A 144,179-nucleotide genomic window follows, 5' to 3' on the forward strand; every position below is an offset into this window, starting at 1 on the left:
AAAGAAAATCACGGATGTAAACAAATAAACTACAGATATGGACTGAATATATAAAATAAATTTTTATCTAACAACAGAAACAATATTTTACAAATAATGGGTAAGACCGGTTATGATATTATTTGAAACAAAAAACAGAAAACGCAAAAAAATGCTAAGAATGGAAAATCAACAGGGCATGACGAAATCTCTATAGAACTATTAAAACTGATGAACGACAATTTTATTAATATAATGTTACATCTGCTTAACGCCATGCATATATGTATAATACTGGTATTATTCCTTTAAGGATGGCTATTATCCACCTTCATTGCCATACCAAAAACAGCTAATGCAAAAGAATGTTCCGATCATACAATAACTCATTTACTTGACGTGTTTCTAATAATTATTCATAACCGTGTTTACAGAAAGTTGGAACTTGATATCAACGAAACACTTGGGATTCAGAAAAGGATTAGATGCTAAAGAAGCTGTGTTTGCTGTTAATGTTCTTGCACAACGATTCTTGGACATCAATCTAGAGATGCACACGTGTTTTATAGATTTTGAAAATGATATTGGCAGGGTTAGTCATGATTTTATAACACATTCATGATAGCAAAGGCATACAGGGTGGGGCATTAGTGTGACAAAGTCCAATTACTCGTTTGTCGTAAGAGATACGAAAAAAAGTTATTTAGGTAAAACGTGGGCCAAAGAAAGGATCATAGTTTAAAAATATTTTCAAATATACAGGGTCGTCCGTATTGACAGGGTGACACAAACTTATGTTTTTTTAATGGAACACCCTGTATATTTTTACATTTTTGGATTCTCCTCGATGTTTCCTTTCTTAAAATATATGGTTTTGTAATATTATATGAGGTAGTTTAAAAGTTAATTACGTTTTTTTGTTAATTTCGTAGCAAAATCTACAACCTGTAGAATTTTAGTGATTTGACATAAAATTTTTATTTTATTTTCAAACGATTTTTAATATAGTCTACTACTGTTAATCATTAATAGTATAGCGAAATGTTTAATTTTAGTATACAGGGTGGGTCGAAACTCGAAATGAGTATTTTCTTAAATAGAACACCCTGTATTTTAGTATTGTAATGAAATTGTATTTTATGGTACTTTTTTATTCCTTAAGCATTCCCTATACCTAAGTGCTTTAATTTGTAAGTTATTCGTCATTCTTTAAGCAAATATTAATTGCAACAAAAATTACGTAAAATTTCATTAGGTAGCCGTGAAAATATCCAATCAAAAGTAATTTTTCGAAAAAAAAAATACATAATAATCTAGCCTGATCCTTAATTTATTAATATTGGATGAGATATCCAAATACATTCGTAGTTAAGGTTGTTGGTGCTTAAAATATGAATCAAACATACAAAATTCTGCCTAGTTGGCTATGACACAAAATTTGACCCGTGTTGAGCTGGCCCCCCCCACTTGCAAAAATTAAAAAACAAATAGCCCTGATTTATGAGCTATTTATGAGCTCTCATATTCCGCAAACTAAAAATTTTGAGCTCGTTCCACTGAGCAGGAATTTAATACCCTAGTGGGGGGGCTGAGTCAGCCCCCCCCCACTACTTAAAAATAGGAATATTGAATCGGTTTTTGCGGCAGAATTACGAGCTATTTATGAGCTCTTGAAATTATATAGTTTAGATTTTTGAGCTCATCCCCTTCACCCCCAAACAACCCTTTAATTGATTTAACTTAAGAGAAAGATGCTGAGAAAACTTAAAATTTATCGTATTGCGGATATAATTCCTATAGCTTATATACTCTAAGAATAAACTATTGAATCAAGGGCATTTCGATTATTGAGCTACAACCCCTTCGCAAGAAAACCACCCTATCTTCCCGGCTTAAGAGAAAGTTGTACTTAAAATGCGTTAAACTAATTATTTGGCGACTACATATCATTTAATAATTTATAAGCTTCCAAATTACGCGCATTTAGATCAGTAAATTGCAATTTATTTTGTATAGTGCAGTCACTGAAGGTAAAAATCAACGATTACCTTCAATTTCGGTGAATCTTCATCGATTTTCACGAAAATTGGTTAGTGGTTAGAGGATACGTCAAGAAACAAAGGTGACATGGTACCACCTTGCGCCTTTACCCTGAGGGTGGATACCGCCCCTTCTCGGGGGTGAAAATTATTTTATAAAAAATAATTGCACAAATCAATTAAAGAACAAATTAAAAGCAAAATTTATTATATAAAGTTAATAAAATAAGTCAATACTTTTTAAGTTATTAAAGATCAAAGATTTTAATTATTTGTGAAAAAAATGCATGTTTTGAAGAGGTTTTTTGTAAATCACTGAAAAACTGTAAGTTTTTACAAAAAAGTTAATAGTAGTTTAATTCGTATAGCTTATATTCTAAGAATAAACTCTAAAATCACGCGCCTTTCGATTATTGAACTACAACCCCTTCGCAAGAAAACCATCCCATATTCCCGGCTTAAGAGAGGGTTGTACTTAAAATAATTTAAATTAATTATTTGGCGACTAGATATCGTTTAATAATTTATAAGCTCGCAAAATATACGCATCTCAATTATTGAATGGCCATTTTCTTTCTATAGTGCAGTCACTGAAGGTAAAAATCAACTATGACCTTCGATTTCGGTAAATCTCCATTCATTTTCACGAAAATTGGTGAGCGGATTTTGATGCTATCAACTTTTTCTGGAGCTCATTTTTGATAGGTATTTCTAAGTACTTTGACAAGTATATAGTACCTAAGTGTTATAAAATGTATCTCTTTCCCGTTATTTAAGCTTGAATCCTTAGATTTGAACAGTCCCAGAAAAAAAATATACATTTAATTACCAATAACTTACTTTAAATTAACATTAAAGGTTTTTCAAGTAAGCAATTTATTATATTTTTTATTAGCTTCAATTTTAGTGATAAAAACTTTTTTGTAAAAACTTACAGTTTTTGAGTCATTTATGAAAAATTGCTCTAAAGCATGCATTTTCTTTCCAAAAATTAAAATATTTGATCTTTAATAACTCAAAAAGTATTGATTTATTTTAATCACATTATATAACAAATTTTGCTTAAAATTTGTCCCTCTCTCGATTTGTGGGGTTATTTTTAATAAAGTAATTTTCACTCCCGAGAAGGGGTGACATATACCCCAGGCTAAAACCCCAAGTTGTTATTGTCAATTCGTGAAAATAAATGGAGATTTACCGAAATCGAAGGTAATAGTTGATTTTTACCTTCAGTGACTGCACTATAGAAAGAAAATGGCAATTCAATAATTGAGATGCGTATATTTTGCAAGCTATTAAATTATTAAACGATATGTAGTCGCCAAATAATCAATTTAAATTATTTTAAGAACAACTCTCTCTTAAGCCGGGAAAATGGGGTCGTTTTCTTGCGAAGGGGTTGTAGCTATATAATCGAAAGGTGCGTGATTTAAGAGTTTATTCTTAGAATATAAGCTATACGAATTAAACTACTATTAACTTTTTTGTAAAAACTTACAGTTTTTCAGTGATTTACAAAAAACCTCTTCAAAACATGCATTTTTTTCACAAATAATTAAAATCTTTGATCTTTAATAACTTAAAAAGTATTGACTTATTTTATTAACTTTATATAATAAATTTTGCTTTTAATTTGTTCTTTTATTGATTTGTGCAGTTATTTTTTATAAAATAATTTTCACCCCCGAGAAGGGGCGGTATCCACCCTCAGGGTAAAGGCGCAAGGTGGTACCATGTCACCTTTGTTTCTTGACGTATCTTCTAACCACTGACCAATTTTTGTGAAAATCGATGAAGGTTCACCGAACTTGAAGGTAATCGTTGATTTTTACCTTCAGTGACTGCACTATACAAAATAAATTGCAATTTACTGATCTAAATGCGCGTAATTTGGAAGCTTATAAATTATTAAATGATATGTAGTCGCCAAATAATTAGTTTAACGCATTTTAAGTACAACTTTCTCTTAAGCCGGGAAGATAGGGTGGTTCTCTTGCGAAGGGGTTGTAGCTCAATAATCGAAATGCCCTTGATTTAATAGTTTATTCTTAGAGTATATAAGCTATAGGAATTATATCCGCAATACGATATATTTTAAGTTTTCTCAGCATCTTTCTCTAAGTTAAATCAATTAAAGGGTTGTTTTGGGGTGAACGGGATGAGCTCAAAAATAGAAACTATATAATTTCAAGAGCTCATAAATAGCTCGTAATTCTGCCGCAAAAACCGATTCAATATTCCTATTTTTAAGTAGTGGGGGGGGCTGACTCAGCCCCCCCCCCCACTAGGGTATTAAATTCCTGCTCAGTGAAACGAGCTCAAAATTTTTAGTTTGCGGAATATGAGAGCTCATAAATAGCTCATAAATCAGGGCTATTTGTTTTTTAATTTTTGCAAGTGGGGGGGGGGGCCAGCTCAACACGGGTCAAAATTTGCTTAAACATTTGACATTATACTATTTATATAGTTTCAGTTGATGTGATACCATTACTAATATTAATTTTTCTAATGAGGAACGGATTAAAATGGCTTTGTGCTAGGAGAGTATAACAAAAATGAGCTACTAGCAATAAAAATTTATCATCAGCAGTTCCCTGATAGACGAAACCAAAAAGAGAAACTTTTGAAAGTATACTAAAACGGTTTCAACAGACTAGATACTTAGATTGTAAGAACGATTGTACTAATATGCAGATCCTCAGTGACACTAAGGATTACATATAATTGCTGTTTTCTTCACTTACAATAGTTTTTATTCGAGCAGATTTATCATAATTAGAGACTGGAAAATATGCACTAAAAAATGTCTAAAATATGCATGCAATATGCATTTTAAAACAAGCTGAATATGCACAATTAACATGCAAATATGCATTTATATATGCACTTATTTTTATATGAATAATTTTATGGTTTACGTTAAATACATAAATAAATAAAAAATAATAAAAATAAATAAATAGGTTTGAATTTAAACCAAATTGTATTATTATTTCTTAATATATTTTTTTAACTTCAGGTTTTGTGACAAATAAAACGGCAAAATATTTTATTTTGACCACAAGATAAATAAGAGTACAATAAAATAAATGTACATATTTTTATTGTTACAATATTGATTCATATTTTCTAAACTAATATTATAAAAAGAGTACAATAAAACAAATTTACATATTTTTATTGTTACAATAAATAATCATATATTGATTCATATTTTCTAAACTAATATTATGTCTTCTATCTGTTAATATTTGTTTATAGGCAGAAAAAGATCTCTCAACGTCACAAGATGTAATTGGGGCATATTTAAACTTTGCTATTAGAGACGGATCCATATTAATATTTTCATCGAAGTTTCCAAAATTGATTATATTATTTATTGAACGCAATAAAGTGAAACCCTCATTTTTGTTTAAAACGTCATCAAGTTTATCTTTAATTTTTACTCCAATTTCCCCATTCAGATTTGTTATTTTCTGTTTAACCGAATCAACAATAGACATACTATTGTGAAGACATAAATTTTGAGCCTCTAATTTTGTAATTGAACTTTCAATGATATCGAAATTCGATTTTATATACAACAATTGATTTTTAATAGACTTTTCTTTAAAAATATTTTGACAGTTATCAATAGCGGTACAAGTCGGATCAAAACTTGAAATAACGCTTTTGATGTCGTCGTAGTGTTCAGATAAAAATATAGCACTTTTAAGCCAAGTTCCCCATCTGGTTAATACTGGTTCTGGTGGTAAAGGAATATCGGGAAGCATCTCCCTATATACCTGTACACGTAGTGGTGCTTTCAGAAATACTTTTTTTACATTATTTATTAAGGTGTTTACATTGGGAAATTCAATTCTAACTTTCTCTGCAACTCTGTTTAGGCCGTGCGCCAAACATGTACAGTGAATTAAATTAGGGAAAAAGATTTTAAGATTGGATGCAGCTTTCATCATATATGAGGCGGCATCACTAAGCATTAATAATATTTTTTCAAATGGTACTTGATCAGGTAAAAAAAAATTTGTTAGGGATTCGTTAACAAATCTAGCTATTGTAGCATAGTTTGTTTTTTCCAAACATTTTACACTAATTAAGTATGAGTTTTTAAAATCGCCAGAGTCGTTAAGAACTCCAACAATTAGATTCGCAATTTGTCGACCCTTTGTATCCGTTGTTTCGTCGACGGAAATCCAAAGATATTCGGCTTTTAACTGATTTTTAATACTCGTCATCACATCTTTGTAACATGCACTGACATATTTTTTCCGAAGAGTTGAAGAACTTGGTATTTGAGCTGGTTTATCTTTAATCTTGCAATAAGTTTTTAAAAAGTTTTGACACGATTTATGTTCTAACTTGTGCAGAGGGATATTGCAGTTCAAAAAAAAATGGCATAAATCCTTTGCAAAGGTTTCTTGCCCAACTGACGTATTCTGAATCTGCAAACTGTTCTGTAGAATCTGCTGGCGAGGTTTATTATCATTTTTTGATAGCTTAGTTTGGTGAAGTGAAGTTTTTATGTGTTGAACTACTTGGAATTTCTTTTGACATGGAATCTGGAATATAATGATAATGATGTTTTAGATGTTTTCGTAAATAGATACCTACATTAAAATGATCAAACTTTTTAAACCTCCCCCAATTTTTTTTTATTTCTCAAAGTGAAATTGAAATCGTCAAACAATAAAGTACAGTCAGTGTACCGTAGTATACAGGGTGGGCCACTCTCAACACCTCGCTCTGTATAAGCCAAACCGTTGCGAACTTTAAAAAACAGTTTTTGAAGAAATGGGACGGTTTGTCATTTTAGAATAGACAGACACATAGATGTGCAAAGAAGTTTGATAAGTTTAAAAATCTATTGAAGTGGAGAACTTACCTTTTTATCACAAATGGTGCAAAACATACTTTCACTGTCGATAACTTTTAGATGATTGTTACTTCCAATCCAACTTCTGAGAAGACTTGATTTTTCCCTTGCTACTTTAGGCATTTTCACAATAATAATAAAATGATTTTTTTACACAGTATAGTCAATAACTTGCAATCACAGAAGTTGAATAATCGGCGATTGATTTAAGACTAACCATTCATAAAATAAAATAATCTATCCTACCCTTAAAATGCTTAAAATTTCGTTTTGGTTGGTTTTCCCAGAATAATTCATAGTTGGCCGACACCAGCAGAAAGTACAGGTAATATTTGTAATGTTATTCAAAATATAATCGGTATTTACTTAGGTAATTTGTAAATTCTGAGAAGTCTATAAATCTTAAATATCCGGATAATGATACCTGCAGCTATAAATAACGCCCATTATGTTTATGGGTACAACAACAAAGGAGCTTAACAGCAAAATATTTACTTTCACATTTTATTTTAATGGATGTTGATGTTACTAATATATACCTTATTTTTAAATGGGGTAGAGTAAATTCCCATCAAAATATGCATTTATATGCTCTTAAATCTCCAAATATGCAAGGCATATGCATTTATGAAAAACATGAGAAATATGCAGCATATATATGCATATGCATTTTGCATATAATCCAGTCTTTAATCATAATCTAAGTGATCAGTCCGTTGAAACCGTTCTAGTATATTTTTAAACGTTTCTCTTCTTAGTTGTCGTCTATCAGGGAATTTCTAATGAAAAATTCTTATTGCTAGTAGCACATTTTTGTTATATTCCACTAGCACCAAAATCTTATTAGTCAGTTTCTCATAAGAAAAATACATATTAGTAATGGTAACAAAGCAACTGGATCTATAAAAATAGTATAATGTTAAATTTTTAAGGAAATTTAGTGTCATAGTCGACGAGGTAGAATATTGTATGTTTTTATTAATATTTTGCGCAACAACAAATTTAACCACGAATTTATTTGGATATTTCATCCAATAGTAATAAATTAAGGATCAGACTAGATTATGATATATTTTATTTTCCAAAAATTATTTCTGATTAAATATTTTCACAGCCACCTAATAAAATTTCACGTAATTTTTCTTACAATTAATGTTTGGCTTAAAGAATCACGAATAACTTACAAATTAGAGCACTTAGGTATAGGGAATGCTTAAGAAATAAAAAAGTACCATAAAATATCATTTCATTACAATACTTAAATATAGGGTGTTCTATTTAAGAAAACTCAGAAAATACTCATTCCGAGTTTCGACCCACCCTGTATACTAAAATTAAACATTCCGCTATACTGTTAATGTTTAACAATAGTAGACTATATTAAAAATCGTTTGAACATAAAATAAAAATTTGATGTCAAATCAATAAAATTCTACAGGGTGTAGATTTTGCTACGAAATTAACAAAAAAACGTAATTAACTTTTAAACTACCTCGTATAATATTACAAAACCATATATTTTAAGAAAGGAAACATCGAGGAGAATCCAAAAATGTAAAAATATACAGGGTGTTCCATTAAAAAAAGCATAAGTTTGTGTCACCCTGTCAATACGGACGACCCTGTATATTTGAAAATAGTTTTAAATTATGGTACTATGTGTGCCCCAACTTTTACCTACATAACTTTTTTTCGTATCTCTTACGACAAACGAGTAATTGGACTTTTTCACACTAATGCCCCACCCTGTATATGATTAAGGTCTGAGAATTTGCGAGAGAGCGAATAGCTAGTCACGAATGAAAGCAAAAAAGAATTAACAGAAATGATTGTACACACTTCAGGTGTTTTCCTATAATGATATAGATTCTTTTTGCTAGCTTTGTTTGGTCATTGTGCCATTTTATGCTTTTTGGAAATATATTTTTTTCCTCTCTAGTTCTTTTTCCCTTTAATCAACGGAGATATTAGCACTATCTATAATGTATGATGTATGTTTACGAATCTTATTTAAATACATACATATATTTTTATTTGTTAAAAATAACTTGCGCATGAGAACTTGTTCTCCTTGATAACTTAATTATTAATATATGATTTAATAGAAATAACCTGATGGCATATTTGCCTTCTTACACGATTACTCGAATATAATTAAGGAGCTGTCTAAAAAGCTGTTTTCAACTGATTTTTCCCATTTTTATTATATCGAAAAATGTACATACTTTATCTCGGGAACAATATGTATGCGATGACAGTAAAATTTCACGTTCAAGACATGGCGCTGCATCTAAATCTGTTGTAACTTCTATTGTGCACATGTTTTACAGTATTACGGTGCCGTTTTACGTATCTGTCTCCTTTTTGCATTCAAACGATTCCTTAGAGACATACGTACGCTTTATACGAATAATTGATGCTATAACATCTCCTATATTTCTCAACAATTGCTGCGAGAAATGCGTTTTTTAACTTTTGTTTCAATTAATTATTAGTTGATAAAAATTTATGTTTAATGTGACAAAAAAATCAACAGAAAATCAAATCAAGGTCAACCAGATTAAGAGAAGCATGGAAAACATTAAGAGACCTGAGAACATACCTGAGAAAATACATTTTACTGATGTCAGAAAACAAAAAAAATATTTATCTGACAAATAAACATTGCTTTTTGCTTAAATGAGATGTTCAAACTGCCAAAAGGCAGGTGAATGGTAGCTTGAACATTTAAGGGGAGGGTATGGTTTGAAATCAACATTTCATGCATATTTTTGTGATTTTTATTAAACTATGGTACACTTATTTTATTTTCGAATTAAATAAGCATATTAAGTACAATTCACAGAATATCCAAAAAAACTTTCAAGGAAAAGTATTGAATAATAAGCCAGCAGTGGCAAATTTTTACAGACACTTCAAAAAAAATGTAATTTGCGGTGGACATCAGAACTCGTCACTGGATTATGCGAAACAAAAAATTCAAAAAGATTTTATTAGCTTATAAGTTTGTCGAGGTAACGCTGTCGAGCTTTTTTTTATTTTTTTAGCGATTTTTGAGCTTTTGGTATCACTCGGAAGTCAAAAAAACGAAATTATTTGTAACAAAAAGGGAAAAAATAAGCAAAAAAATACATATATCTCGACAGCGTTACCTCGCGAAATTTCCACACAAAATCTATACAAAATTTCAGGTGGAACGGTCGAGTAGTTTTTTAGTTACAAGGTCCACCGCATTTGAAATAGCAGTTTTGAGAAAAACGCGTTTAAAGTTTTGACAACTGCATCTTCATCTTCTTATTTGTGTGTCAAATCGTAAAGTGATGCACATCGGAATATGTTTTTGAACCGCGGAGTAATCTACAAAAGAGATGGGAACAGTTGTTCAACGTGTCTCACTATGCTCAATCGTGCTGGCGCGAAACTGCGGCAAAGCGACTCGAAGGTAGGGATATTCAACATACTGTATCTCTGATAGTATTACTTCAATCGATTTGAAATTTTTAGAGAGTATTGCTGAAATTATACACTCATATTTAAATTCATTTTAAAAATAAAATACTTCAAACCACACCCCTCACTTCGTAATTTAAACAAAAAGCAATGTTTATTTCTCAAATAAACATTTTTTAAAACAATAAAATGTATTTCGAAATAAATAAATTACATACATTTTTCTTTTTGTGTCAATTAATTTAATTAAAAAATTATTTTTGTGGCTACTTTGTATAAATAATTATAATGTTTATATTACTGAAAAGAGAATTGAATAACCTCTCAAATACGTATCAGTATCAAAACTATAAATTATAACTAGCAAATACAGAAATTATTAGTAGGTTATTATAAAAACTTTTGCACCATTTTTCATATTGTCTTTGATTTTTTGTATCTGATTTAAGTGAACTAATAAAGGGAATATTTTAGGTAGACACCTTGCAAAGCTGTTTGTGTCCATGAATGATAAATTATACAACGATAAAATAAAAAGTACGTGCTTGGAAACGGAATTGAGCTTCTTTTAAGAGAAACTGACCGGTAAAATCGATTACATTAAGACACACACACCACCAAAACTTAATCCTCTGTTAGTTTTTATTTCCGATGAAATCGTCAGGCGGATATAGGATGGCACGTCATCAGACCTGCGGTAATGGGAAAATATTGGTTGGTTCTCGGCATTTTCGCCGATACGATTTAACAAGGTGTACTAGCTCATTTCTCCGATCTTAAAGTTGCACTTTCTTGAGACTCATTTTGCTTTTATTTTGAAATATACCCCGGTTCATCGAAAAAGAAATAAATGGAGTCCTGGAGTCGCCTGAACAGAAAACATTCTTATATTTGAAATATACATTTTTGTAGGAAATTTTAAAATAAAGTTCAAATTTAAATTGAAAATATTTTAAAGATGGACGGTGATGAAAGCATCAATCGATGGTGACAATAATTTCTTCTTCTTCTTCTTCTGGTAGCACTACAACCTGGGGCGGATCTTGGCTGACTGCACAACTCGCTTTCATCTCGAACGGTCATCCATGATAGTTAGGTCAGTGGGTCCATTGTTCTTAAATCTGACCAGATATTGTTTCTCCATCGCATTCGTGGGCGTCCTAAGGGCCTTCTTCCTGTGGGAGCTTCCTCCCAGATCAGTTTGGTAAGACGGTTATTAGGGATCTATGGACATGGCCAGCCCATCTTAGACGCTCTAAGTTTTCTTTCAATTACTTTGGTCAGAGTCCACGTCTCACATCCATACATGAGCACCGGTCTAATCACTGTTTTATAGATTCTGATCTTTCGTGTTAGGCTCTTAAATTTAATAATATTGTGGAGGCTATACATACATTTGTTTGCTGCCTGAATTCTTCCTTTTACCTCTTCCGTGATATCGTTATCTGCAGTGATTGTTGCTCCGAGGTATTTAAAACTCTCCACTCTTTCAAAGTTATATGGGTCTATCGTAACCTTTTTCCCTATTCTATCTCGTCCCTTTTTTCTGTTGATGCACATGTATTTGGTTTTCTCTTCATTTACCCTAAAACCAGTTTTCTTTGCCTCTACCTCCAATTTATTGAAAGTTTCCTTCACATTGGTGACTGTGTTTCCCAGAATGTCAATGTCATCCGCGTATGCTAGTAGTAAAAATTTTGGTCCAGGTACTGTCAGTAATTCTGTTCTTTGTGCTGTTTTTACTACTTTCTCCAAGATTATATTAAAAGGAAGAGGTGACAGCGCATCTCCTTGTTTCAGGCCACTGCTTATTTCGAACGATTCTGAAAGTTTGTTACCTATCCGTACTCTGGATCTACAGCCGTTTATGCATATCTTAACAAGCTGGACAAGTTTTTTGGAGCTGAAAGTTCTGCGATTGCGTTCCACATCTGATCCCTTTTAATGCTTTCGTACGCTTGTTGGAAATCTGTGAAGAGATTATGGATAGTTTCTATGACAATAATTTGCTGAATAATTATAAATGTTGCACCAAAAAGAATACAAATTGTGGTAAGTATATAAATTGTCTATAATGTGTTTCATCCTAGCTGCGCAGGTAGGACTAGGTTTGAAATTTGGGAGATGAATTTAATAAAGTAATGTGAGAAAGCTGCAGACAAGCTGAATATATGTATTATTTACAAAGCTCAACAGACCTTAAAAGCCCATGGCTAAAACACAAATGAATGTAATACTTATAAATTACAAAAGTTTAATCAAGTGGGGTGGCTTCTTGTCCAATCATTCTCCTTGCCTACTAAATTGACTTACTATTCTCCTCCATTCATCTCTATTTGTTGCTCTTTCTTCACAACTATCAATTCCTTCTTTTCTGAGATCTTCTTGTACGCTTGTTTTGTCTGGGTCGGTATTTCTTTCTTTTTTCGTGATTGGGCCTGGTTTGAAATCATCTTTGACATCCTCTTTCTTTCCATCTCATCAAGTGCACCATCCATCTCGCATTCTGTGTGTTTACGAAGCGACTTATGCTTGGTTCGTTATGCAGTTCCTTTAGATCACTGTTTATTCGTCACACCCATCCTTTCACTGTATTTTTGCCTCCATATATAGCTCTGACAGGCCTAGCGCTATAGATTCCCTCATAACCGCCTTGCCAAGTTAATCTATGAGGAATAGAGAGATAGTATATGGTCAGATTTAAGAACATTGGTGCCACTTCTCACCCAACTATCATGGTCGACCGTTCGAGATGGAAGCCAGCATTTTCCTTTCACATTTTTCCAATTTCTCCGTATTGGCTGTTTTCATTGCCCATACTTCATTACCATAAGCCATGTAATTCTGTCCATACTTTAAAAACCTGTATAAGATTTTTTCGTCGTTTTTTTAAATTAATATTTTGTATAGCACCAGCAGAAAAAAGCTCATTTTGGCGCCCCCCAAACAGGCGCGCCCGCCTGCAGTGCATACCTTGCAGGCCCGTTATCACCGGTCCTGTAAATACCCATGTGTACTAAAAAATATCTGACATTTCAGCATACCAAAAAGTAGAGATTTGGGGGTATTCATATTCATTACACAAAGTACAACATTATCAAGTATCACAATGCGATTGACGTTTTAAACTTCAAACTGATAGTACGAAGTAAAATCTACTCTTAGTAAAAATTAACATTTTTAGCTCAAAAAGTATTATTTAAACTTTCATACGAGTTGAAAAAGTAACAGTTTTTGTCAGTGAATAAAATTGTATACCTATTTATATAGGTAAACTTTAAAATTTTAGTGAAAAGTCAATTAAGAAGACAAGTGTATTCTGACAACTAATAAATATCGGTCCCCGATGGGGGACAAAACTACACAACCGACGTCTTTTGTGACGACAGATGCTGATATGGATAACAGTATTTTAATTTCAAGTGTTACTAGTAATAATCCAAGTGATAGTAACCTCCAGAAAACAAAGCAGTTGGAACCGAAAACTTTCAATATTCTTTCAGATAAGTACAATGTACAAAATATTTGGGTATACATAGAAAGCACTGAAAATAATGTAGGAAGATTGCATGCAATGACAGTTGCCCATATCCTTTTTAAAAAATTTAAACTTAATAACATTTTGGAAATTAAGAGTATAGGCCGAAACCGGATTAAGGTTTTATTAAAATCATTATTAGAAGCAAATAATTTAGTTAAACATCCCCTCCTAAAGTCAGAAAATTTAAAAGCATTTATTCCAAATCACTTACTTGAAATTAAAGGGTTAGTAAGAGATGTTGATACTCGTTACGATATCAACTATCTTATGGAAAATATAGAATCACACTCACGCGTCACTAATATCTACAGATTAAATAGAAAAGTCCAAAAAGAAGACAGAACAGTTGAATTTGTACCAAAAAAAACTATTGTTGTTACTTTTGAGGGGAATATTTTACCTGATCGAGTAGCTTTTAATAGAGTCTTTTTTCCTGTCGAACAATTTGTAGGAAGAGTGACCCAATGCTTCAAATGTTTTAAATTTGGGCATGTATCTAAGCAGTGTAACAGTACTGAAGAAAAGTGTATCAATTGTGGAGAAATTAAAGACGATAAACATAATTGTGATAAAAATTTAACTTTTTGTATACACTGTAAAAGCAAAGATCATGTTTCTATCTCAAAAAAGTGTCCCTCTTACGATAATAAAAAAAAATTAAAAATATAATGATACAGCAAAAAACCTCCTTTAAAGAAGCTAAAGAAATTTCTGAAAACTCCTTATCCAGTTTAGTAAGTCACAACTCTTTTTCACCGCTAACAAATTATGACCAAAATTTTCCAGTTCTTCCTAACAACCATCGTATGTCATTATCACAACCTAATCAAATTCCTAAAAATACCAATTGCAATCAAAATAATTTCCTTTCCCAACCCAATCCTGTAAGCTTTAGTCCTCCAATGAAAAAGAAGAGAAAATCAAACTCTCCCACTATCCAGTCACCTATCCATGAACCATTATTTCCATTCTCCTTTGGACCTTCACAACCTTTGCCGATAAATTCAAATAAACCAAACTACGCTTGTTTGGAAACCAAGAAGAGTAGTATAGCTAGCAACCTATCCATTTTTATCGTGGACTTTTTAAATAAAATTCTTTCAAGTAACAATAGACAACCTATTGATATTAAATTAATTACAAGTAGCATAGAACAGGTATTGGAGGATACTTTGAAAAACCAATAAAATGCCCAAAACACGCAATTTAAATATAATGCAATGGAATGCACGTTCTGCTATAGCTAACAAAAATAGTCTGGTACAATTTCTTTATGATAAAAATATTGACATTGCTATTATAAGTGAAACTTGGTTCAAAAGAAATCAAAAATATAGTTTTAGTGGTTACAATATAGTCCGCAATGACAGAAACGATGGCTACGCTGGTGTGGCAATTTTGGTACACAAATCTCTTCGTTTTGTTGAACATAAAATCAATATAAATTACAATGAAAATATTTTAGTGTGTGCTATCCAAGTTAAATATGGAACTTTATTGTTAAATTTTTTATCTATTTACAAACCTCCAAAAATACAAACAAAATATGACGATTGGACTAAAATTTTTGAACAATTTGAGGGTCCTTTAATTATAGGTGGTGACTTTAATGCACACCACTCTATATGGGGTTGCCGTAATAATGATACCATAGGGTCACAACTTATAAATGTCGCAGATGATTTAAATTTAACAGTTTTAAATAATGGCGAACCTACAATTTTGAGACGTCCTGATCAACAAGATTCGGCTGTCGATGTAACTTTTTGTTCACCTGAATTGGTTAACAAGACATCTTGGAATGTCATTCCTGACACTCTAGGATCAAATCACTATGTCATATCTATAGAACTTATTTTTGCAATTAATGAAAATGAAATATCTCCTAAAAATAAATGGAATATTAAAAAAGCCAATTGGGCGTTATATACCTCTACTATTCAAAGTTTACACGATACAAACAATTTTCACTCGGATAATCTAATTGATAAGTACTCCTTCTTCATAAATAATATAAATACGGCTGCGGGAGCAGCTATACCCCAATATAAACCTTATAAATGTAAAAGGCACCCACCTCCTTGGTGGAATATTGATTGTGACAATATTATCAAACAACGAAAATTGGCTCTAATAAATTACAAGAAAAAAAGTAATTTTGAAAATTATGTTCAATATCAGGAGATTGCAGCTAGAACCAAAAAAACATTAAAAAGTATAGCCAAAAAACATTGGATTGAATGGGTCTCTTCGCTCAATAAAAATACATCCGCTACAACTCTTTGGAATCAAGCTAAAAAACTTTACAGAAAACCGCTATCAAACATAAAATCTTTAGATCAGAAATGGATGGATGACTTTCTTATTAAAGTTGCACCCACAACTGCGAACCCTCAAATAATTCCCAGCTCCATAGCATCAACCCCAGCTGATAAAAATCATTTTCTCTTAAAACCTTTTACTTACAATGAACTAATTTTCGCTATAAATAATCGTAAAGATAATAGTCCAGGATACGATCATATCAAATACTCCATGCTTTTAAACCTTCCAGAAGTAGCAAAACATTTTCTATTGGACCTTTTTAATCGTATAGTTCAAGACAATTCTGACGTAAATATTTTTAAAGACATAATTGTTATTCCGATTCTAAAGCCTACAAAAGATCCAAATTCAGCCGAATCTTATCGACCCATTTCTCTTTTTTCGTGTGTATTTAAAACTTTGGAACGTATGTTAAAAAACAGACTAGAATGGTGGGTCCATACTAAAAAGTTACTACCAAACAATCAATTTGGATACAGACGAGGATGTGGAGCTTTAGATGCTTTAGCTACACTTGTAGCGGACATACAGGGTAATTTTTCTAGAAATAATTATTTGCCTACTTTATCACTAGATATAGAAGGCGCTTATGACAGTGTGTGTTTACCTCGATTAAAAGACAAAATGATCAATCAGTTTCAAATACCCATAAAACTAGCACAAACTATTCTTAATTTCTACACTGATAGACGCCTATACGTTAGAAACCATAAAAATGAACTTCTTGGACCACGTTATAACAGTTGGGGATTACCTCAGGGATCAGTCTTAAGCCCTTTTCTTTTTAATCTGTATACGGCTGATTTTCATAGCCTTAATGCACCAAGTATTACTTACAAAACAATCCAATATGCGGATGACTTCCTCATATATACAGAAAGGACAAAATATGAACCCTCCCTTACAATTTTAAGAAAATTACATGAATATTTCTCAAAATGGTTTTGTGAAAATGGTTTTAATTTATCCACTAGTAAATCTAATGTGTGTATTTTTTCACAACATAATATTCCTAACACAAATACTATTTTATTAAATGGCCAAACTTTAAATTTCTGCAAGTCAATAAAGTATCTAGGCATGTTTCTAGATCAAAAGCTTACTTGGAAATTACACATCGAGCATATGCTTAACAAAAGCAATAAAGGTCTAAACTTTTTAAAATCCATTTCTAAAACTTGGTGGGGAGCTGATGTAGAAACAGCTTTACTATTTTACAAATCTTACATCAGATCTATTCTGGACTATGGATGTATACTTTATGGATCAGCAAGTAAACAAATTTTAAATAAAATTGATGTATTTCAACGTACTGTTCTACGTATCTGTATGGGAGCAATGAAGTCTACTCCAATAGCACCATTGCATGTTGAAGCTTTAGAACCTCTCTTGAATTTTAGAAGAGATTATCTGAGTGAAAAATTTGTTGTGAAAATTGCATGTATCAATAATTCATTATATTCTAGCATAAGCTCACTAAACACAGATGATCTAACAAACAGTTACTGGATTCATAAAAATACACCAACCCTGTGTACAGCCTTTAGAACCATGTGCAACAATAAGTATATCAACAATATCAACAACCTTGATACTAACGATTATTTCGCATTTTTTTATGAACCAGATATACATATACCTACATATTATAATAATTCATTATTAGATTTATGCATCTTGAATTCCTGTATAGACAAATGGCCCAAAGCAACTGTAATCTATACAGATGCATCCAAAACATCGGAAGGGACCGGATGTGCTTTCTACATTCCATCTAAGTCAACAGAAAAAATGCTCAAATTACCTTCTAATTGCTCAATTTTTAGTGCAGAAGCAATTGCAATTCTTGAATTCTTGATATATTTCGATAGTTTAAACAATAATTCAGTGTTAATAATATCCGATTCATTGTCAGTTTTATTATCTCTCAAAAATTCAAAATTACCCAATTATAATTCTAATCCTTTCATTTACCAAATTAAGAACATGCTTGTCAAGCTTAAAAACAAAAATAAAACTACTAATTTTATTTGGGTAAAAGCTCATGTTGGTATAAAATATAATGAGCATGTTGATTCTTTAGCTAAAGCTGCAATAACCTCTTCAGCTGAAATTGTACCAGAGGAGAGAATTTGTATTCCTGACACTTTTTGTATCTCTAAAAGAAATCAAATAGATCGTTGGAAAACTTATTGGCAAACTTTTTGTAACCACTCAACAACACAATATATTTATATCCAACCACAAATTCCAAATTCGAGATGGTTTAAGAAATTTAGTAACATCCGTAAATATATAACAACCTTAATAAGATTGAGATTTGGTCATGCTTGTTATCCTACTCATCTTGCTAAAATCAAAATTTACAATTCAGACTTATGTGAAACATGTCAAGAACAAGGAGATCTTAATCATATATTTTTTAACTGTTCCAAATATATTCAGCATACAGGAACTCTTTTAAGCAGCTTGCAAACGCTGCAAATATTTCCTCCGTACCAAATAAATAACCTATTGGCTACTAATGACAAAAGAGTATATGATTGTCTAATCAAATTTATACATAGTACAAATGTATGTCTGTAATCAATTTTAGCCAATCTCGTTAACCTTTTTTTTTACCCAATTGTTTATTTTTCCTCCTTTTCCCTATTTATAGTAATGTCTTTTAGTAATTTTTAAGAGGTTTTTTTTTTCTTTTGGCTATTTTGATCTGTTTGCAATAGTAGGTATAGATAGACACTTTTTTATTTAGTATTAAGTAAATTAGAATAATATGATTTTCTTTTTAATAATTTGTATTAGGTTTAATAGTTTTTTTGTATTAGTATTAATTATTATCAAGTTGTATCTGGCTAAATAGCTAAGTGCTAAAGTCACAAATAAAAAAAAAAAAAAGTATCACAATGACGCAAAATAATTGCAACCGCAAAGAAATGTGAACTAGGTACATTTCCTTCTATAGCATAAAAAGATTTTGAGGATAAAATATAATTTCATTGATATGTAGAGTTGAAATTTTAGATAACAACCATTTATTTAATGAGAATATTGCAATTTTATACATGGTATATTAAATTGTTTTTGTTACAGCGACTAAAACTGAATGGAATAAAAAACAGATGAAAGAGAAAAATTGGTTTTAACGTTTTTTAATACAAAAAAATTTTGGTATTGAATTTAAGTGTTGCTAAAATAATTTGCATAAACGTTTGGAGGGATCATTAAAAAAGTAATCTATTATCTAAAAAGTTAAATAAAATTGCAATGTTTAAGAAAATAATTAATATGTTAGGTTTGGACATACAGATCCACATAACTTCCCCTCTCTCTTTCTTTAATGGCGCTACAACCCAAATGAAGAATTATTGACCTTCTCCAAATGTACCTCCAACTTTGCCGGTCACGTGCCAATCTTCTCCAGGTTCTACAGAGCAGTGGCGGCTGGTCAGGGTCGGCAGGGTCGGCAGTGCCGACCCACACATTTATGGACATATTATAGATTTTTTTAAATATATAAGTTAATCAGGGTTGGTGATATTCGTTTCTGTGAAATAAAAAAATATCTGTGAGATAATACAGACTAAATTTTATTCATTGTTTTTAAAAGAATTCGAACGATCTGATACGTTAAGTGATCCCTGTGCGCTGTGCGTAAGAGACTTTTCAAATTAAGGATCCTAGCCAGCCATACACCCGACTGCGATTGTGTGAATTCATGGCCCGCTTCGGCTAGCCGTACCCAGTTGACCATTTGCTTGTAATAAGACGCTATGGAATATTAGCCGATAGGCAACCAATTATACATTCCCCGTATTTATTTGAATGACAAGTACGGCAGAAAAACAATCTGCCGAGCACAGCGGTGATCTGCAAACGGCAACAAAACACGTACTTTAAAGTTGAGATTTAATTTGGACGTTGAGAGGTGACTTATATTTGTTTGCAGAAATTGCTTGAAAATAACTCATATAATAATATTTGAGTTATCCTCCCACTCAAAAAGGTCCGGAACATTGTTTAAATAATCAAAATGTCAAAAAATAAAGGAAAAATTCGTTTTTTTTTCTTCATTTTTTGTTTAAAACTTTAAAAGTATTCATTTTCGAGAAAAATTGCACTGACATAAAAGTTGCGTAATTAAATTTTCTACGATAAAGGATTAGCTTAAATTTTTAAAATTGTCACCCTTGTTGCAAAATAGCAATAAATGCGAAAAAATCATAGAAAACAATTATTCGCATTTTACGTTTTTCAACCGTTTATGCTACACTTAAGACCTTCATAATTTTACCCAGAAAAACTATATCATATAATAAAAAAATACTGTGAATTTCATTAAGATCGGTGTAATAGATTTTGCAAGATAAATTTTGCAATCCAGCTTTCGCAAAAAAATTAATTTTTTCAAAATGTTGCAGAACTGAAAATAAAGCAGACAGCAAGTTGAATTTATTTTTACGTATAGAAGAATACTATACCTTTCTTCTATATGTAAAAAATTAAACTTGCTATCTGCTTTATTGTCAGTACTGCAACATTTTGTTTTGTCAACAAAAAAATTAATTTTTTTTGCAAAAGCTAGATTGCAAAATTTATTTTGCAAAATGTTTTGAATCGATCTTAATGAAATTTACAGTATTGTTTTATTATATCATAAAGGTTTTCTGGTTAAAATATGAAGATCGTAAGTGTTAGCGAAAAACGTAAAATGCGAATACTTATTTTTTATGTTTTTTTCGCAATTATTGCTGTATTGCAACAAGGATGACATTTTTTAAAATTTTTAACCAATCCTATATTGTAGGAAATTTAGTTACCCAACTTTTATGTTAGTGTAACTTTTCTCAGAAGTGAATACTTTGAAAGTTAAAATCAAAAAACGAAGAAAAAAATCTAAGTTTTTCTTAATTTTTTGACATTTTGATTATTTAAACAATGTTCCGGACCTTTTTGAGCGGAAGGATAACTCAATTATTATTTACAGGGAATTTTCAAAATACCTATTAAAATATCATAAAAAATTATCCATCATTCTTTATTCAAATAAAATAAGAGAATGGATAACAGTTTTATTTGCTGATCTAAATATTTTCGGAAGGTGGGATAAGTTACCAAATATGTTTAATTTTATATACTGCAATTCATTAGGTACAACAAACTGTTCCCGAATTTAATAAGTTATTGTGCTCAAATGTGGGCAAATTCTGCCTCAAATGAACGGGATTTCTCTTTTCTCAAAAAAGACAAAACGTATTGTCGAAACACCATGAAACAAAAGAGAATGTCAAACTTGTCTCAGATGTCAATAGAAAAAAACTTTTAAAACCTCTCCAAAACAATAATACATTTTACAATGACGTTATAACCCATTTTGCTACTTCGAAACAACATAGACTAGAGTTAATTTATAAACAGGTTTACAACAAAAAACAAAAAAAAATAAAAAAAATAAAAAAAAAAACAAAAACTAAAAATCTTCTATGAAATTGAAGCCTTCTAATTAGATGGCATACCTATCTGAGGAGACAAAACCTTGCCGACCCTGTCCCTAAAGCCACGAGCCGCCACTGCTACAGAACTCCCCCACTTTCCTTTTTTCTTCTTATGCATTTAGTATTTTACTTGGGATTTGATTATCTGCATTCCTTCACTCAAAAGTTCTCTCCAGTTCTTTCTGTTTTGCCAGACCCTTTCCTGCAGATTTATTCTTTCCGTTGCTTTATCCACTCTTTCTCTGAAAGATATTCGGGGTCCGCCTCTCTTCCTTCTTCTTATCGGGTTCCACTCTGTGATTTTATTTATCCAACGATTTTGCTCTGCTCTTCTGGCATTCCGTTCTCTCCGTACCAGGTTGATCTTTTCCCTTCGGTGTAGTTTATTATATCTGAGTTCATTCCCATTCTTTTCTAATTTTTTATATTATTTATTCTATCTCTTCTTGTTACTCTGCAGCTTCTTCTTAGGAATTACATCACAGTTGCTTTCGTTTTGTTTTTGGTTTTCTTATTTGGTAAAATTTTCACACCCATAAGTGAGGATACTTCTTGTCATGGTATTGTATATTATTCATTTTATTCTTACGCTGATGTAGTTATCTCACAGTACCAGATGGTATTTTCTGTTGTTCGTTTGTTTGATATTATCAAACCTAAATACATGTACTTGTATGATGTTCCTTTTATTTGTTTACTTTCGTCTATTTCCAGCTCTTTTATTTACATATATATTCTCCGTTGTTAGCTATTCAGTCTTCTTTAGGTTTCTTTTCGACGTTTAGAAATATTCTTTGTGTAGTCCCGTTCCAGTTTTCTCATCATAAAACTGAGATCATCTTCGTCTTCTTCGATCATTATTTGGTCATCTGCAAAACAGGGTATATAGGTATCGTTTCTTACTGGTATTCCCATTCCTTCGTACTTTCTTTTCCGTGGTTTCTGAGTTATTTTCAGGAATATTTTGAATATGGTAGGGGATGGGGAGCAGCCCTGTAGTCAGGGCCGCCGCTATTATGTGTGCAAAGTGTTCATTGCACACGGGCGGCCGATTATAGGGGCGGCCATAAGCAGGCCACTGATGAGTGATGATATTATTTTTTTAAACGAAAATAAATTTAAAAATTTAAATAGTAATGATTCAGATATTTCTATAAACTCTAATATTCCAAACAATCTAAACAAAAATTCCAAAAAATGTTATTTATATGAACTGCCCTTTTGCAGCTGTAGTCATAAAGTAGTTCCGGGAATGCTTTTTAATTCAAAGTGGCTGGCGGCTGTCGGACTTTAAGCTATTTTGATCTACGTGGTCCATATGCGATTTTTTCAAATTCTGAACATTTATGATTTGTTAAGAGAGTACGACACGACAATAGGACACTTTCCAAAAATTTAGATAAGTGCTTGTTAAGTTGCTCTCATTGAGTAATAAAAAAGTCTTTTTTATTACTCGGTGGTTTAAAAAACCTTTTTTATTACTCGATGGTTGATCTGTTATAATATTGTTCCTTTATGCTTGTGTATGGTTACAGATGGGTTATAGTTCAGTCTAAGTTGAGAATTTGATGATTTTAGATACGCTTTTGATAAACGAGGTTGTTTGTAATACATATATTAGTAGTGTGACAGTTTCTTTTGAACACTACTGTATTTCAAATAGGCCTGGATCCCGCGTACCAAAAAAAAAGTTGATTACCTAATAACAAGCTGCGAAAATTTGTTAATACATAGCTTAACGGTGTCTAGTCGGGCAAACTTTGATGTACGGGAACACTGGAACAGGGAAAGTTTTAATTGTGGAACAGTTTAAAAATTTGGAACGTCAGATTACGAAAACGTCCCATGTATTTTGTCGGACAGAACATCCAATTGATTTGTTACCCTTTCATTAAACTCTCATGCAAAAATCAGACTGCTATTACTAACCAACATGATTCTTGTCACTTGACATGTTCTTCGTGTTTCACTCATTAAACTGCCCAGTTGGTGGTAATCACCAGTCTGATTTTTGCATGAGAGTTTAATGAAATGGTAACAAATCAATTGGAAGTTATGTCCGAAAAAATACATGGAACGTTTTCGTAGTCTGACATTCCAAATTTTTAACCTGTTCCACAATTAAAACTTCCCCTGTTCCAGTGTTCTCATACATCAAAATTTATTCGACTAGACACTGTTAAGCTAATAACAAATTTTTAGCTTGCTATTAATCAACTTTTTTTGGTACGCGGGATGCAGGCCTATATATTTAAATATATTAGTAAATAATTAAGCATCCCGAATGTTGTAAGTAGTCAGGAGCGTCATTTGAAATTTTGATAGGGGGGCAAGCATTATATATATATATATATATATATATATATATATATATATATATATATATATATATATATTTATATATATATAATACATTATATATGCAAACATAATACAAAATTGATCTATTTTTTGTAAATTTCAGTCATTTTCAGGGTCCCTGACCCTATCAAATGACGCCCCTGTAAGTAGTCTTGTAAACAAAACTTACACACGTAGGTATTAGTGCAAGATTGCATTTCTGTATATTATTATTGACATAATAATAATAACTTTTTTTGGTACGCGGTGTTCAGGTCTAAAAGTAACGTCGAGATCAGAGCAATTATTATTCATATACGCGTTACGGTCTCCTGCACATTTCTTTAAATACTAGTATGTACCTATGTTGAAATGACTAAAGTGTTGGAAAGGGGGCGGCAAATATTAAGCTGCACACGGGCCACCAACACTTTAGCGGCGACCCAGCCTGTAGTAGTTCCCTTGTCATCTTAAATAGATTGTATATTCTATTGCCCGTTTTGTTAGCTACTTTCTGTATATAGAAAGTTACCTAACAAGTATTAGGTAAGTCTGTATTATTTTTGATGGGTTTTGTATTGAATTCTAGGCATATTTTAATGGTGAAAATAAAAACCATTTCAAAGCATTGAAAATAAATAGGAAGGAACAAAAACGCTTAAACTGACGTCTGAATAATTAAATTGATGCAAGAAAAGAAGAAGAAGAAAATGTTAAAGGCCGTATAATATGTATAACAAATAGTTTTTGACATAAAAAGCGAGTGAAAATTATAGACAAATGACTAGCTACGTTGAGCGTAAATGAAGCCGAATGAATTTTGTGCTGACATTTTTCTATTGATTTTCACCGCTTGTTCTTGAAACGTTCATTTCTCTTGAAGTGGTGCGCGTTTTAGTCTACCACCGCTACATAATTCATCACTCGTTAATAAAAATGGTCAGTTTGGTGCCAAGGGACTTGAATTATCTTAATGGGAAGTATTATGTGGTAAAACTAATAGGTGCCTTACTTGTCAGTTTCACTTTATTGTAATTTAACCCTTATTCAGGCAAGACATTTTTACTTACGTCAACGGTGTAAAATGGGTCCGCCTCTAAGTGTAGCTTATTTTTATAATATACCAGCCATTATATTTTTATTTGAATGAGTTTTTGTATTAATAAAGCTAAATGTAATTTTTTTCTTACGAGTACTTATAATAGTTCAGTCGTTTTATCTTTAAAAACGAGACGAACAAGCTGAATTTTGCTATGGATGTCAATTTTGGGACCCCAAAAAGAAGTAAAAAAAATCGCCACTTTTCCCCGTGCTTCCCCCTAAAATCCCTACTCGTAGGGGGAAAAATGTAAAACATCTATTTCCCAAGAATCTGTACGCCATAAAAAAAATGTTTCAAACAAGAAATGTAGCTGAGATCATTTTGAACAAGAATATTTGTTTTAAACTCGAAGTACTGTTAAAGTACGGAACAAACAAATTATACGAACATCTTCGGCAAATATTTCAAATATTTATAAAAACCTGAGAAAACATTGTATCTCAGTATTATACCTACATAAAATGAAAAAAACACAATTGGAAAAATTACCGAGAAATAGCTGCGAGTAACTGGAGTAACTGGATCTTGAGTAGAATATAATATGGAAAGGTTTTGAATAATCGAATCGAGAACTAATATTTAGATTCTGAAGAAGAACAAGCAGGATTTCGTATGGGTCGATCCAGTATTGACAACATTTTCTCCTTAATCCAGATAATAGAAAAAATATGGCACGGGATCAAGAAACTAATATGTTATTCCGACCTACGGAAAGCCTGTGATAGCGTTGCACTGAACGTTTGAATATATGAGACTATAGTGAAAACGAAAACTATCACTCAATACAGCTCTGAAGTATCGCGATTGAAAGAAAGAACACTTGCAACACTGAAAGCAAAGGAAATGGATTTTTGGAGAAGAGCAAAATAAAGATCTGAAAGAGAAAGAATTACCAACAAACGCATTAGAAATAATAATGGGAATCAAACGAACAATCACAGATGAATTATGAAAAAAACAACTATATATATATATATATATATATATATATATATATATATATATATATATATATATATATATATATATATATATATATATATATAAAGACTGGATAATAAGTTCGGACATATTATGTCCGAACCAGATAAGTTGTTTTTTTCATAATTCATCTGTGATTGTTATATATATTATATAAAGACTGTATGAACAACGAATAGCAAAGGAACTACTAAAATGGCAACCAGAAGGAAAAACAAAACGAGGTAGAGCGAGAAAAAGTTGTAGCGAAGGAATAAATAAAGAGCTGAGAGAAAGGGCCATAGAAGAGGACCTATGGAACAACCGGACGAAGTGGCGATTGGAAGTCGAACAACATTATACACCGACATGTAATAACTATTGAAGTGTTACAAAATAATGTCAACAGATGATAGAGAATAATAAATTCATAAATACTAAGTTTTCACTTTAATGGCATATAAAACAATATAATGCTATTCCACATCCCACCAGAATGAAAACAATGGGAACCTTCTCTGGTTACACCTCCGAGGCTTCTACAATTTGCAAGCCATACGGATGCTGAGACTAAGGAAGATGAGGGAATTCTACAATTTGCAATTCACGTCCCATCTGCTCAGCGCGGTAAAGTTCCAACGAGAATGGTTCCCTTCATACTCCACACAGAGTAAATGTAAATCAAAAATGAATAACCATTTTCAATTTCGTTGCAAAACGAAAATACAGCCGAACCATATTCTAGTCCAATCAGAGAGTGCTACAAACACCTCTACCGGTTTTGAAACTTATTAGTCTCTCATCAGGAGGCACATATGCTGCTCTCCCTGATCCAACCAAAACAAACCCCAGCGTGCAGTCCCGGATTGCAACGAACGAAATGGCATAGATACCCTAGCGGCAACTGCTAGCAAAAATACTAAGTTTTCACTCAAATGGCATATAAAACAACATAATGCTATTCCACATCCCACCAGAATGAAAACAATGGGTACCTTCTCTGGTTACACCTCCGAGGCTTCTACAATTTGCAAGCCATACGGATGCTGAGACTAAGGAAAATGAAGGAATTCTACAATTTCCAATTCACGTCCCATCTGAGAGACTAATAAGTTTCGAAACCGGTAGAGGTGCTTGTAGCACTCTCTGATTGGACTAGAATATGGTTCGGCTGTATTTTCGTTTTGCAACGAAATTGAAAATGGTTATTCATTTTTGATTTACATTTACTCCGTGTGGAGTATGAAGGGAACCATTCTCGTTGGAACTTTACCGCGCTGAGCAGATGGGACGTGAATTGCAAATTGTAGAATTCCTCATCTTCCTTAGTCTCAGCATCCGTATGGCTTGCAAATTGTAGAAGCCTCGGAGGTGTAACCAGAGAAGGTTCCCATTGTTTTCATTCTGGTGGGATGTGGAATAGCATTATGTTGTTTTATATGCCATTAGAGTGAAAAGTTAGTATTTTTGCTAGCAGTTGCCGCTTGGGCATCTATGCCATTTCGTTCGTTGCAATCCGTAACTGCACGCTGGGGTTTGTTTTGGTTGGATCAGGGAGAGCAGCATATGTGCCTCCTGATGAGAGACTAATAAGTTTCGAAACCGGTAGAGGTGCTTGTAGCACTCTCTGATTGGACTGACTAGAATATGGTTCGGCTGTATTTTCGTTTTGCAACGAAATTGAAAATGGTTATTCATTTTTGAATAAATTCATAATTTTCATAAATATTCTCAAATGGTTAGACCATTTTGATATGGTAGTATAATTGAAATGTTTATCAAATAATCGATCTCCATGTAATCCATATTCCAATATATCATTTGATGTTGTGAAACTGTTGGTGTTTGCCTTAATTTCCCTCTGAAGCTTTTTATACGACTTTTGCTCTATTCGGCGATGTAATAAAATTGATAAAATGAATAATTAATGAAGAAACTGACGAATAGCGGTGATTGCGGCTGCTCTTACCAATTCCTCTCGTTATATAAATTGGGTTTTGAAATATTTTTGTAAAGGGGAACGCGACCTGGGACCTGGATACCGCTGCCGTTGCCGCTGCCGCCGCCGGGGTGATGATTATGATGTGTTTATGTTATTTTTTATATCTTCTTATATTTATCATGTTTTCTTTGAAATTTAAGGAGTTGCTGCAAACATTTTTTATGTCAGTGCATGTATTAAAGTTTTACACAGCTTATAGTTAAAAAAATTAATGTTAAAATGAATCTCTAATGTAATTTAAATCCATATTTAAATTCTATATTGTACATTAATACACAGGAAACAATAGGTCTATATAAATGACCTCAAGACATACCTACTTAACAAACGTAATAAAACAGACCATGTAATTATAAATAGACAAAAAGAAAAAATTGAAATGCAAGAAAACTGGACTATTAGGGGCAGGGGGGTATGATGGGGTAGCTAAGGAAAATAACAAAAATACAACATAATTACTACGTTTATTACTATTACTAATTGATGGCACGTTACGTCATTAATCTAACTATGATTTGGTACAATCTTTGGAAAATCAACCTATCACATTTTTCAACAATTAGCCATTAATAATAACATTATGAAAAACCATCTTGCCCCATACTATGGATGTGAGGTTAAAACCAATAAAACAAAATTTATTACTGGTCGTAACTTTAAAAACTTAAATTATAATCAATTTAAATCTGATCTGGAGTCCATACCATGGAGAAATATTTATGACCTCACAGATGTAGATAGTAAAGTAACTTTTTTGTCTGAAAATATTGTTACATTGCTTGATATTCATGTCCCAATTAGGACTTACAGGATTACAAAGAAATATGCTCCATGGCTGACTGATACGATTAGAGCTTTAATGCTGGATAGGGACAAAGCATTTTTAAGTTACAAAATTTCTAAAAATATTGCACATTGGAATAACTACAAAAAATTACGTAATTTAGTATCAGCAGTCACCATAAAAGAAAAAAAATCATTTTTTTAAAATATTCATGTTAGATCTGCCAAAGATATGTGGAGCAATTTAAAATATTTGATAAATGACGATAAGCATGAGAAAAGTTTTGATGTAAGTAGCAAATGGAATATAAATGACATTAATAAACACTTTATTGAAGTTATACCAAAAATGAAAGAGGACTTAGATACAAAAATGTTTTATCAAAACAATGGTAAAACTTATTTTAACAAATTGCTTAATTTTAAACCAGTCTCTGAAACTGATATTTTATATATAATAAATAAGATAAAGAGTAAAGCTGTTGGACATGATGGTATTAACAAATTAACATTACAGTTGTGTATTCCCTATCTTCTTCCGTATATCACGCATATTATCAACTTTTGTTTAAAACATTCTGTTTTTCCTAATAACTGGAAACGTGCGCATGTTATTCCATTACCTAAAACTAAAATTCCTAATAGTTTAAATGATCTTAGACCTGTAAGTGTTCTGCCAACATTATCCAAAATTCTAGAAAAGGTAATTGAAAATCAGTTAAGTACTCACTTAAATAAGAATAAAATTATTCCTTCTATACAGTCCGGTTTCAGGTCTGGGCATAGTTGTCTGTCTGCTTTAGTAAACATTACTGATGACATCTTCAAAGCTTATGATCAAAATAAAATATCAATTCTAATTCTTTTGGATTACTCGAAAGCCTTTGATACAATTAACCATGATTTATTATCCTATATTCTACAGTTCTCTGGGTTAGATGAAGGAGCAGTCGAGTTAATGAAATCTTATCTATCAAATAGATATCAAGCTGTAAAACTTCATCATGAAATTTCTTCTTTTTTAGAACTTAACAATGGTGTTCCTCAAGGATCGATACTAGGTCCCATTTTATTCTCTGTGTATACATCAAATTTTCCTTCTGCTTTTTTGTCTTGCACTCAACACTACTATGCTGATGATACACAACTTTATATGTCATTTAATTTAGACGAGTGTGAACAAGCAGTTCATGCAATAAATTATGATTTATTAAATATGCAGATTTTTTCTCAAAATCATTGCCTAAAACTGAATGCGTCCAAAACTCAGGCTATTGTTTTTGGTAGATCCTCTCATCGAAAAATATTTTTAGAAACTTACTCAAATAAACTGCTTTTAGAAAATGGTAACTTAATTTTTAGCAAAAAGGTAAAAACCCTGGGGGTTTGGTTGGATGAAGACTTAAGATTTACACACCATGTTAGTCTTTGTTTACAAAGAGCATACGGGGTACTTAAGCTTCTATACCAAAGTCGTAATATATTAAACAGTGCTACCAAATCCTTGTTGTGTGAATCTTTAATTTTATCAAAATTAAATTATTGCGATGTGCTTTATAACTCATGCCTTACCGAGACTGATTCTAGGAGAATACAGAAATTACAAAACTCCTGTTTGCGATTAATTTTTGGAATTAGAAAGTATCAAAGTATTAGCCATACTTTTACTTTAAATAAGTGGTTAAACATGAAAGACCGCAGAAAACTTCATGCTTTATGTTTCTACCATAAGATTCTTCGGGAAGGGGTACCTCCTTACCTATACAATAGAATAACTTATAGAACTGATGTCCATAACCTTAATCTAAGACATAGGAACACTCTCTCTTTACCACGTCACGTAACGCATTTTTTCAAACGCTCATTTTCTTTTTCAATTGCGAGTCATTTGAATAATTTTGATTATGATATTCGTACATTATCCGGACATAGTTTTAAGGAAAAAATGTTTAAATATTTGTTATCTGAGCAGTAATGCCAAGCCTACGATTTTTAGAGTACCTAACTTGCATACTATCTAGTAGTATCAGTATATGTAAGTATATTTATATACAAAATATAGTCTTTCGCCCTTCTATTAGGAAATGGGGGTTAGGTGGAAGAGCAGCTGTACATTGCTGTCCTTCAATGATGTACAAGCTGAACCTCGCCCTACAGACCAATTAATATTTTTGTTTTGTTGTAAAATTTTTGGAATACTAATAAAGACATTTATTATTATTATCCAGATTTAGCCATACGGCTCACACTCCCTCTAAGGGGAAAATTTACTCATCCCAGATACCTACGGTATCAAAAGGATTGAGCTCTGGTGGGACTCTTTCCGTGTTATCGAGCCCTAGGTGACTTGGTATGCAGGTGTATCTCCCAAAAATTTTCGTACACATCTGGCCGTTGCGAGTAGTACTGCTTTCTGCATGGTCTTATAAAGATGTTCATTAAGACCCAGCTTTTTTATGCTTTCGAGGAGGGTCTTCGGAATGACTCCAGTAGTAGACATAATAATCGGTATCGTCTGGGTACTTTGCATTCTCCATTGTCTCCGTATTTGCATTTCCAGATCTCTGTACTTGGCGATCTTTTCAGTAAATTTAGTACGTAGATTATTGTTGTTAGGAATCGCCACATCAATGAGGGTTGTTTGTCTCGTTAATTTATTAACTAATACGAGATCTGGTCTATTATGCGCCACTGTTTGGTCTGTGAGAACAGTGCGGTCCCAGTATAGCTTGTAGTTGCCATCCTCAAGCATACTCTCAGGGACGTATTGATAATATGGAAGGTGGTCGGTTTGAAGAAGTCCCAGCTTGATAGTTATCTCCTGATGAAGGATTTTTCCCACTGCGTCATGCCGTTCCTTGTACTCAGTTGCAGCAAATGCCTGGCAGCCCCCTGTAAGATGTTGGATGGTTTCTTGGGCTTGACATCCATATCGGCATCTGTCGTTTTGAACATGAGGGTCTTTGATGATATATTTCAGGTAATTTCTGGTTGGTATAACCTGATCCTGAATGGCCAGTAATGAACCCTCCGTTTCAGGGAACATCTTTCCTGATGTCAACCAGTAGTTCGACGCTATATTGTCGACATAATCTTGGCTGACCTCATTGGGATGTCGCCCGTGCAGAGGTTTACCCATCCAGGCGCGCACTTTTTCGTCCTTAGTAAGGTGGTTTATGCGCATTTCTGCTTCCCTCAGTTTTATCGGTGTTGTGTCATCTACTGCGCAGATAGCGCGATGTAGAGTAGATGTTTCAGCCTGCATCTGAAAATAAGATCTTAAATTAGCAATTTGTTTGTCTAATTGCTCACCTATATCCATAAGTCCTCTTCCTCCTAAATTCCGCGGTAATGTCGTTCTTTCTACTGCACTTTTTGGATGGTGTTTTTGTGCCTTTGTGAGGTACGTTCTTACTTTTCGCTGAAGATTTTCTATGTCCGTTTTTGTCCACTTAACAATGCCAAATGAATAGCTAAGTTTAGTGCCTTAAACAAATTTCTACTATTAAGGTGTGAGCGAAGCAGCTGTTTTACCCTTCGTATAAACTCAGTAGTTATCTCTGTTTTCATTTGTTTATGGTCAATTCTCCGCGCTTGCTTTACTCCAAGATATTTATATATATCGTTTTCACCCATGGCCTCGATGTTCTGGCCATTTTGCATATCGAATCCTCCGGGCTGTACTTTTCCTTTGACTATGTTTAAAATACGGCACTTGTCTAGTCCGAAGTGCATGCTAATATCATTAGAAAAAGTTTCTACAGTTTTTAGCATCTCATCGAGTTGGTTTCGAGTGGAAGCCATCAATTTCAAATCATCCATATACAATAAATGATTAAGCTTCGCCACCACATTGTTGTTATTTTTGATGCTAAAACCTGCGTCTGTGGAGTTCAATAGTTGAGATAGTGGGTTCATAGCTAGACAGAACCACAGTGGACTCAACGAATCTCCTTGAAACAGGCCCCGGCTGATTGCGATATTTTCAGTTTCGATGTTATTTTCACCAGGTATTTGAAGGTGAATTCTAGTCTTCCACTTCGTCATTATATCCTCTAAAAAGGTCACTATATTATCATCGACTTTATATATTCTCAATATATCTATAAGCCATTCATGCGGCACTGAATCAAAGGCCTTCTTGTAATCAATGAAGGCAGTAAAAAGATTCCTCTTTTTGGAATATGCCTGGTTAGAAATCACTGAGTCGATGATGAGTTGTTCTTTGCAACCCATGGAACCCTTAGCGCATCCTTTCTGTTGAGGCTCTATGATATTGTTCAGAGCACAATGTTGGTAGATACGCCGGGCTACACAGGATGTGACCAATTTATACAAAGTTGGAAGACAAGTAATTGGGCGGTATTTGGCTGGATCTTGAGTGTTATTTTGATCCTTCGGAATTAAGTAAGTGGTTCCCTGAGTTAGGAATGATGGTATATCCTGCGGATTAGAAATTACATGATTAATTAGTGTTGATAAGCATTCATGAACACTCCAAAACTTCTTGAGCCAAAAGTTTTGAACTCCGTCTGGTCCAGGAGATTTCCAATTATGAAGCTCTTTGATGGTATTTGAGACTTCTGCAGTAGTGAAGGGTTCGTAAAAGGTGGTAATGTAGTGTTGGCAGTTCTGTGTCGTATCTTCTATCCATCCAGCATTGCTGTTAAGAGCAGCTGGCGTGGAAAGTTGATTTCCCCAAAACTCATGAATTTCTTCTTGGCTTGGGTAAGTCTTATCGACACGTTCTACAGTGGAATTGAGTTTTCGATAGAACGTCTTCTCAGAACTCTCAAAAAGAGCATTGTCGCTTTTGCGGTTGTTACTAACTTTGTACCTCCTTAGTCGCCCTGAATAAACGGAGAGTTTTTGTTTTAATGTATCCAGACACTGATGGGCTGTGTTGTTTTCTGGATCATATCTTGAGTGTCTTGCGGTACTCAGCATTATTTCTTCAGCTCTCCTGATGACTTTTCTACTAGTTACACCTCGTATGTATTCTGTGACTATACCAATATCCTTACGTAGTAATGCAATCTTTCCGAGCAGTCTTTTTTCCCAAGGTGCAATTCTGTTACCAGTTCTTTCGTTATTAGTACCCCGTCGTGTTCTGATCTTAACGCCCATTACATTAGCAATTGCTGTTGCTGCAGAGTAGATTAGCATGTGCAAATATTCTAATGTGTGGGCTTCTGCGACATAATTGGGTAGGACTTCAGTGTTCACAATTTGTAACAGCGCACCTAGTTTCTTACAAGAGTTTATTCGTGGTAGCGGTGGTCTGCTGAGTGGGTTTGTTCCATTAAACTCCTGTACCGCACGTGCCATTTCGCTTACTAGGTTATCACGTAACTCGTTGTTTTCCTGCTCTGTATTGTCAGGTTGAGTTTCTTGTATGGCAAGCTCAGGAATCTGCTCATGAACTTCAACAGGGACTTGATCTTCAATTACAACATCGTTCTGAATCTCCCGTTCGACTTCGCTTCTGATGGTATTGCGTCTAGCCTCTGGGATAAGGTTGTTTCTTATAATTACCCGGTATTGGTCTGATACTCGTTGCTCCGATACTTGAATATCTGGGTATGTCCTGCAAAATTCGGCATACAGCTGTTGTCGGTAGCCGATTGTTTCTTGACCGAGGTTTGTCACCTTATAGTAGAAGCGCAAAATGTTTTCATTAATGGACACAGTCCATTTCATGCGCTGCCTCGGTCGTCCCGCTTGAGTGAGCGCCGGCTGATGATCCAGCGCAGCACCTTCGGCGGGTGGAGCTCTTGTTGTTGTTTGGCTCGCTTGTGGTTGTGGTTGTGGTTGGGCTGTAGCTGATTGTATGACAGGGGCCCGCCTCCTCAACACCCTGCCACCGACGTCCCGCATGCTGTCACGTCCAGCGCCGGCTCCAGACGTGCCCTGACGATCCCCAGGCAGCGATCCTAAACATAAATTATTAATCTCCATTCTCATGGGTGTGCATTTTATACCTACTGCCAGGTGTCAGTTTTTGTTCCACGGCAAGTATTCCTGCTACTCTCTGGGTATTGGCGCTACGAATACCCAGAAAGCATCCCCCATTCGCAGGGGGCCGCGCCTGATAGAAGAACTGACAAAAAACTCCCACAGGCTTATTATTATTATTATTATTATTATTATTATGGGGTAATGGAATTGGGGCATGATGGTGATGCTAATTAATTCTCACAAATCAAACAAAAATGTGTATTTGCTCCAGATCTTCATTGTCCACCCTAGCACAAGCATTGTGAGCTCAACATCCACAGATCTGGCAGCCTACCCAGGGTTCTGACGATGTCACTTTATCTATGGCTGTTTTCATAGCATCTCTCGACCACTCTTCTCTTTTTGTTTTTTGCTTTTAAGTACGTACCATGGTATTATCTAAAATAATAATCCAATGTTATTTATTAAGAAATTTAAATTAACCCAGACTTACCACCAATGTCCCATCATACCCTGCACCCAATACCCCATCTTGCCTCAAAAGGTAACTTTGAACAAAAAAAAAATTCACTAATTAAATGTTTAACGTATTCACACAAACAATATGCCATTATCAAAATAAGAATACTAGTCAACAACGATAAAAAAGACATTAATGAGGTGATCATAATTACCTCAAAATAACGATGGTTGTCCTTGCACAAAATTAGATCAACGGATCGCTAAAACAGTTTTCCGTCTGTAAACAAAAAACGCGTGCACTCTCATTCACGGTTTCTCTTGCAGGGACCGTTAGTCGAATGACTCTTCCTATTGAGTTACTGCATGCTATTCACCAACGTGTAGTTTCTTGTTTGTGTGCGGTACCCCGTCTTACCTCGAGACCCCGTCATGCCCCCCATTCCCCTATTCAGAAAGATTATTCTAAAAGTTGTAAGGAAAGTTCAAAGTCTGAAATCCTAATAATATAGAAAAAACGTGGAAATAAATTAAAGGTCACTTTTCGACAGCAGCAAAAAAAAGTAATGGGATATAAAGAAATAGAAAGAAAAAAAGAATGGTACGACGAAGACTGCGAAACAGCAACCAGGAAAAAAATTAAGCAAGAAAAAAATGGCTGAAGAGAGGTAGAGAAGTAGACTTGGATGAGTATAGGAGAAGAAAGAATTACTCACGCAGACGTTTCAGAAATGATGTATAAAAAGAGAGATGAATTGACACAATACACATAATAATCACAGGGTCGATTGAAAAGTGTTACGAACATAATACCGAGTTGTGGATGTATACTCCTTTTCATAGATTTTAAGCAAGTCAGTATTTAACAGCCTAATAATACCTGACCTCATAGAAGATATGAAAAACCTAGTTATTCCAATGACACTCATAAAGCTTATGAACAATGTGTTCTGGGAAAGACCAGTTGGGAGAAGGTCTGTAGAGCGGCCTAGAAAAAGGTGGAAAGGTGCAGTCAAAGCAGATCTAGAGAAAATGGGAGTGCGACAATGGGAATTATTGGCACAGGACCAACAAACATGGAAGGCAATAGTAAACGCGGCAAAGACTCACGAAAAGTTGAAGCGCCATTGATGACATTTTGACTCATAAAGCTTACGAACATGATATGGAAGGATCGACGGCAGCGATATTAACAGATGACGGCATCTGCAAAAATATTGAAATAGCAACCGGAGGACGACAGGGAGTACGACAATACTCACTATCAACATTACTATTTAATGTCACGCTAAAGAAGAAACAATAAGAACTACCGAAATAAAAGATACAATTTGTAACATCGACGCCGTAACACTGGCGACAAAGTATTGATTAGCAGAAGATAAAAATAGTTTAAAAGAAGAATTTGCGAAGTTGTACAAGGAAGCATCCAAGAGGAGTTTAGCAATAAATCAAAAGGTTATTGGTTCTTGCAAAAGTTTGATTGTAAGTTTCAGGGTATTATTTAGGAAGTTTATACTTGTGTAGTTGTCTAGTTGTTTTCTATCCTTTTTTTGGGTAGTAGAATCAATTATATAGTAGTCCATTGTTCCGGTATTTTATTGTGTTTTATAATTTTGTTAATTTATTATGCTGTGAGTTGTTCAATATTGCTGCTTTACAATATTTAAGTAGTTTGTTTAGTATTACATTGTTATATGCAGCTTTTCTGTTCTTTTTTGCGTGTTTTTTGAACTTCCTGTGTGCTTATATTCCCTTCTGTTTTTGAATATTCTGTTTTTATCAATGTATATTTATTAGCACTGTTACTCTAGGAAGAGATTTTGCTAATCTTAATCGTAATGTGTATGATAAAGGTAATAATGAACGTTTTTCGTTATATCAATTAAGAAAAGCAATAACTGTTTTACTGGCAGCAGGGAACGAAAACATTTCTCTAAACTCTCTACGACTACGATGCCATAATTTATTTTGTGAAAAGAAATTTACCTGTTTCGGGAGCCTTTCTGGTGAAAAAGGGTATACAAGGAATAAGCAAATTTAGGCAGACCGTCGCGTCGGCCAGAAATAGAAAAGATCCCAAATAAGGAGTGGCTAAGTGAAGGAGAGCCGAAGGGCTGCCTGCGTTTTACATTTGTATTCCATAGTTGTTAGCCTCACAATGAAGCTTATCCCTTATCCATCTAACTGAATAGAGGAAACATTACACTAATCAAAATAATATAACTCCACTTGACACCTAGGCCGGCCGTTTGTATCCGATGAATGATGAATTACTCTGTTATAAAACAAAAATACGTGCCCGGGAGTACGAATCACGTCATTTCAAGGAAACTAACAAAAATCTAAAGGTGGGCCCATTATGCCTTTTACCACGTATAAGGGGGTGTTGAAAATTTTCTTACAAACTGACTATTTATTTATTGCTTTAAAACCGGTTGAGATATGAAAATGAAATTTGGTGGGTTTTAACAGAGAGTTATTGCAAATTTTTTAACATACAATTGAGAATTTAATATTCACCATTGGCGCGCATATGGTCTACCATACTGTCATTATTTTTTCATGCAAAATTACCCCTTAAAGTGTGTCATACTTATTTAAAAACAAGGTTGATGGTATTGATGAAAAACAAGGCTAGTTGTTAAAGTATATAACTTTTTTATGGTCCAACATAAGCGAAAGAATCAAAAAGCAAAATATTGAGAAAACATGAGGCTGTAGTTGGGTTTTAATTTCAGTATTTTATAGATGCTACAATATTCCACAGAGTGATGCGAACTTTGAAAAAAAAGTACAGTTTGATTGGTACACCCCATATACAATGGAAATTTACATATTTAGCAACAATATTATTGCACCAATATTGTCAAAGAATAAGGCTATAAATTATTAAAAAATCACTTAACGGGCAACACGTTTAGAAAATTCGAGACATCCAAAATGGCCCATTCTTAAGGTAGCCGGTAATTTTGCCGGTGAGCGTATTTCAGTATACTGTATACCACCATCAGTGATAGCTAAAATATTATATGATGAGTTGCGTGTTGAATAATAATTATTAAATATTAATATTAATATTTAACTAGTTTTCTAGATAGAAATAAACGTTACTTATACAAAATTTGCGGATTAAAATCTCAGTATCAAAAATCTTCTTTACGCCAAAAAATTTTTGGTATTAATTTTCTGTATCAAATTTATTAGTTGGATAATATTGGGCTCAATATTGAAACATGATATTCATCTCCAATTATGTTTTTCTCAAACTTATAATGAATATACGCTTTTGCATGACTTTTATAAGTTTTAATTACATTAAATACTTAAGAACAGGATACATGAAATTATTTATAAGGTGCTCTATATTTATCTTTAAAAATCGAATTATATTCCCGTGGTAACTTGTGAGCCGATATTATAAGTAGGAAAAGATTTTTTTCAAGTAAGTATATGAAATACTGTTTTACCTGAAACTGTTTGTACAATATCGTTTTTCATTGCTTTAAATTTAGTTTAATTTTATTCCTGCAGCAAGCTCTTGCTGTCCAAGAAGGAAGCAGGTCATTTTAATGTCAACACAAAAATAATCCATCGGTGCGTGTAATATTGCAACATCACTAATTCTCTTCGGGCTCAGAATAGAATTTCGGCTCAGTATCGGGCTATGTCGGTTCCATTTTTGTTGATGAGCTACAAATCTTCGAGGGTACACCAGTGAGGACAGTTTCTACATGTAAAAGTATGTTCCATATTTTGTTTTTCTTCGCAGTCACTTTTCATATCATTTTGGTCCATTTTCCTCCATTTTAACATGTTTGATTTTACTGCAGCGACGACTCCCGTTCTTATCGTATTCACAGTTTTCTACATTTGAAAGCCTAGAAATTGGCGGGTTGATTGAACCTGGGGAAAAGGAAAATACTCAGGCGGTTCATACTTCACTGTTCCAAGGAAACGTTGTCCTAGATTTTGGTCGCTTTCGTGGTGTTCGAGCTTTGTATAGGGCATGCCGCTTATCCGCGGTCTGTTTAGTTTATTCTATATGCTCTGCAACGCCTCTAGGTGTTGAGTGTTCTGCAAAACCCTTTGTTTTATATAAATTTGAGAGTGTTGTTGGTTTCATGCACCCCGTTACTATCCTGCATGTCCCATTTAGCATAGTATCAACTTGTTTGGTGTGGCCAGGTCTGCCCCAAACGGGGCAAGCCTTTTCAGCAGTTGAAAACGTATATTCAGCACTATATGCTTAAATTCCCAACCCTTCCAACAAACCACGTACATTTTGGCAATACAAAAATTCACCATCACTTCGAATGTATTTTAGAAACGACATTTCTCTTGATTTTCGAAAATAAGATATCTTAGCTTTATTTTCAAACGAATTTCTCTTAATCAGTCTTGATGCTACGACCTCTAAAACTTTTTTTGAAAGTCTTAAATCTTGTACTGAAGCATTCACTTCGGGTTAATCAAATCTCGTACTAACAGAATTGTCTTCAGTTGCAAAATTTTCATCGATATGGTCACTTCGGATCTTCACCAGAAAATAATGGGAAAATACTATGGAGGGTCAACGAAAATATAGAACTGCTAAAGACTGCCAATTGTCTTGTCTGGTACATGTAGTGAGTGGAAATAAATACAAAATACAACTGATTCCTAAAGATAAAATAGAGGGCTACAGAAGTTTGGGAAGAAAAGAAGTTTCTTGGTTAAAAATCATTCATGAATGGTCTCAGATATCAAATTCAGGACAATTATTCCATGTTGCAGAAGATCGAGAAGCTGAGTTTTTATAAGAATAAACTAAAATAGTAATTTTACTCTCCATATCAGGAATCCCTAATATATCGAAAACAAATAAATAATTCTGGTACATGTAGTGAGTGGAAATAAATACAAAATACAACTGATTCCTAAAGATAAAATAGAGGGCTACAGAAGTTTGGGAAGAAAAGAAGTTTCTTGGTTAAAAATCATTCATGAATGGTCTCAGATATCAAATGCAGGACAATTATTCCATGTTGCAGAAGATCGAGAAGCTGAGTTTTTATAAGAATAAACTAAAATAGTAATTTTACTCTCCATATCAGGAATCCCTAATATATCGAAAACAAATAAATAATAAGGCAATTTAAATGTCTCTATTATGTAGTTTTAGCTTTAAATTTCTCTTACAAGTAAACAGATATTTACTTGGATAATAATATCCCAGGTGTCGGGATGTTTTTATTAATAACATGATTCTTATTCGAACAGGAAATTAAGCTCACTGGGAGTTCTTTCTAACGGTATGATTTTAAGAAACTGACAAGCCTTGGCATAATCAATCATTTACGTTGACGTTAATTTAGCTGTAAAGAAAAATATAATTACAACGGTGTTTTTTATAACACAAATCAATTATGAAAATACAGGAGGTAAAAACTAAAATACAGTGGAACCTCGATAACTCGGATTAATCGGGACCGCGGCCGATCCGGGTTATCGAAAATCCGAGATAGCCTGAGAATATGGTAAAAATTAATAAAATAAGGTATACTTACAGATAAAATCCGTTAGAATTGAAATAACATGAAATATATTTATAAATATGCACAGTACCTACTCATTAAAATTACTAAAAAAACACCAAACACAAACGTAAGCAAACGGAAGCGAACAATACAAGGCACGCAATACAGTCACAACGATGTAATGTTATTTAAGAACAGTGAAAACTAAAGACCATTGTTTATAAAAGAATTTTTTAAATAGTCTTTCCTTTCCTAATCAATGCTAAGACAGTTTGAAATAAAAAGGAATAGGTACAACAGACAGGTGGCTGTTATTTCTGCGGCGTGTGCTATGAGTCATTTTTAATATCGTACAGTTCAAATTACACACATACACATTATCTCTCAAATATTATATTACATACATTTTTACTGTTGAAAGGTTTGTCTGATAATTAACTATTTTGATGGGAAATAAGCCACAATTAAATTGAAAAATACAAAATATTGAAAATCAAAATGTTTATCTGATGAAAATCTATCCGAGTTAGCCGGACTTCTGGGTTATCGGGGGCCGACTTTTCGGGGTTCCACTGTACTTAAAAAAGTGTTAAATAAACACCTTTGTAATTATATTTTTCTTATATATAAGAAAGGAAATAGGAAAAACTGAGAAAACTATCGAGGAATTAGCGTCCATGGGCAGACTCTATGGAAACACCATAAAGAAAAAAATAGAAATAGATATAAAGGAAAAAACCAGAGCACACCAGGCGGGTTTCATAGGGGAAAAAGCATGTTAAATCACATTTACTTTGTCGAACAACTAATATAAAAAAAAATGGCCAAAAATATATCATCAATATCTACATCAATACCTACAACTAAGCTATGGGAATCAATGCAAGACATTGAAGTTACACGAATATTAATAAGAGCAGTAAAAGCATTCTACAATAATAACAAAGTAGCTAACAAAATGGACAAAAGGATAATACACAGTCCATTTAAGACGATAAATGGGCTGCTACAGAACTGCTTCCACATCCCCTACCGTGTTTAAAATATTCCTGAAAAAAACCTGAAGCCATGTAAAAGAAAGAACGGGAAATGGCTACACCAGTAAGCAAAAAATACTCATATACCCAAAGTTTTGCTGAGGACCAAATAGCGAACGCATAAGACGAAGATGACCTCAGTTTCATGATGAGAAGACTGAAACAAGAATACACAAAGAGTGGAATAGAAATAAGCCTAAAGAAATCTAAACATCAAACAACGGAGAATGTAGAAATAATAGAACAGATCAGCTGGAAATAGACGAAAGTAAACAAATCAGAGAAACATATAAGTACAAGTGTTTAGGTTTCATAATATCAAACAAAGGACCAACTGAAGAGGATATAAAAAATAGACTAAAACAAACAAGAGACTGCATATGATTGAATTGAACCAGGTACTGTGGGATGAGAACATCGGTATAAAAACAAAAACAAGAATATATTACACCATAACAAGAAGTATTCTGACTAATAGGTGTGAAAATTGGATAATAAATAAGAAAACTAAAAACAAAATAGAGCAACAGATATGGAATTTCTAAGGAGAAGATGCAGAGTAACAAGAAGAGAATAAATAACATAGAGATTAAAAAAGAATAGAAATGAACTAAAATATAATGGACTACATAGAATAGAAAGAAGATATTAACATGGTATGGATATTTTTGAAGAGCAGACAAAAGACGTTGGATAAACAGAATAACAGAAATCTGCAGGAAGGAGATTGACAAAACAGAAAGAACTATAGACAACGATTGGGAAAGGTATATTAGTTCTACAACATCTGGACCATCTCAAAGTGGTTGGGGGTAGTTACGCCCTACGATAGGGGTTGATGAAATAAACACTACTCACAGTATATTCATTTATTCAACTCGGAGTACGACTGTAAAGAGTTGGTGTGCTAATGTACATTCACCCTCTGGTGTATCTCAATTATCAATGATGATTGATCACGCAATGAAATTAGAATGCCTGCCGATGTTTTCTGTGTATATAAATAAAAGAGAAAGTGTTGATATTATTTATGCTGAGTCGGCTTTGGCCATGAATTAGGAACATGTAATATTGAATCGCTGACATATCAGGATTGACAACTGGTACACTTGTGTGGAGTAATCTGGGTCACGTAATGTGTATAATAAACAAACGTGTATTTGTTTACCAAAAACATTTAAATTTTAAAAGAATGTGTCTTGCTCTTAATTGGATGCTTAATAATGGATGCTGTGAATCCCAATACATCTTTCCCCTCCTGGCAAAATTTTCTGACTTCGGAGAAGGAAGTAAATTTTCAGATAGCACCACCAACTGATTACTGCGTTTTAATCAATACAAATAAAATGTTTATTTCCTATAACTAATAATTAAATACAAACAAAAAAATGTTCGTTATCAACATTGTTCCCGTTTCACTGGTCACTCAGTGTGTTCTCGGATTGTAAGCATATAATCTATTCTTATGTATTTCCTTGATTTTATTGTTTTCCATTCTGATCTTACAATTAACGTTATTTACCTCTGTTATTGTAAAGGGGCCTACATAAAGACTATTACACTTACCTTTCTCTTCCCTTTTTACCAGGACTAGGTCTCCTATTTTAAAGTGTTGTGGTGTTGTTTTGGGCTTATTCTCTTCTTGCCGCTCTTTTTTGTCTTCATTGCTTTCATTTCTTCTAGTGAATTGACCTATCGTGTCTATGTACTCTGCGTCCTGTGGTTTCGAAGAAGTGTCCGATATCACGAATTCCTCGACTTGTGTCCTTTTCGGTTTGTTAATTTGACATTTGTGACATTGTTTAACGTATTTTCTTACGTCTTTTTCCAAATTTTCCATCTGAATCTTTCTTTTGGGTCAATCGATGCCAAGTGGTCCAATATAAATTAAGTTGGTTGCTTGACTATTTTTAATATTTTTTATTTTTCTACCTTTTAAACTTCAGTCTATAGAGACTACAGAATTCCGTTTACTTTATTTTTTAAAATTTCAGTTTGCCGATGACGGCCATTTTTGTTAAAGCGTATCGATCATTTTTACGGAAAACGTAGCTTCGCTCTTTAGCCAATATTTTCACTGAGGTTTGTCCTAGAACAATAAATCAAAAACCAAACTTTTTAGAATAGGATGCTCTAAAAAACGGTCTATAACATTATTTAATTTCAAGCTACCCTTAAGGCCTTAAATGAAGCTCAAAATTTGAAAAGGTAAACTGATAAAATTCCATTTTCAGCATTTTTTAACGCATAACGCTTGCATAAGGCAAGCCGATAATGGTTTGTAATTTTTTTCTGCAAAAGACATACGTATATACTTAAAGTAAAAAAAGTTTGAGCTTTGAGATTTGAGTAAATTTTTTCAAAAAAAAATCTCAAAAATGTAATTTTTTGAGAAATCTCAAAGTTTGACCCCTTATATCTCTGATGGGCACGGATGAAAAAAATTTAAATTTCGCTGAATGTTAGCCCCTAGGAAGTAGAATAAGAAGTAAAAATTTGGAGTAGCAGAATTACCTCATATAGGAGTAACACCCCTTGAAAAAATGGTCAAAAATCAAAATTGTCAAAATTTGAGCGTTTGCAGATTCAAATAAACTGTCTAATGGATCAAAATTAATCTATTTTCACCAGATTTAACAAAAACCAAATTTATACAGGGTGGGCCAAAGAAAAGAGTTCACCTTGATATTTGGCAGTTATTATATTTTAAGGGAATGCCGAAACACGTCGATTTTTATTTTTAAATTATAATTTTTATATATATATTTCATACGTCTCCATGACGTGTCATTGTCAGTGACGTCATCCATCTGGGCGTAATGACGTAATCGATGATTTTTTGATGGGAATAGTTATTATTATTATAGCATGTTATCTCATTTGAAAGAGTATTCAATTCTCTATTCAGTAGTATAAACAATAATGTAATTAAAACAAAATAATAACAAAAACTGCCTTTATCTTAATAATATAATTATTTATACAGGGTGGCCAAAAAATAATTTTTGAAATAAATTAATTAACACAAAAAGAAGAATGTACGTAATTTATTTAACTTAAAATACATTTTATGGCTGTCATAAAATAGAAAAAAAAAATTATTTGGCAAATAAACATTGCTTTTCGCTTAAATTAAATGTTCAAATTGTCAAGAGGTAGGTTGGAGGCTGTTTGTGATTTAATTTAAGCGAAAAGAAATGTTTATTTGTGAAATAAACATTTTTTCTATTTTCTGACAGCAGTACAATGTATTTTTAGTTGCCACAAGACCCCTATTCCCATTTAAAAAATCATCGATTACGTCATCACGCCCAGATGGATGACGTCACTTTCGATGACACGTCATGGAGACGTATGAAATATATATAAAAAAATTGTAATTTAAAAACAAAAATCGACCTGTTTCGGCATTCCCTTAAAATATAATAACTGCCAAATATCAAGGTGAACTCTTTTATTTGGACCACCCTGTATAAATTTGTATTCATTGTGAAATCTGGTGAAAATACATTAATTTTTATTTCATTAGACAGTTTATTTGAATTTTAATTACCCTGCCCGCAAACGCTAAAATTTTGACCTTTTTAATTTTTGACCATCTTTTCAGGCCTGTAACTCCTATATGACGTAAGTGTGCAACTCCAAATTTTTAATTCTTATTCTACTTGCTAGGGGCTAACATTCAGCCAAATTTCAATTTGTTTCATTCGTGCCCATCAGGGATATAAGGGATCAAACTTTGAGATTTTCCAAAAAATTACATTTTTGAGATTTTTTTTGAAAAAATTTACTCAAGTCTCAAAGCTCAAACTTTTTTTATTTAAAGAATGTGCGTATATCTTTTCCAGAAAAAAATTACAAACCATTATCGGCTTGCCTTATGCTGTTAAAAAAATGCTGAAAATGGAATTTTATCAGTTTATCTTTTCAAAATTTAAGGTTCATTTAAGGCCTTAAGGGTAGTTTTAAATTAAATAATGCTGCAGGCAATTTTTTTAGAGCATACTTTTCTAAAATGTTTGGTTTTTGATTTATTGTTCTAGGACAAACCTCAGTAAAAATATTGGCTAAAGAGCGAAGCCATGTTTTCCGTGAAAATGATCGACACGCTTTAAAAAAAAATGGCCGTCATCGGCAAACTAAATTTTTTATAAATAAAATTAATGCAATTTTGTACTCTCTATAGACTGAAGTTTAAAAGGTAGAAAAATAAAAAATATTAAAAATAGTCAAGCAACCACCTTTGGACCACTTGGCTTGAATTGACCCTTTTAGCTTCTTTATTAGTCTATTATTTCCTACGTGTCCTCCAAATATCGGGTGATTATGATATTCCTCTATTAATCTGCGTTTTTCTTTGTCGTCTTCTATTTTTTCTGGTACGTCACATATGTATATCTCTACATTTTTCAATATTTTGTTTCCTTGTTTAATAAATACATCCATTGTGCACAATTTAAAAATAATATCATTTACGTATATCTTTACTTTACGTACTGCATTCTCTACCGCCAGCTTATCAAGCTGTGCCAACGTTTGGTTTAAATCGAAATGATCGAATCCTGTGGCTATGCTCTTGCTGCATTTTATTTTGTTTTTGGCCCTAATGCTTAGTCTTGGGGTGATTAGTTCTACTCCAAAGGACAAAATTGGTAGTCTATGCGCCTCTAAATTATCTAGTACCTTTCTTACTGTCTGTTTGGTGGCTTCTGGCTGTACTGCGAGTTCACTTTCTGCTTTCGTTTGCCTTGATTCTTTCTCCTTTTCTCTTGCTTGAGCTTGTGTTATAGCTAGTATATGGGTATTGTCTATGTATAGGTTCTTTAGTTGATGCAATGTTATTCTTGAAAGGCTGTTTGCGTAGTTATTTTTCCCTGTTATATACTCTACTTCGAAATCGTATTCCTCTAGATCTAATCTGATCCTCGTGAGTTTCGAAGTTGGTTCTTTCATTGCAAATAAATATGTTAGTGGTTTATGATATGTTTTTACTAAAAATGTTGGTGCTCCATACAGATAACATTTGAAATGATTAATTCCCCAGCTAGTAATTCCTTAATGATTATAGGTTTATTGCATTCTCCTTTATTAAAACTTCTTGATGCGTATGCTATCGGTAGGTCTATTCCGTTATAATCTTGAATTAAAATTGCTGAACAACTCTCGTTGGATGCGTCTGTCGTTAGGATAAATTGTTTATTGAAATCTGGATATTTTAAGATCGGTGGCTTCATCAGAGATGATTTAAGCTTATTGAATGCTTTTTCACATTCCCCTGACCAAAAAAATTCTACTCCTTTTCTCGATAATGTGTTTAGTGGTCTGCATATTTCAGCAAAATTTTGAATAAAACGTCGATAATAGTTACAAAATGCTACGAATCTTTTTGTTTCTTCTGCTGTCTTAGGTGTCGGGTATTGTTCAGTCGTTGCATATTTCGCTTTGTCTGGTGATACTCCTTCTTGAGAAAGAGCATGTCCTAAATATGTGACTTCTCTTCTAAAAAATTGACATTTCCCTGGGTTAAGTTTCAAATTGAATTTTCGACATGTCTCGAATATCTTTTTCAGGTTGTCTAGGTGATGTTCTTTAGATATTCCTATTACTACTATATCGTCCATGTAAAGAAATGCTTTGTCTGGTGTTAATCCTGAAAACGCTATTGACATCATCCTTAAAAAGCTATTCGGGCTTACGTTTAATCCAAAAGGTAATCTGGTAAATTGAAATGCTCCATTTTCCGTGCTAAACGATGTGTATTTTCTCGATGATTTTTCTAATGGTATTTGGTGAAAACCTGACATTAAGTCTATAACTGAAAACCATTTTGCTCTTCCTAGTTGATCTAATATCGAGTCTATTCTTGGTAATGGAAATTTATCTGTGACTATTTTCTTCTTCAGTTGTCTAAAATCTATGCATAACCTCCATGCTTTATTTCCATCTATAGCTTTTTTCGGTACCAGCACTACTGGGCTGTTGTATTCTGATGTAGACGGTTCTATGGTTCCTTGGTCTCTTAGTTTTTGTACTTGTCGGTTTAATTCCTCTGTTTGTGCATGAGGTGTCCTACAGTTTTTAATATATATCGGAGTTTGGTCTTTAACTCTCAGTTTCTGTTCGTAGAAGTTGTTACATGTTAGCATGTCATGCCTTAGGTCGAATATATCTGAATATTCTTCGCATAAAGATACTAAAATATCGCGTATGTATTCTGGAATGTCTAACTTCAGTGATTCCCGTAATTATTTTTTCCTATCCTTGCTGTCGTTGATCAGTCTATATTATGTTTAATAATTTAATATCTAACGTCCTGATTGTGTTTGCCTCTACATTTACTGTTTCGTAGGTTGTGTTCAAAATTTTGATGTACGGATTATTACTTGAAATAATTGCTCTCGCTATGAATATTCCGGGTTGTATTTCCTGTTGTTCCACTATCCTGTCGTTCTTCAGTGTTTGAAAATTTTTTACTATTCTGTAAATTTCACATCTAGGCGGTATTATTATCGTGTCATTATCTATATTATCCAAAATGTTCGTACTAATGTAACAATCGTTGTCCTCTTTAATGTGCATTTTAAGGTTAGCGTAGTCTAGTATGCATTGAAAGTTTGAAATAAAGTCTCTCCCAATGATTCCGTCGGTTGGAATGGGAAATCTGGGTTCAAATAATTGAAAGATATGCTCAAATTGCGTTCCTTTTACTTCTAGTGTGGTCTCAACTTCTCCCATTGTTTGCAATTCTCCTTTAGTTACTTCTTTTATTTTCGCCTTTGTGTTTGGTTTCACATGTTCCTTCATGAAATCTTGTGAACATTTCAGTATTGAAATATCAGCTCCTGTGTCTATGATAAAGGTATTCGTGTGTTCTAGGATTCCTGTTTTCATTCATACAAAATTAGTTAGGTTTAAGTCGAAGTTGTAAATATTATATACCACTTCTGACTCTATACTTCCTTTGTCTTGTTCATTCAAAACCCCAACTGCGGTTTTTCTTGTTCCTCTTGGCTGTCGTCTAACTCTAGTAGCCTTACGTTCCTGTTACGTCCTCCTCTCTGGTTTCCTCTGTATGTTTGGTGGTTAAATTGTCTATATCCTCTGTTCGAATACATTGTCCGAAGTTATTTCTTCTCCCTCTATCGTGTTTGTTATGGTATCCTCTTCGGTATTGCTGCTGTCCTCTTCTATTTTCATAATTTGTCCTATAATTTAAGACTCTTCCCTGTGTGTTCTCTTCTGTCGTATCAATCGATAAAAATTTAGATACTACTTCCTGTGGTGTTGTGAAGTTACCTGCCTCCAGTATTAGCTTAGCTTTATCTGCATTAACGTTTCGTTTCATCGTTGCTACCACTGTTTCCGTCGTATATTTTTTCGCTAATTCCAATGGCATTCCTTCGGCTATGTATGCGACTTTTAACTGATCTGCTAATTCTTCTACTTCAGATGCGTACACTGCTGCATCTCGATGCCCTTGCCTTTTCTTGGCTAACTTGGCTATTACAGTCTTCGGATTATCGCCTCTTAGTTCTTTCTTCAGTGCCTCGGCTATACGTGGAATCGTTTCTTCCGTGGTTATTAGGTTTCTAGCCTTATTGGTCAACCTTGTCTTTATTAATGTTACAGCTGTTTCTTCATGTCCTTCTGCTATTTTCCTAAGTAGTTCTAATGCGTCTAAAAATGGTTATAGTATGTCTGCGCTTCCATCGAACTCGTTGGGCAATACTTTGCTTGCGATATTCAAAAATTCGTTGATCGTCAGAGCCATGTTTAATATTTTTATATCTTGTTTTATGTCGCTTTTCCCTCTTCTATTTCTTCGTCAATTTTTTCCTCTTCTATCTCTTGTTTTTCTTCTATTTTCTTGTCGATTGGCTGATTTATTGAACTTGGAACTACTGTTCTTAAGTTTACAGCTTGAAATGAGCGTATAACTTTGTCTCTGATTCTTCCAAAATATTTGTTGCACGTCTCTCTTTGTTTGTCTGTTAATGCTTCAAAATTTTTCTTTGTCAAGTGTGTGAATTTGTTATATGATTTAATTAATTGTGTCGTTACCTCTTCTTGCATATCCCTAGATTTAGATACTTTCTTCTTCAAGGCCCTTCTGCTTTGTCTTATTACTTCTTGCGTAATCTCCTCAAATATTTTGAGGAAGTCTTCCCAAGTAACTTTGTTGCTACTCATTTATTCATAATTTTTCCTATCCTTTATTCCTGTACTTCGTAACGAAAACATAAATTCGATAGTCTTACGAGGTATAATAAAATTGTAACATAAATAATATATCAAAAATAGTAAATGTTATACAGTGATTATATAGTGAATAGTGATTTCTATTGCAATCATTATATCAATCATTATGAATCATCATAAAATCAGTTTGATAGAAATCGGTAAAAAATATTTGGATAAAATAGTAAATATATAAATTTCATGAAAAAAACATAAAATGTATCCATACGTCCTATATACAGCCATAATATTTGTAAAAAAAAATTCCCGATAATTGCAATAAAGGTAATTAAAAATAGGTTACGTCGATAAAAATAGGTAAAAATTAGATTATGTATATCTTAAATTAATGTTATGTTATCATTATTATTTATATTATACGAATTACTACTATATTATGGAAATACCACAAGAATAAACAATATGGACTTACCACTTTTAAACGTCTGTGTTCGTATCACCAAAAGTCCTCGATGCACGTCCCTTTTCCATACCATGTTCCATCTCCATACCATATTCCATTTTCCATACCATACTCAGCTCCGTCTCGGGCCTGATGTCTCCATCCTTTTTCTATATACCACACTGATCTAGGGTGGTCGACGTGCAAGAAACCTCATCCATAGACGTTTTTCTTTCCATTTCTCGTTCTATATGTTCTCGCCTGGTTTTAGATCGCCATATATTAGTTCTACAACATCTGGATCATCTCAGAGTGGTTGGGGGTAGTTACCCCCTACGATAGGGGTTGATGAAGTAAACACTATTCACAGTATATTCATTTATTCAACTCGGAGTACGACTGTAAAGAGTTGGTGTGCTAATGTACGTTCACCCTCTGCTGTATCTCAATTATCAATGATGATTGATCACGCAATGAAATTAGAATGCCTGCCGATGTTTTCTGTGTATATAAATAAAAGAGAAAGTATAAGATAAAGGCAGCTTTTGTCTATATTCGATTCAGAGTTGGACCACCATCTCCATATAGCTATTTCAGCATCCTCATGCCTCCTCAGTGAAGCTATGCAGTCACAACTCTGAAAGGGATATAAACAATCTGCCTATTTAAGGGAAACCATCGCGATACAATGATCCCACCTTTTGAGACGCAATCTAGCGACATCTCTCGTATTACGAGGAAAACAACGAAAAGCCCTAGAAACGAGAAAGTGTTGATATTATTTATGCGGAGTCGGGTTTGGCCATGAATTAGGAATATGTAATATTGAATCGCTGACACATCAGGATTGACAACTGGTACACTTGTGTGGAGTAATCTGGGTCACGTAATGTGTATAATAAACAAACGTGTGTTTGTTTACCAAGGACATTTAAATTTTAAAAGAATGTGTCTTGCTCTTAATTGGATGCTTAATAATGGATGCTGTGAATCCCAATACAAAGGAATATAATGAAAACTTTGGAAATCCTTAGTATATATTATATATTTAGGCATATAGTACATTTGACAAACTGTAAATGGGTACTTCAAATTGTCCTAAAATTATAATTCAAGTTTGAGTTTCCTTCCACCCTTTCATCCTTTCATCCACAAGTCTCTGTCTTAAGTCTTTCAGAATTAAATTGCTCTTTGGAATAGTTAATTTAGCACAAAAACTGTTATCCACATATAAACTGAAAAGAATGTAGGATTCTTTTTTAGGGGAAAATAATTAAAAGGTTGCTTTACTTTTGACTCTTTGTTAATTTCCATTCGAAACTTTGTCAAAATGACGTCATATGATTTGATCGTCGAAAACGCTCTTATCGTGGGTGACAGTAGTCTACTTTGATGTTGTAAAACACAATGTATTTACATGAGAAATAATGTATCGCGTGTCGGGATTTGAAAAATTTGTCAAAGTGTTGATTTACTTTTTTCCGATACTGTGTGTTGGAAACAGATGGTAAATTCAGCACGGTAATATAATTGGACATGCCATCATGTGTTTGTGCTAGAAATACTAGATTAAAAATTCAGAAACGGGAATTTTTTATTAATCAGAGCTAAAAAAACTAAAAGAGTCGAAGATTTTCTTTACATCTGCATCATCATAATCACCACAGACGTTCAATCTTGTTAGAATATGGCAATGCCAAGCAGCGTATATAATCCCCAATTGAGATGTCATCCTATCTCTAGAGGCAAGATTAGACTAGTGTCAACAATAATAAAACTGGGAATCAAATGATCGGGTTAGAGTTTTATTTTCCGACGAATCTTAGATTTGAATTTCATTCAGATTCTCGTCGAATAAGAGTTTGAAGACGATCTGGAAATGTAGATCGCTTAAAACATGTCGAGGACGTTTACGCATACAGAGCTGGTAAAATAATGGTATGGAGTGGAATAATAATGGGAGGAAGAATGTTCCTCGTTTTTTCAAACCGTTTCCATAGAGCTCCGCAATGACTTGACACCATTCTACAACCTATCGTTTGTCCGTTTGCTGATGAGGTTGGTCAAAACTTCCACCTCATAAATGATCATGATCGTCCACATGTCGCAGCCTAGTTACAGACTGGCTTACTAACGAAGGTACTGATGTGTTGCCTTGGCCAGCACAATTCGCCGACCTGACTCCCATCGAGCATGTGTGGGACATACTTCAACGAAGAGTAACTCCACATGTGGGTACACGCCGTTTCGTTTCCGAGAACGTCTGATAAAGAATGGGCAAACGTACTTCAACAGGATATCGAGAATCTCATTTTTTATACTAACGACAGATTTAGAGCTGTAATAAATCAGAGTAGACATACTTTGTATTATTTTTTTTATTACGACCATATTTTGTGATGTCCTAATTTTTTTTGATTGCACTTCTCGATATTTTTGACATTTCTACCAGGCAGTCTCATTATTTTTGACATTCGAACAAATTTTTTATATAAGTATTAAATACTACAATCACTATACAAATCAATTGTTATTTATTTAAAACAATTAAACGGGAAATTACATCTCTTTTTAAAAATATCCCTATACTTTTCCGACGCGTGTACATACATATAGGTTTGATACATATTATGTATATACTGAAATATCTTCTTTATAAACCTCTTCTGGTTCAAACCTGGACGTAGGCCTCCTCTTGTGTTTTCCATATTCGCCTGTTTTGAGCTATCTGGTGCCAGTTTCTTCCTGTCTTTTCTTTAATGTCGTTGATCCATTTTTTTTTGTGGCCTTCCTATGCCCCGTTTATAAGCTCTTTGTGGCTCTTTTCTTTGCCCACTTCTCTTCGCTTTCTCTTGTCAAATGTCCTGCCCATTTCCATTTAGAGTTTGCGGTAACTTCGATAATCTTTCATTGACATATTTAAATCGGTTTTAAGAAAACCATTGTTTTGACAATACATATTTCGGCAAAGTCGCACTTATCATTGCCAAGCCAGGTAGTAAACGCTTCTTTCTGGTACTTAAAGTAAACTGTATACGTACTTCAACATTTATTTTGACGTTTCGATTTCCACGTCGGAATTATTTTCGACAATTTCTGAGGTGGAAATCAAAACATCAAAATAAACTTATTTTTCACTCAAACTGTGGTTATATTCCTTAAAAGATCGTAAATAAAATTTTAATACTAATCCAACAGGACTCAAAAAATTTCTGTATTATAAATGATATCGTTTAACTGAGAAAAACTAAGTTGTTAACTAAACCAAAAAAAAAACAATTATTTCTTCCATCATGAAAGGAAATGTTTGTTAAAGTATGTTAAACAGTCTCTGGAAAGATATTTCCGCACAAAAGAACTTAATAGATATCCAGATAATGTTTATTACGTTCGCAATTAAAAGTTGCCTCCAAGCGACATAACCAATTTGAAAAATTCTCATCATCTCGTAACACAGACTAACAATATAACTTTTGACGAGGAGTTTGTTAATTACTGACATTAGCATAGAGAGAATGCTTTTAATAGTATTAAAGTAGTTATTGCGGAGAAGATGGTTATATTTCTGTGCATTAACACAAATTCAATTGGGTTTTTATTGCAGTATATCCTAAATTAAACGCTTTGTACACGGCCGTTGTATTACCATTAATACGGGTAGTTTTATGACTTTAGCTTTGTTGTTTTCCCCCTTTTACCCAACGATTCTTCACTTTAAATATGCAGATTCAATTAGTTTTGGGGGCTAACTCCCCAATCTTAAGCGTGCCGAAAGCGTAATATTAAAAAATATCCGAAAAAATATGTTGTAGATCCACTAGTTACTTTCCAAATACTGGTATTCGTATTTTTCTAATTTTGTTCTATTATAGACCATTTTTTATAGACCATATTTAGGTTATAATATATAATCAATCATAGTCCTTTGTCCACGTACCCGTGAACTATTTACGTCTACCTCGGAGTCAAATGTCAGCGTAAACATAACAAGCTGTTCGTTTGTTCCCCATTTAAGTTTGTTTAGAGCTTGTAAAATTTTAAGATATGTATTCAGGACCCTCAGGAACAAAATAGAGAAAAGTAAAATTGGTGAAGAGCATGCAGGATCCACAGCAGGGAAATCATGTCTAGATCATATTTTTACAATACAACACACAATAGAGAAGATGAGGGCTAAGAATGGAGATGCACACGTGGCGTTTGTAGACCTTAGGATCTTACCGAGCAAAGGAAAGAACTATACAAAACAATGATAAAAATAGGGATAACAGCTAACCTAACACAGGCAATCAAGATCAAAAATACAGGAGAAATGAAGTATATATAAAAATCAAAAACAAGATAGTTACCGACTTTAAAACAACAAAAGGACTACTACAGGGATGCCCAACGTCACTAGATCTATTTAAAATATTGGGGACAACGGGGGTTAAAGGAAAAAAATTGAGACAAACAAGATCTTGTCTAAGACAACTCCATAGTGTAATCTGGAATAAAAACATCAGAGAAAAAACAAAGAGAAATGATCTACGAAACAATAGTACGAAGTATCATGACTAGGGAGCGGATTTTATGCTAAATGCACATTGCATGCATATTTCGCATATTTGAGAACTTTACTAAATTTTGCATATTTTTAAAGAAACATGCATATTTTGTGTCTATTTAAAAACATTCTAAGTCCAAAAAAAAATTTAAATTTTTTAATTCAACACAAAATATTTCCCCGCACAGGCTGTCGTATATGAAGGGCTTAATGTGAAACAATGACAAGCCACACATGATTTCAAAACAAGTTAGTGTTATTCTTGGTTAAAGTAATAGTATAACAAGCCACTAACAAATTATCTCAGCCCTTCGTTATTAGATGGCCCGATAAATCTATGGTCACACTTCACACTATTGCATAGGTCTAGTTTGTCTCTAGTATCTACTCGACATAATGACAAGCCACATCAAAATGGCGAACATGGGCGGAAGCAATTCGGATAATTATTGAGTTCTGATGATTCTAGCAAGAAAAATAGTAAAGTTGACTTGACATTCGATGACAGTGACCGTAACCCTGACTATGTATAATCTAGAAGTGACTCAAGTAACGAAAATACAGCGATATGTAATTTTTCCTAAATGTGACTTGTCACATTATTAACATTCAAGATTAATGTAGTGGCTTATGACGTGGCTTGTTATATTATTGCATTTGGTTGTAGGATAATGAACAAGGTCCGTCAATAAAAAGGACAAAACCAAACACACCCGTCAAAAATTCCAACAAGTTGATGGAGACAAAGAAATAAACACTGTTTAACACGTATAGGGTTGAAACCACCACGAACTCAGTCAATAATAGAAAATTCTGAATCTACATATATCTAAAATTTGGGTATTTATTATTAATGGAATAATGTAACATGCCACATTTTTTTTAAATAAATGCTGTTTTTTCTCGAGTTTCAAGTAATTTTATTAATATTGTTGTCAACTATGATCTCATAGGGCATGATGCATCGAAATATCTAAACTAAAACAATAAAAGTTGTTACTGGATTTTTTTAATATTATTTTTAACATTCAAAGTCAAATATCTCACTTTTACCTTTTTGAGGCTTGTCATTGTTTCACATTAAGCCCTTCATAAATACAGGGTGTCCCGAAAAGATTGGTCATAAATTATACCACACATTCTGGGGTCAAAAACAGTTCGATTAAACCTAACTTACCTTAGTACAAATGTGCTCATAAAAAAAGTTACAGCCCTTTGAAGTTACAAAATAAAACTCGATTTTTTTCAATATATCGAAAACTATTAGAGATTTTTTATTGAAAATAGACATGTATCATTGTTATGGCGGGAACATCTTAAAACAAAATTATAGTGAAATTTGTCCACTATTATATGTAAAAATTTTATGGGGTTTTGTTCCCTTAAACCCCCCCAAACTTTTGTGTCCGTTCCAATTAATTCATTATTGTGGTACCATTAGTTAAACACAACGTTTTTAAAACTTTTTTGCCTCTTAGTATTTTTTCTATAAGCGAGTTTTTATCGAGATGCGGCTTCTTTTTTAATATATTTACAATAAAATTTTATGGGGGTTTTGTTCCTTTAAACCCCCCAAATGTTTGTGTACGTTCCAATGAAACTATTATTGTGGTACCATTAGTTAAACACAGTGTTTTTAAAACTTTTTTGCCTCTTAGTCTTTTTTTGATAGGTCACCTTTTATCGAGATGTGGCTTCTTTTTCAAATTATGCCTAAAAATGTAAATTATAAATAAATTTTTAGTTTATTAACAGGTCTCTATATTCGTACTTAACCATATACAAATATGTGGTGGATTCGACAAATACTCAAAATATCTCGATAAACGCTGGCTTATGGAAAAAGTACTAAGAGGTAAAAAAGTTTAAAAAACATTGTTTAACTAAATGTGCCACAATAATAATTTAATTGGAACGTACACAAAAGTTTGGCGGGGTTTAAGGGAACAAAACCCCCATAAAATTTTTATGGGGTGCACAAATTTCACTTTCATTTTTTTTTTAAGATGAAGCTGCCACAAAAATGCCACATGTCCATTTTCAATAAAAAATCTTTAAGAGTTTTCGATATATGACAAAAAATCGATTTTTATTTTGTAACTTCAAAGGGCTGTAACTTTTTTTGTGTGCTCTATTGTATATAGGTAAGTGAGGTTTAATCAACCTATTTTTTATCCCAGAATCTGTGGTATAATTTATGACCAATCTTTTCGGGACACCCTGTATATTAATTCGAGAACTAACGTAATTCAAAATTATTCTGCAAATTACTTTTGATACAATATTTGATTAAAATATCTCATTTTTGATGGTAAAAAATATATTAAATACATATATTAATTTGTCTGGACTAAAGGTGGTAAAAGATGGTCTGGAGTTATATTTTTGTTTGAATTTGCCGACGGGCGATAGATAAATGGTGTCAACTTTACCTGAAGAGAGACGGCTCATTCACTGCCTTTCATTTTTTCTTAGAAAATACCCGATCTTTACACAAAGTACTTATGTAGTGCTTATAGTACGCCGTTATAAAATGATTGTAGGTTGTAGTGATGAAGGATGGTTTACCCGGAAATCCGAATTTTATTTACTTTTATTGTATTTAATAGTAGGTACCTATAATTCTGGTAATTCTTTTAAATCCTCTATTGTTAAGAGAATTTACACCTTTAACCATAGTTTTACGATTTTCTAATGGAAATTAACAAGTTATTTTAAATACGCCCCAATTACTTCTATTGATGTTGAAAGGAGTTTTTCAAGTTATAAAAATATTTTATCTGATCAAAGAATATTTATGTTTCCTCGTAAATAATTTGGAAAGACACATTGTAGTGAATTATAATCGAAGGTAATTTATAGTGATATTGTTGTTTTATTTTAAATAGATAACTATTGGTAGCAGTTTTTGTAAAAACTGTGAATAAATTGCATATATAAAAAAAATGATTTTATTTGAAAGATAATAAATAAGATTGCCCCCCCCCCCTATAAAAGAACCCCCTAGAATAGAATAGAACAGAAAATTTGTGGTTTCTGCATTTTTTGAATTTTTGTGCATATCTTGCGCATATTTCGTAATTTTTTACCGCATATATATGTGCATATTTCATCAAAATTGATGGCATATAAATCCGCTCCCTAATCATGACATATGAAATAGCTGCAGAAATTACCAGACGTATACCTATATCTGACAAATAGACCGTACTATGGATTCAAGAAACTTTTAACATCGAACATAGTCACAAAAAGAACTAACATATTAATATACTGAATTCAAATCAAGCTCGTCCTCACTTAAGTGTCAGAAATGTGGACGATAACAAAAAGTGATGAAGAACGGTTATGCTATTTTGAACGTAAAATCCTCAGTCATGTTTGTAAAAACGTGCAGGAAAACGGATTATGGCGTAGACGCTATAATTTTGAGTTTTACCACCTTTATAGTGAGCCTAGTACGGGTAGATATATTAAAACAATTAGACTACGGTGGCTAGGCCACTTAAAAACAATGAATGAGATAAAGCTGTCAACACATTTATAACCAAAGAGCGGATGGAGTGAGGAGAAGACAACCCACGAGTATTAAGAGTACGAAATTGGAAAGCCAAGGCGAAGGACAGGAAAGAATGGACGCTGTTTCTGAAACAGGTTAATACCGACCATGAGTTTTACAGCCAATGATGATGATGATGATCATGACGTATGCAGCAGAAATTTAGATCATAAACAAAACAAAACAAAGGGCATTCTGGAGTCCGAAATGGAATACTGGAGAAGATGCTGTGGCCTCACCAGAAGAGACAGGACATCAAATAAAAAGATAAGGAGGAGAATGAAAGTTGAAAAAGATGCCCTGCAGTATATAGATGAAAGAAGACTAAAATGGTACGGTCCCGTAGGTAGAGTACAAGCATATATTTTTCTCTTATCTTCGGAACTATCAAATATGAGAATTTTTGATAACACTAGGCATATCTCTTCCTCATCTGTAAGATTGATTTTGAAGCTATCTCTGTTTTGGTGCTAATTATTTGGGAGCATTATATAATCATTCCATTTAATTTTTATTTTTCGTTACTGATTTTGAGCCACATTGTATATAGCACTTATTCATTTTGAAAACGTCAGAAATTTTCTCAAAATAAGTTATTGTTTCGCTGCATTAACAAAGCTCCATTTATTATGGCTGGCAGCATCCCTGTCTGCATATCTTCCTATGCAAATCACTTAGTCCAATATTAGATTTATTTGCTTTTTCATTGTCGCGGTCAATACCCTAAGCGATAAGGCAACAGGTGTCCAGTTTTTATTATCGATACATATCGAGAATTTTCTTTTACTGATAAATGTATACTAGTCCAGGGCGCATCTGTTTTGAGATGGACGTTGAGAGTTGACTCAAATTTTTTTGCAGAAATTGCTTGAAAATAAATCAAATAATAATATTTGAGTTATCCTCGCTCTCAAAAAGGTCCGGAACATTGTTTAAATAATCAAAATGTCAAAAAATTAAGGAAAAATTCGATTTTTTTCTTCGTTTTTTGATTATAACTTTAAAAGTATTCATTTTCGAGAGAAGTTGTACTAATATAAAAGTTGCGTAATTAAATTTTCTACAACATGGAGTTGGCTAAAAATTTAAAAAATAGTCACCCTAGTTGCAAAATAGCAATAATTGCGAAAAAATCATACAAAAACAAGTATTGGCAGTTTACGTTTTTCAACCATTTATGCTACACTTAGGACCTTCATATTTCACCCAGAAAAACTTTATGATACAGTAAAAAAATACTCTAAATTTCATTAAGATCGGTTTAATATATTTTGCAAAATAAATTTTGCAATCCAGCTTTCGCAAAAAAAATTCATTTTTTCAAAATGTTACAGGACTGAAAATAAAGCAGATAGCAAGTTGAAATTATTTTTGCTTATAGAAGTGTACTGTACCTTTCATTTCCAATTTGCAAAATTAAAATCGTTTAATTACCACGGCGTCAGGAAATTTTTTAAATAAACAATAATTTTTGGTGCTACGCGCAGGACAGCGGTGTTCGATTCACACAAGTTGATTTCCACCAAAATTTCTTCCCATCTTTATCTAATATATTATTTTCTTACTCTATATTTTGTTGTATTTTAATATTTTAATTCCACAAAAATCAAACTAATTTTATTATTGTTTGTGAAATATTATTTAAACAATTGCATATGTTTAAAAACAATAAACTTTTATTTTTTAAGTTAAAATATATGAACAAAGAAAGTTTTTGCTAATAAAAGTGTTATTTCCAAGGATAGAGTATGTGTTTTTATTTTGCAATAAACAAATTTATTTATTATTTATATCGAAATTTAGTAAAAATTAAAATGTATCAATCATTATCAAAGGTCATTGGAATGCCCAATCAGAGGAAACTATCCGCTGTCCTGCGCGTAGCACCAATAATTAATGTTTATTTAAAAAAATTCCTGATACCCTGGTGTTAATCGATTTTAATTTTGCAAAATTGCAAATGAAAGGTACAGTAGACTTCTATACGCAAAAAAAAATTCAACTTGCATCTGCTTTACTTTCAGTCCTGTAACATTTTCAAAAAATGAATTTTTTTTACGAAAGCTGGATTGCAAAATTTATTTTGCAAAATTTATTGAAGCGATCTTAATGAAATTTACAGTAATATTTTATCGTATCATAAAGTTTTTGTTGGTGAAATATGAAGGTCCTAAGTGTAGCATAAATGGTTGAAAAACGTAAAATGCGAATACTTGTTTTTGTATGGTTTTTTCGCAATTATTGCTATTTTGCAACAAGGGTGACTATTTTTTAAATTTTTAACCAATTCTATATTGTAGGTAATTTAATTATGCAACTTTTATGTCAGTACAACTTTTCTCGGAAATGAATACTTTTAAAGTTATAATCAAAAAACGAAGAAAAAAATCGAATTTTTCCTTAATTTTTTGACATTTTGATTATTTAAAAAATGTTCCGGACCTTTTTGAGAGGGAGGATAACTCAAATATTATTAGTTGATTTATTTTCAAGCAATTTCTGCAAAAAAATTTGAGTCACCTCTCAACGTCCAAATGTACTAATATTTTTACAGATCCGACCTGGTCTATACACTATATGAATTATTCTTTGTCAGGATCACTACCAAATTAATATTAAAAAAAATATTAATAATGTTTTTTGTAATGACTTAGTAAAAACACTATTTAATATAATTGGCAGATATATTTAGTTAAATCTGTTGAGTTTATTCATTTACAACATTCAGTACTGCCGGCTATACGTTATGAGCTTATGTCTAATAAAATAATACCATCGGAATATGGAACAATAAAATTAGAATAATATTCTGATAGAATAATCATATTGATATGTGCGTATATTTCGTACATTATAAATCAATCACAACAACAAAGCAGTTGTTTGGGTATCTATATATTGATAGAGTATAACATAACATAATTGTAGATATACATATTTGCTTTCCAGTGTTCTAGACAAGATCTTAGATAGTGATTATAATTGAAATTTCTCTATTTAGAATATAGGGTGGTTTTCGGCAGAAATATTCATTTAGGTGTATGAAATACTACGAGCTATATCCTTTTTGCTTGAATAAGTACTTTTATAACCTTGTAAGTTTGTTCCTATGCAGTATATAATCCTATGTATTGATTTTTTTACTTGACATATTAAATAAATGATAGGTACATATAATCTCCTTTATAATACTTAATTTACAATTTATTCATATTTTGCAAGAAAAATTACATCAAAACCGAAGAGATTAGCAAAGATGCAATACCTCTTATGGAAACACAACGAAACCCAAGCGAGAAAAAAAAGGGAAACGAAAAATAATATGGAAAACTAAATAAACTAAGTTCAGCATAAATTTGATGATTTGAAAATGATCTAGGAGAGAGCAGGCCAGAGCCGCTTTTAGAAAGATGTCCAAGATGTTATGTAACAGGGACCTAAAATTGGCATTGAGGATCCGCCTACTTCGCTGCTACGTGTTCTCTGTCTTACTTTACGGTGTCGAGTCCTGGACTGTAAATAAAAAAATCGATTTAAATAGCCTTGAGGCTTTCGAAATGTGGTGCTATAGAAGAATTTTTAAAGTTTCTTGGGTGGAGAAGATTCGAAACTTCAAAACGTCTCAGCAAAACTGCTGAGATTGTAAAAAGTATCAAGCAGAGAAAGCTTGAGTATTTCTGACATGTAATGAGAGGTCCCAAATATAGGTTCTTTTTCTTCCTCCTCTTTATAAGCAATTCTGCTTGTTCATTGGCGGATTGATACCTCTATGGAAGGTTGTCACTCCATCTTTTGCGCGGTCGGCCGATACTTCTTCTGCCGACTGGTGATTTATCTCGTGCTATTTTGACCACACGTGTCTCCCCCATTCTGGTTATGTGGTTGTTCCATTCTTTTTTCTATTTAGTTTCCATTCGTTTATACACTGTACGTTACATTGTCTTCTAATATCTTCGCTCCTCTTTCGATCTCTCAGTGTATTTCCTGTAATTCTTCTCAGTACTCTCATCTCTGCCGTTTCCAGTAGTCTTTGTGTTGTAGCTGTATCGGGTCTTGTTTCTGATGCATATGTCATTATTGGTCTTACACTGGCTTTATAAATTCTTGACTTCATCTCAGTGTTAATATGTCGGTTTCGTCATATAGTGTTATTAAGGCATCCTGCAAACATAGGATGCTGCAAAATATTATGCAAGAAAAAAAATAGCAGACAATCGCAGTCCAGGACGAAGAAGAACTTTACGGTTGAATAACTTGTGAGATTGGTATTGTGTTGATCAAGCATGCTATTTAGGGTAGCAGTGAATAAAATTAAGGTAGCTATGATGGTAACCAACGTTCTGAAAGGAATGATACATGAAGAAGAAGAAGAAGAAGATATAATACTAATGAAATTACTCAATCAGTTAAAAAGAACAAAGTTTAAAGATACTGAAAAGAGAAGTCACAAAAAGTAAAAAAGAAATATACGAGTTGAGAGACAAACATAAAAAGGCAACAACAGGTAAACAAGATATTCTGAAAATAACTAGAGAGTTTTATAAAGACCTCTCTACCAGCCAAAGACCACAAGACACTTTCCCGACACGAGTAAGCACTCTTATAAATCAGGAATCTAAAGTACTTTTACCCATTAGAGTGTCAGCCTTTAAAAGACCCGTTAGAGTGTCAGCCTCTCTAAAGTAAGAACAGCTTTAAAGAAAATGAAGAACCATCGCATCGATCGCCTTGTAATGATGGGCATGTTGTTAATGCAATAAAAGCAGGAGGAGAAATCTTGATAAAATCAGTAAGCTAACTGTTTAATAAATGCTTACACGATATTACGATTCCAAAAGCATGGAACATGAAAGTGATAGTCTTGTTAGACAAAATGGGTGAATTACTAAATTAGAAATTTATAGACCCATCAGCTTACTGATGTACAAACGCTTTATGAAAATCTTAACTAAGAGACTAATATCTAAACTTGATTTTTATCAGCTCAAAAAATAGCCAGGCTTCAGCATATTGCAAAAATGACTATTTGTATGCCATAAAGATATTGATTGAAAGATGCATTGAGTAGAACATACCACTGATCTTTGCATTTGTTGATTACGAGAAGGATTTTGATTCTATGGAATTTGAAACAGTACTAGAAGCACAAAAGCAAAGCCTAATAGATTACAGGTATACGTCACTAATAAAAAACTTCTATGAGAACGCTGAATCAAATATTCGAATACACGAAGAAGTCAAAGAAAAATTCAGCTTAGCTATATAACCAAAACAATGGGGCCCATGGAATTATTGGCAGTAGAAGTAAAGGTAGAAGGCCGAACATCAAGAGGAAAGTCTTCAACACGATGGGCAGATCAAATGAAGGTTCTCGTGTAAAAATTCCTACATCTGGCCTCGTCCATCTGGCACAGTATCATCTTCCAGTGTGCCCGTCATTTTGGAGATCTCTCGCTCTCTCTCTCTCTCTCTCGCTCTCTCTCTCTCTCTCTCTCTCTCTTTCTCTCTCTCTCTCTCTCTCTCTCTCTCTCTCTCTCTCTCTCTCTTTCTCTCTCTCTCTGTTTTCTCGACTTCCTACCTTTTCTTCTGCTCGCTCACATAGTTAGGTTGAAAGAATAAGCTGTTAGAAGAAGAAAAACAGGACAGCTTAGAAAAAACCGTTGAAAGAAGATCTGAACTATATTGTTGAACGAACGAGTTCGAAAAAACTTGGCACAGGTCAAAAAGAAAATGATTGAGGTCTTGGATCTCCACAAGACATTTTGAATTGAACTACATATTTATATATTTATTATTTTGATTTGAGTTACCTTTTTTGAATCAATCTTCGAAATATATTAAGGAGGTATTTAATACTAAAACGAATTTCCCCCTTTCTGCAAAAGTCTATGTAAAAAATCGTTCAATTTTATTTTTGTTTTTTGCACAAGTGTCATTTGGAATAAACTACTTCGACAAAAATTGAAGGTAAGTGTCAAGTGTACTTTTTTCATTATTTTTAACTAGCAGATAATTCTTTAAAAGCACTGGCATAGTTATTGCAATAATAAATATGTTTTATGAGAATTGTAACCCCAAAATTCATTGTTTTTATTTATCCCGGCATACAAACAATTTTTACTTTTTCGTTTTGAAACTTATGCCAGTTATTAAACAATATTGTGGCAACAAATTTCTGTAAAAATCTTGTTGTTTGACATTAGCGATAGGAAAATATTTTTAATCATTTTGAGGATTGTACCAAATAAGAGGTTATTTTTTCACCTACTAAACCAAAAAATCTCGAGATCGTAGTTTACGCCCAATACTAAAATTTTTACGGATACATTAAAGCAAAGTTTAGTATTTATTTGCTAGACAAGGTTCTTACTTACTTACTTAAGCCGTCCTCTTGTACCTTACGGTGTCGAGGTCAGTGGAGAAATCAGACGTCTCCATGCCTTTCGGTCAGTAGCTAGTCTTTCTGCTTCTCTCCACCCAATATTTCTTTTTACGCAAGCCTTTCCAATATCTGCGTTCCAAGTTTTTGCTGGCCTACCTCTTCTTCGTTTGTTGTCGGATGCCGCTTTCCGTACCCTCTTTACAGTTCTACCTTCACCCATTCTCGCCATCTGTCCGAACCACGATAACTGTTTCGTTTCAAGTGTGTCTAAGGTCCTTCCAATACCGCACCTTTCACGTATGTCTTCATTTCTTATACGATCACGTCTGGTCACCCCGGATACCGCACGTAAATATCGCATTTCGCATGCTTGAATTTTACTACGGATGTTGTCATTGATTGTCCACGTTTCACTACTGTAGAGTAGCACCGGCTCGTATACAGTTTGGAACACTTTCATTTTTGTTTTCAGGCTTACTTCTTTCTTCCTAATAAAACTTTTATTTAGCGCATAGTACAATTTTGTTGCACTCATTACCCTGCTGTTTATTTCTGGTTGTATATTTCCTTGTCCATTCATTGTTGATCCTAAATACTTGAAGTCCTCTACTTGTGTAATGGTCTCATTACTCAGCTTTACATTTATATTTTCTTGAGTTTTCGATATTACTAAAGCTTCTGTTTTTTCAATATTTATTTTCATCCCAAATTTCTTAAAGGCTTCATTCCAAACATTCACATTCACTTGCAAGTCTTTTTCTGATTATGCCACAATTACCAGGTCATCGGCATATATCAACTCTGACACGTGAACTTGTTATAGTTTATACACCCCTACCCTAGTTCTTTTTACCTTACCCCTGCATTCTTTTGTAATTTCGTCCATTAGAGTGATGAATAACAAAGGACTCAGAACACCACCTTGTCTTACACCTGTTCTTGTGTAGAATTCTAGAGATGAGCGATTTTTCGTTCTTACATTATTACGTGTACATTTATACAGTGTGTCCCAAAAGTAGTGGAACGGTCGAATATTTCGCGAATTAAACATCGGATCGAAAAACTGAAAAATACGTGTTTAATCATTTTCAAAAATCTATCCAATGACACCAAACACCAACCCCCACTATACCCCCGGAGGTGGGGTGGAGGGTAACTTTAAAATCTCAAATGGAAACCCCTAGTTTTTCTTGCAGATTTGGATTCATTACGTAAAAGTAAGCAACTTTTATTCAAGACATTTTTTCGAACTGTGGATAGATGGCGCTATAATTGAGAAAAACGATTTATCCTGATACCATAGGTAAATTATAGAAACGGTCTAATATCTCGAGAAATACATTTCCAAATGAGAAACCAAAAAAAAGGTTTTTAATACTTTTCGAAAACCTATCGAATAACACTAAACATGACCCTCCAACCCACCCCCTGGAGGTGGGGTGGGGGTAACTTTAAAATTTTAAATCGCAATCCCCACTTTTTATTACAGATTCGGATTCGTCATGAAAAATTAAGCAACATTTATTCGAAACATTTTTTATAATTGTTGATAGATGGCGCTTTAATTGGAAAAATACGATTTATTAGCGCCATCTATCAGCAATTTTAAAAAATGTTTCGAATAAATGTTGCTTAATTGTTCACGACGAATTCGAATCGGCAATAAAAAGTGGGGTATTTAAGATTTTAAATTTAGCCCCCACCCCGTCTCCAGGGGGTGGGTTGGAGGGTAATTTTTGGTGTTTATGGATAGGTTTTCGAAAAATATTAAAAACCTGTTTTTTGGTTTTTCATTTGGAAGTGTATTTCTCGAGATATTAGACCGTTTCTATAATTTACCTATGGTGTCAGGATAAATTGTTTTTTACGATTATAGCGCCATCTATCCACAGTTCGAAAAAATGTCTTGAATAAAAGTTGCTTACTTTTATGTAACGAATCCAAATCTGCAGGAAAAACTAGGGGTTTCCAATTGAGATTTTAAAGTTACCCCCCACCTCGCCTCCAGGGGGTGTAGTGGGTGTTGGTGTTTGGTGTCATTGGATAGATTTTTAAAAATTATTGAACACGTATTTTTCAGTTTTTCGATCCGATGTTTAGTTCGCGAAATATTCGACCGTTCCACTACTTTTGGGACACCCAATATATAATCTTTATTGCTTGGATTAACTTCGGTTTCACATTTCTACGGTTTAATATTTCCCAGATCTTGTTACGTGGCGCCCGATCAAATGCTTTTTCCAAGTCCACAAAACATAGAAACAACTTACTGTTATGTTGTAGGGCAGAAAAAGAAAAAAAAAAAGAAAAAAGCCCTAGACAAGGTTCTATACTTTAAATTATTTATTGGACCTATTTGTCATTACAATTTTTCCAGTACATTATTTAGGTTTGGTTAGATTTTTCCAGTACATTCCTCCTATGTTTTTTAGATGTCTAGAAACCGACCGCTTACAGAAGCTGAACTCCAGTATATAGTAGACCATCTAAGTGATGAAGAGTATTGTCTTTCCGAATTTGATGGCGATGAGGATGCGGACGACAATTTCCCTGAGACAAGCTCAATTTCCAGAACTCCGTCACAATCCTCGACTACTAGTATCGACAGCCAGCCGACATGTTTCAGTACTTCAGTACAGCACTTGAAAAGGGTGCGCCAATGTACTCTTACAAGAAAGACAAATAATTCTAGCGGAAACGAAGATTTTGATAATTCCGATCAAGATCCTCAGTTTGATCCAGATGACGGATTTGGTTTCAAGCACAACAAGCTGGCTAGGTTATTTCCTAAAAACATTTTTTCTGATGAAGACGACGAGGATGAACAACTGTTAACATTACCTCAAGCAATAAATTCTCTACCTTTTAGACGCAGCAGTAGTAAACAGCTATATTTTATATAAGGAGACTCTGAAAAAAAACTCAAGTGCTAAGCCTATGACTGCATAACAGTTCCGCAGTGAACTAGCTGATAATATTTTATTAGCACTTTTACTTTCAGCAAAAAATCTGGACCACCATCCAACTCAACTTTGAATGCTGGTTCACACTTATCCACCAAAGGAACTTATAGGCGTTGTGCCCTTTGTGCTTCATCTAAAAAGAATCAAAGGCGCAGCAATTTGATTTGTCAAGTTTGTAACGTTGCTATATGAAAAGACTGTTTTGCACCCTACCATAGTAGATAGAAAGTTCTTAGATAATAAATTTAAAATATTACTCTATTTAGTTTTTTTTTACATTTTCAAAATAAAGTATTTTTTTTTTTAATTTTTGTAATTGTTTTTACTGGTCGTTATATATACACCAGTGCCCACTAAGTATTAGTTGTTTGTCAAAATGCACACTGGTAGCTATATCTACCACCCTTTCCAGCCCTTCTGGCACAGAAAATTTTTTTTTAAACATTTTTTGTCTTATTAACGATGCATAATGAACTAATTTTACTATTCAAAAGTATAGTTTTACAAAAACAATAGTTCTGCCCGTTAAAGGGTTAAATAAAATATATTATTTAATAGTCAAAGCCGTACTCCACTTGTAAATATAATTTATGCCCTTAGTAGTACACCCCTCTATAACCCACAACTAGTTTACACTTGAATGGAGCACATATTGTGGATTGCATTTCGCATATCTCATTTAATATTCAGTCTATGTCAATTAGAGGTATATGTAGATTCCATCCACAAATGTTAAGAAAATATTTTACTTGCATTTAGATAAGCATGTTGGTTGGTATCGTTAGATGGATTCTGTGTAACATTTTGATTTAATTTCCCAATTTCTGAAGCCTTTGATTATACGGTAGTATGCAATAAATTTTCCCTTTAGGGGAAATTGACGACGACGTTGAAGTACAGCTAGTAAGAGAGGTAAAATAAGAGAAAACATTCACTGAAATTAGTTAGTCTGTTTTCCTAAGAAGCTTAAACCAGTATAGAGGGAGAGATAAAAATCGTCAGAATTCCTTTAAATTAATAAAACCCACTTACAAAATAATATTAACAGACTAAGTTTTCAATCTAATAGCACATAAAATAACATTAAAATATTACTTTACATCCCACCAGATTGAAAACAATGGGAAGCTTCTCTGGTTACACCTCCGAGGCTACCAAAATTTGCAAGCCATAACGGATGCTGAGACTAAAGAATATGAGGGAATTTTACAATTTATAATTCACGTCCCATCTGTTCAGCGCGATAAATTCCAACGAGAATGGTTCCCTTCGTACTCCAATCAGAGTAAACATGTAAATCAAAAATGGATAACCATTTTCAATTTCGTTGCAACATGAAACTACAGCCGCATTATATTCTGGTTCAATCAGAGAGTGCAGCAAGCACCTCTACCGGTTTCGAAACTTATTAGCCCCTCATCAGGAGGCACATATGCTGCTCTCTCTGACCCAGCAGGACAAACCTCGGCGTGCAGTTACGGAGAGTTTGGGTCAGAGAGAGCAGCATATGTGCCTCCTGATGAGATACCAATAAGTTTAGAAACTGGTAGAGGCGCTTGCTACACTCTCTGATTGAACTAGAGTATAATGCGGCTGTGGTTTCGTGTTCGTATCTTCTCTAGGTGTGAGATGGAATTCATCAAGATGCCCAAAATTTTACGGCCTACCCAAGGTACACAAGGCAGGATTATCATTGCGACCAATTGTGAGCTTCATCGGATTTCCGTACAACCGCTGGCAAAATTTCTGGCCCAACAGCTGCAACCATACACGGAAGAAGCGGATTCTTACGTCAAGAACGCGAGCCACTTCATCGAGCGTATAAAAGGTGTGACTCTTGAGCCGGGACATTTGCTAGTCAGCTTCGATGTAGTCTCACTTTTCACGAATGTTCCTATAGATGAATCATTGGACATCATAAGCAAAAAGTATCCAATATCACCGGATACACTAAACCTAACCAAACACTGTTTAAATAACACTTATTTCATCTATAAGGAACAAAGATATAAACAAGTTGAGGGAGCACCGATGGGTTCCCCACTGACACCAGTAATAGCGAACTTGTTTATGAAGGAAATAGAACAGCGGGCAATAGAAACAGCTGAATACAAACCCAAACTGTGGCTTAGATACGTGGATGACACTTTAATCATCTGGACCCACGGAGAAGAAAAACTAAAGGCTTTTTTAGAAGACATCAACAATATCCACCATAAAATTCAGTTTACCATGGAACTGGAAGAAAACGATCAAATTCCATTCTTAGATGTGTTAATAATAAAGAAACAAGACGGACACATAGGCCATACAGCGTATCGGAAACCGACACATACCGACAGATATCTAAATGCTGCTTCACACCATCCTCCTGCACAATTGCATTCAGTCATCAAAACCTTGATTACAAGATCCGAAAGACTGACAGACCAAGAACATCAAAATGAAGAAATGCGTAACGTGAAAACAGCGTTAAGAAAAAACGGCTTCTCAACATACAACATCGAAAAAGCTCAAAATGCTGGAAGAAGAGATAAGGACCCTACAGAAGACGATAAACCGATCGGCAAAACCATTCTGCCATATGTGAAGGGTACGACAGAGAAAATAGGGAGAGTGCTGAGAAAACACAACATAGAAACGATATTTAATACGGACAAAAAGATCTCGACTATTTTACCAACACCAAAAACCAAAATATCGTTAGAAAGTCAAGGTGTATACGAGATTCCGTGTGGGGATTGTGGAAAGTCGTACATTGGACAGATCAACCGAAGAATCCAGGTAAGACGAGAAGAACACCGAAATGCTATCGAAAGGGGAGAAACCACGTCATCCCTGGCTCAACATGTCGCAAATACAGGACACACAATAAACCTGAACCAAACAACGATGTTAGCTAACATCGAAGTAAAAAGAAAACGGGAAACCAGAGAATCGATAGAAATTGAAAGAAATCCCAACGGCTTAAACCAAAGAGATGATGCCCAACGGCTTCCTACAACATGGAAAACGGTACTGAAGAAAAAGACCAAAATAAATCAGGCCGCAACATCCACGCGTAACATCCCTCCGGCGACTGCAACCTACACTGGACCGATAACAAGAGCCAGAGTTCGCGCAGGGCAAGCAGCATCAAGATCAACTACATAAGTGACGATATCGTGAGTAAGAATTAAGTTTACTTCAAGCAGCAGCGAGAAGCGGAACTACCTGACTTGATAATGGCAAGTGAGATCTTGCCGAAACATCGTCAAAATAATGGTTTTTCTCAAAACCAATATATATATATATATATATATATATATATATATATATATATATATATATATATATATATATATATATATATATGCTTTCTGTTGTTTTCCGGGTTTGACTCCGCGTTGAATAATTTTGGTTTTGAGAAAAACCATTATTTTGACGACGTTTCGGCAAGATCTCACTTGCCATTGTCAAGTCAGGTAGTTCCACTTCTCGCTGCTGCTGATATATATATATATATATATATATATATATATATATATATATATATACAGGGTGAGGCAAATAAAGGGCCTATTAGAAATATTTCGAGAACTAAAGGCAAGAGAATCATGAAAATTGGAATGAAGAATGTATGTAATTTATTTAACTCAAAATACATTTTACTGCTGACAGAAAACAGATAAAAATGTTTACTTGAAAAATAAACATTGTTTGTTGCTTAAATTCAATATTCAACCTACCAAGAGGCAGATGGGTGGCAGCTGGAACATTGAAATTAGGCAACACGCAATGTTTATTTATCAAAAAACATTTTTTTCTGTTTTGTGACAGTAATAGAATGTATTTTGAATTAAATAAATTACATACATTCTTTTTTTTGTCAATTAATTTAATTAAAAAAAAATTCTTGAACACCCTGTATACATAATTATGTTAATGTTTATATTAGTGAATAGAGAATTGGATAACCTTTCAAATGAGCTAGCACACTACCCCTATTCCCTTTTTGAAAATAAGGGGTAGGGGATGTGGAAGAGAGTGGGTTGACAAATGACAGATGTATGTACCGTAAAAATGTGTCCCCCTTAGATCAAAAATTGACCTGTTTTTTTATTTCCTTAAAATCTAATAAATACTGCCAAATGTCGAGGTGGACTCTTTTATTTGGCCCACTCTGTATATAGTTTCTAAAAAGTTTCTGATTACCTTTAGGAACTAGTGATAATGTCTGCTTGGTATAATTAGCTCTTTTTAGGTCTGTTTTCAGCAACAACAAATTAATCAATGAATAGTTATTCGTCGAATAAAATTTATTAGACGTTTATATTTATATTTTGTTTCAATATCATTTTGATAATTTAAAGTTAAACTGGCGAATTTACTTTCTTATAAATATTTACAGCGAGATTAACTTACCAATTTATTCGAAGAGTAAGTATTTATTTCATAAATTAGTAAAATAAGTCTTATTGGACGTTAGTGAAATGGAGAAAAAATGTCAGTTTATTGGTTGAATAACTTTATTCATAGAATAAACTACTATTTGTCGTTGGTAAAACCGGCCATTAGGTGATTAGAGTACTATTAAAATATCTTAAATCAGTTTTCATATTAAACTTAGTTATCAAATTTGTAGTGAAACCATTTCTCTATTTTTCTTCTTTTTCATTGAGAAGATATTACTTTTCTTAATGTATGTGTTTATAAACGAAATATACTATTGTGGATCAATCTATCAATCAAAGATAGAATAAAAAATTTATTTTTTAATATAACGCGGGCACATAAATTTGATACACCCTGTATAGTGATTTGTAAATATTTATTAGAATTTAGTTTTCCTGCAAGGTGGTTTCTCCTTAATTACTTTTCGAGGAAGAATTAAAAACATATTTGTAAATAAAAGCGAAGTGAAAGCTATTTAGGATTTTAATTTTAAACCGATTGTTTATTACGGGAAGGCAGAAACCACAGGTAATTTTAATTATTAGTTTTTTAGACAAATAGTTTAAAAGAAAGTTTGGATTTTAATCTCTTTTTGTTTAACCCCGAGTAAATGTTGTAGAATTCCCCGAAAGTAATTATTATGATGGTAGGAATATTTTTGAAAGAATGACTGTTTGTTTTCGAATGAAAAGAGAGGAAGGTTGAGAGATAAATGTTTCTGATTGGCTAGGAAATTTGGAATGGGGAAAGAGAAGCTTGAAAGTTTAGACAGTTTGAGAAAGAAAAGATTATTATGTTATTGGCATCGCTGAAGAGCAGTCAACGTTTTCGTGGATAGTTAGATAGCAAGTACCAGTGGTTGTTTGATAGTGGAGAATAGAGCTGAAAAGTGGAACGAGAGACAGATCAAATTGAGACGAAATACCTCTTTGATTCTGTATTATTGTGAGAGGGAGAGGAGAGAATTTTTGGAGTCTGTTTGAATCGAGTACTGGTTAAAAAAAGGCATGGCTCGTTGGAGAATTGGTGCTGGTATGCTGATAGATTTGAAGCTTGAGAACGGAGAGGGCTTTGATGGGTAGCCTAACATAGTCAACGAGGGAGAGCTGTTTTGGGTCAAGAGAAGACGTCAGAGTGAGTGAAGCAAAAGGTCAGTCAATTTATGTGAAAGATATTTTTATGTTCGGAAACTAAAATTTTGAGTAAAAGCATATGAATTAAGATTCCAATATTTCAAAACTTAAATAGGAAGTATAAGTAATTTTGCGAATACCTAAATTTGTTTGTTTAGCTTGTTTTATCAAAGTCATCGGGAACAAACCGATAAATTGTTATTTGAACTAGAATAAATTTAAGTGGTAAAAATTTCATTCGGACAGCTGTGTCCACAGGTTTTAATTTGATCAATTTTTAGAGTATTGATTTAGATAATAAAAGACAATTCTGTATGCTTATTTTATATTTCTATTTAATTCCTTTTCCTAATATTTTTTCCCGATTAGAACCAACTAAGAGATACTGAAACCACGAGAGAAGATAAGTATAACATAAGATAATTTAGATCTTTTCTTTGTATTATAAAAAGGCACCCTGAGATTTTTTCTTAATTTTTTTGTATGATTTGTGACAATTGGATAATTGATTAAATAATTAATTGGAGTAATCAAATAAAGACTAATTGATGTAAAAGTAATAAAAAGTAGATCATAACAATACATATATCTTAGGTACTTACTTATATATTAAGTTTTGATACGAGTGCATTAAGTTATTTTAAAAATTAAACGGTCTATGTAAAAGTTTATGAAAATCCAAAGTAATATTTCAAAAACCCAAGAGAAAAATGCTATTGCAATATACTAACCAATATAAAGCAATCCATTTATTTTAGGCATGGAATTATTCGCTTACATGAACGTCCTAGCAAAAATATTGTGTTACATATCTCCCCCTTGGTCTCTTTTTCTTTTTTGAATTTCCAATACGTTTTACTGCGAATTGCCAAAAGGGAGAAGGCTTGTGAAAAGGAAAAATGTCATTAGCGAAAATGAAACATGTTAATCTTTTGGAAGGGCTATAGAAATTCCTTTTGGGTAATAAATACTGACACTTTCAACTAAAATCTTCGAAAAAATATGCAGAACAGAAAGTGGCATGTCACTGAAAACCTCTTCCTCTGTTTATTTTCAATGAAACGGATTTTTAAATAAATGTTCATGCTCATATGAAAGGGTTTTCAGGTAAACATCGGAATAAAAATACTATGTACACATATTTTTGGATAATGCATACGTGTTACGGCATATCTCTATGTTTTTATGAATACAGTCGATAATTTTTATAATTTAAATATTGAAAATACACTTCTCCCAAAAATTAACGCACCATCTTAAAAATGGGTCATTTTTGATGTCTCGAATTTCCTAAACTTGCCCAATTTAAGTGATTTTTTAATATGTTATAACCTTATTCTTTAACAATATCGCTGTAACAATATTGTTGCTAGACAGGTAAATTGTCATTGTATACCGGGTATAACAATCAAACTGTGTTTTTTTTCTCAAAGTTCACCACACCCTGTGGAATATTCTAGCATTTATCAAATACTGAAATTAAAATCCAACTATAGCCTCATGTTTTCTCAACATTCTGCTTTTTGATTCATTCGCTTATGTTGGATAATAAAAAGTTAGGTACTTTAACAACTAGCCTTGTTTTTCGTCAATATAGGTTGTTATTAAATAAGTATGACAAACTTTAAGGGATAATTCTGCATGAACAAATAATGACAGTTTGCTTGATAAACGTTTGTCCGCAAATGCTTCGCTTCCGAGATAGGGGGGTTGAAAGTTTTCTTACAAACTTACGATTTATTTATTGCTCCAAAAGATCTGCGGTTGAGATATGCAAATGGAATTTGGTGGGTCTTAAGAGGTAGTTATTGTACATTTTTGACATACAATTAAGAATTTTATGTTCACCATTGGCGCATATACTCGTAAGGGTCATATTACCCGTACTTATATGCTTTAAACACACAATCTATAATTTCGGGTGAAGTCGAGTTCGCTCCGCTTCGTTCAGGTATATTTTAGAAGGGTACGAATTGGCTCCCGCATGAATGCGGGTAGGCTCTCATATAATCGCGGAAACATTAGATATTGTTGCCAAATCGTGTAATATTTATACTGCTTAGGAAATTTACATAGTGATATAGACTTTTTATAGGAAAATTATACTTTTAGACAAATACTTTTAGAGTTTGTTTTAGTTCAACATTGGCATATGTGGCAATTTTAACACAAATTATCGGTGTCGGCCGGTATGCGCTCGACCGTTTTGCGCTCTTACCTGAAATCGGCCAGTTTGCGCTCTACACTCTAATACCCGAAAGTTACGTTAGGACCGAAGGGTTAGGTCTTCCTCCTTTCCCATAGATATTTCTAGGAAAGTACCTGTTTCTAACAAAAAGAGAAAATTTGAAAGAAGTGACAACGCTGGGTGATATTTTCGACATGTTTAGGTAAAATAAATTTTGTCTATGGGAGCCAATTCGGACTCTACCTTTTTTAGTTCAGGTAAAATTCTTACCATTGGGAGCGAACTCGACCCCGTCCATAATTTCGATCTATTATCAAAAAGCAGCCTAATTTTAATAATATACAGGGTGTCCCAAAAAGATTGGTCATAAATTATACCACACATTCTGGGGTCAAAAATAGTTCGATTGAACCTAATTTACCTTAGTACAAATGTGCCCATAAAAAATGTTATATCCCTTTGAAGTTACAAAATGAAAATATATTTTTTTTTAATATATCGAAAACTATTAAAAATTTTTTATTGAAAATGGACATGTATCATTCTTATGGCAGGATCATTTTAAAACAAAATTATAGTAAGATTTGTCCACCCCATAAAAAATTTATGGGGGTTTTGATCTCTTAAACCCCCCCAAACTTTTGTGTAGGTTCCAATTAATTCATTATTGTGGTACCATTAGTTAAACACAACGTTTTTAAAACTTTTTGGCCTCTTAGTATTTTTTCGATAAGCCAATTTTTATCGAGATGCGGTTTCTTTTTTAATATGTTTACATAAAAATTCTATGGGGGTTTTGTTCCTTTAAGCCCCCCAAATGTTCGTGTACGTTCCAATTAAACTATTATTGTGGTACCATTAAGTAAACACAGTGTTTTTAAAACTTTTTTGTCTCTTAGTCTTTTTTTGATAAGTCACTATTTATCGAGATGTGGCCTCTTCTTCAAAATATACCTAAAAATATAAATTATAAATAAATTTTCAGATTATTAACAGGTATATCATAGGTATACTTAACCATATACAAATATGTGGTGGATTCGACAAATATTCAAAATATCTCGATAAACACAAACACTGGCTTATCGAAAAAGTACTAAGCGGCAAAAAAGTTTTAAAAACATTGTGTTTAACTAATGGTGCCACAATAATAATTTAATTGGAACGTACACAAAAGTTTGGGGGGGTTTAAGGGAGCAAAACCCCCATAAAATTTTTATGGGGTACACAAACTTTACTTTAATTTTTATTTAAGATGCTGCTGCCGTAAGAATGTCACATGTCCATTTTCAATGAAAAATCTCTAAAAGTTTTCGATATATGAAAAAAAATTGATTTTCATTTTGTAACTTCAAAGGGCTGTAACTTTTTTTGTGTACACCATTGTATATAGGTAAGTGAGGTTCAATCAACCTATTTTTGACCCCAGAATCTGTGGTATAATTTATTACCAATCTTTTCGGGACACCCTGTAGTATATTTTAGTAATATACAATATACTATTCATAGAAAAATTTAAAATGGAAAATAAAAAAAATATGTATTAGTAAGGAAAAATGGAACGTGTGTAAATAAATTAAAAACGCAAAAAACAGAATACTGATGAATTGGAACAGAAAATGAGAAGATACAACAATGAGGATATAGAAAAGGAACGAAACAACATAAAAAAACAACATTATAGAAACTGCAGAACAAATAATAGGACCCCAAGGAAACAAAAATTCGAAAGTATGGATTGATGAAAAATGTCACAAAAAAATAAAATTAAAAACCTAAATAAAAGGCAGGAACTACTAGAACAGTGCCGAACAAAAAAGCAAGAAGCAACGAAAATATAGACGAATGAAAGAGACACAGATCCTTGAAAAAATGCAACAGAGGGAAGTAAATAACAAGCACAACAAAAGACTGTTCTAATATATAAAAAAACAATATAGTACAAATAACTACACATATAAACAAAAAATTATAAATACAATGTTTTGGGGAAAATATTTTACGGATCTATACAAAACCAGCCAAGAGACATATTTATATGCAGAAGAGGAAGAAATAAAAAGTAATAGAGATGCAGAGGGAGACTCACATACCCATCAAAAATTCATAGTTGTTATAAAGAAACTAAAACTGAATAAAATTCCGGGGCCAGATGAAACTAACAACAAACTGGTCATAAATTGAGAAGAGGGTGCTGAAATCGATGTACAAACTAATGGAAAGGATATTATACAATACCTTAATAAGACCGGTTTTGATATATGGGGCTGAAACCTGGACCTTATCTCAAAATGATATTCTTGATATTTTTGAGAGAAAAATTCTTAGAAAGATTTTTGGGGCTGTAAATAAAAATGGGCTATGGCGTCGAAGATGCAGTGTGTCACAGAAGATTGTGAAATTCGTTAAAGTGCTGAGACCTAGATGGGCTGGACACATTGCTAGGATGTCAGATCACGAATACACGAAAAAAAATAACATTTTTAAGACCAGAGGGACCAAGAAGTAGAGGACGACCACGAAGAAGATAGATTGATGATGTGGAAGACGACCTAAGTGTTCTGAGAGTCAGAAGATGGGAAAAGTTGTCATGAATCCACAGGAGTGACGACTTCTTTTCGAGCAGGCCAAGATCCACAACGGATTTTGCTTATGATGGTGATGATGATACTTTACCAAGAGGCTCTAATATCTCTAATTAACCTGCTGCTAATTGATATAAATAGTATTTTACGGATCAGGTTAGGTTTTTGTAATTTTTATTCTTTTAAATTTATTTCCGCATTAGAAATCGAAAGTTCAAAACAAAAAATACATATTTTAAATTACATTATATCTTATTTAAAATCTTTGAACAAATTCAATTGAAACTGAATCTAAAATGATTGGATTGTCTAGATTGAACGATTTAAGTGTACATTGTATATATTGAACCTTTGAGAATAGCAATTATCCCTCGCAAACAAAACAAAACAAAAACATCTGTGTTTAAGAGTAAAAGCTTCAGAAGTGGCCACCCTATCATGTAGATAAACTCAAAGTGTAGCGAAAAAGAAAACAACAGATGAATTAACAATGATCTGAGTATATTGAAGATTTCCTCTGGCCATTTCCGCACCAAATCGATTACTTTATTTAGGTTATGGTCACTTCAACAAATTGAGTGATCGATTAGATTTTGATTCTGTAACGTTTCTATCGTTCTAGCTGATTATCTTTTTTCCCTAATGGATCTAAATGTAGCTGGTTTTGTAAGCTGTTAGTTTATTGAGATACTGTTAATGGACTTGGAGGATTGTTTACTAAAATGCGAGTACTATAACTGGAAATAATTAGCACTAAAATATTGTTATTTTTAAAGAAAATTCTACAAAACAGTAAAATTATCGAGCTGAAAATGTGTTAAAGAAATTTTAAATCAAAATAATACTTTCCTTTTATGTGTATCGAAAGAAAATATAATAAAAAATCGATTTTTCTGCTTTGGATTTTCAGTAAGCATATCCGGATAATATTACAGCCGAAACAATAATTAAAAAATAATAATAATACATAACAATAATACATATTACCTAACGAAAAACTAATGACGAATTCTTATTTAGAATTAAGTTATACACTAAGCATCAAAATTAACGCACCACCTTAAAAACGGGACATTTTTAACGTTTCGTATTTCCTAAACCTGTTGTCCGATTTGAGTGATTTTTTTAGTATATTATAGCTTTATTCTTCAAGAATATCGATGTAATAATAGTATTGCTAAAGATATAAGTGTCATTGTATACCGGGTGTAACAATTATAGTGTGTTTTTTCCTCAAAGTTTGGAACACCCCGTGGGATATTCTAGCGTATATAAAATATTGAAATTAAAACTAAACTGCAGTCTTAGGCTTTCTTAACATTTTTCTTTTTGATTCATTCGATTATGTTGTACAATAAAAAAGTTAGGTACTTTAACAGCTAGCAATGTTATTCATCAATACAGGATGTTTCTAAATAAGTGCGACAAACTTTAACGGGTAATTCTGCATGAAAGAATTAAGACCGTTTGCTTTATAAAAATATGTCCGCAAATGCTTTGTTTCCGAGATACGGGATGTTGAATTTTTTCTTACAAACTGACGATTTATATATTGCTCTAAAACTGGTTGAGATAGGCAAATGAAATTTGGTAGGTTTTAAGGGGTAGTTATTGAGCACTTTTTGACACACAATTAAGAATTTTATATTCACCATTGGCATGCATACGGGTATAAACATTTTAGATACATCCCGTATGCACGCCAATGGTGAATATAAAACTCTTGAGTGTATGTCAAAAAATGCGCAATAACTATAATACCCCTTAAAACCTACCAAATTTAATTTGCGTATCTTAACCAGTTTTAAAGCAATAAATAAATCGTCAGTTTGTAAGAAAAAATTCAACATCCTCTATCGCGGAAACAAAGCATTTGCGGACATATGATTATAAAGCAAACAGTCATTATTTGTTCATGCAGAATTACCTCATCAATACCCTGTATTGATGAATAACCTGGCTAGTTGTTAAAGTACCTAACTTTTTTATTATCCCACATAAGTGAATGAATCAAAAAGCAAAAGTTTAAGAAAACCTAAGGCTATAGTTGAGTTTTAATTTCAATATTTTCTATACGCTAGAATATTCCACAGGGTGTTCCAAACTTTTAGAAAAAATACACACTATAATTGTTACACCCGGTCTACAATAACACTTACCTGTTTAGCAATAATATTAGTACATCAATATTCTTGAAGAGTTAAGTTATAATATACTAAAAAAATCGGATAACAGGTTTAGGAAATACGAGCCATCAAATATATCCTATTTTTAAGGTGGTGCGTTAATTTTGATGCTTAGTGTATAATAAAATAGATATAAGTAAGGCACTATGTAAAAAGCTATAGAGCATAACAGTACAGTAAAACCTCGATATAACGGACTAATTGGGGGGACAAGATGTCCGTTAAAGCCGAAAGTCCGTTATATAAAAATAGGTTTAAAATAAATAAAAATTTTTTTTTGAATATGTGTACTGTATTTAGATACCTACAGTGTACAAATAAGTAAGTTAAAAAAGGAATCAAGTTTTGTGTGCTACTTTTTTACTTTTCTACTTCATCTAAAAACATTCTGCAATATATTCGTTTGGTTGTCAAAATTATTCACTGATCCATGGGTTGAATAAGCGATGTATTTTTTGAAAAAAACATACAATTATTTAAGTTGCCATCTTCTGAATGTCGGATATATTCAGGGGAATAAGCATATGCGCTGTCTAATATCAATAGATTTCACCTCTTCCGAAGGTATTTCCAGGCTTTTCTCTTGAAATTTTCTTGCTGCAGGTACAAATTCTTTAAAAAAGCTAATTTTTAAAAATATCAATACCTATCTGTGGTGAACCATGATATATAATATGAAACGAGCAGATGATGCATTATATCTTTGACAACTCTAGGTTTACGAGATTTGCCAATAATATAGCAGTGAATCAGTGTGATCCATCGGCATTAGCATAAAGCAGTGCCAAGGTCCTGTCCTTGCTAATTTTTCTTCCAGAATTCGGCATTTCATTTGCATTGAAAATTTTTTTTATTTGATGAGATTTTTTGTCCGTTATATCCGAAGTCCGTTAAATAGAGGTCCGTTGTATCGAGGTTTTACTGTAAGTTGTTTCTCTGTTTTGTGGACTTTAAAAAAAGCATTTGATCGTGCGCCACGTAACAAGATCCGGGAAATATTAAACCGTAGAAATGTGAAACCGAAGCTAATCCAAGCAATAAAGAGTATATTATAAGTGTAAACTGTAGACGTGATAAAGTAAGAACAAACAACCGCTCATCTCTAGAATTCTACATAAGGACAGGTGTAGGACAAGGTGATGTTCTGAGTCCTGTCTTATTCATCACCCTAATGGGCGAAATCGCAAAAGAATGTAGGGTTAAGGTAAACAGAACTAGGGTTGGGGTGTATAAACTTCAACAAGTATATGTGTCAGAGTTGATGTATGCCGATGACCTGGTAATTGTGGCAAAATCAGAAAATACTTGTGGCAAGTGAATGTGGATGTCTGGAAAGAAGCTTTTAAGGAATTGGGGATGAAAATAAATATTGAAAAAACAAAATATTCAGTAAAATCGAAAACTCAAGAAAATTTAAATGTAACGCTAAATAATGAGACCATTACACAAGTAGAGGACTTCAAGTATCTAGAATCAACAATGTATGGAAAAGGAAATATAAAACCAGAAATAAATAGCAGCATAATGAGTGAAACAAAATTATACTATGCTATGAATAAAAGTTTAATTAGGTAGAAGGAAGTAAGACTGAAAACAAAAATGAAAGTATTTAAAACTGTATAAGCGTCGGTGCTGCTCTACGGTAGTGAAACCTAGAAAGTGAATGACAACACCCGTAGTAATATTCAAGAATGCAAAATGCGATATTTACGAGCGGTAACCGACGTGACCAGACGTGATCGTATAAGAAACGAAGTAATACGTGAAAGGTGCGGTATCGAAATGACCTTAGACAGAGTTAAGGCTGATTTATGTTAGAACGGGAAGTGTACGATACGTGCCGTAGAACAATAGAAAGCGCACCTCCCAGCCCCGTTGTCACTCCGCCACGTTGTCGCTCCGTCCCGTTGTAGCATAAACTAGCCAATGCTTTTCATATCAGACGATCTTCAACGTAGACAGCCGTCCCGTCCACGACCCGTTGTAACATAAATCCGGCTTTAAAACGAAACAGTTATCGTGGTTCGGACATATGGCGAGAATTAGTGATGGTAGAACTGTAAAGGGGGTATGGAGAGCTGCAACCGACAACAAAAGATTAACAGGCAGGATAGCAAGAACATCGAACGCGGATATTGGAAAGACTTGCGCAAAAAGAAATATTGGGTGGAGAGAGGCAGAGAGACTATACTGACCGAAAGAAATGGAGACGTGTGATTTTTTCACTTATCTCGACACCGTGAGATATAAGAGGAGGGTTTTAGTTAAATATAAAATAGAATATAATATATAATAAAGTATATATACAATTTTTTTATTCTTGGGGAATGCAGTCAATGAATTTGGGCTGATATAAATAAAACTCTTTGACGTCGAACTTTCGGAAAATTTATTTTCTTTTTCAAAGCATTCTAAAAATCTATCTTTAATGAGAATGTTTACATTTAGATAAAACTTACTGCTCGTGGTTACAAATTAATTCCATTCACTTTGATGCACATGAAGATTATAAAAGCATAACGATATTAATTAAATGGAACACATTTTTACAATACACACTACATTATACTAACTAAAAATCATTTTAATAAAATAATAATTATTATTCGACGTGAACTGGTCATCACTCACATGTCATTTGAGTGCTACAATCATTACGGAAATACCAACATGATAAAAAGACGTAAACAAATAAAGTTAGTAGTAAAAATGAATTAAAATTTATATATGGACAGATAATGCAACAAACTATTATTTAGAATCTGTTTTTTTATTTCTCTTTTATTTCTTTTATTATTCTCTCTTTTATTTCTCTCATGCACTTTTGAATGCGTTTTATGCATTGCAAATGCAACCATGCATTTTGACCCAATTTTCTAATGTAGACTTTTTCTTGGCGTTATCCTGAACAAAATTCAAAAAGTTGAAAGTCGATAGGTCTGTTCACAAAGAGGGGATCGAATTAGATAAACTTTTTGCCACAGATATTTGAAAGATGAAGATGTCATATTAAATATTTATTTAATGACAGTGAGAAATGTACTGCTAAGGTATCCTATATTCTGGAGTTTGGAGAGTTTTTGAACATCAGATGCACCGGGGGTCCGTTTTGATTACGTATTCTTGTTCATCGACCCCAAAACCCCCAGAGTAGTCTGTTTGCATCAATTTAGTGCCTAAAACACTTGAAACTTCAGGTAACGTGCCTTAGCAGTAAACCTGGGCAGCAGGTACTCCTGTGGTCGGTTCTAATGGCGTATTATTCTTCAGTTACCTCAAAACCCTCTGAATAACAAAATCTGGTCCTTAATACATTTATTTTGACATGTTTATGCACTTTTCGATGCAATTTATGCACTTAAAAATGCAACTATGCGTTTCCACCCATTTTTCTATAGTAGACTTTTTCCTGACATCATCATTGACACAATGCAAAAAGTCTCTACGTGTCGTATTTAAAAATATTTTGTGCTAAATGCCCTGGCCTACAAACTATTTTTCATTTACCTTCGTTTTACTCTCAAACTGAATACTAGGAATCAAAATTCGTTTGATCCTTACCTTGGTAAATAGACGTGTTGTGGAATTCATATCGTAGATCCCTCATTTATTGTCTATCCATTTATCGTCAGTTTTCCGTGTAATTTGTAGAGCGACGGATACAGGTAAATATCAGAAATTCTTTCTAGTGTAAGAAGTTATATATTTATCCGGTTCTTTAGATTTCTCGATGCTTTTATTAAAAAAATGTCTTGTTAAATCCAAGTAAACTATATAAACAACGTATTTTTATACGTAAGTTTTATTCATGCTTTTATAGAGACATAAAAAAGAAATATATCGTTATTTCCACCGAATCAACTTTCCACTCTTTTATTGCTAAAAATGCCCAAGAATTTGCGGGACCTTTATGCTAAGTTGATAAAAAGAATATGGTTTGAAAAGTTCGATAAAGAAGACAATAAGTGAAAAGTTGGGGGAAGTTAACTAAAAATAACTCCAAAGTTACTGTCCTTTCTCGAGTAAATCCATTGTCTCTTGTTTCCTAATATATACTTCAGAGTATTGCTCTCCAGCGAGATGCATTCGTTACCACGACAAGACGTAAAGTACGTTTTGCACTCGAGGTTGATGGTGCAGAATCAAAAAATTTCGTTTCGGGAAATTTAGATGCAGTAAACATGTGGAAAAGCATCATTTATATGAATTTATGCGGTGATAATGAATAGGAACAGGTGGAATGACGAAAAGATAAAAAAAGTCAATATCAGAATACAATACTAAACTTTCATGAGTTTTAATTCGAACTGAATCCTTCTATAGTTGATTTGGAAATGGATAATAGCAATGTTTCTTAGCGGAAATTAACAACGGCCTTTATAGAGAACCAAATTGCGAATTAGATAGAATCATCGTAAGAATCACTATATTACTTATTTTCGTAAAAAATTATAATTTACTCTATTATTTCTTTCATTTTCATATCGAGTTTTCCATAACAAAAATAAAAACAGGGACACAAATAACATCAAAAAAATCAAACATGTTGCCTGTTCCCCACTTTAAAAGTGCTTTAAAAATATGGAAACAAAAATATAAAATAATCGAGATACCTCTCATCAACACTATGGTATATATACGCTCAACTGTGCAGACGATCAAGTAATAAGATTATGACGATTTAAATATATAGCCCAAAAGTTAATTGAAGAGTATGAGTACTTAAGTACGAGTAATTGAAAAGTAAGTCATCACCCAAAATATATTGAGTCTAGAAGTGAATAAAAAGAAAACCTAGTACGTGTGCATTGGAAGAGAACAACAAAATCTCATATTAGACGACATGTCCAAGATAAAGCACTGGTATGACTACAAATATATAGGTATTAATATGTTGCACGATGGAACATTAGGCAAAGCCGTAAGAGAAAAATTTACGTCAGGTAGCTTCAGAGAAAATGCAATCACAATGTCAAACAGAATTTTATGGAACCAATACATCAATAAAGAAAATAAAACGAGAATATCTAAGACTATAGTGAAGAAAATCACTCTATAAAATTGTGAGGTATGGTCACTGAAAAAAAGAACACTGGAAATGCTGAGAGCAACAGAAATGGATTTTTGGAGAAGGGCGGCAGAAAAACTAAAACAGAAAGGATTACCAACGAACGCATTAGAGAAATATTGGGAATCAAACGAACAATTACGTATGATTTATCAACAAAACAACTTACTGGTTTGGACATATACAAAGAATGGATGAACAACGAATACCAAAATAGCAATCACAAGGAAAGAGAAAACAAGGTTACTGAGAAAAAATCGGAGCGAAGGAATAGACAAGGAGCTGAGGGAAAGAAACGTAGAAGAGGACCTACGGAACAACCGGACGAAGTGGCGATTTTAAGTCGGAAAACAGCGAAGAACTTTATAAACCGACATATAGTAGTATGGAGTTTCCAAGGAGAGCTCTTGGTTCTTTTTGGAAATGGCAGTTTTCCATCTTATAAATGTAATTATAAATTAATAAATAAATAATAACTCAACAATTATCTGACCTTAAACATATCTATATCTACCAATAACAATAAAGATTTTGAATACTTAATTGGAGTCTATAACTCACTCTGAATACCAAATAAAGTATAAGCAATCTAATCTGAACTATAAGTATTCTATAACGGGCATTCCGCCCCAGAGAGACATTAGAACCCTTCCAATACTAATTTACATGTTATGGTACCCATTGGCTTCTTAGATAACAGGATAATCCAATAATCCCTTGTATAGTTTTACCTGTTTGTTAAAGATAAGGTAATTTGAATCAAATACTTAGTTGATTTATTTGAAAATTATTTCACTCGTCCCATTTATGGAGGATGCATTTTTAGAGTTATCTATTATTTCTGTATTATTTTCTTTTTATTTAAAATTACTAATTAAGGGCTAGTAATTATAAGGATTAAGGATTTTCTTACATACACAAAATAGGACAACAAGACAACGCCCTACCTAAATCCTACAGATCGATAATTCTTATCTCATCTCTGTTAAAGGCAATAGAAAATATTCTTGATAGACATATCAAGGAAGTGCCATTATGGAGTCATCCTCTCAATGACAACAAACATGCCTATCAAGAAGAAAAATTAGCAAAAGCAGCACTCAAAGAAGTAGCTCAGAAAATCAGTGACTCCATTAATAATAGGAAGAATGCATTAAACTGCTTTCTAGATATAAATGGGACATTCCATAATACGCTATCAAATTATCTTTATGATGCAACAGCATCTAAAGGAATATACGCTACCACATAGAACTGGATCAAAGCAGTGCTGAAAATAGTCTAATTTTAACACACCTGCTAGGAGAGGATATTTGGGCCATAACATCTAAAGGGTAACCACAAGAGAAAATGATTACATGCTTTCGTTACAACGCATTTGGTGTAGAAGTACAGTGGAACCCCGATAAGTTGGCCTCCGATAACCCGGCTAACCCAATTTTCATCAGACAAAACAAACATTTTTCCAGCTTGACCAAAGTTTTTTACCAAAAAATAAACAATACTGTATATCTACAACTGTACGTAATTTAGATGTATACTGTGCATATGTATTTCATTTTTTTGCAATTATAATGGAGTTTATCTGTAAGTATTCTGTATGTTATTAATTTTTACCATATTCTCCGGCTAACCCGGATTTTCGATAACTCGGATCGGCGGCGGTCACGATTAATCCGACTTATCGAGATTCCACGGTAGATGCCTCTAAGGATGATCTATTAATTATGGTAAGAGAAATATATAGAATGAATGAATTTGTCGAAAACTCCAGAAAACGAGGTAAACAGTAGGTACCCTGGGTACCAGGTACTCCGTAGATCACTTCCGATGTCATATTCGTCGTCAGCGACCCAAGAACCCCCGAGTAATAATTTTTGGCTAATTTTTTAATGAATTTGCTGAAAACTCCCTAAGAAGTAGGTACCCTGGGCACCAGGTATTCCGGTATTTCCATATTCTTCGTTAGCGACCACAAAAACCCCCAAGTAATTATTTTTGACTAATTATTTAATACATTTTTTGCCGAAAAATCTCTTGCTAAACAGTAGAAGTAAGTCTTGCTAAACAGGTAAGAAGTAGGTACCCTGGGCACCAGGTACTCCGAAAATCATTTCCGATGTCATATTCGTCGTTAGCGGCCCCAAAAACCCCCGAGTAAATTTTTGGCTAATTTTTAATGAAGTTTAATGACGAGGTAAACAGTAGGTACCCTTGGCACCAGGTACTGCGGAGATCACTTTTGACGTCATATTCGTTTTCAGCGACCCCAAAAATCCCCCGAGTAACAAAATTGAACTCATTTCCGCCGATAATTGACGAGTTCTGAATTTTTTTTTATTGTCTGTTTGAGATGCACTTTTTGTATTTTTTGTATTCAGTTTTTCAATATTATATCATGGCTCAAGTTCACAAAGTTTCCTGGCACATTCATGAATCGAATGCAAAAAGAATTCCTTCTTGTCCTTTTTTTTCGGAGGTAAGTTAAAAATGACTGGATGACACAGGATATCTTAGATCTAATGGAAGTTCGAAGGCAGTACACATCGATAAACAGAGAAAAATACAATGAAACACATAAAGAAATCCGAAAAAGAATTAACGTTGCAAAAGAACGATGGCTACAAGAATCCTGTTTAGAAATTGAGAGACTGGAGCAACAACACGACAGCTCCACTTGCATCAAAAACTAAAAGAATTATCAGAAAAAAGCAGAATTTACTAGGAATTTACTAGGAAAAAGGAGAATAATCTCAGAAGTTCAGAAGGCCATCGACCAAGCGAAACGAAGGAAGGCTTCTGCTCTTGACGAAATACCCACAGAATTGTTACAACTTACAACTATTAGATAATGAGAGTGTTGCGATTATCACCTCCTTCTTTAACAAGATATACAGCTGCGGCAAATTACCAGACAGCTGGTTAGAATCAATATTTGTAACTATTCCCAAGAAAAGGAACTCCAGGCAATGTAGCGACTAGCGACTTATCAGTTTAATGAGTCACACGCTCAAATTTTTTTTGAAAATACTGCATTTTCGCATTTTCAATTTTTGTGAGGGGATAACTGGGGACGAACAGTTTGGTTTCCGAAACGGTATGGGTACTCGGGAAGCTCTTTTTGCATGCGAATACTCTCACAAAAGAGCATTGAGTTTAGAAAAAATATCTACGTATGCTTTATAGATTTCGAAAAAGCTTTTGATAGAGTACCACATACATTACTATTTCAGTGCTTGGACTTAGTTGGTCTGGACACGTACGACATTAGATTGCTCAAAAATCTTTACTACAATCAGACCGCTTGTATTAAGTTGGACCAAGAAGTTTCAGCTAAAGTTTCTATTAAGCGTGATGTCAGAAAGAAACGTGTTATATCACCGACATTGTTCAATGCCTACACCGAACCAATTTTTGAGGAAGCCTTAAATAATCGCCGCGAAGGTGTTAAAATCGGTGGTGAAATCATTAATAACATTAGATACGCAGATCACACCGCCATGTGCCATAACGGCAGAGAGTCTGGAACACCTTCAAACCCTGTTAAACGCTGTACACGAATGCATTGCCAAGGGCTTAACAATCAACGCAAAGAAAACAAAATGGATGGTGGTCGGAAAAATTAATATCGAAGACTCAATACTAAAATTAGAGAACAAAACCCTGGAAAGGCTGGAACACTTTAGATATCTGGGTAGCTAGATTGCCTGGAAGTTTGAAAGTGATGAGGAAATTTCGACCAGAATAGAACTTGCACGAAAAAGCTTTATTAACTGGCGTTCTGTATTGTGCAGTAGAGGTCTTTCACTGACCACACGTCAAAGAGTATTGAAGTGCTACGTCTGGTGACTTTTGTTCTATGTATGTGAAACTTGGACAACAAAAGTGAAGAATCTCAACAAATTAGAAGCGGTAGAGTTGTGGTGTTACCACCGCATGCTCAGAATCCCATGGACAGCACACATATCCAACGAACGTGTGCTGGAGATCATGCACATAGAGCGAGAATTGATCAACGTCATAAAAATGAGAAAAGTTCAATACTTCGGTCATATAATGAGAGAACCTAAATATCACTTACTTTGGTTGATCATTCAGGGCAAAATCAAAGGAAAACGCTGGGTTGGAAGAAAACAATTGTCCTGGCTGCGTAACATTAGACAATGGATAGGTCGAACGGTCGAGGAATTGTTTTATATAGCTGCCGACCGAGAAACATTCTATCAGTTTGGTAATATGACGATAGCCAACACTTGAAAACAAGCATGGCACACAAAGAAGAAGAAGTATTAAAAAGTATTTATGGACGATGCAGATATTTCAATTCGAAAGAGACGTCATTTTGTTTTAAATAATAATTAAATCAGTCATCATTCAAAATTGCGGCTGATTCGCCAATATTTCAAAATGGAATTAATTCTATGGCAGAATTCGGTTTAATTAACGTTAATAGTTTTTCGAGTTGTTATTTCTAAGTAGATTTCTGTGTTCAAAAGTTAAATCAGTTAATAGCTGGCGTCAGGCAAATCCAATTAATTTTCATTATCGAATATCGAAGTTCCCTCGTACATTAATAATACCAATGTATATGTTAATATAGGTGATAATCAATCATTTTGATCTCTGACAGTAACGTTTTCACGAATACAATCAATTCACTTAGAATTCTATTTCCCTTGTCACAAAGACCGTTCCAAATACGCATCGGGATGAGAATATTATATATTTGGAATTCGTATGCGGCGGGACATCCTCATCTTCAGCCTCAGCCGTGCCATTCAAGAATTTTGCATAAGTTTTGTGACGAATATTCCTTGTATGTTACCAGACACAACTTGCATTCAATAGATGCTGCTGAAAAACATAAATCTTTCATAAAATTGTTTTCTAAAATTAGATTTCCATTAAATTCCATTAAAAATAAAGAAAGAATTTTAAAGAATGTGGTAATTATATGTGGCAAAGATTTGAAAAGTATGGACAAATGTTAAAGGGAAGAAAGTAGGAAACACATAGAGAGAATAAAACATCGTTAAACGGACCAAAAAATGGACTCTCACAGGGAAATGTCCCGATTCTATACAACATAATACACCAACAACCAAGATAATTTCAGACGCTAATTATACATCTCTTGTAGCTCAGGGAACCTTCAAAGAAGTCGAAGTAAAACTGAAAGATTGTCTAGGAGCACTACACTATTATAAAAACTATCTAAAAGCCAATCCCACAAAAACCCATATGAGTGCTTTCCACCTTAGAAATAAGAATGCTCAAAGGACGCTGGAGGTGGAATGACGTGGTCAGATGCTGGAATACAACAGAACGCCAAAATACTTCGGAATGCGACTGGATAAAACTCTGTCTTATCGATACCACTATCAAAATACAAGAAAAAAAAATAACGCCAAAAATAAGATCATCCAATATCATCCGCAAACCAACTAATACAAAATGGGGAACACAACCATACATTCTCCGAACTTCTGCCTTAGGCATTAGGTTTTTCTACCACAGAGTTTGGAGCATCAGCGTCAACAAACTCTACTTGCGCTAAAAACGTCAACGTGGATCTAAATGACAAAGTTCATATAATATTGAGTGGCCTGAGACCGACACCTATCGAAGAGGTCTACCCCATTGTCTCCACCATCTATCAGAAGACAGAGCACATCAGAGATAGTATAATAGTCCAGGGTTACTAGGACCATCTTCTCCCGGTAAGGGTGGTTAACCTTATCCGAGGGGTGGAAGATGGTCCTAGTAACCCTGGACTATTATATGGCGATTCTGCCAGGATCGCCATATAATAGTCCAGGGTTACTAGGACCATCTTCTCCCGGTAAGGGTGGTTAACCCTTATCCGAGGGGTGGAATGATTAATAGTCGTATCACTGCTTAAGTTGTTTTATTATACTTGCATGAGTATAAGCTGGTAGCAAGCTACGCGACGTCGTCTCGCGGAGTGGAAATGATACTATTTGAATATGAATAATCTTACGTCTAAGAAAGTATAATGACGAATGTGGAATGTGGAATCCCTTACTATGTTTTGATTGTATAAGTATATTTGAAAGTGCCGAGTCAGCGGCGACCCTGAAAGGTGTTTATAGTAAACACCGACCGTGACTGTATGTATAACTACTCCTCACAATCTAGGTCAATAATATTTATGTAACGAAAGATATTTGTTTATGATAACATTTAAATAATTGAAAGAAATTAACGTAGATAATTAAAGGGTGTTTTAAAAGATATCTAATAAGTACAGATGAATTCTTGTACACCTTTCCCTCCTAAGAATTTTCTGACTACGGGGAAGAAAATTTTGCAAGTAGTGCTACCAACCAATACTGTGTTGTAATCAATACAAAAAAATTTTATTTTATAAAAACTTTCCTAAAACTACGTAAATACATAAATAAAAATAAAAATATTCGTTTAACAACATTGTTTCATTACACTTGTCACTCACTGTGTTTTCGGATTGTAAGCATATAATCTATTCTTATGTATTTCCTTGATTTTGTTGTTTTCTATTCTGATTTTACAATTAACGTTATTTACTTCTGTTATTGTGAAGGGGCCTACATAAAGACTATCAAACTTACCATTCTCTTCCCTTTTTACCAGGACCAGGTCTCCTATTTTAAAGTGTTGAAGTGTTGCTTTGAGCTTATTCTTTTCTTGCCGCTCTTTTTTGTTTTTTAATAAGAAGGTTCTAGCTCTCTCGTGTGCGCTTTGTAGTTTGTATCGTAACTCATTGTAGTAGGCATCTATATTGTAACATGGTTGAATCTCCTGTGTAAGGTCTTCCGGTAGGTTAACCTTCCTGCCATATAACAGTTCGAACGGTGTGTATCCATGATACGCGTTAGGGGTTGTATTGTAGCAGTATGTGAACATTCTGCAACACACATCCCAATTTTCTCTGTCTTCGTCTATGAATGCTCTTACATACTCGTTCAACGTTCTGTGTAGTTTTTCGCAACTTCCAATGGACTGTGGGTGGTATGCCGTTGAAAAGTTGTGCTCTATTTTTAATAGCTTTGTTAATTCCTGCATTACTTCGTTCTTATACTCTGTGCCTTGGTCTGTTCTTATTTGCTTCATGAGTCCGTATGTTGGTATGAAATGATCAAAGATTCCTTGTGCTATTGTCTCTGCTTCTTTATTGTGCACTGGTATGCTGACCGCGTATTTTGTCAGTTCACACAACATTGTGATACAGTATCTATTACCTTCATTACTTCTAGTGAATGGACCTATTGTATCTATGTATACTATGTCCCATGGTTTGGAAGATGTGTCCGATATCACGAACTCTTCGACATGTGTTCTTTTCGGTTTGTTAATTTGACATTTGTGGCATTGTTTAACGTATTTTCTTACGTCTTTTTCCAAATTTTTCCATCGGAATCTTGCCTTTAGCTTCTTTATTAGTCTATTATTCCCTACGTGTCCTCCGAACATCGGGTGATTATGGTATTCTTCTATTAATCTGTGTTTTTCTTTGTCATCTTTTATTGTTTCTGGTACTTCACATATTTATATTTCTATATTCTTCAATTTCTAATTTCCTTCTTTAATAAATTCATCAATTGTGCACAATTTAAAAATAATATGATTTACGTATATCTGTACTTTACGTACTGCATTCTCTACCGCCAGCTTATCAAGCTGTGCCAACGCTTGGTTTAAATCGAAATGATCCAATCCTGTGGCTATGCTTTTGCTGCATTTTATTTTGTTTTTGGCCCTAATGCTCAGTCTTGGTGAGATTAGTTCTGCTCCAAAGGACAAAATTGGTAGTCTATGCGCCTCTAAATTATTTAGTACCTTCCTTACTGTCTGTTTGGTGGCTTCTGGCTGTAGTGCGAGTTCGCTTTCAGCCTTTGTTTGTCTTGCTTCTTTCTCCTTTTCTCTTGCTTGAGCTCTTGTTATAGCTAGTATATGGGTGTTGTCTATGTATAGGTTCTTTAGTTGATGCAATGTTATTCTTGAAAGGCTGTCTGCGTAGTTACTTTTCCCTGTTATATATTCTATCTCGAAGTCATATTCTTCTAGGTCTAATCTGATCCTCTTGAGTTTTGAGGTTGGTTCTTTCATTGCAAATAGGTGTGTCAAAGGTTTATGGTCTGTTTTTACTTTGAATGTTGGTGCTCCATATAGATAACATTTAAAATAATTAATTCCCCAATGGATCGCTAATAATTCCTTAACGATTATAGGTTTATTGCCTTCTCCTTTACTAAAACTTCTTGATGCATATGCTATAGGTAGGTCTATTCCGTTGTAATCTTGACTTAGGATTGCTGAACAACTCTCATTGGATGCGTCTGTTGTTAGGATAAACTGTTTGTTGAAATCAGTATATTTTAAGATTGGTGGTTCCGTCAGAGATGATTTAAGCTTTTTGAATGCTTTTTCACACTCCTCAGACCAAAAAAATTCTACTCCTTTCCTCGATAATCTGTTGAGTGGTCTGCATATTTCCGCAAAATTTTTAATAAAACGTCTATAGTAGTTGCAAAATGCTACAAATCTCTTTGTTTCTTCCGCTGTCTTAGGTGTCGGGTATTGTTCAATTGCTGCATACTTCGCTTTGTCGGGTGATACTCCCTCTTGAGAAAGATCATGTCCTAAATATGTTACTTCCCTTCTAAAAAATTGACATTTTCCTGGGTTAAGTTTCAAATTGAATTCTCGACATGTCTCAAATGTCTTTTTCAGGTTGTCTAGGTGATGTTTTTCAGATATTCCTATCACTACTATGTCATCCGTGTAAAGAAATGCTTTGTCTGGTGTTAATCCTGAAAATGCTATTGACATCATTCTTGAAAAGCTATTCGGGCTTACATTTAATCCAAAAGGTAATCTGGTAAATTGAAATGCTCCGTTTTCCGTGCTAAACGATGTGTATTTTCTCGATGACTTTTCTAATGGTATTTGATGAAAACCTGACATTAAGTCTATAACTGAAAACCATTTTGCTCTTCCTAGTTGATCTAATATCGAATATATTCTTGGTAATGGGAATTTGTCTGTAACTATCTTCTTGTTCAATTGTCTAAAATCTATGCATAATCTCCATGCTTTTCCTCCATCTATAGCTTTTTTCGGTACCAGTACTACTGGGCTGTTGTACTCGGATGTAGATGGTTCTATGATTCCTTGGTCTCTTAGTTTTTGTACTTGTCGATTTAATTCCTCTGTTTGCGCATGAGGTGTCCTATAATTCTTGATATATACCGGAGTTTGGTCTTTAACTCTTAGTTTCTGTTCGTAGAAATTGTTACAGGTTAACATATCATGCCTTAGGGCGAATATGTCTGAATATTCTTCGCATAACGATACTAAGTTATCTCGTATGTATTCTGGTATGTCTAATTTCAGTGATTCTCGTAATTCTTTTTTTCTATCCTTGCTGTCGTTGACTAGTCTATATATGTTGAATAGTTTAATGTCCAACGTCCTGATTGTGCTTGCCTCTACATTTACTGTTTCGTATGTTGTGTTCAAAATTTTGATGTATGGATTATTACTTGAAATAATTGCTCTTGCTATGAATACTCCTGGTTGTATTTCTTGTTGCTCCACTATCCTGTCGTTCTTTAGCGTTTGAAAAATTTTGACTATTCTGTAAATTCACATCGGGGTGGTATTGTTATGGTGTCATTATCTATATTATCCAGAATTTTCGTACTAATGTAACAATCGTTGTCCTCTTTAATGTGCATTTTAAGGTTTGCGTAGTCCAGTATACATTGAAAGTTAGAAATAAAGTCTCTCCCAATGATTCCGTCTGTTGGAATTGGAAAGTTAGGTTCTACCAATTGAAAGATGTGTTCGAATCGAGTTCCTTTTACTTCTAGTGTTGTCTCAACTTCTCCCATTGTTTGCAACTCTCCTTTAGTGACTCCTTTTATTTTCACCTTTGTGTTTGGTTTCACCTGTTCCTTCATAAAATCTTGTGAACATTTTAGTATTGAAATATCAGCTCCTGTGTCTATGATAAAGGTGCTTGTGTTTTCAAGGATTCCTGTTTTCATTCGTACAAAGTTCGTTAGGTTTAGGTCGAAGTTGTAAATGTTATATTTTATTTCTGACTGTGTACTTCCAACTTCTTGTTCATTCAAAACCCCAACTGCTGGTTTTCTTGTTCTTCTTGACTGTCCTCTATCTCTAGTAACCTTACGTTCCTGTTACATCCTCCTCTCCGGTTTCCTCTGTATGTTTGATTGTTAAATTTGTATCTTCTGTTCGAATAATTTCGTTGATTGTCCGTTGCTTCTCCTTCGTTCCGTTGTCCGAAGTTATTTCTTCTTCCTCTGTCATATTTGTTATGGTATCCTATTCTGTATTGCTGCTGTCCTCTCCTATTCTCGTAGTTTGTCCTATAATTTAAGACTCTTCCTTGTGCATTTTCTTCAGTCGTATCGATCGATAAAAATTTAGATACTACTTCCTGCGGTGATGTAAAGTTACCTGCTTACAGTATTAGCTTAGCTTTCTCTGCATTAACGTTTCGTTTCATTATTGTTACTACTGTTTCCGTCGTATATTTCTTCGCTAACTCCAGTGGCATTCCTTCCGCTATGTATGCTACTTTTAATTGTTCTGCTAACTCTTCCACTTCAGATGCGTACACTGCTGCATCTCTATGCCCTTGCCTTTTCTTGGCTAATTTGGCTATTAAATTCTTCGGATTATCACCTCTTAGTTCTTTCTTCAGTGCTTCAGCTATCCGTGGAATCGTATCTTCCGTGGTTATTAGGTTCCTAGCCTTATTGGTAAGTCGTGTTTTTATTAGCGTTACAGCTGTGTCTTCATGACCTTCTGCCAATTTTCCAAGTAGTTCTAATGCGTCCAAAAATGGTTGTAATTTCCCTGCGCTTCCATCGAACTCGTTGGGCAATATCTTGCTTGCGATATTCAAAAATTCATTGATTGTCAGAGCCATGTTTAATATTGTTATATCTTGTTTTATGTCACCTTTTTCCTCTTCTATTTCGTCGTTAATTATTTCTTCTTCTACTTCCTCGTCACTTTTTCCTTCTTCTACTTCCTCGTCGCTTTGTTCCTTGTCGATTGGTTGATGTATTGGATTTTGGAACCACTGTTCTTACATTTACTGCTTGAAATGAGCGTATAACTTTGTCTCTGATTTTTCCAAAATATTTGTTGCACGCTTCCCTCTGTTTGTCCGAAAGTGCTTCCCAGTTTTTCTTAGTTAAGTGCGTGAACTTGTTATAAGATTTAATTAGCTGTGTCGTTACTTCTTCCTGTATGTCCTTAGATTTCGGTACTTTTTTCTTTAAGACCCTTCTGCTTTGTCTTCCTACTTCTTGCGCAATTTCCTCAACTATTTTGACAAAATCTTCCCAAGTAACTTTGTTGCTACTCATTAGATAATTAAAGGGTGTTTTAAAAGATATCTAATAAGTACAGATGAATTCTTGTACAATAGAACGAACGAAGTAGAATATATCTCTTGTATGACCACTAGACTCAGCTAAGTGGAGTAAGATCTCGGAAAAGCGTTCTGAAAAAATCAATATCCATCCCCGAAGCGCTAGAAATGCCCCAGTACACCTATGGCAAGCATCAGCTAACACAGCACATTTTCCCCTAAGTTGAAATGGCTGCTGGACACAATTTTCCGTATCCGACATAGAAAGTATTAAACAGGCTAAGAACCAGCGTTTCACGTTGTGCTAGTTACCTTAAAAAATTGAAATACCACAAGGAAGATACCTGCGACTGAGTGCAGTTAAGAATAGTTCAGTATATGTTCAATAACATTGAGAGACCTGCATAGAAGAAGACCGAATTTTAGTAAATGGCAGGACCATTTATGTGGCTAAAAATTGGAAGTACACAATTTAAAGTTGATGGTGTTCCATCCATTCCTTTCTCTTCGATTACTTTCTTTGATTCCTCCGTCGATGAGAAACATTTCTAAAATTATTATTTAGTAACATGAGTATATAGAGAGATGTAAGAGATTTAACTGTAATGTGGTCAGACCGTTTATACTCCTAAGACCCACCTCTTTTGAGCTAGGTAATTTTCACTGCCAGTTTTGAAGTCAGATTTTATATTTCTTTTCGTGTTTCCTTTCTTTTCTAGAAGTAATTCATGCTAACAACCAACCAACCACTGTAATGTTTCCCTTTTATTAGTCTATGATTATAAATTTTGGATTATATTTTATACATTGCATTTAACATACTGACACCTCTACGATTTTTTACTAAAATGAATAAATTTTCTTAATTGAAATTTGTAATAATAGGATAACCGAACCTTTATAATATCTATTTTTGCTTTGAAAGTTTTTTATCAGAAACAAGGCTGCCAATGCTTTCAATGCAAAAAACAATGCTTTCAGGTAAATACCAATTGTGCTATTTCCAGATCTGTTTGAATCTGATAAAAAATGTTCTAAAATGTCAGCCACTTGTTATGGCAAACCTAATTTAGAACTTGGTGTTTTTCATTATTTATTTATGTTCATTTTCGCATTGCGTTGCGACACAAATTTGGTTGTAAATTATGGATAAAACTACTCGGAAATGTTGTTGAAATAAACGATAGATCCCAAAAATAAATTGTTTAGTTGTTTTGCGTTAGTTTTTTAATTAATTAAAAATTTAAAGTGGTATATAGGTCTGGGGCAAACCATTTAAAAAAAATATTATCTCCCTCAAACTTTTTTTATACAGTGATTCATGTCGAGGCGGACAACTTTTTTATTTTGGAAAATTTTCGGGATGGGGGCGTTTCATAAATATAGTGGTTTCTAAACTTTGGAGCGTCCGACAACTGAACTATCCCTAAAAATTTGTCGGACAATATTACCCGTTAATTGTAAATATTTTTATCAAACAATCCTACAAAAATCAGCTGAGAATGTATACATTTTATAACGATAATGCGTACGCCCCCTATGGGGACGCACTAGGAAGTCGTAAATGATAAACTTCTTTTAAAGGATTGTTTGATAAAAATACTTACAATCAAGTGATAATATTGTACGACGACTTTTTAAGGGTACTCCAGTCGTTGGACGCACCAAAGCTTAGAAACCTCTATATATTTACGAAACACCCCTCTTCCGAAAATTTTCCGAAATAAAAAGTTGTCCGACTCGACATGAATAATTGAATGAAAAAAGTCTCATGAGGGAGGTAATATTTTTTTAATGGTGGGCCCAAGATCTATTATATTAGATACCTACCAGAACACATCTATATACTCCTAAAATGACACATATTTAACATTATGCTTACACATTATTATTATTACACATTAGATATTATTGTCTATAATCCTAATGTCGTTAAAATCTCAATTCGTTGTATTTCAGATAAACGATCCATTGTGATTTTAAATAAACATCAACAATAATAGTTTATTGGGTTGCCAAAGTTGTTATTATTGCAGTAATATCTATTTTAATGTACTATTTGAACTTGAGCTATAATATGAATTTATCTATAATTCCGCAATTATAGCATTTATGTATAGAAGTTATTATTACATGTAAAATATTCAGTATTTTTAAGGATTTTAAAAATAAAAAAATATGCAGGCTGGTCTATTGGAAATAACAAAGATATATATTCAGAAAAAAGGAAAATCTAACAATGTAGATAAGCATAAGGTGAGCCGTATTACAGAATCCTCAAAAACTACAAATAGATGTCGACAGAAATAGATGAATACAGAAATTTATGATCAATATGTGAGAATAATTACAAATTTATACCGATATAAGAGATCCATAATTCGGGTAGACCAACAAAAGTCTAAAGAAATTCCAATAAGAAGAGTGCGACAAGTATATGTACCATCCCCTCTACTTTTTAATATGTGCTCAGAAGAGTTGTTTAAAGAGGCACTAGAAGACATCAATGAAGACACTTAACGGAAGATGTTACGTATTCTCTGTCCTTTTATATAGAGTTAAAACCTGGCAATTACGGACGCAACTGAAAAAATACAAGTTGATTCAGTGAAACGATACGATTTGGCAACGCTGCTGACGATAAAATAGAGGAGCCGCGGGCTTGCGACGTAAACGTTGTGAATCTAGAGAGTGGGAAGTTTAGTTATCATGGATAAGTGGTCGGGTGAACAACGTGCATTTTCTGTGAAAGGTTATTACAAAAATGGTGAAAGTTTTGTACGTGTACAACGAGCATTTAGTTTAGACTTTAATTTGCCGCCCCGCGATGCAGTTCCGTCTATCATGGCTATTAAAACTTGGGTTAGGAACTTTGAAAGTAGTGGTGCAACATCACAAAAAAGAGGTGCAGTGTCAAAACTGCTCGCACACCACAGAATATTGAAGCAGTGCCAAATTCATTACATGCGAGTCGTCGCAGAGATCTTCGAGGACTCGCCTGTAATAAATTTCGCACCGCTTCAATATTCTGTGGTGTGCGAGCAGTTTTGACACTGCACCTCTTTTTTGTGATATTGAACCACTACTTTCAAAGGTCCTAACCCAAGTTTTAATAGCCATGATAGACGGAACTGCATCGCGGGGCGGCAAATTAAAGTCTAAACTAAATGCTCGTTGTACACGTACAAAACTTTCACCATTTTTGTAATAACCTTTCACAGCAAATGCACGTTGTTCACCCGACCACTTATCCATGATAACTAAACTTCCCACTCTCTAGATTCACAACTTTTACGTCGCAAGCCCGCGGCTCCTCTATTTTATCGTCAGCAGCGTTGCCAAATCGTATCGCTTCACTGAATCACCCTTTACTTCTAGCTTTGAGATGTGGTGTTACCGAAGAATGTGGAAAACGTAATGGACACGACACCTAACGAACACGGAAACATTAAGAAAGGTGAACAAAGAAAAAGAAATACTCAACAATATAAATGAAAGAAAAAAAATGAGCTGTTTTGGTCACATACTGCGAAATGAAAATAGGAGTTGATGCAATGGATTCTACAAGGGAAAGTGGAAAGAAAATGAGAATTGGGGAGACGAAGCACGTCCTGGTTGAAAAATTTAAAGCAGTGGAGTGAAAAACCTACAATCGAACTCTTCAGAACCGCTGCTGTAGACAGTAAAATGGGCCATAATGATCGCCAATGCCCTTAAAGTATGAAGCACATGAGGAAGAAGACACAAACTAACTTAAAATCACTCTCTATATGTATTTTAAAACTAAGAATATTTCCACACAGTAAAGCTAAACATATGTTTAAAATATTTAAGAGGCATTCTTAGTTCTTAGTAATTTTATTTGTTTCGTTAGCAAAAATTTTTAACAATAGTCATTTATTGTAATTTTTAGGACTTCATATTATGAAATAATGTACAATGGAAAATTTAGCTTTTGATTTTTGCCTTAGTTATTATGTGCTCCATATTGAAGAATATTTTTCCATTCTTTTGCAGCTTTTGATGTATATTAAATCCCTATTCGCTTTTTTACAATGGCTAGAGATATTTCAATCCTTTGTGTAAAAATTATTTTTGCAATGATAGAATGTGATTGGTCTTTATTAATACTGCATATAGCATTATATTCAATTATAACATCCAAAGTCTCTTGTTTGAAATATAGAATACAGAAAGTTACGAACAAACTAATGGTTCTATATCAATATAATACCAATTCGACTTAATCTTTAATTTTACTCTAATACGGATATACAGTGCGTCCATAAAGTAAGGCATAAATTCATTATTTCGTAAGCCGACGACTTTAGGGAAAAATCTCGAAACAGGTCGATTTTTATTTTTAAAATACAATTTTTTGGCATATATATTATACTAGTGACGTCATCCATCTGGACTTAATGACGTAATCGATGATTTTTTTAAATGAGAATAGGGGTCATGTGATAGCTCATTTGAAAGGGTATTCAATTCTCTATTCACTAGTATAAACATTGACATAATTATTTATACAGGGTGTCCAAACAATTTGAGACAAAAAGAAGAATGTATGTAATTTATTTAATTCAGAATACGTTTTACGGTTGTCAGAAAACAGGAAAACATGTTTATTTGACAAATAAATATTGCTTTTCGCTTAAATTCAATGTTAAAGCTGCCACCCACCTGCCTCTAGGAAATTTGAACATTATGTTTAAGCGAAAATCAATGTTTATTTTTTCAAATTAAGCACTTTCATGTTTTCTGAGAAAAGTAAAATGTATTTAGAATCAAACAAATTAGATAGGTACATTTATCTTTTTGTGTCAATTAATTTAATTTAAACAATTTTTTTTGGACACCCTGTATAAATAATTATTTTAGTGTTTATATTAGTGAATAGAGAATTAAATACCCTTTCAAATGAGCTATCACATGACCCCTATTCTCATTTAAAAAAATCATCAATTACGTCATCACGCCCAGATGGATGACGTCACGAGTATGATATATATGCCAAAAAATCGTAATTTAAAAATAAAAATCGACCAGTTTCGGTATTTTTCCTTAAAGTCGCCGGTTTACGAAATAATTAATTTAAGCGTTACTTTATGGACGCACTGTATATTTCAGAATTATCCCTACACGAATTTAAAAGAAGAATGAGTTTCAGATAAGTAACACTCTATTCGGATTTCGAAACAGATTGGGAGCACAAGATGATCATTTTGCCTTAAATTTGTTAACACAACGATGTAGAGACATGAATGTAGATCAAAATACATGTTTTATTGATTATAGAAAAGCATTTGACTGCTTTAACCATCAATAGGTTATCGAAATTCTCAGCACAACTATAATTGACGAACAAGACTTGCGAATTACCTCAGGACTATATTGTCACCAAATGGCACAAATTAAAATAGAGCACACTTCAAATAGAACATCTGAAGATATACGAATCCGACGAGTAATGCGACACTGTTGCGTGATCACAGCTAATATTGTATTCGGAATCTATATTCATAGAAGTATAAGACGAGGTCCAAGGTGGAACCAAAACTAACGGAATGGGCATAGACAACATCAGTTAACTATTCAAGGAACACACAAGAACCACAAGATACAATAAATTCTATAGTTCATCTATCTACCGACTCTAAATGTTTGCAAATTTAGAATTCTAGTATTTTCAAAAATACCAATAAACATACATTTTTATAACAAAGGACAAATAATAGAACGAATAACTTCCATAAAATACTTGGGAGAAAATATCAACAGCCAGTGTGACCCAAAAAAGAAGTTCTACCAAGAATCGAACAAGCAATGAAAGTACCCATAAACATGAAAACATTTTGATCTTACCTTAGTCTAGAGCTCAGAATCCAAATGATCAGATGTTACGGTTTCTCTGTCTTGCTGTATGGCTGTAAAAGTTGAACAATAGACTCTCAAACAGAAAAAAGAAAATTAGCAGCCTGCCATAGCATGTTACATATATTGACAGAAATTCCCATGTCAAAAAATAATTTCGAGATAGTATTGAATATCACTAAGCAAGCAGCAGTAAAAAATGGATAACATGAACAAACAATTAAGAAAATTTTAAACCAAAACTGCATGAGAAATCCCTGAAATTAATCTTCTCACCACCGCAGAAAAAACTCAGTGCCTTCTGATTTATTAGCTATACAGGCAAAATATCAACAAAGATAGCCAAACACATAAAAAGAAAACAACAGCTTTCAGAACAAACAATAATTTAAGGAAATACATTAAGAATAATAAGAGGCAAAAGAAAAGCAACTACAGAGTGGTATACAACATGTGGTGACTGTCCAAAAACTTAATCGGTCAAACTGCCAGTACGTTTGACAAACGCATAGCAGAACACAAAAGGGCTGTTAATAATAGAAAAACAGATTCTACGTAGGCACGTTACCTTCTAGATCATAATCATTCTTTTAATGAACAGTTTCAGATTCGTTATATTCAAACTAAAGAATTTCAACTATCTTTATTAGAATCTATGGAAATTAATAAATTAAAAAATGCAGATATAATTCTGAATGACAAACTTGAGACAAACATCTCCGCACTCCGCATTTTATTCACTTAGAGAGTTTAAAGTGCAGACTCATATTAAAATACATCACTTAAGAACGGTACTGTGCCGAAACAGTTGTAGAGGCATTAACAATGGAAATATTGAAAACAATAGTTTTCAGTGTTACATTATTTGATAAAATGAATTTTCATAACTCTAAAATAGAGAATGTTGACCAAAAATCGAGACCGACGAGTTGTGGCACGGGAGATAAAGGGCAGAATAGAGAGAACTATGATATAATTCAAAGGAGGCTTGCATCCTGCAGTATACAAATTTATAAGCTGAACAAAGTAGATATACAACGTTTTTACGACAATAGAGATAGGGAAATCAATGTGTTAGAGAGAGAAGTACCTTTTATGTGAGTAAGAGTGAGATAGATGCTGACGTCACAGCGAAGGAATAGTTTAACTATTATCCGCTAGATGGCGCCACCAATTCGCCATTTTTATTCCAATTCGCCATTTTTAGTGCGTGTGAGGTATCATTGGAAAGGGGCGCGTTGGCTCGTCGGATCGGGACGTACAGAGGGGTCGTTGGAAAGGGGCGCTGCGGCACGTTGCATATACTATATTTTATCTACGACCATAACATAATATGTTATTTCAACCAGTCACGAGCAGAAATCTAAGCTTTACGAGTTGCATACTATATTTTATCTACGACCGTAACATAATTTAGTATGTTTAAGCGATGGCTACCCAATTAGCAGCATACGCGGATGATATAAACATAATGAGCAGAACAATGAATGCAGCGGAAGAAACCTACGTTGGGTTGAAACAGAGTGCAGAAGCAGTAGGGCTAGCAATAAACAAAAATAAAACAAAACTACTCATACAAACCAGATCAAATAGACCGGCGCAACAATACTTTATTGACGATATAGAACATGTGAATAGATTCACGTACCTAGGAATGGATCTGGTTGCAAACAATGAAGAAGAACCGGAAATAAATAGAAGGCTTGTGCTGGCAAATAAAGCCTATTTCGCGATGGGCCACATATTCAAATCGCGAGACGTACACCGGAAAACAAAACTCCGGGTATATAAAACAATAATCAGGCCCATAGTAAGTTATGGCTGCGAAACATGGGTGGTGACACAGAAATCTGCCAATGCATTAGATGTGTTTGAAAGAAAAGTATTACGTAGGATATTGGGCCCAATAAGTGAAAATAACAACTGGCGAATTAGGTATAATAGAGAAATATACGAGCAATATAGCGAACCAACTCTAGCACAACACATTAAACTTCAGAGATTACGGTGGGCAGGGCACGTGGTCCGCATGCATGAGAATAGAATCCCCAGAAAATTGCTGAATGCAAGAATGCAGGGAAGAAGACCTGTTGGAAGACCTAAAAAGAGATGGGAAGACAAAGTCGATGAGGATGCCAGAAACTTCCTGGGAACGCGTTCATGGAAAAGAACAGCGGTAAATCGAAATGACTGGAGAAGCTTATTGAAGGAGGCCAAGGCTCGATTTGGGCTGTAGTGCCATTGGATGGATTAAGCGATGGTGACATTACTTCAGGAGAGACATGGACAATAAAGGTTGTAGGTATGTAGTGCCTAAATGGTTTAACGTAGAGAGGCATAGACAATAAAAGTTGTAGGTATGTAGTGCCTAAACGACTTAACGTAAAGACATGGCGTAACGTATGTAGTGCCTAAACGGCTTAACGTAGAGAGGCATGGACAATAAAGGTTGTAGGTATGTGGTGCCTAAATGGCTTAACGTCCCCGTGCAGAAATCTAAGCTTTATGAGTTGCATACTATATTTTATCTACGACCGTAACATAATTTAGTATGTTTAAGCGATGGTGACATTACATCTCGTTAGCATTGGTCTGATTGGAGAATGTGATACGTTAAAGGTGTGGGGAGTATCGAATATGTTATTTAATCCATAAACTAACCGTTACGACCTGCTTACTATATTATATCTACGACCATAACATAATATGTTATTTAAACTAGTCACGTGCAGAAATCTAAGCTTTACGAGTTGCATACTATATTTTATCTACGACCGTAACATAATGTAGTAAGTTTAAGCGGTGGAGGCATTACAGTGCCTAAACGGCTTAACGTAGAGAGGCATAGACGTAAGGAGAGACATGGACAATAAAGGTTGTAGGTATGTAGTGCCTAAATGGCTTAACATAGAGAAGCATAGACAATAAAAGTTGTAGGTATGCCTAAACGGCTTAACGTAGAGAGGCATAGACGTAAGGAGAGACATGGACAATAAAGGTTGTAGGTACGTAGTGCCTAAACGGCTTAACGTAGAGAGGCATGGACAATAAAGGTTGTAGTGCCTAAACGGCTTAACGTAGAGAGATATGCGAGATGTCATGTGATTTAACAAATTAAATAATATAGAAAAATTAAACATAACATCATGCCATAAAGGCATTAGATAAAAATTATTGGATTTAACAAAATCAAATACAGCAGAATGTTAAAAAGGAGTTCTGTATCTTCGATCCTATTGGTCCAATAGTGACATCAAATACAGCATCATGTTAAAAGGACCTTAGTTACGTATCTTCGGTCCTATTGGTCCAATAGTGACATACGAATTCTCAAATGATACGATTTAACCAATAGAGTACAGTGACAGAAAAATAAAATACATCATGTCAAAAGGGACTTAGATACGTATTTTCGGTCCAATCGTAACTTACAGTACCTCAACTGATAAAATACAATGGCATAAAATTCAAATACATCAGCATGTCAAAAGGGTTTTAGTATTTTCGTTTTTACTGAGAAAGATCCAAATCTTTCGTATACTATTATACACAGGCGTTCTTTCATTATGTGCAAACTAGTAAACCTCTTATTTTTAACATGCAACTCTCAATATTTACATTATCTCTCCCTAGATGCAAAATGTCAATGTATGATGTATGGAGCACAAATATATGCAAACCACCAATTGCTAAATCTATCATTTTATTGCTAATGCCTAAAATACATATCAGATTAATTCTTTCGCTCAGTCCAAACCACCGATATTTCTCACATTATTTTCAAACCAGATTTAGAGTTCTAGTCAGGCATAAAATTCAAATACATCAGCATGTCAAAAGGGCTTTAGTATTTTCGTTTCTACTAAGGAACATCCAAACCTTTCGTATACGTATATCATGTCGTATACTTTTGAATACTATTGGTTTTTATAATTTGTTTAAATTTTTTTAATAAATGTAGCAATAACTTCGAAATTATGGCATTTAGGTATAGGGAAAATAACACGAAAAATAATCAGTATTTCTTTAGGACTTCAAAACGCAAAAAATATACAGTTTGTTCCATTTGAAATAAGAAAGTTCATTAGATTTCCAGAAAAATAGAAAATCTGACAACAATGTAATTGTCACTATAATATCGGCCACCTCAGAAAACTCTTACTCACCAAAATATTGAGAGTTGCATGTTAAAAATAAGAGGTTTACTAGTTTGGACATAATGAAAGAACGCCTGTGTATAATAGTATACGAAAGGTTTGGATGTTTCTCAGTAGAAAGGAAAATACTAAAGCCCTTTTGATATGCTGATGTATTTGACTTTTATGCCTGACTAGAACTCTAAATCTGGTTTGCATACAGAGTGAGTTCTATGTATGGAAACACTCAATTATCTCGGAAACGACTTTATAAAAATCTATAAAAATCTTGCAAGTCGTTTCCGAGATAATTGAGTCTTTCCATACATAAAACTCACTCTGTATGCAAACCAGATTTAGAGTTCTAGTCAGGCATAAAAGTCAAATACATCAGCATATCAAAAGGGCTTTAGTATTTTCCTTTCTACTGAGAAACATCCAAACCTTTCGTATACTATTATACACAGGCGTTCTTTCATTATGTCCAAACTAGTAAACCTCTTATTTTTAACATGCAACTCTCAATATTTACATTATCTCAATATTATTCCCGAACAACCCGTAGTAGAAAGCCCTGAAGGCACTACTACGCAGATAGCGAAGCCGATCACAAGGAAGGCAGTCAGAGTCACCTCCTTAGAGGAGGTGGATCTGATGACAGACTAGGAGGTCATTCAGGCCAGGCTGGCTGGGGCCTCCAAGAAGAAGGTAAAGGATCTGGTGGGAAAAGGCCAGGATTACATTGAAGCCAATCGCTCGGTGATCAAGGCCAATTTCACCAAGGTCCTTGGACGACAGGAGGACAGTCCCCCTAAGTCTAAAGAGAAGGCGGAGCAAAAGCTGGAAATGGCTACGCAAAAGCCTACAAAGAAACGACAAAGTCGGACCACAGTACGCCGCCAGCGGAAGTCAAAAAGAGGCCGAGAAAGTCAGAAATGACTTTCACACAAGCCCTTTGCTCGGCAAAGGTGGCGGTAGTATGTGATGGCCGAAGTCAAGATGGAACCCACAAAGCTTAAGGCAGTGCAAACATCCATCTTGGAGGCTTTGGAGAGAACGCCAGAAGGAGGGCCGCAAATCAGGCTGCTAAAGAGCACGTTTAAACCCGGTTACCTGGTAATGACGTGCGCGGATAGTGCAAGCGCACAATGGCTCATCGACACTACTCCCGCTCTAAAGCCTTGGGAAGGTGCAAACCTCCAGGCTAAGGACGAGAGTGAAGTCGAGAGGCCGTGTTCTTGCACTGTCTACATCCCAGACGAGGACGGAAAGAGGTTGGAGGCGGAAAGTGTGCTGACTCGATTAAGGGTCAGCAACCGACAGCTCAACACTCTTTTATGGACCGTTTTGGGCAAAACACCTGCAGAAAAAGGGCAGGTATGGGTCCTCTCAATGGACAAAGAGTCCTTTGAGGAACTCAAAAAACTTCAAATTTGTCCTTACTTTGGCATAGGAAAAATTAAATTCCGTGTCAAGGATGATGGGCACATTGAGAAGGTTGCAGAGGCCGAACCATCGGGGTTGCAAGGCGTAACTGCCACAACCTCGGCAGTTAAGTCTAAGCAAAAAAGAAAAGAAGTCAAACCTTCAGAGGCGCAAAGCTCTAAAGTAGCGCCAAAGAAGGTTAAGACTTCGACCAAAATCAAGGCTCCCTCTAAGGATGATAAGTCAAGGGAAGGAGCAAAAGAAGGAAGAATCCCGGAAGAAGTCCGCACCGACTTGCAGGGGAGTGCTACAGACCCGCCCAGAAGGCTAGAAGCCACTGAGCGGGTGGTCTCTCCCATGGAAGAGGTAGAGGACACGGGAAAACCCGAAAGATAGCCTTCAATTTAGAGGAAGGTAGAATAAAGATCCTGCAGGTCAACCTACATCATACCAAATCTGCGTCGGCGGTTTTGTGCAGAAGGTTTGATATGGAAGGCCTGGACTTGGTCCTACTGCAGGAACCATGGCTCCACGGAGGGAGAGTTGCAGGCTTGAAGCCGCAACACGGTAAGTTACTATACGATGCGAAAGGAGAGACACCTCGAGCATGCATTGTATATGGCAACTAAGTAAACTGTACACTGATTCCGGATCTTTGCTGTGGAGACTTTGTTACAGGTATTCTAACCGCTTTCACCGAGGAAGGTAGTAAAAGATGGTTGGTCTGTTCTGCCTACTTTGCTGGAGAGAAGGTCTTCCTCCAGGCATAGTAGAGGACGTTATAACCTACAGTCGAAGGGAGAACCTTCATCTAATACTGGGATGTGATGCCAATGCCCACCATCTGGCATGGGGGAGTACGAACATCAATAGTCGAGGTGAGTCTTTACTACAGTTCATCTTAAGCATGGATTTAGAAATAGCCAATATAGGAAATAAACCTACCTTGGTTACGGCCACGCGCAGAGAAGTCTTAGATGTAACACTTTGCAGTGAAAAAACGTACGATACTATAAAGAATTGGCATGTGTCAGAGGAACCTTCATGATCCGACCATAGGCACATTCGATTCGATTTAACTACTTCGATTCGAATGGTGGCAAGATTCAGGAACCCAAGATAGACGGATTGGGAAGGCTATAGAGGCTCACTCGAGAAGTCTCTCGAGGGAGGAATCGGCACCATAAGAGATAGGGAAGATCTCGAACTGGCAGTTGAAACGGTGAGCGGAGCTGTTCTGGCCTCTTACCAGGAGAATTGTCCAGAGAGAGAAAAGAAAGGAAAGAAAAACACACCCTGGTGGAATGAACACTTACAAAAGCTTAGGGCAGATGTAAGAAGGCTATTCAATAAAGCCAAATTCAACCAGGAGTGGTCCATTTATAGAGAAAAACTGACGCAATATAATAAGGAGATCCGAAAAGCCAAAAGAGACTCGTGGCGAAAGTTCTGCGAGGGAGTCAAACAGGCTCCCGCATGCTCCAGAATCCACAAGGTCCTGGCTAAGGATGGTATTGTGAATCAGGTCGGCCTCTTGAAGAAAGAGGACGAAACGTATGTGGAAACCCTGGAGGAAAGCTTAATAATGCTCAACAAGGCACATTTCCCCGGCTCATCTATTGACAATAATCCTCCGGTAGGGGTAGTTTATCCCAGAAGGCCTACTAAGGCGGACTGGAAATTAGCTACCGACATCACGAGACCGGAAAAAGTCAGGTGGGCGATCAATAAATTCCAGCAATATAAATCACCTAGAATGGACGGGATCTATGCAGCCTTCCTACAGAAGGGACAGGATGTGATTATCCCGCATCTAACAAAGATCTTTAAAGCTAGTTTGGCATGGAGATATATTCCAACTGCATGGCGAAGGGTGAAAGTCACATATATCCCCAAGGTTGGTAGGGTAATGGACCAGACCCCCAAGTCATACAGACCAATAAGTCTATCCTCTTTCCTAGCAAAAACGCTGGAAAGATTGATAGACAGGTATATTAGGGACGATGTGCTGATGGAAAAACCACTTAGCGATCGTCAATATGCATACCAGCCAGGAAAGTCAACTGACTTGGCACTGAATGATCTTAACAGACTGCTGTCAAAGTCGCTAGATGACAAAGAGATAGCGGTGACGACGTTTCTGGACGTGGAGGGAGCGTTTAATAACGTCTCCTTCGAGTCTGTAACGGAAGCGCTTAAAAGGAGAGGAGTTCCTGCCTTCATATGCGAGTGGACAAAGGCGACCTTAGCAAACAGGATCATGGTGTCCTCATTAGGTGAAGCCACCATTGAAGCGAAGGCAGTAAGCGGCTGCCCACAAGGAGGAGTTCTATCCCCATTACTGTGGGCTATGCTTATGGACGACCTACTTAACACGCTGTCCAGGGAGGGTTTTTACTGTCTGGGATATGCGGACAACTTGGTAATTGTAGTTCGAGGACGCTTTACCAAAGTAATTTCAGAGAGACTTCAAGTCGCTCTGAGGATGGTGGACAGCTGGTGTGAGGAAGAAGACCTGAAGGTTAACCCTCAAAAAACATCCGTTGTTCCCTTCACCAAGAAAAGAGCACTGCAAGGCTTAGCCACTAGCGCTCAAGGGAGTAGAAATCCCATTCACAAGTCAGGCCAAGTACTTAGGTGTAATATTCGACCAGAGGCTGACATGGAATGCACACATTCAAAAAGTCACAGAGAAGGCCATTATGGCCCTGAACAGATGTAGACGAATGTGTGGTAAGAATTGGGGGTTAAATCCTAAAATGAACCTCTGGTTATACACAAGGGTTATAAGGCCCATGATAACTTACGGTTCAGTGGCGTGGTGGAACAAAACGCAACAGTCCGGGGAGATTCGATTGCTCAGTAGCACACAATGGCTGCATGCTTGAGTGTTACAGGAGCCATGAGAACAGCTCCAACGGACGCGCTAGAAGTTCTACTAAACCTACCACCTCTACATATATACATACAGAGTGAAGCCAGATCAACAGTACATCGGTTGATCCAGGGCCAAGCTCCAATAAGTATGATGCAGGGAACTGATAACTTAAGGCTATACCAGGACATAAAGGCAGACCCCGTTCTAGGAATGCCTGTAGACCGAATGGTTACGAGGTATAGCGTTAACAAAAATTTTCATGTCACAATACCAAAAAGAGAGGACTGGGAAACTGGTCCGCCGATAACGGCAAACTCAATATGGTATACGGACGGCTCCAAAACCGATATAGGTACAGGGGCTGGAATATATGGCTTAAAACTAAGGACGGAAGTCCGGGTATGTCTAGGGACATATGCGACCGTATTTCAAGCCGAAGTAGCTGCTATACAAAGGTGCGCTATGGAACTAATCAGTCGAAATCTAGATAACGACTCCACCATTATCTATTCGGATAGTCAAGCGGCTCTGAAGGCTCTCAGTTCGGTACAGGTCGATTCATGGCTGGTATGGAACTGTTTGAATGTCCTTTCTCAGGTGGGAAGTCGAAACAGATTGACACTTGCCTGGGTGCCGGGACATAAGGGTCATCGTGGCAACGAGAAGGCCGATGAATTGGCCCGAAAAGGCGCATATACGCCACTGGTTGGTCCGGAACCCGTCTTTGGAATCGCAAATACGATAAAAGAGCAGCTATACAAAAATGGACGCAACGGAAGTCTCTTGAATGGTGGAACAACTCCCCAGGACAGAGGCAGGCCAAACAGTTCATCAAAGGACATTCGGTTAAATTTACAACAGACTTACTTTCACGCAGTCGAAGCACTGTCAGAATGATAGTGGGTCTGCTGACACTGTAGACTCAATAGACATTTGAGTCTCATAGGCCTGACAGAAGAGGACACCTGTCGGTTCTGCCTGGAAGAAGAGGAAGCCGCTCTACACGTTCTGTGTCATTGCGAAGGTCTCGCACGAGTGCGGTTTCTAGAACTCGGTGAGGAAAAACCGGAAGCACCAGGCTACATGAACAGGCCACTATCAAGGCTGTTAAGTCTCATTAAGAGGACTAAGCTAGATGAAGTGCTTTAAAAGAAAGGGGAAACACAATAGATCTACTGTCGCAGTGTATCAGGCTCCATTGGCCGCCCCATTTTCTACATTGGTTAAATCGTATCATTTGAGAATTCGTATGTCACTATTGGACCAATAGGGCCGAAGATACGTAACTAAGGTCCTTTTAACATTATGCTGTATTTGATTTTGTTAAATCCAATCATTTTTATCTAATGCCTTTATGGCATGATGTTATGTTTAATTTTTCTATATTATTTAATTTGTTAAATCACATGACACCTCGCATATCTCTCTACGTTAAGCCGTTTAGGCACTACAACCTTGATTGTCCATGGCTCTCTACGTTAAGCCGTTTAGGCACTACATACCTACAACCTTTATTGTCCATGTCTCTCCTTACGTCTATGCCTCTCTACGTTAAGCCGTTTAGGCATACCTACAACTTTTATTGTCTATGCCTCTCTACGTTAAGCCATTTAGGCACTACATACCTACAACCTTTATTGTCCATGTCTCTCCTTACGACTATGCCTCTCTACGTTAAGCCGTTTAGGCACTGTAATGCCTCCACCGCTTAAACTTACTACATTATGTTACGGTCGTAGATAAAATATAGTATGCAACTCGTAAAGCTTAGATTTCTGCACGTGACTAGTTTAAATAACATATTATGTTATGGTCGTAGATAAAATATAGTATGCAGCTCGCAACGGTTAGTTTATAGATCAAATAACATATTCGATACTCCCCACACCTTTAACGTATCACAATCTCCAATCAGACCAATGCTAACGAGATGTAATGTCACCATCGCTTAACCATACTAAATTATGTTACGGTCGTAGATAAAATATAGTATGCAACTCATAAAGCTTAGATTTCTGCACACGTGGACGTTAAGCCATTAAGGCACCACATACCTACAACCTTTATTGTCCATGCCTCTCTACGTTAAGCCGTTTAGGCACTACATACGTTACTCCATGTCTCTACGTTAAGCCATTTAGGCACTACATACCTACAACCTTTATTGTCCATGTCTCTCCTGACGTCTATGCCTCTCTACGTTAAGCCGTTTAGGCACTGTAATGCCATCACCGCTTAAACATACTAAATTATGTTACGGTCGTAGATAAAATATAGTATTCAACTCGTAAAGCTTAGATATCTGCACGTGACTCGTTTAAATAACATATTATGTTATGGTCGTAGATAAAATATAGTATATGCAACGTGCCGCCGCGCCCCTTTCCAACGACCCCTTTGTACGTCACGATCCGACGAGCCAATGCGCCTCTTTCCAATGATACCTCACACGGACTAAAAATGGCGAATTGGAATAAAAATGGCGCATTGGAATAAAAATGGCGAATTGGTGGCGCCATCTAGCGGATAATAGGTAAACTATTCCTTCGCTGTGACGTCAGTATCTATCTCACTCTTACTCACATAAAAGGCACTTCTCTCTCTAGCACATTGATTTCCCTATCTCTATAGTCGTAAAAACGTTGTATATCTACTGAACAATATTAATTATAGGTTCGACAAGTTATTTTAATGTTTTCCAGCTTTATCAAGCCTCAAAACACCACACTCAATTCACCGAAAATTGTGTAAAAGTCTTTCGTATTTTTTCGAACATTTTACATAATCTACAATAAGACTTGAACTTTGCTCCCCTATCGAGACTCGTCTATTTCCCGATAAAATCGATTCGTGATTATTTTACAAAAGTGGGTACTGATACGCCCCAAATCCTCTTTCGACACTATAAAATTAAACTGTCATTGTAATCTTGCCGACTCGGATCTTATAAATCAGTCAGATGGGTCTGTAGTTACTACGAGAGGTGATCTATTTTAGTTTGTGGCATGTATCTTTAGAGGGTATGGTCACCTGAAAAATTACTTCAGCCTCGCTAGACAGATTGACGAACAGCCCTGTAGATCACGTTTATTATTCCCGAAAATTGTTTAATTACTTTTTAGGTATTTATTAGATTTGAAGATATATAATTTTAGCCTTGAAATTGATAATAAAAATATTGTTATAATAATTTTCTTTTTTTAATCCACAGATAATAATCGTAAACAAGAAGTTTCAATATTTTTAACTAGTCAACCGTGATTGGAAATTATACAGGGTGTCCCGGAAAATAGTGCGTTCCTTTAAGGTATGGAGAGAATACACAATTTGGAACAAAAAAAGTCCTATATCATTTTTTTCTAAAGTTAACCGTTTCCAAAAAAAAGTTAACATTGTTTTCCATATACCTGTATTTTAATGTTTGGAAATTTTAATAAACTGGCAACATCGTACGCACTACGGAATAATAACAGATAATAAGAACTCGTTTGTGATTGTGATTAACAGTATTTAAAATAATCCAACCTAATACATAGTAGGTAATACTTATGTATTTACTATTTGTTTACTAAAATTATTTTCTTTTGAAATGTATTGAAATACCTATTGCATAGTTTTAAACGAATTACACATCTTTTAACATAAAAACACATCTTTTAACTGAACTAGTATTATGTATTTAGTAAGGTTTAAATGGGTTGAATGCTGAGTATTGCTGAGGGCTTTAACTGAATTACATAGTTTTAATAGTTTACAGTGGAACTTAAATACACCAGATAATGTCTCAGTAATTTGTTTACTTGTGAACTGAAATAACTAAGTTGTACTTACTTGAAAATAATTATTATACCGAATAGATATTTCAAGTAACCTTTCACAAACACCATTCATAGGTAATAACATAATAGGTAATACACACACTATTCGAAAACATTTTCGGCATTGACACTAAACAGGATTCTTTAAAACCATCGGTTTACTATCTACCTATCTTCTATCTACATATTTACATGGGACTGTTTATGCTTAAATTTGCGTACCGCACATAGTTGTCAGATTTAAATTTGCCTACCAAAATACATTTTAATTTTTTAGTCAAATGGTTGCATTTAGAAAAAAATGTTATAAGAGTTTTTTGTTTTACATGGTGCCTTCTACCTATACCTTTAAGGAACGCACTATTTTCCGGGATACCCTGTATTTATTATATTCTTCTTCTTCTGAAGGTGCCGTAAATTCTTGCTTAAGCTTCTGCTATTCATTGTCTTACTAGGTAAGATGTTAAAGAAGCAGATTTATATCACAAGCGTTTCATAATAATGGATTACATTAGCGGATTTCTGAGGTGGAAATCGAAGCATCAAATATAAGGTATTTTCATTTAAAACTGTGGTTTATTTCCACAAGAAAAAGTAGATAATATCTTATACGTATATTCACTAATATTCGCAGATGACCAAAACATTTTTGCACAATACAGAGAGGACATGGATTATATGATAAGGAAATTAAAGGAAGAATATGAGCTGAGGACTCAAGATAACTATATTATGTGTTAAACCGGATACTTATGTATTGGATCCGACGTTGAATATTTGAACTTAAGTTTAGAAGAGAATATTAAAACTTAAGTATTTGTGCATAATGTAAGCTGATATAGTACTTGTATGAAAGATATAGAGATACAAATAGCATGGAGAAAACAAGCCACCAAATTACTCCATGGAGTGATATGGAACAACAATCTAACCAACGAAAACAATGAAAGTAGCTTTCAGAGCATAATGTTGAATATTACTCTATATGGAGCAGAATTATAGCCAATACAACAACAACAATACCGAATAAAATACGAACAGTTGAATTGGACTTTATGAGAAGATGTCTACAAATCACCAGAGAGAATAGTATACGAACAGAGGAAACATGGAATAGAATGGAAGTAAAATGCTCAATTACAAAAAAACTTGAAACAGAGTCCTGCAGTGGTACGTGCATGTACAAAGAATGCTAGAGCACAGGTACAAGAAAAGAATATTAGACTGAGACCTACCGGGACTTTATAATTATACATACAATTGGACTTCGTAAGCCCTAGGTTTTCACCCAAAGTGACGGGAAGAAAAACTGGAAGCCGATATTTTAACTCTTCGTATAACTTTGCGTCGATTGATATATATATATATATATATATATATATATATATATATATATATATATATATATATATATATATATATATATATATATATATATATATTAATGTGATATTCAAAGATCGGTGTGCTCAAAGCAATTGATTAGATAATTAATTAATTAATTAAATTTAATTTTAATGATGCACTTATGATTTAATCACACTATTTAATGCTCTAATCTCAGGGTTTTATATTCTCGTGCTTCAATATCTCCTTTGCTTTACATATGATAAATAAGGTCAAAGACTAACGGAATAAAACACATATATGGTACAAAAACATCTATTGAAATAAATTCACCCTCAAAATATCCTCTAAAAATAATATCTCCTATTCTGATTATTGAAATACTCCTACCACTATCTAAAGTACTTATTGAAATTTGCGTTATGAATAATTCTACAAAAAAAAATAAAACTGTCTCTCGGATGATGAGTTGTCCAAATTCTTGTCTCTGGTCGCCTACAATTTACTCTTAGCAGCCCCCTATGTAGTCAGCAATCTCGCAACAAACTATTGCAAGCCTATTGTCATCAATGACCCCCTACAGATGCACGTATCTTTCAAAAAACAATGCTAGCCTTTTCTCCTCTCAATAAACTGAATCTATTTCTCGTTCCGGCATGCAACGGTGACTCTTGGAATATAAGTAGAACAATATAACTTACAATGCTTTACGTGATGAGCCTCCGTCAGGACACTTATTTCAACAAACTCACAGCTATTCATTTATCTGCCTTACTACTTCAGGAGACTCTCAGAGATCACCACTATTCGACTTGACGATCATTTAACAACTATCGTCTAGAATCACATTCGTTTAAAGGCCAGCACTAAACAGTAACGTTGAAAAAATTATTCTACCGTAAAATTAAATTATGTAAAAAATTATGAAAGTCCACTGACAACGATTCCAAAGAATTAAATTCTAAATTGTCAATGTCAGATTCAACACCAACTTTTCCTACCATTAGAAATTTCCTAAAACTAATTACATGCCAATCGGTTTTTAAGGAGATTACATTCATTTAAATTTCTAAATACAATTGTTCCCTAACCCGGTCTCATTGTCCAAACACATAACCACTTCCTTATCATACTAACTGTACAAAGAAAATACTTAATCCCTATTTAAATTTTGTTTACCTACGGCCATCCAAAGATAATTGACTTTCATTTCTTCGAAATGAATTTTGGTATATTTTTATTATATGTTTTAACTTTTCTAAAATATTAAGATCGAAACCATATTAATTCAAATTTTACATATCTTAACAACTCCCCGCCATTTGATTTGCCGAAAAACTCTGTTATTTGTTTAAATGACACAAGTTTTTTTTAGGATCAAATTATTCCATTATGTTACCAAACTCTACTCATGATACTTATAAATGTCGTGAATGTTAAAAATACCCCGTATCTTGCCTGTATCTATATGCGCTAATTCATAACTATTTACCCCATTTTCCGTATTGACCCTATATGGACCTTCAAATACCGGCATCAATTTAGCACAAATACCATTTTGTAAATTGGACACCCTTAGTGCCCTCACTAAAACTTTATCCCCTTTCTGGAATGTAACCGGCCTTCTTCTTCGGGTCCTCTCTTGCCTTTGGAGATATTTCTCTCCACTTCGTCTCAATCTTCGTTGAACCACCTCGATCACTTCTTCGTATTGTCTGGGGGCGGTGTCTTCCCACGGTCTCGTAGGCATTGTTCCTTTCATTACATATAAAGGCGTCTCCTTGGTAACCGTATTTGGTGCACAGTTCAAATACGTCTCTATTTCAAACACTTTTCTGTCCCAATGTCGATGATGTTCTTCCGCAGCAATTCTTAGAAATTTTGTGACTTCTTGTATAAAACGCTCTGATGGGTTGCTCTGTGGATGTCGGATGCTTACAAATTTTGTATTTATGCCTCTCTCTCTTAATTCCCCTTTAAAACGGTCGTTCCTAAAGTATGTTGCATTGTCCAACAAAATATTGTCTGGTCTTCCCACTGTTTCGATAAAATCGTCTATCTTCCGAAGTATTTCAGCTCCTTTCGTGGTTCTACATGGGTACAGTTTTAAATACTTTGAAAAAACATCCACCATAACTAATATGTGTTTATTCCTCTGTGTTGTTGTTATTAAATCGCTCAACATATCAATGGCGACAATATCCAGTTTCTTCCGAGCTATGACGTTTTTTGTGATGTTTTCGTTTTTGAAATTCTTACTTTTACACTTTTGGCATGTCTCGCAATTTCGAGTCATCTCTTTGGCTATTGTATAGTCCTTTCGACAAATGTAGTTCTCCCTGAACATAAGCCACCCCTTCCTGCTTCCAATGTGTCCGTTGTCACAGTGTAATTTTGCTAAAACTTCTTTTGCCATCTGTTCCTTGATTACATATAGTTCTCTACCATCGACCCTCTTAAAATATAAGTTATCCTCTTGTTCGACCCTTTGCTTTTCTCTTTCATCCAGTTGTTCCTGATTTTCCCTGATCTGAGCCAAAGAAAATAAGCCTGCTTCTTCTCTCATTATGTTCATGCCAACGTGGAGAGTTTTGTGGTCCTCTTTGCGGAATTGTTCATCTCTCGTCAACGCATCAGCCAAGATATTGTCAGTTCCTTTGATATATTTAAATTCAAAATCATACTCTTGAAGTAAAAGAATGCCCCTATGAATTCTATTATTTACCAGCCTATTTTTCATTATATGTATCAAAGCTGCATGGTCTGTTTCAATGGTGAATTTTGCCCCTAGTAGGTAAAACCGTAATTTATTTACACAAAATAACACACTGGCGAACTCTAATTCAGTAACGCTGTACTTTCTCTCATATGTTTTGGTTACACGGGAGACAAAACAGATTGGCACCTCTACATCGTCTTGGATCTGTGATAACACCCCTGCGAATTTTGTTATGGAAGCATCGGTCCGGAGAATGAAAGGTTGATCATATCTTGGGTGGTGTACTCTTACAGCTGTGGAGAAAGCTCCTTTTAAATTTTTGAAAGCCATTTCTTGTTCCGTTCCCCATTTCCACCTAACATTTTTCTTAAGTAATGCTATCAACGGTATTTCTTTTGTGCTGATGTCTGGTATTAGTTTTTTGAAATAGTTTACCATTCCCAAAAATCCCCGCAATGTTTTTAAATTGGTTGGCCTAGCGTAGTTATTTATAATTTCGATTCTATCTTCTGCAAGACTAATCCCTTTTGTGTCTAATTTGAATCCTAAATACAGTATTTCCTTTTGGAAAAACTGACACTTTTAATATTTAATTTCAATCCCGCTTGATCCAGTTCTTCTAGCACAGTGTGAATATGTCGTAGATGGCTTGTTATATCTGGTGAGAAAATTAATAAATCATCTATGTAATGTACAACAAATTCTCCATGCCTATTTAAGATTGTGTTCAATGCGCGAACCAAAGCAGCGCATGCACTCTGTAGGCCAAATGGTACCACCCTAAATCGGTATACCACTCCGTCGATCGAAAAAGCGGTATAATTTCGACATTTCTCTACCAAAGGTATTAACCAAAAACTATGTTTCAAATCGATTTTGGAAAAAATGTGTGACCCTGTGATTCGTCCAAATATGGCTTCGATGTTCAAAGGCGCTTCGTATTGCGCGATTGTGTGTGAATTAATGTTTCTTGCATCTAAACATAATCGCAAATCACCACTCGATTTTTTAACGCATACTATCGGGTTGATATATGGAGAGTCACATCTTTCTATCACCTTGTCTTCGATCATTTTTTCAATTTCCTGTCCGACGCTTTGCCTGTATTTATACGGGATTGGATATGTCTTGGATTTAAAATTTTCTAAGTTTTTAACTTTAAAAGAATGTTCATAATTTTTAGCCACTCGGCTTTCTTCATTAATCAAATCTCCATAATTTTCTAGAATCTTCTCTACTTCCTTTTCCATGTTTTCTCCACATTTTAATTTTCTTTCATCCTCATTTTGTTCGCATGTATTCACTGTCCATAATATTTCTTCATAAAATTCTGGATTCTCGTCCATTATTGCCATTTCTTCTCTGTCCTCATCCTTTATTTCTTCTTCTGTTTTTTTTATCTTCAATTTCCATTTGGTATCCCGAGCACCATGTTTCTACTGCTTTCATTTCTCTTATGAGAACTTCCTTTTCTTCCTGCTTCCTTTCTGTTTTATCGTCGATTGCCGACAATTCTTCCGTACCTTCGATTTCCTGTCTTTTTCTTGTATCCACCTTGTTTTCCTTCTTTCTTTTTGAACTCTTCTTCTTTTTCTTCCTTCTTTTTTTTTTGGTTGATTTTTTTCTTGTACTTTCTGTTTTTCCTCTACAGTCATATTGATTTCTTTATGTTTTTCCTGTTCATTTATCTTTTCAACAATTATTTTCCTATCTATTTCCATTTCTTCTTCTATGTTGTCTGGTTCTGCTCTGATTTCCAGTTTATTCTCCGAAAAATTTATGGTGATATGTTTTTCACTCAATTCATCAATTCCCGCTATCATATCATGGTTTAAATCTTCGATCACCACACATTGCATAATATAGTATTTGTCTCCCACTCTGATCCGCACTCCCAAACCTTCATTTACTGTCGTCAATTTTTTGTTGTTTGCACCCACTAAAGCAACCCTAGGAATTTTATACACAAATCTGTCCAAATTTAATTCTTTTACTAGTTTCTTATTGATTAACGATATCTCCGATCCAGAATCAATCAAAATTTTAATCGCTTTATGTTTTATAAATGCATCTAAGAATATTAAATTTGAATTAGAACTTTGTCTTTCATTTCCCGCCAACTGTATAAACTCTCTCGGATGACAAAATATACCGGAGAGTTGTTTATGTTTGTTCAGTGGATGCTTTATTGAAAATCCTGTCTGGATTCATTGCATACATCTTCTTCCTCGTTTTCTATTGTTACATGATTCATCTCCCTTCTATTTTGTCGTTGGAAATTCTGATTGTTTCTACCGTCCCTTTGTTCGTTCGTATTCCTAGTCGGAGGATTTTGTGCATCTCTGTTTCTGTTGTGATTTTCATATGTTCTATTTTTTGCGTGATTCCTGTTATCATAATTTTGTTGTCTATTGTAATTTTGGTATTCTCTCGGCCTATCTTCGTTTGTTGATTGGGCATGTCGGTTTCTCTGGTCATAATTTGATTGATACCTTCTTGCCGGTCCATTATATTGTTCATGTTGTCTTCTGTTTCGCATTTCTCTTCTTTTTGCTTCCCTTACTTGAAGGAATTGGCACAAACTATCAATATCTTGATAGTTTCTCAAAATCACGTGGTCCTCCAGCGTTTCTTCGAAATGTCTGCTTATCATTTCTACCAGTTGTTCGGTAGAGTATTTGTAGTCTAGATATTTGGAATTGTTATATATCTGCAAAGCATATCTTTCTTCCGATATTCCCATTTTCTCGTGATATCTTCCATTCTGTAGCTCTTGGTTGATTTCCCTCTGTTTAACTTTCCCCCAGAAATAGTTGAGAAATTTATTTTCGAAATCTGTCCAATTTTCAAACTCATCTTCTTTAAAAATGAAAAAATAAAAAAAAAATTCGGCTGTATTTTCGTTTTGCAACGAAATTGAAAATGGTTATACATTTTTGATTTACATTTACTCTGTGTGGAGTATGAAGGGAACCATTCTCGTTGGAACTTTACCGCGCTGAGCAGATGGGACGTGAATTGTAAATTGTAGAATTCCCTCATCTTCCTTAGTCTCAGCATCCGTATGGCTTGCAAATTGTAGAAGCCTCGGAGGTGTAACCAGAAAAGGTTCCCATTGTTTTCATTCTGGTGGGATGTTCTATATTCCATTAGAGTGAAAACTTAGTCTTTTCATCTTCTTTACTTTCATACCATAACGCTGCTCCTTCTTTCAGATGGTTTCTAATTGTTTCTTTGCAGTCGTCAAAATATCTAATATGTTGCAATTTGGTTTTCAAATTTTTAACAAATGGTACTGGGTGTGTTTTTCTAATATCCCCTCCAAATTGTATTTTCGCGTCGCTTGTACCAAGGATAATCATTTCCCTTCTTTCTCCACAATTCTGTTGATTCTTGAGTTCCGCAATTTGTTTTTCGTTTTGCTTAAATTTTTCTTCTATTTCTCGCCTGTCTTCTTGTATTGCATTTTCAAATTTGCTTTCTAACTGTTCTAATTCCATCTTCTGTACAGTCTTAATATCCTTCATTTTAGTTTCTATTTCTTCTCGTTGCATCTTCAGTTTCCTTTCTGTTTCTTCTCTAACTTTTTCTAAACAGGCTTTCACTTCATTTTCATATTTTTCCAAACGCTTTTCCAATTTGCCATCATTCTCTTCCAATTTCTGTTCTATTCTCTGTGATATTTCTCTTTGTGTTTCTTCCATTTTTTGTTGTGTTATTTCCATGGCTCGTTTTGCTTCCTGTTGATTTTTCTCTATTTTTTGTTGTGTTTCTTCCATGGCTCGTTTTGATTCCTGTTGATTTTCTTGCATTGTCCTTTTTGTTTCCTGTTGATTTCTATCCATTTGTTGTGATTGGAGTTGCATCAGTTGCAATAGTTTCTCTATTCCTGTTAATTCCTGTTCTTTTCTCTCCATAATCGTTGTATCTCCTTCATTACCCAATCCTTCTTCAACAATTTTTTCCTCTTCTCTGTTATTCTCTCTGCTTTCTTGCATTTTGCTTTGCCTCCTTGTGGTCGACATGTTGTTTCTTTTTGTTATTGTTTTCTTTGTCCCCGCCAAAATGTGAAATTTTACAACACTCTATAAGTTGCAGAACACGACAAATATTTCTCCCCAAATTTAATAAATTTTCGCCACAAATATCAAATATGCAATCAGTAAATTTCAAAATAAATATCAAATGTACGATTGGTAAAAATATTAAATAATTCAATAGCAGTAAATATCAACTACCTACGATCAATCCATAAATCAAAAATATTTTTACACCTGGAAAAATTGTCAAATTATCTCTGGATCACCTGTAGTTATTCCTTATCTCTTTCCCTACCATCAAATGCAAAGCTGCGATATTTTTTTAAGCCACCACGTTCTGGGCTCCAGTTAATGTGATATTCAAAGATCGGTGTGCTCAAAGCAATTGATTAGATAATTAATTAATTAATTAAATTTAATTTTAATGATGCACTTATGATTTAATCACACTATTTAATGCTCTAATCTCAGGGTTTTATATTCTCGTGCTTCAATATCTCCTTTGCTTTACATATGATAAATAAGGTCAAAGACTAACGGAATAAAACACATATATGGTACAAAAACATCTATTGAAATAAATTCACCCTCAAAATATCCTCTAAAAATAATATCTCCTATTCTGATTATTGAAATACTCCTACCACTATCTAAAGTACTTATTGAAATTTGCGTTATGAATAATTCTACAAAAAAAAATAAAACTGTCTCTCGGATGATGAGTTGTCCAAATTCTTGTCTCTGGTCGCCTACAATTTACTCTTAGCAGCCCCCTATGTAGTCAGCAATCTCGCAACAAACTATTGCAAGCCTATTGTCATCAATGACCCCCTACAGATGCACGTATCTTTCAAAAAACAATGCTAGCCTTTTCTCCTCTCAATAAACTGAATCTATTTCTCGTTCCGGCATGCAACGGTGACTCTTGGAATATAAGTAGAACAATATAACTTACAATGCTTTACGTGATGAGCCTCCGTCAGGACACTTATTTCAACAAACTCACAGCTATTCATTTATCTGCCTTACTACTTCAGGAGACTCTCAGAGATCACCACTATTCGACTTGACGATCATTTAACAACTATCGTCTAGAATCACATTCGTTTAAAGGCCAGCACTAAACAGTAACGTTGAAAAAATTATTCTACCGTAAAATTAAATTATGTAAAAAATTATGAAAGTCCACTGACAACGATTCCAAAGAATTAAATTCTAAATTGTCAATGTCAGATTCAACACCAACTTTTCCTACCATTAGAAATTTCCTAAAACTAATTACATGCCAATCGGTTTTTAAGGAGATTACATTCATTTAAATTTCTAAATACAATTGTTCCCTAACCCGGTCTCATTGTCCAAACACATAACCACTTCCTTATCATACTAACTGTACAAAGAAAATACTTAATCCCTATTTAAATTTTGTTTACCTACGGCCATCCAAAGATAATTGACTTTCATTTCTTCGAAATGAATTTTGGTATATTTTTATTATATGTTTTAACTTTTCTAAAATATTAAGATCGAAACCATATTAATTCAAATTTTACATATCTTAACAATATATATATATATATATATATATATATATATATATATATATATATATATATATATATATATATAATCAAATTCCCTTCTACCATATTGGTGTCGGGATTACAATAATGACTTAGATATTTTGTACAAATTTACGTCATTGAGTTCTATTTTGTGCTAAGACTTTTGCTTCTTTCCAGGATTTGCCTCTCTTGTGTAGAACTTTTCCAATAGCTTGGTCCCATGTTTCTCTTGGTCTTCCTCTCTTCCTCTTGATATTTACTCTCGCTTCCCAAATCATTTTCACCGGTCTTCTATCGTCTAGTCTTTGTAAATGTCCCCACCAGCTGTTTTGTTTTTTTTTTCTATGTCATTTCTCTATGAATTCTAAGATTGATTCCACCTCCAGATCTTCTCTTATCTGCTCATTTCTTACCCTGTCAAGTCTTAGGTACTTCGTTTCCGTCGCTTGTAATCTGCTCTTCTGCCTCTCTGTTAATGTCCACGATTCGCAACCGAAGGTGAGTATGGGTCTATATATTTCCTTAAATACTTTCATTTTTGTACTCTGCGCTGTCCATTGATATACGATTTCACTAGTTTTGTCATTTTTCGAAAACTTCCAGTCGTAATATGTTAACTGGAAGTGCTATATAAACCGGGACTATACATTTGTTCTAGTCTTGCTAAGATACGTCGAATAATATATCGCTTGTATTATTTCGGTGACTTTAGAACGGTACTTCCTGTTGCAATTCTGTAACCGGAAGTCCGAGGTAAAATTTTTAACCTTTAATTTAACTTTGGGTTGGGTTTTAGGTTTTAGGTTTTAACTTTAATTTAAACTCACACGCAACACCTCATTTGTCATTCCATAATATATTCTAATAGCGAAGGAGTTGGGTTGACGGACAGACAGATAGATATGGATAATTCAATGGTTTTATTATTTTTTTTATGTTGTAAAATTGGTGAGAACAAGAAATGGTTCTAATAGTTTTATACTAATTGAATCCATAAATCGCTAAATCGCTAAATCTTTGCTTTTCGTGTCAAATACTATTTTGAGCAGCGAAGCATATTTCTTCTAACAAGTTATATATAAACAGAGAGCACTATCCGACATTTACACATCGAGTATAATTAATCTTGAACTCGGATGAATGTTTTTATGGTTCACGAACTATTAGTTTAGATGTAACAAATTCTTAATTAAAGCAAGAGCTCCTGGTAGATAGTCACTTTGTATTAGTTGAGTACAGAGACGGTGCTGCGCGGCATCTCAAAGTTTGTTTTAACATTTTGAAAACAGTAGAAAGCGTTTACTCAAGGTAATCATACCGCATACATTATACGTGAGACGTAGATGGCCAAATAGCATTAATCAATTTACCTGACAGCTGATAATCACCAACGTGATGTTGGTGATAAACCAGTAACGAACAATTTTAAAATTAAATCGCTATGAAACTTTTTGGATTCTAGTCAAGAAAGTGTCAGGAAAATTTGTGAATAAAACTTATGGTGGTAAAACGAAAATTGCATTTTTTTCATAGAGAAAACTCATTTCCAAAGTGCATATAAAATAAAAAATTTTCAACTCGAAAAATATGGACAGAAATGAGTTCAATTTTGTTACTTGGGGTTTTAGAGGTCGCTGAATACGAATATTATAACGACGATGGTCCTCGAACTAGCTGGTGCCCAGTGTGGAAGTGGTTTCCTGGAGTTTCTTGTTAATATCATTCTAAACTAGTCGACAGTCATTACTGTGGAGTTATCGAGGTCGCCGAACACGAATATCATAACTACGTTGATTCTCGAGCTACCTGGTACCCAAGATTTACCTTGAATTCTGAAATTTTATGGTAATTCTATTCTAAATCAGTCGATAAAAATTACTCGGGTGTTTTCGAGATCCCTGAATAATGAAAATAATAACGACGATAGTCATCGAGAGCTACCTGCTGCCCACGGTGGAACCCTTCCCCTGGAGTTTCATGTTAATTTTATTTTAAATTAGTCGACGGTCATTACTGAGGAGACTTCGAGGTCGCTGAACACGCATATAGCGTTTTATAGCGAATAAAGCGTTTGATCGTGTCCAACATCACAAGTTAGTGCAGATCCTCAAGAAACTTGTTATAGACCAAAAAGACATGAGATGCATTGAAAACTTGTAAGTACTGGTATCAAATGGCACAATTAAAAATAGGCAATTCTATATCCAAACCCATACATATAAGTTCGACAGGGATTTGTACTCTCCACTCTTTTATTTAACATTTATTCGGAAGCCAAATTTCAAAAGTCTTTGGAAGATGCAGAGTTGGGAATAAAAGTGAATGTAATATTGATCAACGACATATGATATGCTGATGATGGTGTCTTATTTTGTGACAATAATATAGTCGATATTCAACAACTTGTCAGTATAATCGGAGAATACAGTAAGCGAATGGGATTAGAGATTAATACCAAAAAAACCAAATTCATGATCATCTCCAAAAACTTGGATGCACTTGAAAACTCCACCATAACACTGAATACCAAGTCCATTGAAAGAGTGAGCAAATTTAAATACCTGGGAACGTGGCCTTTTGAAGACTGGGTATCGGACACGGAAGTAAAATTACATCAAATTCAGGAAGGTACTGACCTGTTCAGAGTTCAATCTTCGACTGAGAGTAAGATTTACTAAGTGCAACGTATGGTCGGTGCTGCTATATGGCGTAGAGGGCTGGGCACTCAAAACGAGGGATATAAACAGATTAGAAGCTTTGAAAATGTGGCTTTATCGCTGTATCCTAAAGATACCATGGACGGCGGAAGTCACAAATGTAATATAGAAAAAGCTAATAGAAAATGTGATCGATAACATCCATTAGTGGATTTGCTTCTAAAGATGAGAGAAAATAACACGAATATGATAACGACGTTGGTCCTTCAACTACCTGATACCCATGGTTTACATCGTATTTTGCAGTTTCATGTTAATTGCATTCTAAATCAGTCCATAATCATTACTCGCTAGTTTTCGAGTACAAACAACTGAAATATCGTTACATACCCAATACCAATAACTCATTTTATAAAAACAAATATACATCTAACTAAGAAGATACAAAATGCATTACGCTCATCTCACCATAGAAACGCAGCCCATCGAGGAATAGCAATAATAGTAGAAATAAACAAATTCACCTCAAGAAGCAAAGTATAGAAGTTAAATCTATCCAGGCAGCCAGTATAAGTATCAAAACAAAGCAATATAATGGAACAATATAATGGAATAATAATAGCATGTACAGGATTTATATTATCATTCAAAAATAAGAGTAACCTATATCGATTTAATGTTTAAAGTCTCAAACAAATATTAGTTGCATACATTGTTTTGATTTCGTAAAAGTAGGTGACATTGCTTCTTCAATGTAGACCACTCGTTTTAGAAAACAACGGAGTCAGCAATTTGGTACTGTTAGTATTTCATGGTCACAGTCAGGTGTGGAATCATAACAAACAATTGGGATTGATTATAGATACGTAGTAAGTAAAGAAAGAGATCAGTCATTATTCATCATTCATTATTAAACCATCAATGTAGTTAGAATATAGACTTTCGTCCACCAACTAGTTACTGATATATTTAACAGTGATCAAATAAACATATTATGAGTAATTAGTGTATTCCTACCCCTAGCGAGGTTCATCTCCACCTTACTACAACCTATTATATTATATGGCGAACCTTAGAGACGAACTGGACTTCTGATATAGGAACGAAGATGGAAAGAAACTGGAAATGGAGGCGCAGAAAATTTGGGGTAACGTATCCATCCTCACATTAAATGGTATAAGGTATGCGAGGGAAATATGGAGTTGGAGAGACCTAGCCAGGGTCGCTGTAGCAGGTGTCGGCAAGAACGAAGGTTGGAGACATGGGTCCACGCCCAGCTTTCAAGAGGACATGGAAATCAAATAGACAATGTTGGACGATAGTGTAGACGTGAGTACCTCTTAAGCTATTTTTTCATTGCATACAGTTTCACATACACGTATAATTTTCTTTTATTAAATATAATGTAAATACATAAAATTTTGGGATGTTAGGATTAATTATTTTTAAATATAAATACATATTAGTAAATTAGGTAAAGTTTTTCATATTTCTATGTAGAGTAAATGGTAAAGTAGAGTATTGAATAAGTAAATTAATTTTTCTACAAAGACTAACTAAGCTTTCTTAACTACAAATAGAGATTATCTATAGAAGTTTATATTTTTAAGGAAAAAACAAGATTTTTTTTGCAAACAATTAAAAGTATTTTTAAAACTGTCTAAAATTACATAATATGCATATAAGTGTCTAGTTACATGAATGTACTATTTACATGTAGGAAGCCAAGAAAATGCAAAATAATGATTTTTATTGTGCGTAAGTTTATATTTACGTCTGATTGACCGTGAAAGCACCGAGTTATAATTATGAAGGAACCTGCTGAAAAAGCAAAAAGCAAAAATTTAAATGGACAATAATTGGAATTGTATCCTCTTCAGCCCCAAGAAAAAAGTTTTTATTATTTTAACAATATTTTCTCTTTATTTAACAATAAAGAATCTCGTCTTCTTAGTTCATCCAAGAGGTTTAGGCAACGCGATAAGAATTTCTATTGCTGAGAGCAATAGAAATTTCTTTCTACATCATATTCGCAAATGGTCATGGCATCTATAGGCGGTAACTGGTAAACTGTAGATCTTTTTACAGGAATTATGGGCACCTCATCTTCAGATGTCTCCGGTTTTCTTGAAATAGACGCACTAGCTTGTCTCCCACTGGCAGGCTTACCACCTAGAGCTAGTGAGCTTCCAACATACAGCTTAAATTCCTGTAAATCCATTTCCTTTGATCATTATCGCTATCTTCACTGACGAAAAAATCGTTATCTGTCAAAATAGCCTCCAATTTACTTTCCATCAATATCCTTTTACTATCTGTAACTAAACTTAAAAAATGTGAGTATGGTAACATATTTGGCTAGCTAAGTCCCAATGTCCAAAATGCTGGACAAAAAGTTTAGAGGACCGCTAACGTGTCCAGTTGTAATTATTTTCAAATATATATTTACCACAAATACGTCCAATGATTAAGTAACATACAGTAAAAACACTCAATACTTTAAAGTATAGAAAACACTACAACTTACTGTATTTTTGTGGAGCCGCCATCATAACTTAAAAAGGTTCACCACATGTAACAACAAACTACCGAGGTAGGCGCTGTTGTCGAATTTTGCAAATGAGTAAATTTGACTGATAAATAGGAAGTCCAATATGCTGCAATATAGGACGCAGCGATGCCCAACCCGAATAGTAACCGTGTAATAAATTAGTAAACATTGTCCAGCCGGCTGGACCTATGGACTGAGGAGGATATACACAAGGAAATACGTAGAAAATATTTTTGCGATGAGTCAAAATATTTTAATTGAACATGAATCGTGAAAGGTAAATATGAAGGGAATATTTTATTGAAATTAATTCCACGGAAAATATGAGTTCCGCAATAATGAAGACTAACGAAGCAAGAATCAAGATTTAGAGAATTGTTTTTACCAATGACAAGTCAAAGAAACATTAAAGACGAAAATTAAAAATATGACTATGGAAAGGAAATTAAATTATTTATATACAAGGATATACAAGAATTTTTATAAAATGATTTCGTGAAGAAAAGAAAGTAATGAAGTAAAAAGAAAAATAAAGACATATAAGTTATAATGATGTAAGGAAGTTTTATATATGACAAGGAAATCCCATTTGAGGGAAAAGGACAAAAGAATATTGACAAATAAGACTTAAAAGGTATCATAATGAAAGACAAGTTATTAAGGATAATTTAAAGAAGATTTAATGACAAAAGAAATGGAAAACTGAATAATTGAAGAGAATTTTGTACAGTAAAAAGTACTATTTAAGAAGAATACTTTGTATTGCTTCAAGTAAAATATAGATAATTAGTATAATATAAAGTTACTTTAAATTTTTATAATGTAAACTAATGCTATTTTTATAATGCTAATATACTTATTTAAGTCAAATGAGGTCGTGTAAGACTGTATTTCAATCAGAGAAATAGAGACTTTTTCGTTGTGACGGTATATAAAGTGACTAATTGCGCGAACTAAGTGAGAAAAAACTATTATTTATTAGATAGCAAAAACTCACATTATTTATTTAGCGTTTATTTATAAGTTTTTCTCGTTCGTAATTTTTAGGTAAATTTTATAGGTAGTACGTGCACATAGTATAGGGCCCTAGCTAAGAAAAATAACCCTAGATAGATAAACCTAGCTAAGGAAAATAACCCTAGATAGATAGATGCTAGATAGATAGGTGTTAGATGTCAGATAGATAGATAGGATTGAAAAAGAATAGTCCTAGCTAGATAGAATAATGATAGGTAAATAGGTTATTCGTGATTGTTTTTAATAAAATATAGTCTATTTTTATTAACACTTTCTTTCGAATTTTCATTGAAGTTTGAAGTTTTGATACCGACAATAAGATTTTTTTTATTTCAAGTTTTTAATATCGGTTGAATTTTAGTATCAATATGATTTTTTAATGTTTTATGATGAATTAAGTAGACAATTGATTTTTTTTTAATTTATTAGAAGCATAACTAATTAAAGACAATTCAGAAAAAAAACACACTCTTGTCAAGGAAAAAGGTACAAATGAACATCAGAAGATTTTAGCATATCCATTTCGTGTTTTGAAACTAACCGACTCTCGTCGAGACTGAGCAGTTCGGATCAGACAGGAATTTAGGGATGCAAAATGTAGAAGAAGATTTTTTTAAGCGCACAACTATCCATTTTGTCTTTTTGGAGCAAAACTTCTCACGACTAAGGACGTGCAAAAGGACCGGAAGCAAATACAAGGATTTAAAGCTGCGAAAAACTACCCGCCGAGTAGGTAAGGGTTATAAAAGGAAGAATATGTGAAGTAAATACGAGTTTAATGAAGAATTTATGAAGAAAATGATATATAAATGAAGAATTATGAAAAATGACTAGAATATATGAAGAAAGATATTATATGATATATGAAGTAAATAATAATGAAAAAAGTACTAGGTATAAAGAAAATGAAAATATGTATTAGTAAAGTACCAGACAAGAAGAAGAGGAAGAAAAAGGAGAATTTTTTTTAATAGAAAAATATGTAAAAGTTTAGAAAATCAAATAATTATTTTAAAAGTGAAAGAAGTATAATTAAAAAGTAAGTTCAAATGTAAGAGTTAAAGTTATAATTTTATTTTAAATCGAGAAAGGTAAAATATACATTACAATTTCTGAGTGTAGAATTTCGCGAGATATAAGGAAGTAATAAGTAAGAATAGACGATATTTGATGACTATTTTTTTTATAGCGTAATAAGTTGTATATTTGTACATTTTGTATTTGTATTGTTATATGGTATTTGTATTTTGTATTTATAAAAATTTGTATAAATCTTTAACACAGTAATGAGTTGGTGACGCTGTCTAGAAAAATTGTCTTCTTTGTCGGAACGGCAGAGAAAATAAGGTACATCTCTCAGAAAATTTTTCTTGTAAGGATAGGGGATGTACAGGATTTATATTATCATTCAAAAATAAGAGTAACCTATATCGATTTAATGTTTAAAGTCTCAAACAAATATTAGTTGCATACATTGTTTTGATTTCGTAAAAGTAGGTGACATTGCTTCTTCAATGTAGACCACTCGTTTTGGAAAACAACGGAGTCAGCAATTTGGCACTGTTAGTATTTCATGGTCACAGTCAGGTGTGGAATCATAACAAACTATTGGTATTGATTATAGATACGTAGCAAGTAAAGAAAGAGATCAGTCATTATTCATCATTCATTATTAAACCATCAATGTAGTTAGAATATAGACTTTCGTCCACCAACTAGTTACTGATACATTTAACAGTGATCAAATAAACATATTATGAGTACTTAGTGTATTCCTACCCCTAGCGAGGTTCATCTCCACATTACTACAACCTATTATATTATAAGCAGATGCCAATTTTCTACCAAAAAATCTAAAAAAAAATATTACGGAAAGCCACGAAATAAGGAACATGTATATTGAGATGGAGCCAACTAACATAATTACAGAAGTTATAGCACTGCTATCGCCCTTGAAAAGTTATGTAACGAACATAAGTCTATAACTGCACCAGAAAATAACACAACAGACACCAAATCCTACAAAATATTAACAAAAAGGTAAACCCAATACACTCTAAAAAAAAATTACGTCCATTTCTTTAACACAGTTGAAGAGAAGTCGCCATTAGACCATATTTTAATGCTAAAACACTATAATACGCTATATAAAAAAAAAACAAAATAATAAGTTTGGAGTCCGGTCCTGAACATGGTAACACAAACTGTGTTTACATTTCAGTCCCAAAAAATCATCTTTTTTCAAGTAGTTTATATCCAAATAAACTTGAAAATAAGCAAAAAGTAATAGTAAATAGTGCAGTTACCTTACGGAATAAACCAGTGAGTTTTTATTATTTATTTATTCAAAACATTACAAAGCATACCGTTTGTAAGGTTAAGTGACGGCCGAAAGGCCAGTTCTCGGAACTAGTTCTGGTTCTGAAACTGGTTCATAATTACTAATGAGTATACCAAATGATACCAGATCCGACCTAACTAATTTGTCAACAATCATGACTGAAGATCATCAACAACCTCAAAACAAAACCTCATATTCAACTGTGCTTAACAATGCTTCTTCAATTCAATTTCCTTCAAAGCTGCAAGCAATTTTATTTAATTCGCTACCTGATACTAAAATAGAAGAGTACTTAATAGCACTTGGTGAAGTTGTTCATCCACGGAATATTTTATTTTCATCAAGGCTATCAAATAACAGAATATGTATTTATCTCTCCAGCGAATCCCTGGTGGAAAAATTTATGTCCGGTCCAGCAGAAATAACAATTAAAGGCGAAAATCTAAAAGCGCGAAAATTGATAACTCCAAACGAAAGACTGTTACTATCGGGTGTTTGCCCTTCTATTCCACATATTCTAATTTCTAATAGAGAATGAGTTAACCAAATTCGGTCTTAAATTAATGTCACCTTTAACCTTCCTTAGAATCGGTAGTCAACTTCCAGAATTTCAACACGTCCTCAGTTTTAGAAGACAAACTTATATTCAACCAATTGCAGATATAGACCTTCCCTCTTCTTTCTTAATGACATATGATCAAACTTCGTATCGCATATATTTAAGTTTAGATAAACCTTCATGTTTTATCTGTAAGAACACAGGTCACATTGCAGCAAATTGTTCAAATCATAATCAACAAAACCATTCCTCTCATATCCAACACCAACCGCAACAACCAATACAACAACATCCAATACAACAACAACCAATGCAACAACAAGCAATACAACAACAACCAATACAACAACAACAACCAATACAACAACAACCAATACAACAACAACCAATACAACAACAACCAATACAACAACAACCACAAGAATCACCCAAGTCTATTCCATCACCCCTAGAAATGGAACCAAATCATCCAGTCAGTAATTCTAATGCCGAACCTTCACTTAACCAACAAACAGATACTAATTTAATGCCCCCCGTATTAATTATGGAAACTAATTGTATATCTAAGGATCAGTCAACGACCAATAAGAGAACAATTTCGGAAATTAATACTACTCCATCTCCCACTGAAGAATTAAATAAAGAATTTAAAGTACCAACACAAACCAAAAAGAAACAAAAAAAGCAAACTGAATCTACCAGATCAATTCAGGAAATAATGATGCCAACAAAAACAGTATTTCACGATACGTCAAATAATTTTAACTTAACATATGAACAAACACTTGACTTTTTTGAAAATTATACTAGCTCGACTGATCCCATTAGTTTATTACAAACATACACAACGGATATACCCAAACCCAACTTTATTTACATGTTAACGACAATTAAGCCATATTTTACAGAAAAAAGCATGAAAACCAAATGCACTAAATTAATAAACAAAATCGAAAAAATGCTAGACGATCCCACTTATCAAGATAGTGATTGTTCGACAAATTCAGCTCCAGAAATAAACTAAAATATTCGAACCGATACTACAATGGAATGTTAACGGGTTTTATCCCCGTTTAGAAATGCTTAAACATTTATGTTCAATAATCTCACCATCAATAATATGTTTACAAGAAACAAACTTTAAAGGATATCATAGTTATGACATGAAGAATTATTCTTGTTTCCATAAAAACCGAGACAACGCAAATATCGCTAGTGGAGGAGTTGTTACGTATGTTAACAAAAAATATGAATCAGAAGCATTAGTAATCAATAGTAATTTAGAAGTAGTAGGAGTATCAGTGTCCTTTCCACAAAAAATGAATATCTGTAATATTTATATTCCACCTGACTTACCTATCACAGAAGCAGATATTTCAGATGTATTAGATCAGATTCCCACTCCCAGAATAATCGTTGGTGATTTTAACAGCCATAATCCAATATGGGGATCTCTTGGAATAAATTCCAAGGGCAAAATTTTAGAAAACATAATTACCTCAAAAAACCTAAACGTACTGAATGATGGACAATCAACAAGATATAATATTCATACAGGTACTTCATCAGCTATCGACCTATCATTATGTGATCCTGTACTGTCAGCAAAATTTTCATGGGATGTAATTCCGTTTTTATTTGGAAGTGATCATTATCCTATTAAAGTCTCTTTTAACAGTAATTATGAAGATACTAATACAACCCCAATTCCAAAATGGAATCTAAAGAATGCCGATTGGTATTTATTCAAAAAGTATATTCAACAGAACTGCCATAGCTTAAAAGAAGTCACCGAAAATCATCATATAGATGAACTTTTGAATTCGTTTATATCATTAATCCATCTTGCCGGTGAAAATCATATAGGTAAAACACAAACTCTACATAAAAGAAATTCATTACCATGGTAGAACGCAGAGTGTACTGATATAATAAAGAAATATAAAAAATCCTTTAACAAATTGAAACGTCACAAAACACTTGAAAATACTATAGAATATAAGAAGTTACGGGCTCAAGCTAGATATATAACTAAAAAGAACAGAAAAAAATCTTGGCAAGAATTTATGTCCTCTATTAATTCCACTATGCCTATAAGCACCGTATGGGAAAAAGTTAGAAAAATATCTGGAAGTAATACCTATAAAAAGATTCCATTTCTATGCAATAACAAACAGATAGTAACATCTAATAACGAAATAGCAGATTTATTAGCAAAACAATTTGAAATGAACTCCAGCAATAACAACTTTTCTAAAGAATTTATCAATACCAAGATGATTTCGGAAAATAAATTAATAGATTTTAATTGCATTGAAGATAATCCTCTTAATATAGCATTTACCATGGAAGAGCTTAATCACTCTTTAAGTACCAGCAAAAAATCGGCGCCAGGACCAGACGATATTCCTGTTAGTTTCTTACAAAATCTACCAGATAATGGAAAACAATATCTTCTTAACCTATACAACAGAATTTGGACTAATAATGAGTTTCCCACAAAATGGACGCAGGCGATAATAGTTCCATTACTAAAACCAAATAAACCACGAACTGATCCCGAATCCTATAGGCAAATTTCGCTTACCAACACAATGTGTAAAATCTTGGAAAAAATGGTGAATAATAGACTAAGGTGGTTTTTGGAAAATAATAAATTAATAATCAATGAACAAAGCGGCTTTCGCAGGAACAGATCCACTATAGATAATTTAATTGACCTAGAATCCGAGATAAATGAATCGTTTGCAATTGGACAGGAATGTCTTGCGGTTTTTTTCGATATAACAAAAGCGTTTGACATGGCTTGGAGATACGACATTCTTAACACACTAAGTCAGTGGGGCGTCAAAGGTAACATGCTATATTTCATTCAAAATTTTCTTAGTAAGAGACAATTTAAGGTTAAGATAAATGGTACACTATCCAGCACTAAAGACCAAACAAATGGAACACCTCAAGGATCTGTTATTAGTTCAACACTATTCTTAGTAGCAATAAACAAAATCTTAGAAAACTTTCCACAACTTGTTAAAGCGAGATTATACGCTGACGATGTAGTCATATATTCAAGAGGAAAAAATATTCTTTCTATACAGAAAAATTTACAATGTGCATTAAATCACCTTGAAAACTGGTCGAAAGCTGTAGGATTGCAATTCTCTACAACCAAAGCTAAATGTATTTTATTTTCAAAAAAACGGCAGTCTACAACTCCAGATCTTCAGTTATATGGAAACAACTTAACTTATGTGGAACACTTAAAATTTCTAGGAATGATCTTTGATAAAAAACTATCTTGGAAGTACGACATTATGTACATTAAACAATCCTGTCAATCTGGTCTCAATTTAATGCGTACACTGTGCAATCGTAATTGGGGTTCAGATTGTAAAAGTTTGATTCTTATTTACAAATCTCTAGTACGATCCAAACTCGATTATGGATCAATTGTATACTCATCTGCAAAGAAGACACTTCTTGCTCAACTAGAAGTCATACAAAATACAGCATTAAGAATAGCCACAGGAACATTCTGTACTAGCCCCATTAATAGTTTACAATGTTTAACCGGAGAACCACCTTTAAATCTCCGAAGAATGTACTTGTCATTAGTCTACGCATCATCCATATATGCAATAGAATCGCATCCCACTTTCCACCACACTATTGCAGAACGTTTCAAAGAAACTTATGTAAATAAAAAAAGAACTAACCCCCCCTTTTACGAGAGAATCAGCAAATATCTCTCTCTCAATAATATTCAATTCTCAAAATATTTTAATCAGACAAATACAGTTACTCCTCCGCCCTGGACCTTTCCTCCTGCAATATGTGATCTAACTCTTTCTAAATACAATAAGCTTGATACCCCCCATGCAACAATTAATCAATCTTTTCTCAACATACTTGCTTCTTTCCCAGATCATTGTTATATTTATACAGATTCATCTAAGACTGCTGATGGTGTGGGATCGGCAGTTGTAGATTCAAACACTATATTACAATTTAAATTATCTTCCACTTGCAGTATTTACTCTGGAGAACTATATTCAATTCTGCAAGCCCTCATTCACATTCGTACTCAAAAAATTCCATAATCTGTCATAATTACCGACTTTCTCAGTGCATTACATACGATAGAACAGTTATATACAAGTAATCCTATAAGTATTTTAATAAAAGAACAATTACATTTACTGAAGAACACGATGCAGCAAGTAAGCTTTATATGGGTTCCATCACACATTGGACTTCAAGGAAACGAAAAAGCAGATTTCCATGCCAGAGAAGCAATACACAGTGCGTCTTCAGTGTTAGTGAACTTAGTGCCTGTTTCCGATTACAAACCATTCCTTAAAGAAAAAGTGTTAAACAAATGGGAAAACGAATGGAATCTTTCACAATCATCTCTACACACAATAAAGCCCTCAATTGAACCTTGGTGTGAGATAGACCTAAATCGCCAGCTGTTTGTGAAGCTAAATCGTTTACGCATAGGGCATAGCAGACTTACTCACAGCTACCTAATCTCCAAGTCAAATCGCCCTATTTGTGACCTGTGTAATTGCGACATCAATGTAACACATATATTAATAGAGTGTCCTAAATATCTTAATGAAAGACAAAAACACTCCATACCTCTCAATATAAAAGCAGCCTTAGGATCACACTGTAAGCTTACGCATTTGTTTAATTATTTGAAAGACATTAATGTTTTAAACAAACTATAACCACTGTTAACATTTTATAAACCCCATTCTTAATTTGTAAATTATGATATTGTTACCTAAATGTGAACTTATGTAATACCTAATCAAAATGCTATTAGATTTAAGTAACCATGTATCAATGACAGTACAGCTAATAACCCAAAGTGGTTGATGCTGATAACAATAAAAAAAAATAATAATAAGTTTAACTCGACAACTTAAATTTTTATGCTTCTTAACTTAACGTGCTCATCTAAGTATAATCCTATCTAATGTGCATAAACCTTAGACGTCTAAGTTTCGTAAACAACAATTAGGAAATTCAAACGTCCTATAGCGAATGCAAATGAACTTGTTAGCCTTTCCTACTAACATGAAGTTGAGTGGAACAAAAAGTATCAGATGTTGAAAATTAGTGGTTATGTTTCAGATAACAATAAATCAATTCAATTTTTTATCTCAGATATAATTTTTTAATGATTCTGATTTAGTTACTAAATTATTAATTAAGCGCTGGATCAAGAGATTTCAATAACTTAATTACAAACTGTCTAATTTCAATAAATTAGAGGAAAAGAGTAAATTTCATTGTACCTACTTCTTGTATACAGTATGATCCAAGAATAAGGAAGATGAGAAAAGATATCAGAAGACAATACAACGTGCAGGGCATAAATTAGTAGGTATTAAATAGGATAAAGAATATTCCCATAAGTAGACTGAATTAGACCTGACTTATCAAAATGTCAAGAGATAAGTCACCAAGCATTTGAATAAGTATCGGCCGACATAATGGCAATATTTCACAGAGATGTTTATACGCAAATGAACAAGCAGAAATGTTTAAAGGATTTCATCTAAATAATAAATAGCATCATTACTCACGACTAATAACAAATCTTTACTGGAATCAAAGAGCACAAATTGTAATAGATAACGAACCCAGTCCAGAAATTGAAATCAGGAGAGGTGTTAGGCAGTAATGTACTCATTATTCAATCTTCGCTTGTCCACTGCTGGATATAGATCTCCCTCATAATTTTCCATCTATTTCGATCTTGTGCCTCTCGCATCCAATTCCTATGACAACGTTTAAATCATCAGTCCAAGCTGTTGGTGGACGATCTCTGCTTCGGTAGCTCTATTGGAGATTACTATTTAATCTATTATAGTAAAGTCATTTTTGAGAAAGCATTACTATCACAAAGTGAAGGAATAGTAATTAACGGAAAATCTAACAAAATAAGATATGCAGATGACATTGTGATTATGGCAAGCTCTGCTGAACAACTCCAATTACTACTAAACAAAACAAATATTTTCTGTAAAGAATATCGAAAAAGACCAAATATAATATCATAATAACTAAGAAAACAAATATACAAACAAGCATACATTTGGGAAATGTACCGATAGAGGGGGTTGATAAATACAAATACCTTTGGAACCTGGATTTGAGATAATAATGATCAAACAACAGAAATGAGGGCCAGGATAGGAATAGCAAGAAATGCGTTTGTAAAAATGAAAACAGTTCTCTGTAACAATAATCTTAGATTAGAACTGAGAGTAAGAGCTTTGAGATATTACGTGTTTTCGATTCTGCAATATGACTTGAAACCTAGGCATTGAAGTAATAACTCATAAATAAGCTACAGTTATTTGAAACGTCATGTTCCAGAAGAATGTTTAGAATAGCATTGACACAGAAGAAAACGAACCGGAAGTACTTCGAGACAATGAGCAAAGAATACGAAATAATAAACATAGGCGTAACCAGGGGGGTTTTGGGGGTAATAACCCACCCCCTATTGGGATCTACTTTAAGCTCTATACGCCTAACACCATTATGTGTTGTTGACAAAGAAAGCCATTTTGAAGTTGTAACCCCCCCCCCCCCCTTATGATCATCCTGGTTACGCCGTTGATCATAAACACAATAAAAATAAGAATGTTACAATATCTGGGACACGTAATGAGGGGACAGCGATATGAAACGCTAAAACTGATAATACACGGAAAGATAAGAGGAGGAAGGAGAGTGTCATGAGAATTCTTCAGAGCAGCGGTAGGTAGAGTAAAATAGTGATGATGATATCCAACCTCTCATTGGCGACGGCTCTTAAAGAAGAAGAATAAATATCAATGACTTGACCAACCTTCTCGTAGACAGAAAATGTGTCACATATACTCAATGCTTACAAGAATGGAGCGGTCCATGTTGGGAATATCTCTGCGAGACAGAATCAAAAACGAAGAAGTCAGTATAAGAACAAAGGTGACTGAGATCATCGAAAGGATAGCCAGTCTAAAGTGGAGATGGGCAGGACACATGACAGCCAGAATGACAGATGGGTGAGGTTATTGGAATTGAGAGCAAGAGAAAAGAAGAAAAGCTTAGGTCGACCGCCTACAAGATGGACTGACGATTTCAGCAGGCTCAATAAAAACTGGATGAGAGCGGCGTATGACAGACGGGGTTGAAAACAGGGAGAGGAGACCTATGTTCAGCAGTGGACTTTGGAGGTTGGATGATGATGCTCAATGGTTAAATGCAGAGAACGAAATAAATTTTGCAATATTTGCCACAAGAATGTTTGTAACCACTGTATGTTTAAAAAAGATATAGGATAGATGTATATTAAAGAAAATAGTTACCTAATGTGTTTTTTGATTTTTCAATAATGTAAGTATTTCTTTGATACTAAAACCTTTGATAATAAAGACTTTGACACGGACTGTACAAAAAATTGGGAAACACTCAGTATAAATATGTTTTGTATTCTTTGTAATAAAACCTTTAAAATAAGTTCAATTTTTCTAGTAAGTATATTCATGATAAAAACAGAATGAAAAAAAACGTGTATTTATCAAATAATTTATCAAAGGAGTCAAGATGCCGCAAATTTTTTCCAATTAATGGGATCCTATTATTCATTTTAATTAGGTGTTTTAATGAAATCACAAAAGCGCCCTGCAGTCAATGTAATATTGGTAACAACACCTACACCGTATCATCAACATGCTGACATAACCGAACCATTTGTTTCAATTTGCACTAGGTACATTCATCAAAAACGCATTGCGAGACAACCCCTACACGATGGCTTAACATACCCAACTTGATTTTCACAACAAAGCTGTAATAAATTCAAAACTTTGACCCAGCAAGCAGTAAGATAGTAGACACTAAGTCTATTGTTTGTAACCCCTCCATACGCAAAGTCTTAACCTTTTTTCCCCCGGCGTGTTAAGGCTATTACGCAATATTCTCGTCCAACAAACCATTATATTAGCATATTTAAACCCATATACCACGAAAATACGCCAATGTCATTCCAGCACCGGCATTAAATCTAAGATAAAATTTAGAGCAAGAGGAGCCTCTCTTATATTTTATAGAAGTGATATTGCCCTTGAATCGTGGCTCAACGGTGTCACATCATCATGGAATAAAGTGTAAATGTTCATAGAGTAATAATATATTATAAAAGAAATATGCACGATCCTGATTTGAGGGAAACATGAAGCGTCGCGTCGGATAAAATAAACAATTTAAAAAATGTACACACTATTTATTTTAAGTTTCACACAAAGAAACAGATAGAAGTTTCCTAGTAATTTAAGAATTAACATTTATAATGTTTGTATTAATTCAATACATACTGATTTATGAAGTATCACATAAGCATATATGCTTAAAAACCAGGAAATTAATTGGTATACAGGGTGGCCGGAAAAAACGAAACATAGGCATTATCAGGAACTCCAAAATTTTTTGAAAAACCCAGTGACAGGTCAATAATCTTTGATTAAGGCTGTATGACACTATGCATTTTCTTGTATCGTTTCTGATATCGTTTCTGATATGTCAAAAAAATGCATAGTGTCATACACAGATACAAGAAACGATATCAGAAACGATACAAGAATTTGTGTCAGACACAGATAGTTGTACAAGGACTGCGCCAATTTCTGCGCAAAGAGCAAAAACGTAAAACCTGCTGGTAATAAAACGTAAAAAATCTAAATATCTAACTAAATGTCATAATGGCGGCTGAAAATGGGATCATTTATGTCTTGATGAATTTATTTGTATTTTTGAAGGTATATTATTTATAAATCTTTTATTGATACTTAATATACCGTTTGGTATGGACTACTGTTCTACTAAACCATATATTTAGCTCCTAGTAAAGTTCAAATTATAACTTAGGGTTTCATGTTGCATATTTTTTTAATAGAGGAAAATACAATAGTTCCTAATTTGGATCAAACTCAGGGTAATTCTAATGCAAATATTTTAGCATAAATATCAAAACAAAATAAAAACACAAATAATCAACCTCAAACAGTCAACCTAAAAATTCTGGTTAACATTAAAATGTTAACTTTATAAGTTTTTAAAAGTTTATAAATTTTATAAAATCCTTAAAATCAGCTGTAGACGCAGTACTACCATACCAATGTAACGTGACACAGGGTGACAAACAAAATTTTGACCAATCACGTGCCGAATTTCATACAATTTTCGATACAAGAACTTGCATAGTGTCATACAGGGTACAAATGTACGTACAAGAAACGATACAAGAAAATGTATATAACTTTCTAATATCAGAAGCGATATTAGAAATGATACAAGAAAATGCATCGTGTCATACAGCCTTTAAAGGTAACACATTTCCGGTATTTTCGATGAATTTACTTTCATCCCTCTCCTACGTATGTGTAGAGTAAGGAGGGCGAGTCAACTCCCACAGTATTTAGGCCACAATTGACCCATTGTGCATCCACCCAGGAGGTTGTCGTCCTTAGCTCATTGTCCATCCTGCCACTTCCAGGAAGGTCGACAAATCACCAGGTGACATCTCCCTTACGTCGGCAGTTGTAGGCCAAAGCTCATTCTGTGAGCCAAACAATACCTAAAGCGAACAAACAGCTCATATACAGTACCATACAAGTGTAATCACATAATATGGCAGTGAAGTTTGGCCACTGAAACAAAGAACAAAGAAAATATTACTAGTAACAGAAATGGACTTCTTTAGGAGAGCAGCAGGCAAATCAAGAAGAGATCGGAGACCAAATGAGAGAATGAGAGAAATTATGGGAGTCACATATACAATAATTGATGACATAAAAACAAAAGCGCTAATATTGTACGGCCATTATACAGATAATGCCAAATGAAGGAACCCTAAACAGATTTTGGCGTGGACACCACAAGGGAGCAGGAAAAGAGGAAGGTCGAGAAGCTGGAGAAAGGGGATTGAAAAATAACTAGAGGAAAGAGAAATTCCTCCAGGTCTATGGTTAAGCATAGAAGAAGGGCGGAAGTCAGAAAATGCTGTAAATCGATAGTAGTAGTAGAAATAGGTGCTCATTACGTGAGAATCATTACAAATGTATACATATTTATATCAGAAATATATAACAAAAATTTTAAGAGACACCTAGAAGAAGAGAAGTACGACAAGGATGTGTATTATCCCCGCTACTTTTTAATATGTGCGCAGAAGAGATAAACTAATATCAATTAATAGAACCCAGTGAATAACTCTAGATATGCAG

The sequence above is a fragment of the Diabrotica virgifera genome, chromosome 10 (assembly GCF_917563875.1).
Source record: "Diabrotica virgifera virgifera chromosome 10, PGI_DIABVI_V3a".
In the NCBI taxonomy this organism is placed as follows: Eukaryota; Metazoa; Arthropoda; class Insecta; order Coleoptera; family Chrysomelidae; genus Diabrotica; species Diabrotica virgifera.